The sequence below is a fragment of the Bubalus bubalis genome, chromosome 7, assembly GCF_019923935.1.
Source record: "Bubalus bubalis isolate 160015118507 breed Murrah chromosome 7, NDDB_SH_1, whole genome shotgun sequence".
NCBI classification, from domain to species: domain Eukaryota; kingdom Metazoa; phylum Chordata; class Mammalia; order Artiodactyla; family Bovidae; genus Bubalus; species Bubalus bubalis.
In genome coordinates, this window is record NC_059163.1 from 56,413,290 (window position 1) to 56,557,468 (window position 144,179).

The 144,179-nt window shown below is 38.2% G+C and overlaps 2 protein-coding genes and 1 pseudogene across 4 annotated transcripts; 1 reads left to right on the top strand and 2 right to left on the bottom strand.

Moving 5' to 3' along the window:
• Positions 1-2,357: 2,357 nt before the first annotated feature.
• SLC30A9 (solute carrier family 30 member 9) lies at positions 2,358-88,383 on the bottom strand. Of its 2 annotated transcripts, XM_006073841.4 has the most exons (18): positions 88,165-88,383; positions 77,036-77,188; positions 63,488-63,550; positions 60,956-61,055; positions 58,782-58,874; positions 57,966-58,048; positions 52,745-52,803; positions 48,841-48,908; positions 46,374-46,476; positions 36,559-36,614; positions 34,264-34,399; positions 31,135-31,174; positions 30,237-30,308; positions 29,554-29,661; positions 26,950-27,115; positions 16,062-16,191; positions 13,191-13,304; positions 2,358-5,536 (listed from the first exon to the last, which is right to left on the bottom strand). In XM_006073841.4, exons 1-18 carry the CDS (start codon positions 88,274-88,276, stop codon positions 5,492-5,494), a joined length of 1,701 nt encoding a protein of 566 aa, XP_006073903.1. In that variant the 5' UTR covers positions 88,277-88,383; the 3' UTR covers positions 2,358-5,491. The 2 variants fall into 2 exon arrangements, with proteins under 2 accessions (XP_006073903.1, XP_044801862.1); XM_044945927.2 differs by lacking the exons at positions 77,036-77,188; positions 88,165-88,383 and adding an exon at positions 70,643-70,935.
• Positions 88,384-90,997: 2,614 nt separating this feature from the next.
• Positions 90,998-91,409, top strand: LOC102411027 (annotated as a pseudogene).
• Positions 91,410-116,463: 25,054 nt separating this feature from the next.
• On the bottom strand, positions 116,464-132,467 carry TMEM33 (transmembrane protein 33). Of its 2 annotated transcripts, none has more exons than XM_006073840.3 (7): positions 132,140-132,466; positions 129,703-129,797; positions 128,980-129,167; positions 125,212-125,279; positions 124,166-124,299; positions 119,387-119,470; positions 116,464-118,145 (listed from the first exon to the last, which is right to left on the bottom strand). In XM_006073840.3, the coding sequence occupies exons 1-7, from the start codon at positions 132,182-132,184 to the stop codon at positions 118,016-118,018; spliced, it is 744 nt and encodes a 247-aa protein (XP_006073902.1). In that variant the 5' UTR covers positions 132,185-132,466; the 3' UTR covers positions 116,464-118,015. The 2 variants fall into 2 exon arrangements, with proteins under 2 accessions (XP_006073902.1, XP_025145901.1); XM_025290116.2 differs by having other exon boundaries at positions 118,084-118,430; positions 132,140-132,467.
• Between the last annotated feature and the right edge of the window lie 11,712 nt (positions 132,468-144,179).

Below are 144,179 nucleotides of genomic sequence, written 5' to 3' on the forward strand. Positions count from 1 at the left end.
CTTTCGCTTCTCTTCTCTCATCTATTTGTAAAGGCCTCCTCAGACAATCATTTTGCCTTCTTGCATTTCTTTTTCTTTGGGATGATTTTGGTTACCTCCTCCTGTACAATGTTACGAACCTCCGTCCATAGTTCTTCAGGCACTCTATCAGATCTTATCTCTTGAATCTATTTGTAACGTCCACTGTATAATCGTTAAGGGATTTGATTTAGGTCATACCTAAATGGCCTAGTAGTTTTCCCGACTTTCTTCAATTTCAGTCTGAATATTGCAATGAGCTCATGATCTGAGCCACAGTCAGATACAGGACTTGTTTTTGCTGACTGTATGGAGCTTCTCCATTATTGACAATGTACCTGGTCACCCCAGAGCTCTGATGGAGATGTACCACAAAACTACTATTTTCATGCTTGCTAACACAATATCCATTCTGCAGCCCATGGACCAAGACTTTAACATCTAATTATTTAAGAAATATATTTCATAAAGCTGTAGTGATTCCTCTGATGGATCTGGGTAAAGTCAATTGAAAACCTGGAAAGGATTCACCATTGTAGATGTTATTAAGAACAGAAGTGGTTCACAGAAAGAGGACAAATTATCAACATTAACAGCAGGTTGGAAGATATTGCTTCCAACCCTCATAACTTTGAGGCGTTCAAGAACTTCAGTGGAGGGAGTAACTGCAGATGCGGTGTAAACAGCAAGGAAACTGGAATTTGAAGTGGTGCCTAAAGATGTGACTGAATTACTTCAATCTCATGATAAAACAGTAATAGATGAGGAATTGCTTTTTATGAATGAGCAAAGAAAGTGGTTTCTTGGGGTGGACTGACTCCTGGTGAAGATGCTGTGAAGAATATTGAAATGACAACAAAGTACTGAAAATATAATGTAAATTTAATTGATAAAGCAGGGTAGGGTTTGGGAAGATTAACTTCAATTTTCTACTGTATAGAAAATTGGAGGAGAATCTACAAAGTTCTACTGTGGGTACAATGCTACCAAATGACATAGCATGCTACAGAGAAACTGTTCAAGAAAGCAAGTCCGATGATGTAAGGAAACTTCATTATCTTAAGAAATTGCCACAGCAACTCCCAATCTTCAGCAATTGCCACTGCCCTGGTCAGTCAGCAGCCATCAACACGAAGACAAGACTCTCCATCAGCATGAAGCCTCTCAAAAGGCCCAGATGATGGTTAGCATTTTTTGGCAATAAAGTACTTGTAAATTAAGGTACTTACATCGTGCTGTTAGGCATAATGCTATTGCACACTAAATAGACTACAGTATACTCTAAACATACCTTTCTAAACATTTATTTGGCTGTGCTAGGTCTTCATTTTTGGCATGTGCAATCCTTTCTTAATTAAAAAAAATTTTTTTTTTAATTTTTAATTTTTTTTAGCTGCGGCATTGGGGAACTTTAGTTGCAGCATGCAGACTCTTAAGTTGTGGCATGTGGGATCTAGCTCCCTGAACAGGAATCAAACCCAGGTCCCTGCACTGGGAGCACAGAGTCAGCCACTGAACCACCAGGCAAGTCCAACATAACTTCTATATGCAATGGGAAGCCAAAAAATTTGTATGACTTGCTTTAATGTTTGCTTTATTGCAGTGGTCTGGGACAGAACCTGCAATCTCTCTGAGGGATGCATGTACATAAAAAATGGTACTTGGCATAAACAGCTCAAATTATCCTGTTGATAGCTGTATTATACAAATTTTTTTTTTTTTTTACTTTTGTCTATTTTAAAACTTCTACAAGCTCTTAAAGACACACACATATTTTGTATTTTGCTTCACAAATTCTAAACTGTATTGCTTTTATTTTCAATATGTTTTGATTTGGAGGGAGATATGCCCTCTCAAAATACCGAATTACTTTGAATAACTAATATGGCTCAGTTTCTTGTGAAAAAGGAAACACAGTTGGGCTTCCTGCAGGATTAGTACAGAATTCAACCTGGATCCCACTGCAGGCTGGCTCTAGGCTCAATCTTTTGTTGTTTTAATTTTTGTACTTTTTTCCCCCTAAATATACTATATAGGTATATCTCAAAAGACGTAAACCAACTAACATGTTCCAATAATCTAATTTTGTTAAAATGTAGTGATACAGTATGTGTCACTAAGAAATATACATGTTTTAATTTTCACCTTACCACGCACATGATATTCTAACAGTATATTAATAATAGTTCTCTTTATACTGAAAATGGATTATAAAACAATTAAGGGTATTTATATCTTAGTTTTGTAAAACTGAGGACACCCACAAATTAACAACCATGCTCAAGAAATAATAAATTGTTTGGAAACAAAGGTATGATATTTAAGGTTAGCACATGAGGTAAAGAAGTATTTAACAAACATTTATTTATCAGGGGGGAAAAATCCCAAACTAAGAAGTAAAACATTCTTATTTACATACAACATTTATTAAGGAAGACTGCATCCTGAGGGACCAGGGAAATCTAACCTGCCACAGAGATCAGACAGATGAAATACAATGTAAGAGAAACAAAAATTTTCTCTTTTCCATAAAACCAAGTCTAGAGATGCTAGTAAACTTAAATGCAAATATAAAGGCTGCCAGACCAATCTTCTATATAAATGCTTTCCAAAGTTCCATTTCAGAGACAAAGATGAGGGATTTAGGGGGGGACAATCTTTGAATCAACATTTTACCTTCAATTCTTTGCTTCAGTGACTTCTGACAGTTTGGCAAATTGGGGGTCATCACATTTAAAAGAAATGCCAAAGCTTGACAAATGCAATCTAAGAAAAATAGTATAAATTCCAAATGCCTGTGCAATTTTCTGTAGTTTCCAGCATTCTGTAGTTTCCAGCATTCTCAAAAAGTTATCAGATTTAAAACTTAAGCCATTTCCTTTAGATGGTGTAATTTTACCAAAAAGCATTACCCAAAGTACAGGATAATTAAGGTAACACACTGAAGTCATATACCCAAAATTCAAATCTAATGCCATTTTGTTGTTCTGGTTTATTTGGTGTGTAGGAGGATGTATGCAGAGTTTATTTTTTTAAAAACTTGAAGGTTTTCCAATCTATCTTACAGTTTCCTAAGTATATGTTCAGGAATCTCCCTCTTTGGAACTGAATATTACTGGCCACTAACATAGTCCACTTGAAAACAGATCTCTACTCCTCATCCTCTGCTGTGGTCTGAGAGACATGCCACCTTCCATAGTCTGGGGCCTGTTACTTTCAGCCAGGGCTGAAAACAAGTACATTTCAGCTTTGCTACTTTCCAGATTTCAGCTTAATACAAAGAGAAGTAGTGGCCTTAACTAACCTCTTCTCTGTCCAACATTAGATATCATCTTATTTTTTAAAAAAGGGGATCAAATTCCCTGATTTCAAAATTCAAATTTGACTCTCATTTAAAAGGAAAAAAAAAAAAAAAAAAAGCACCAGTGTTGTTATACATTAAATTCCTAGACAGGCTGCACTTCTTTATGTCAGGTTTCACTTAAAGTATCAGTGCAAGACAAGACCAGGAAGAAAGGACAGAAACATAACCTTCAATTAGGTATTACTTCAATCAAAATCAGATTAGAAAAGTCAAAGAAGTATCAGGAATTGGCTTCTTTCAGGGAGTCCTTTAAACAAAATCTACCATTTGGAATAACTATTGCACATCAACTTGAGATTTTTTTTAATAAGTTAATATTCTTATCTAGCTATGTGATATTTTTCCGAGTAATTTTACTAGGAGGAAACTGGATATAATTTGGTGGTACCTTTCCATATGGCACTGACATGGAATAACAAAATGGCAGGTGGGAAAGGGGAGGGAGGAAGACATAGAAAATATACAGTGAATTATAATGGGTAAAAAATGTTTCTTAAAAAGGGTGAAGAATTTGAAACCGTTAGAACAAATTGTGGGTATATACAGGTGTATGTATAAAAGAGTTTAATATCTTAAAAAATAAAATTGGAATGTTATTTTTCTTAAAATATACAGCATGCAAAATGCTTTGTAATGGTAAAAAATGTACAGCAAACTAGATTTTCACAATTTTCCAGTAAATGACAGTTCTGGGTCAAAAAATTACCACTACAAACCCTTTAATCAAATGTTTATTTTTTGTTTCTGGCATTACAATTTGCTATAACTGGTAAACTTCAATCTAAATAAGTTTATAGACACTGACCTAGGTCCTTAAACACCCCCTTATGCAGCACAGAGACCCTTCACCCAGCTCTTACTCTTGCGTGGACAATGCTCACCGGGACCCGAACAACTTCAAGTGCATGTGAGCTGGCTTGATGAATGGAGAGACACAGCTGTAGTTTTGCACTAAGTTTTTAATTACTGAATTATGTTTTTTCACCTTGATACTTTATGATCATTAGAAAGCTACTTACATAATTTATAATCATACTTTATGCTAAATGCCCATTTGTAACTGCAAGAAACTCATGTTACACTATTGACTATGATATTAAACAAAGTCATGGTCACAAGTTTTTGTATAAGAGGTTTACGTCTCTATCTCTTAAAGCAAGAAATATCACACAGTTCAGATTTACATAAGTAGTGCCTCTTTTAAAATAAATTAAAAATAAAATGCTGTGGTGTCTGTAAAATTATAAATATTTCTAGTCCACTTTACAGAATGTTAAAATGCTTATAAATGCATATCTCCTAGTAAATACACATGGCAGCATTGGAGCCAGTTAAAAAAACAAAACCTAAAAACCAGTCATCACACTGGCCCATGGAAACATCTAGGGTTATTTTATATTTCCTACCATTAGAAAAATTAAACTAAATAAGGAAAAAAAACAAAGGAGAGAAAAGAAATTTTACAAAATGGCAACCAGCATGACCTAAAAGAGTGTACTGAAGTTATCTTCCTTCAATTCAGTAACAGAGTCCTATTGGAATGAACATTTATGGATAACCAAGTTATTAGAACAGTGTTCCTCTTAGTGCTCAGGGCAAAAATACAACCTATGTCAAAATAATTTCTACATTCTATAAGGAAAGACAGACTTTGAAAATGGAGTGACTGTTTCAAAAACCAGAATACAAGATTTAGCCAGAATGTTCAAGATTGACAGGTTTTGATGGAGTGAAATCTTCACTGGCCACAAAATAAAAAATCATAATCTTACGGATGCTGCTTATTTTTACCCACGTGAAGGAAGGAAACATGATTGCAGGTACAATACATACTGACAGGCTAAAATAAGAAATTATGAACAATTTAAGTAACTAAAACGTTTCCATTGAAACATAAAAACATGATTTCCAAATTGATTCAACTTGTAATAGGTCTCTTAGAAGAAGCTGTTTTAGTTCTATGGACTGTTGAATTGCCCTTTTCATATAAATACTTCCTCCATCTTCAAATAAACGGCTTCTGAATGGCATTGACTCCCTCAGGGTGGGAAAGTAGTCTTGGCAAACTTGGTTCCAAGGCTCCCTCCAAGGTGATTCATCCCATCAAGTTTATAATATCTCTAAATCTACATGTCGAACTTCAGGATTTCGTTTCTGGAAGGAAAAAAAAATCACCGTTACGTTATTAATAGCAAAAGACAATCTTCTATTTCCTTTATTCCTTTTTAAAAAATTTTATTCATTTATTTTTAAATTTAAATTTATTTATTTTAATTGGAGGCTAATTACTTTACAATATTGTATCAGTTCTGCCACACATCAACATGAATCTGCCACGGGCGTACACGTGTTCCCCATTCTGAACCCCCCTCCCACATCCCTCCCCATTCCTTTTTATCAATTTTACTTTATTTACGTAGATGCACCATATGGCATGCGGGATCTTAGTTCCCCAACCACGGATCAGACCCATGTGCCTCCAGCATTGGAAGCTCAGAGTCTGAACCACTGGACTGCCAGGAGAGTCGTTCTTTTTATTTCTTTTGCTCCCTAAAGCCAATGAAAACATTTGATCAAACTATTTCGCTGTAGCATAGTATCAAGAGAAATATTTACATAGGGAAAAACACAAGATCAATAGATAATGACCAATTATATACTATAAACAGTAAGTAGTCCAACCTCCCTGAGTTTTGTCCGTATGTTCATTAACACAATAATGAATTAAGAATCTAGTACATGCAAAGTATTGCAAAGCAGTGCAAATACTCATTTGTGGTTAAAATCACTGCAGAATAATAATAATCAGAATTAAGCTGATATTAACTTATTTTACATATTCCAGTAACAGTCCATACAGTCTTGATCTAAGACTGTTCTAGAAAGTAGAGCTATGGTTATTAAATAAGACTCTGCTTCTAACCCTGAGGGACTTAGTTTACTCAGAGGCAAGTATATGAATAACCTTTATGAGTTAAAGCATTATAACTAATAATAATAATCAGTTAACCTTTAATGAGCAGTTACTCTTGTGTCAAACACTGTGTAAGAGGCTTCATGGAATAGTATGCACTTTAAAACTGTCATAATAACCAATTATTTCCATTTTACATATGGGAAAACCGAAGGTTAAAGAAATTAACTAACCATCCAAAGTCACACAGCTAGTAAGTGATGGAGGCAAGATAGATTCCAGGCCTGACTCCAGACCCCAAAGCTCCTAACTATTTTTATGTACTAAATAATGATTCTGGTTATAATAACATGAGATCTATTACTTTCGTTCACGAGATCCAGAAAGAATTCACTGAGGATATAATATCTAACCAAGGTTTGAATACAGTGAGTTTTCCAGACAGATGAGGAAAAGGGTCCAGACAGAAGAGACAACATGAGCAAAGTCAGACAGCCTGCGAAGTATGCACTGGCGGCACGGTATGATCAGCACAGAAACTGCAACAAGGGAGGGTTAGTGATAAGGCTGGAAAGATAAGCAGAAGGCAGACTGCAGAAAAATCTAAAGAAATTTCAACAACAAAATTATAGGCCTAGACTGTAGCAAGCACTGAAGTATACAACAATGAACAAGAAACAAACAGCACTTGACCGGAAAGAACTTATCTTTAGTGAGGAAACACACGTTAAGTAAGCACACATTATAATGTTATGCTACTACAAAGCAAGTTAAGATCTGGGAGGATTTCCCCACTATGGATATGATACGTAATGCAAGAACTTTCCTTTGACTTGAGATTAATTGTACATTATGACCACCTTCTCCTCCTCTCCTCCTGCAGGAGGAGCAGGGGACAACAGAGGATGAGATGGTTGGATGGCACCACCAACTCAATGGACATGAGTTTGAGTAAACTCCAAGAGTTGATGATGGACAGGGAGGCCAGGCATGTTGCTGTCCATGGTGTCATAAACAGTCGGACACGACTGAGCGACTGAACTAAACTGATGACCACCTTAGCTATGCTTCCCTCATAACTCAGTCTGTAAAGAATCTGCCTGCACTGCAGGAGACCAGGGTTTGGTTTCTGGGTTGGGAAGATCCCCTGGAGAAGGAAATGGCAACCCACTCCAGTATTCTTGCCTGGAGAATCTCATGGACAAAGGAGCCTAGGAGGCTACAGTCCATGGGTTGGCAAGAGTTGGACACAATTTAAGGGACTAAACCACTACAACCACATTAGTCAGGGATATTTTCACCTAAAAGTGTAGGCAAAATGTGGCTTCTTGGTTTGAAAGACTTATATAACTCAAAAACATGAGATAATTCAGTCTACTAATGACTTCAGTTCGGTTCAGTCGCTCAAGAGTGTCCAACTCTTTAAGACCCCATGGACTGCAGCATGCCAGGCTTCCTTGTTCATCACCAACTCCCGGAGCTTGCTCAAACTCATATCCATCGAGCTGGTGATGTCATCCAACCATCTTATCCTCTGTTGTCCCCCTCTCCTCCTGCCTTCAATCTTTCCCAGCATCAGGGTCTTTTCAAATGAGTCAGTTCTTCGCATCAGGTGGCCAAAGTATTAGAGTTTCAGCTTCAGCATCAGTCCTTCCAAAGAATAATCAGGACTGATTTCCTTCAGGATTGAATGGTTTGATCTCCTTGCAGTCCAAAGGACTCTCAAAGAGTCTTCTCCAACACCATAGTTCAAAAGCATCAATTCTTCAGCACTCAGAGCTTTCTCTACAGTCCAACTTTCACATCCATACATGACTACTGAAAAAACCATAGCTTTGACTACACCGACCTTTGTTGGCAAAGTAATGTCTCTGCTTTTTAATATGCTGTCTAGGTTGGTCATAGTTTTTCCTCCAAGGAGCAACGGTCTTTTAATTTCATGGCTGCAGTCACCATCTGCAGTGATTTTGGAGGCCAAAAAAATAAAGTCTATCACTGTTTCCCCATCTATTTGCCATGAAGTGATGGGACCAGATGCCATGACCTTAGTTTTCTGATGTTGAGTTTCAAGCCAACTTTTTACCTCTCCTCTTTCACTTTTATCAAGAGGCTCTCTAGTTCTTCTTCACTTTCTGCCATAAGGGTGGTGTCATCTGCATATCCGGAGAAGGCAATGGCACCCCACTCCAGTACTCTTGCCTGGAAAGTTCCATAGACGGAGGAGCCTGGTGGGCTGCAGTCCATGGGGTCGCAAAGAGTCGGACATAACTGAGCAACTTCCCTTTCACTTTTCACTTTCATGCATTGGAGAAGGAAATGGCCACCCACTCCAGTGTTCTTGCCTGGAGAATCCCAAGGACGGTGGAGCCTGGTGGGCTGCCATCTATGGGGTTGCACAGAGTCGGACATGACTGAAGCGACTTAGCAGCAGCAGCATCTGCATACCTGAGGTTATAGATATTTCTCCTGGCAATCTTAATACCAGCTTGTGCTTCATCCAGTCCTGCATTTTGCATGATGTACTCTGCATATAAGTTAAATAAGCAGGGTAAAAATATATAGCCTTGACATACTCCTTTCCTGACTTGGAATCAGTCTGTTGTTCCAAGTCCAGTTGTAACTGCTGGTTCCTGACCTGCATACAGATTTCTAAGGAGGCGGGTCAGGTGGTCTGGTATTCCCATATCTTTCAGAATTTTCCACAATTTGTTGTGATCCACACAGTCAAAGGCTTTGGTGTAGTCAATAAAGCAGATATAGATGTTTTCTGGAACTCTCTTGCTTTTCCGATGATCCAACAGATGTTGGCAATTTGATCTCTGGTTTCTCTGCCTTTTCTAAATCCAGCTTGAACATCTGGAAGTTCATCGTTCACGTACTATTGAAGCTTGGGTTGGAGAATTTTAAGCATTACTTTGCTGGCGTGTGAGATGAGTGCAATCGTGCAGTACTTTGAGCATTCTTTGGCATTGCCTTTCTTTGGGACTGGAATGAAAATGGACCTTTTCCAGTCCTGTGGCCACTCCTGAGTTTTCCAAATTTGCTGACATATTGAGTGCAGCATTTTCACAGCATCATCTTTCAGGGTTTGAAATAGCTCAACTGGAATTCCATCACCTCCACTAGCTTTGTTCATAGTGATACTTTCTAAGGCCCACTTAACTTTGCATTCTAGGATGTCTGGCTCTAGGTGAGTGATCACACCATCGTGATTATCTGGGCCGTGAAGATCTTTTTTGTATAGTTCTTCTGTGTATTCTTGCCACCTCTTCTTAATATCTTCTGCTTCTGTTAGGTCCATACCATTTCTGTCCTTTATTGAGCCCATCTTGGCATGAAATGTTCCCTTGGTATCTCTTAATTTTCTTGAAGAGATCTCTAGTCTTTCCCATTCTATTGTTTCCCTCTATTTTTTTGCATTGATCACTGAGGAAGGTTTTCTTATTGCTCCTTGCTATTCTTTGGAACTCTGCATTCAGATGGGTGTATCTTTCCTTTTCTGCTTTGCTTTTACCTTCTTTTCTCAGCTATTTGGAAAGCCTTCTCAGACAACCATTTTGCCTTCTTGCATTTCTTTTTCTTGGTGATGGTCTTGATCACCGCCTCCTGTACAATGTCATGAACCTCCATCCATAGTTCTTCAGGCACTCTGTCTATCAGATCTAATCCCTTGAATCAATTTGTCACTTCCACTGTAAGGGATTTTATTTAGGTCATACCCAAATAGTCTAGTGGTTTCCCCTACTTTCGTCAATTTAAGTCTGAATTTGGCAATAAGGACTTCATGATCTGAGCCACAGTCAGCTCCCGGTCTTGTTTCTACTGTATAGAGCTTCTCCATCTTTGGCTGCAAAGACTATAATTAATGATTTAATGGCTTCTAATTAAATCACATGCATGGTCAGTTGCATCCAACTCTTTGTGACCCCATGAACTACACCCCATCAGGGTCCTCTGTCCATGGAATTTTCCAGGCAAGAATACTGGAGCAGGTTGTCATTTCCTACTCCAGGGGATCTTCCTGATACACAGATTAAAACTGCATCTCTTGCACTGGCAGGTGGATTCTTTACCACTGAGCCACCTGGGATGTCCCAATTAAAGCAAAATAAGCTTAAAAAATAATAAGCTTATTTGATTATGATAAGAATAAATACACTTAAGAATGGCCGACTTGTTAATTATTCTCCAATCCATACTGTGACGTTCTGTTTCCAATAAGAGTAAAGCCAAAATAAAAAATTAGTTTTAAAAATCCATTATTTTCCTTGCCAGGGAAATAAAAACAGATAGAATGGAAATGTAACATATATTCATTCACCAATTACCCAGCATAAAAAGAATCATCTCACATTTTATTAAGAACAATGGTTTTCAAAGTTTGGTCCAAGGATTACTGGGTTACGGAGATATTTTCAGGGGTGACTCCAAGGTCAAACTATTTTCCTAATTACATAAGATGCTTTTTGCCTTTTGTATTATGCTGACATTTCCTCCAATGGCATAAAAGCAATGGTGGATAAAACTGCTGGGACCTTCACACAACTCAAGGCAACTTACACCCAACTATACTGACATTCATTTTGCTTCTTTACTGCCACTCCATTGGTCTTTTTTTTAAGCCAGTTTCACTCTGCAATGTCCTTCATGAAGCAGTATAAAGTACTAATTTATTAAACTGAAATCATTGAATACAATTTTTAAAAAATGTTTTGTGATAAAATGGGAAATATGTATAAAGCCCTCTAGTTCCACACCGAAGTCTGATGTCACAAGGAAAGGAACCCCCATGACTGCTTGAATTACGAACTCAATCAGATGCTTTTTATCTGAACACCATTTTTACTTGAAAGAATAACTAACAAACCATGGTTATTAAAATCCGGTTCTTTGGTAGGCACCCTCTTGGGAAATAAACAAAATTAGTCTACTTCAAGAAAAACAACTAATGGTATTTTGTTGCTAATAATAAAATGCAAGCTTTCAGGTCAAAATTAGGATGCTGAAAAACTCATATCCACCATGATGAGTCTGACAGCTTCCCAATATTTAGAAATGTATCAACATTTGAATGATGTGCATAAATTCAATGAGCCAGTATTTTCCAAATGACCAATTCATAATGCTAAAGAATCATGCATGGGTTAAAAGATCCCATCCGACAGAGAACAAAGACAGGCTAACAGATTTTAATATAAGAGTGTATAGGACAGAACTTATTGTACCCAAATAGAGGTCTGACAGTTGCTCTTGGCTACTGGGAGATAACCTTCAGGCCCTTGGAAATCCTGCCTGATAATTATGTTTTTGTTTATCTTTGGCCACACAGTGGCTGCTGTATCTCCAGAAAGGGGTGGAGACTAAAGGTGTCAGCTCTTCCTTAGAAGGGCTGGAGATGAGAGATCGGCTACTCAAGCAGTCAACTACAGAGCCCTGAGAAAACTCCTGGATACCAAAGCTCAGCTGAGCTTCTCTGGTTGGCAGCATTCCATGCAAATTGTCACACATCATTACCATGAATGTTACACTGTCCATGACTCCACGGGGAGAGGACAGAGAAACTCCAGGTTCAGAACTCTGCTCTATACACCTCTTCCTTTGGCTAGCTTTAATCTGTATCCTTTCACTGTAACAAACCATTCAGTGAGTTCTGTGAGTCCTCCTAGTGAATTATTAAACCTGAGGACAGTCTTAGAAACTCCTTGAACTTTGCAACTGGGGTCACAAATGAAGACGGCCTTGTGGACTGGGCCCTCTAACTTCAAACACTGTATGAAAAGTTCATTGAATGGTTTCATATTTCGCATCACAACTAAGTTTTAAGAGGCTACCAATTGCCAGGTTTTGATATAATATTAAAAGAGAATACAACAATTTAGCTTTATAAGTGAATAAATATTCTTAAATTTCTCAATTGTAATTTATAATTTGCTAAGTATCAATAAATATAACCTGCCAAAAAAAGCTCAAGTCCTCCATAATATTTAAGACAGTAGAATCCTAATATCAAAATATGTGACAATTACTCATCTAGAAGTTCTGAAAATCATGCCTGATGGAGCTCATGAACTATAATATTAACATTAACAAAATCATCAAAATTAAAACAAATGCATTAACAAAATCATCTTTTTTTGAAGTGTTTCTGTTAATCTGACCACATACGTAGATTCTAAAAGATAGTAAAATAGTGATAAAATGTTTCCCTTCAATTTGTCATTCCTCATCAATTTATAACAATATTAAAGATTGATCGACATCAACTAAAGAAAATTCACTGCCTTCAACAAGCTATAGATGTTAAAAATCATTTACAACTTTTCTTCACTGCAAACGATTAGAACTCCAATGTCAACAAATGACAATTTCAGAACACAGAGGTATTTTTAAAGGCAGTCTGGTTATGTAATATTTTAGTTAAAAAAACGATAGGTTGTAATGCTATCCAACTGAACAGAAACAAACAGAAAATATAAATTAATGTCAGACAGATTAAAGAAAGATGTATATACTTAAAGTCATTTTCTTTAAACTTTTGAACAGAATCTAAGGTTTCCCCTTTACCTTTCTCAAAAAATATTAGAGACCACGTCTTAGTTAAAGACAAACCTCTGACTATTTTAGAAACTAAGCAATTGGTATAGAACAGGGGTTAAAAATACTGAATCTTGAACTAAATAATAAAGGTTCAAATCCCAAGTCCCCTGTTTCCTTGAGTATATTATCTAACTTCTCTAACCTGGTCATTTTGTTGACCATAACTACTGATACTTTATGAGGTTACTGAGAAGATAAAAGCCCACAAGGAATGCAATTAGCAAAGTGCCTGACACAGATAAATATTCAAAAAATAGGTGACACTGTTAGCATATTATTATTATGAATATATCTTACTTTCAGTTCCTTCTCAAGTCTATCTACTTCAGCTCCTAAAGTATCAATAATATTTTCTCCATGTTTAAGCATAAAGGTCTCTAGTTCTTCAGGAGTCTTCACTTCTTGAATTTCCTATAAAAGAAAATGATAGCATAAAAACAAAATAAATTCTTAAAAAAAATCATAGTCATACATTGATAATTTCTTTAAAAAATTATAGCAAATACCATTGAGTTTTATGAAATACGGAAAACTTTCAAGCCATAAGCAATGGGCCATCTATTTCTAAAAAACAAAAAAAAATCAATTTCAGAAAAACTGAATACAATGCTCCACAGAGGTAATACTGCAAAATCAGTGAGAAAAGAATGGACAAATCAGTAAGTAGTGCTGAGAAAATTATTTTTTAATAGGAAAAAAACCCTAAATCCCTTAGACTAATAAACAAATAATTCCAAGTGGACTGAAAACCAAAGGTATAAAAGTAAACCATAAAATTTTTAGAAGAAAAGAATATTTTATGATAATGGGATACAGAAGGGTTTCTCAATCATGATAATAAAAAGCATTTCAAATTTGACATAAAATTAAAAACTGCATTAAATCTTCTGTAAAACAACAAAGTGGAATGATAAGTTACAAATTAGGAAGTTATCCACATATATGTAACTGAGGAAGGATTAGTACTCAGCATCTTAAAAATAAAACATTTACAAATCTGTCAAAATAAGAGAAAGTAAATGAACAATGAAGTAAGTAGAGGAAATTTCAATGGTCAATAAATTTCTATGCTTATTATCCTTACTACTACCACGGAAATATCAACTAAATCAACACGACAGTATTTTATATCTATCATAATGACAAAATGTTTAAAACTCTGTCAATACAGTCTACTGAAAATGTGAAGCAATAGAAACTTTGCTACATTGATGATGGAAGTTAAACTGACATACTTTGGAGAACAATTTGCCAATATCTAAGGAAGCTGAAGATATGTTCAGCCCATTGCTCACCTATTTTAAATTGAGCTATATAATAATGCCCTAAATTTCTTGCACATGTGCCCTAAAGTTTTGCACATGCAAACAAGGCAACATGTATAAAAATGCCATCATAGTGTTGTTTCCAATAGTTTAACACTGGGGCCAATGTAATTTTCCATCAAATGGGGACTGGGTAAATAAATTGCAGTATGTTCATTTATACAATGAAATACTATATAGCAAGTAAATGTAAATTAATTAGGGTATATATTAACATAAAACACACTGCTAAACAAATTATAGAGATGATCATATTATACCATTTATTAACAATTTTCAAACATCTAAAATGTTATTCTATCTTGTGCTAAGAAAAATATGTTGCAAAGTATAAAAATCTGAATGGAAATGACAAGTACTAAATTCAATATAATTGTTAGTTCTTGGGATGGAAAAAAGAGAATGAGATCTAGTAGGAGAAACAAGGACTGTAACTATTTTTGTAATGATTTCTTTTCGTTTTTTACAATCTTAAGCAAATACAGTATGGTAAATGTTAATATTAGACAAAGGCAAGTGGTAACCTCTGCTCTCAGAGAAGGCAATGTACCCCACTCCAGTACTCCTGAATGGAAAATCCCATGGATGGAGGAGCCTGGTGGGCTGCAGTCCGTGGGGTTACTATCAGTCTGACACGACTGAGTGACTTCCCTTTCCCTTTCCACTTTTATGCACTGGAGAAGGAAATGGCAACCCGCTCCAGTGTTCTTGCCTGGAGAATTCCAGGGATGGCGGAGCCTGGTGGGCTGCCGTCTATGGGGTCGCACAGAGTCAGACACAACTGAAGCAACTTAGCAGCAGCAGCAGCAGCAACCTCTGCTCTATTCATTATACTATCGTCTATAAATTTTCTTTTAAAGTACTCCTAATAAAAAAGCATGGATTCTGGAGTTACAGATATCTAAATGAATATCTGACTCCATATTATGGCTCTGAAATTTAGGCAAGTTATCTAATCTTTCTGTGTCTGAATTTGCCTATATATAAAAATTAAGGGGCTTCCTTTGTGGCTCAGTGGTAAAGAATCTGCCTGCCAAAGCAAGAGATATGGGTTTGATCCTTGGTCCAGGAGGATCCCACATGACATGGAACAACTAGGCCCTTGGGCTGCAACTATTAAGCCTGTGCTTTGGGCTTCCCTGGTGGCTCAGAGGTTAAAGCGTCTGCCTGCAATGCGGAGACCCAGGTTCAATCCCTGGGTTGGGAAGATCCTCTGGAGAAGGAAATGGCAACCCTCTCCAGTATTCTTGTCTGGAGAATCCCATGGACAGAGGAGCCTGGTAGGCTACAGTCCACGGGGTTGCAAAGAGTCGGACACGACTGAGCGACTTCACTTCACTTTGGAGCCCAGGAGCTGCAATTACTGAGCCACTTGCTTCAACAGCCAAAGACCACACACCTTAGAGCCCGTGCTCTGTAAGGGAAGCACCACAATGAGAAGCCTGCGCCACAACTAGAGTAGACCCTGATGCTGCACAGGAGGAAAGCCCACACAGCAATGAAGACCCACCACACCTAAATTAAATAAATACGAATTATTAAAAATAAATAAAATAAAAATGAAAATATTAATTCACCTCACAGGTTGTTGAGAGTAAATAAAATAACATATATAAAATGTCTGGCACTAACAAGCACTTTAATAATAAATTACCTTTTCTGCTGTCTCCTTTGAATGACTCTTACACTAAGTAAAAAGGTCTTTGTCAAATTTTAGAGCCCTAAGAAGCTGAAACTTGAAGTGACTTTAAGACTTACAAAGAAAAGCTTTTACTTTACTCAGGAAGTAACTCTTCAACCCTTGGCTATATAAGAAAAAAAATAAAAAAATACATAAACTTACTTGTAGCATTTGGTCAAAATCTTGTTTTTCCAAATACGATCTGGTAACAACTCGTCCATCGAAATCTACTTCTGCCTTAAATCTCACTTTCCCTAATCCCAGGTCTGTGGCTTTAACATCATGAATTGCCCTGCAATCAATAACAATGCATACAAATTTATACACACACACATTTTAGTGGCAAAAGTCTAGAATTCTTATTTTTTTCCACCAGTGATGAAAATGGACTAAGATGGCTTCCAGAGTGTTCACCATTAAGCACCACCTACCATTTTCCAAAAAATTGCTCGTTAAGCTTTTTTTTTTTTTTTGGCATAATGCCATACAAAGGTGCAAGCAATACTATTTTATAGTAATTTTTATATGTTAATTACATAGTTTGTGGATTAAAAAATCAACTCTAAATTGTTTTTTTACAATACTGTCATTTTATCTCATAATCTTTTTTTCAATAGCTCCTTTTTCACACAATGCTCAGAAGTACTGTATTAGAATGAGGTTAATAATAACTACCTAACAGGATGGATTATAGAGTTTTGCCAAGAGAACGCACTGGTCATAGCAAACACCCTCTTCCGACAACACAAGAGAAGACTCTACACATGGACATCACCAGATGGCCAACACCAAAATCAGATATATTATATTCTTTCCAGCCAAAGATGGAGAAGCTCTATACAGTCAGCAAAAACAAGACAGGGAGCTGACTCTGGCTCAGATCATGAACTCCTTATTGCCAAGTTCACTTAAACTGAAGAAAGTGGGGGAAACCACTAGACCATTGAGGTATGACCTAAATCAAATCCCTTACGATTATACAGCGGAAGTGAGAAACAGATTCAAGGGACTAGATGTGATAGAGTGCCTGATGAACTATGGATGGAGGTTCGTGACATTATACAGGAGACAGGGATCAAGACCATCACCAAGAAAAAGAAATGCAAAAAAGCAAAATGGCTGTCTGAGGAGTCCTTACAAATAGCTGTGGAAAGAAGAGAAGCAAAAAGCAAAGGAGGAAAGGAACGATATACCTGTTTGAATGCAGAGTTTCAAAGAACAGAAAGGAGAGATAAGAAAGCCTTACTCAGCGATCAATGCAAAGAAATAAAGGAAAACAATAGAATGGGAAAGATTAGAGATCTCTTCAAGAAAATGAGAGATACCAAGGGAACATTTCATGCAAAGATGGGCTCAATAAAGGAGAGAAATGTTAGGGACTGAACAGAAGCAGAAGATATTAAGAAGAGGTGGCAAGAATACACAGAAGAACTGTACAAAAAAGATCTTCATGACCCAGATAATCATGATGGTGTGATCACTCACCTACAGCCAGACATCCCGGAATGTGAAGTCAAGTGGGCCTTAGGAAGCATCACTACGAACAAAGCTAGTGGAGGTGACGGAGTTCCAGTTGAGCTATTTCAAATCCTGAAAGATGATGCTGTGAAAGTGCTGCACTCAATATGCCAGCAAATTTGGAAAACTCAGCAGTAGTCACACTGGAAACTGGAAAAGGTCCATTTTCATTCCAATCCCAAAGAAAGGCAATGCCAAAGAATGTTCAAACTACGGCACAATTGAATTCATCTCACACGCTAGTAAAATAATGCTCAAATTCTCTAAGCCAGGCTTCAGCAATATATGAACCATGAACTTCCTGATGTTCAAGCTGGATTTAGAAAAGGCAGAGGAACCAGAGATCCAATTGCCAACATCTGCTGGATCATTGAAAAAGCAAGAGAGTTCCAGAAAAACATCTATTTCTGCTTTATTGACTATGCCAAAGCCTTTGACTATGTGGATCACAATAAACTGTGGAAAATTCTGAAAGAGATGGAAATACCAGACCATCTGACCTGTTTCTTGAGAAACCTGTATGCAGGTCAGGAAGCAACAGTTAGAACTGGACATGATGGGGAGGGAGGAGGGAGGAGGGTTCAGGATGGGGAACACATGTATACCTGTGGCGGATTCATTTTGATATTTGGCAAAACTAATACAGTTATGTAAAGTTTAAAAATAAAATAAAATTAAAAAAAAAAAAAGAAAAAAAAAAAGAACTGGACATGGAACAACAGACTGGTTCCAAATAGGAAAAGGAGTATGTCAAGGCTGTATATTGTCACCCTGCTTATTTAACTTCTATGCAGAGTACATCATGAGAAACGCTGGGCTGAAAGAAGCACAAGCTGGAATCAAGATTGCCGGGAGAAATATCAATAACCTCAGATATGCAGATGACACCACCTTATGGCAGAAAGTGAAGAAGAACTAAAGAGCCTCTTGATGAAAGTGAAAGAGGAGAGTGAAAAAGTTGGCTTAAAGCTCGACATTCAGAAAACTAAGATCATGGCATCTGATCCCATCACTTCATCACAAATAGATGGGGAAACAGTAAAAACAGTGGCTGACTTTATTTTTCTGGGCTCCAAAATCACTGCAGATGGTGATTGCAGCCATGAAATTAAAAGAGCTTACTCCTTGGAAGGAAAGTTATGACCAACCTAGATAGCATATTCAAAAGCAGAGACGTTACTTTGCCAACAAAGGTCCATCTAGTCAAAGCCATGGTTTTTCCAGGAGTCATGTCTGGATGTGACAGTTGGACTATAAAGAAAGCTGAGCGCCAAAGAATTGATGGTTTTGAACTGTGGTGTTGGAGAAGACTCTTGAGAGTCCCTTGGACTGCAAGGAGATCCAACCAGTCCATCCTAAAGGAGATCGGTCCTGGGTGTTCATTGTAAGGACTGATGTTGAAGCTGAAACTCCAATACTTTGGCCACCTGATGTGAAGAGCTGACTCATTTGAAAAGACCCTGATTCTGGGAAAGATTGGGGGCAGGAGGGGAAGGGGATGACAGAGGATGAGATGGTTGGATGGCATCACCGACTCAATGGACATGAGTTTTTGTAAACTCCGGGAGTTGGTGATGGACAAGGAGGCCTGGCGTGCTGCGGTTCATGGAGTTGCAAAGAGTCAGACCCGACTGAGCGACTGAACTGAACTGAACTGAACAGGACGGATGTGGGAAATAATGAACCAAGATATATAAAGTGTTTAATATGGCACCAATTACACAGCAGGCATTTAGTCAATGACATTCATAAAGTAGATTAAGATGGCATGTTTAATTTATAGATAAAAGAGTTCCAGAGGGATATGAGAGACCTAAGGTAATTTATCTAGTCAACAGGAGAGCCAGGCCTCACCCCAGACCTTTCGATATCCAAACCTAGTGGCCTTTCCATTATACCATTCTGCCTTCCAGAAAAGGAAGCAGATGCTCAAGCATAACTGATTTTTATCCTTCCTGCCCTAATCCTAGGCATCAATCTTCCCTAGAACACTACTGATAAATTCCCTTCTTTCTATGGTAATCACTATAATATCTTTTGTTTACAGGATACATAAGAAAACTAAAAACCCTCTGAATTCTAAGGACATTGAGATTTTCTACTGGGAAAACAAGCCTAAATGAGGCACCAAGTACTCTTAAAACATCTGCCTGAGAGATGTTATGCAAGTTACTACGAGTCTAAAATTCTTTATCCATATGAATATAGATTTATAAATGAAAATAAGAATTAGTGGCTGAATATTTATAAAGCTATATATGTCCAAATTGAAAGAGAACTTGTCCAAATTTGTAAGAGGCTATACAATTTATTCATTTTAGAAAAGCGTATCTAACTCAGTCTTAACAAAAGATTTAAAATACTCATGACTTGACTAAAATTAAACAGCAGTTAATAAAAATATTCTGATATACTTTCCCCTTATATTTTTAGTTAATTTATATATCTTAACTGCAGATAGAAAACTGTGAAGGGCAGTGTTTATCATGGTTCCAGCAATCCTCTCCTCTTGTGTTCAGGCCCTTGTATAACCCTGTCTCTTTCAATGCAGGCTACCCCTGGTGATTTGCTCCTAACCAAAGAATATGGCAAGATGATGAGGTGTCATTTCAAGATCAGATGACTGATTTGTGACTTTCATCTTGTCCACACTCAATATCTATTGTCTTCTCTATTTGCATACTTTGATTAAGCAAACTGCCATGTTGGAGAATTCCACATGGCAAGGGAACTAAATTCTATTGATAATTGGGGAGTAAGCTTAGAAGCTGATCCTTCCCCAGGAGATGACTCAGTCAACACCTTAACTGCAACATCTGAGAAACCCTTTGGTAGAGACCCAGGTAAACTGTGCTCAGATTCCTGACCCATAGAAGCTGTGAGGCAATAAATGGTGTATTAAATCACAAAGTTTTGGGGTAATTTGTCACAGAGCAATATAGATAACTAATAACACACTGCTTTAAAAACCGTATAAACTTTCTGAAATACTAACATTTATTTTTCCAACAATTTAATCTACAGATTGTTGGGGGCCGGCGTGAGGCACTCCGCCCGTGGCAAAGGTCATGAGGAAGGAGGCTCGACATACGCAAAGGTGGGATCGAGCCTCAGGAGTCCCCCTGGAAATCCTCGAGCATCTACCCCCATAACCAGAGCCTGCCTACTTTGCTACTTTGTGCTCTCACCTACACCTCTGACTTTACGGGGGGCTGTCCCCCATCACCTCTTTCGGAGAAGGAGTTAACTCAGAGCTCCAGTTATTAATAATTACTGGGCGTGACAGGAGTGTTTCAACCTACAAACTCCTCTGAAGGTTCTCTAGCCTGTCTGACAGGCTTGTCTGGCCACATGTGATTGCTCACAGCCTCCCAACCGTGAGAGGCACGAGATGCTTTAAACCTTCTAAAAACAGGTTCCTTAGAAAAGTTAGAAAACCATTAGTATAAGTATAGTGGGCTGATTAGAAATTGTATTGGTGAAGGGTTTTTCATTTGTTGAGCCAATGTTTGTTGCTAAGTCTCCACATCTCCTGCCCTTACACACATTAATGAATATATAGAAGAAATAAGTATTAACCTTTGATATAAATCACATTAGAGCTTAGGCTAAGTAAATTCTTTCCTTAATTAAAACCTACTACACCCTCACCCTATAGGAATGTAACTTTATCTGGTACCTTGGAGTCCTTTTTAAGAATAATCACCCCTGGAGAAATAAGTGTCCTGGTTGACTGACTGCTGTCACAAGGAGAGGGTCATAAATTGTCAGCAGGCCCCCTGGCCAGAAGATGATGTAACACCCCTAAGACCTCTGTATACATTTGTATGAAGCACCTGACTTTGATAAAAGTCAGGACTGCTGACCCTGCGTGACTTTTGCATAACATCTCAGTGTATAAAAGTAGACCATGGAAAATAAAGAATTGGGATCAGTTCCTCTAATGACTGGTCTCCCCATGTCTCTCTCTCTCTCAAACTCTGGCTGAGTCTCCATCTGGAGCGCGGAACCCATCATGCTTACTAATTATGCCTGGGCTTCTAAGATCCGACCGGGGAGGCCTCAGTGACTCCTCTCCTTCCGGAGAACGGAAGGATGCCTGCGGCCTACGTAAGTGGTGCAAACTTCTTGTCTTGAAGTTTTATTGGTCTCCCGTGTAAACCAAGCTACTCAGCCTCTTTTCTCCACTGAATTTTCCTGCTGAGCTATCCTCATTCTATTACTCTTTATATCTCTAATTAATATCTAATTGAAGCTATTGTATTCTGATCCTAGCCAACGCCGTCCCCGCTTCGAACTCCCTGGATCAGCAAGGGCTGGACCCCGGCAACAGATCTTCACTATTTCAGTTCAGTTCAGTTCAGTCACTCAGTCGTGTCTGACTCCTTCTGACCCCATGAACCGCAGCACACCAGGCCTCCCTGTCCATCACCAACTCCAGGAGTCCACCCAAACCCACGTCCATTGTGTAGGTGATGCCATCCAACCATCTCATCCTCTGTTGTCCCCTTCTCCTCCTGCCCTCAATCTCTCCCAGTATCAGGGTCTTTTCAAATCAATCAGCTCTCCACATCAGGTGGCCAAAGTATTGGAGTTTCAGCTTCAACATCAGGCCCTCCAATGAATACCCAGAACTGATCTCCTTTAGGATGGACTGGTTGGATCTCCCTGCAGTCCAAGGGACTCTCAAGAGTCTTCTCCAACACCACAGTTCAAAACCATCAATTCTTTGGCGCTCAGCTTTCTTTTATAGTCCAACTCTCACATTCATACATGACTCCTAGAAAAAGCAGGGCTTTGACTAGACAGACCTTTGTTGGCAAAGTAACGTCTCTGCTTTTGAATATGCTGTCTAGGTTGGTCATAACTTTCCTTCCAAGGAGTAAGTGTCTTTTAATTTCATGGCTGCAATCACCACCTGCAGTGATTTTGGAGCCCAGAAAAATAAAGTCAGCTACTGTCTCCCCATCTATTTGCCATGAAGTGATGGGACCGGATGCCATAATCTTCGTTTTCTGAATGTTGAGCTTTAAGCCAACTTTTTCACTCTCCTCTTTCACTTTGATCAAGAGGCTCTTTAGTTCTTCTTCACTTTCTGCCATAAGGTGGTGTCATCTGCATATCTGAGGTTATTGATATTTCTCGCGGCAATCTTGATTCCAGCTTGTGCTTCTTCCAGCCCAGCATTTCTCATGATGTACTCTGCATAGAAGTTAAATAAGCAGGGTGACAATATACAGCCTTGACATACTCCTTTTCCTATTTGGAACCAGTCTGCTGTTCCATGTCCAGTTCTAACTGTTGCTTCCTGACCTGCATATAGGCTTCTCAAGAGGCAGGTCAGATGGTCTGGTATTTCCATCTCTTTCAGAATTTTCCACAGTTTATTGTGATCCACACAAAGGTGTTGGCATAGTCAGTAAAGCAGAAACAGATGTTTTTCTGGAACTCTCTTGCTTTTTCCATGATCCAGCGGATGTTGGCAATTTGATCTCTGGTTCCTCTGCCTTTTCTAAATCCAGCTTGAACATCTGGAAGTTCACGGTTCATGTATTGCTGAAGCCTGGCTTGGAGAATTTTGAGCATTACTTTACTAGCGTGTGAGATGAGTGTAATTGTGCGGTAGTTTGAGCATTCTTTGGCACTGCCTTTCTTTAGGATTGGAATGAAAATGGACCATTTCCAGTCCTGTGGCCACTGCTGAGTTTTCCAAATTTGCTGACATATTGAGTGCAGCACTTTTCAGGAAATTTCAAATTTGTCACAATCTTTCCATTTACAGTTCTTTCCTAGAGTTTAATTTTAAACAACATATACAAATTATAAACACATTATTCCTAACAAATGGGTACCAAAACACATGAAGTAAAAATTGACAGAAATGAAAGGAGAAATAGGCAATTCAACAATAACAGGCGACTTCAATATTCTACTTTCACTAATGGAGAAAACAACAAGGCAAGAGGTTCAATAGGGAAACAGAAAACTTAAGCAGTGTAAACCAACCAAATCTAATAGACATTTACACAACACTCCTTACAATAGCAGAATAAACATCCTCAAGTACACATGGAACACTATCCAGGACAGATCATATGTTAGGCTACAAAATAAAGCTCAGTAAATTCAAAAGGACAGAAATAATAAAGAGTGCTTGACAACCACAATGGAATGAAATAAGAAGTAACAAAGACATTTGAGCAATTAAACCACACACTACTAACCAACCAATGGTCAAAGAAGAAATCTTAAGTGAAATTAGAAAATACTTTGAAGTAAATGAAAACGAAGACACAATATAATAAATTTTATAGGATGAAATGAAAGCAGTACTTAGAAGGAAATTTATAACTGTAAAAGCCTATATTAAAAAAAGAAGATGGATATCAGATAAAAAACTTAATGTACCATCTTAAGACATTGAAAAAAGAGCAAACGTAAATCAGTACTAAACGTAAATCAAGCAGAAGGACGGAAATAATATAGATTAGACCAGGATTCAAGAAATAGAAAAAACTACAGAAAATCAATTAAACCAAAAGCTAGTCCACTGAAAGATCAACAAAACTGATAAATCTTTAGCTGGACTGACCAAGAAAAAAAAAACCATAAAGAACACTTAAATTACCAGAATCAGAAATGAAAGAGGAGACATTACTACCAATCCTAAAGAAATAAAAAGAAATACAAAGGAAAACCACCAACAGCTGTACCAACAAATTAGGTAACTTACAAGTAATGGACAAATTTCTAGAAAGACACAAACTGCTGAAACTGACACAAGATGAAACAGACAATCCGAATACATGTGTAACAAGAGACAGAGCAAGTAATCCAAAAACTAACCAAGCAGAAAGCCCATCCCCAGATGGCATCACTGCTGAATTACACCAAACATTTAAAAAAGAAATTATAACAAATTTTTTTTACAAACTCATTAAAAAAATTAGAAGAGGAGGAGAGGAAACCCTTCCCAACTCATTTTATAAAGTCAATATTACCATGATACTAAAAGTAGACAAAAGACATCACAAGAAAAGGATATTAATATGAAGAATGGCACATGAAGTCACTAAGCCTAGTACTGATTCTAAAAATGCTCAACTTCTAATCTTGATCTAGCAGATAACTACTTAAGAATAAACATGTAGGGCTTAGAATATAAATATAGTAATCACATACTCATTTGTTTTAGTGATGTAGATATAGAGGTCATTCTTAAAAGACTGAACTTAAAGATTTTAATTATAACACAAGAAAAACACATTCTTAAAGTTAAATATATATGTGTGTGTGTGTGTGTGTGTGTGTGTGTGTGTAGGTTAGTAGAAAATTAGAATTTTAAAGGATTGTTCCTGCTATGAACATTGGGGTACACGTGTCTCTTTCCCTTCTGGTTTCCTCAGTGTGTATGCCCAGCAGTGGGATTGCTGGATCATAAGGCAGTTCTATTTCCAGTTTTTTAAGGAATCTCCACACTGTTCTCCATAGTGGCTGGACTAGTTTGCATTCCCACCAACAGTGTAAGAGGGCTCCCCTTTCTCCACACCCTCTCAAGCATTTATTGCTTGTAGACTTTTGGATCGCAGCCATTCTGACTGGTGTGAAATGGTACCTCATAGTGGTTTTGATTTGCATTTCTCTGATAATGAGTGGTGTTGAGCATCTTTTCATGTGTTTGTTAGCCATCTGTATGTCTTCTTTGGAGAAATGTCTATTTAGTTCTTTGGCCCATTTTTTGATTGGGTCATTTATTTTTCTGGAATTGAGCTGTAGGAGTTGCTTGTATATTTTTGAGATTAGTTGTTTGTCAGTTGCTTCATTTGCGATTATTTTCTCCCATTCTGAAGGCTGCCTTTTCACCTTGTTAAGAGTTTCCTTTGTTGTGCAGAAGCTTTTAAGTTTAATTAGGTCCCAAATGTTCATCGCAGCACTGTTTATAATAGCCAGGACATGGAAGCAACCTAGATGTCCATCAGCAGATGAATGGATAAGAAAGCTGTGGTACATTTACACAATGGAGTATTACTCAGCCATTAAAAAGAATACATTTGAATCAGTTCTAATGAGGTGGATGAAACTGGAGCCTATTATACAGAGTGAAGTAAGCCAGAAAGAAAAACACCAATACAGTATACTAATGCATATATATGGAATTTAGAAAGATGGTAACAATAACCCTGTGTACAAGACAGCAAAAGAGACACTGATGTATAGATCAGTCTTATGGACTCTGTGGGGGGGGGGGAGGGTGGAGATTTGGGAGAATGGCACTGAAACATGTATAATATCATGTATGAAACGAGTTGCCAGTCCAGGTTCGATGCACGATACTAGATGCTTGGGGCTGGTGCACTGGGATGACCCAGAGGGAGGGTATGGGGAGGGAGGAGGGAGGAGAGTTCAGGATGGGGAACACAGGTATACCTGTGGCGGATTCATTTCGATATTTGGCAAAACTAATACAATATTGTAAAGTTTAAAAATAAAAAAAATAAAAAAAAAGATTGTTCTTTCCCCTTCACTCTGAAACTATACTACTGCTTAAGTTCACTAAGTTCTATTAGAACACTTTATCTCCTCTGATTATCTCTTAAATCTTCAACTCTATCATTTAACGATAAAGATTATAAGGAAAAACATTTAAAATAAGCTAAAATGTTTATACTAAAAAAAAGTATAAATTATATTCAATTTGGTAGTCATATCCCAATGAATAAAAATCTTTTAAGTTCAATATATTCAATTTGTGGGGACTTCCCTAGTGGTCCAGTGGCTAAGACTCCATGCTCCCAATGCAGGGGGCCCAGGTTCAGTTCTGGTCTGGGAACTAGACCTCACATGCTGTAACTAAGGTAGTGTAGTCAAATAAATTTTTTAAAATACATATTCAATTTGTAATTATAATACAAATATAAGGCAAATATAAATATGAAGTGGAGAAGGCAATGGCACCCCACTCCAGTACTCTTGCCTGGAAAATCCCATGGATGGAGGAGCCTGGTAGGCTGCAGTCCATGGGGTCACTATGAGTCAGACACGACTGAGCGACTTCCCTTTCACTTTTCACTTTCATGCATTGGAGAAGGAAATGGCAACCCACTCCAGTGTTCTTGCCTGGAGAATCCCAGGGACTGGGGAGCCTGGTGGGCTGCCATCTCTGGGGTCACACAGAGTCAGACATGACTGAAGCGACTTAGCAGCAGCATAAATATGAAGATTTCATATAAGTGGTTCCACATTGAAGAGGCAAATACTTAGCAAACTTCTGTTCCCATTATATGATCTAACTGTTCCTTATTTTTAGAAAAATTAAAGATATACAAAATTTAAAAGGAAATTCAGGGAGTTTGCTAAATGCTTTCACTTGCTTTCTGGTTAAGGTTGCAATGCTGCAAAGTAATAGATTAAAAAGTTCTGAAGGCTAGGGATTCAAAACCTCAAACCTCTTTTGGAAGAACTTATAAAACAAGCATTTCTATTTCTTAATATATTTCTCTAAACTTTAACAGCATCACTGGAATAAGCTGACCTTACTGACGGATCGTTCTCCAGGAGCTCAGTAAGCCGTTGTACTTGTTCTGGCTGGATGGATCGCCCTAAGAGTGCTTCCGTGTTAGTGTAGATGAGGAATGCTGAGACCACGCCTAACAGGGTGCCCACACCCAAAGAACCGAGGCTGTCATACAGTGGGTTGCCTAAGTAAAAGCACACAAGAAGTCAGTAAATTAACATGTTCTATTTCAATGAGCTTTAGGGAGCAAAGAACCTGAATTAGTAAATTGAGGGACCTGAAATTCATTCCTAATTCCTTTAATGACTTTCTCCTAATAGTTTCACTATTCTACAAAATAAGAATGCTACAACTTGCTGCATATTACATAAAGAGTATTATGCAGTTTAATTAGTTATGATCCATTACTTGCACCTGGTTACATGGGTTAGGGTTCAGAGCATTTTCAAATTAGAGACATGATATATATACTAAAGTAATAAAGAGTCCATTTCTTTTTTGATATGTCCATAGCACTTTTCCTAGTTGACAAAATAATTGTAGGATCAACAGCTAAAAAAATGTTTTGTGTTTTGTCTTACAAAGGTTCTGTGAAAGATTTAAGCCATATAAAAAAATATGTATGAGGCACTTTCATCTCTTTCAACCAAGAACGATACATAGGTAGTAACATTCTTAGATACACAAAAAGAAAGCAGAAAGAAAATGGAAGTTCATTTGCATCTAATGGCTACCTTAAAGCAGTGGTTCTCAAAATGCAGTCCTATGACCAGCAGCAGCAGCATCATTAGATAACGTGGTAGTGATGCAAATTCTCAGGTCTCACTCAAGACCTTCCAAATCAGAAATCTGCAGCAGGGACCTAGCATTCTATGCCTTCCCAATCCCTCCAGATGATTCTGATTGTAAAGTTTGCCTTAGGTTATTAGGGCTTTATTCTCTTCCAGAACCAATAAGAGTTGACTTATTATCTATGAATGTATCAATAAATAACATACTTTAAATCTTTATAATAAATTTTACACACATGGTCTTTATAATTAAGCCTTTATTCCATAGATCAAATGTCAGTATTAAATTTAACTACCTTAATGCTTGATAAAATATGCATGTTTTACTAAAAAAAATCTCAATTTACATTAGTTTTATTAACATATAGTCAAAATATAACACTAAAAAAGGATGACTTATTTTGTACTACTAAAGTATACAAATATGATCCATTTGTAAAACATAATCCATTAGGAAGTTTGTAATTATAGAGTTTCAAATCAAATACTGCTCTTCTTTAGATATCTAAACTTAATTATTTTTATTTTCAAATATACATTATTAATAACTGAATGACAATAAAAATGAACAGAATTATTAGCTGGAACCCTGGCATGTCATTTAATGTAAATGACTTAAGTAATTAAATAAAAATTAAGGTGAAACTTTTTAATGAAGTATATAATAAAACATACTTGGTAGAAAGGGATCTTTCTTTATCTTGAATTTTTTTCAACCTTGTTTTTTTTTTTATTTATTTTTAACTGGAGGAAAATTGCTTTACAATGTTGTATTGGTTTCTGCCATACAATAACATGAATTAGCCATAAGTATATATATGCCCTCCCTCATGAACCTCCCTCCCACCCCTGATCCCATCCTACCCCTCTATTAAAAGTTGACCTATTCATCAAGTCATATTTTCCTTAAGCCTTACATTTTGCTAAGAAATTATTTATGTCTAAAAAGTGTCTAAAATAGTAAGGTCAACTAGAAAAACAATCAAAACATTTAGGAATATTTTGGATCACAGTGAACATCCGAAAATGATGGTTTAGTCTCAATATGCACATTCAAAATGAGAAAAATCTATTCATACTTCAAACTATGTTAATACTGCAGAACAGTGGAAGCTCATTACCTAAAATTATTTTAAATATGCTAGGACAAACAGGAAAGAATGGAAATACCGTTCCAAGAGAATTCCAACCTCAGAAATTGAGTTTCTTCATAATAATTGGTTTGTTTATTTTAGAAAATAAAAATAAAATGGTTTTTCTGTCTTCTTATTCACCTGTGCTGCACTGGCCTTCAAAACATTTAACTAGCTGCCAGAATGAGGATGGAAGCAACTGAAGAATCAAGGAAACAGGAAAGCAAGAGCAGTTATTATTGGCACTAACAGTGGAAAAAGACAAATGGATGAGCCACAATGTATATTTATTTTAAACTCTACAGTTTATTAAGGTTCTCTGTCATATATTATCTCAAACCTGTAAGGTCACTAGGACAAGTATCACCAATATCTCTACACATAAAGAACTTAAAAGCTCTGAATAGTTGTGTGATTTACTAAATCACAGCTAGAAAGGTTTAGAGCATCATAGAAATGCTCTATTAGCAGCTTTCTTTATTTCTAAGAGAAATTTCTAACTCAGAAATCTGATTACTTTTACTGTCTTATTTGTCTTATACAAACAGTTAGTATGAAATTCACATTTAACAATCTATTGGTTTAAACTTTTTCAATGATATAAAGGAAAATTCCCACATATTAAAGGATTATTTAAGTAGTACAAATAAATCACCCGTAATCCGAGAAATATTAACCGTAATCCGAGAACTATTTACCTGTTATGGAGGTAAGGCCCATACAAGTGGCTGCTATTGTCACTCCCAACACTGCTGCAGTATCCTCCAGTAATATAACATTTGTACTAGGATCACGACTTTCCATTACTTAGTCATTGGGGTAGAGACAAGAAAAGAAACTTTTGAAATCTTTATTTGATATTTTCAGGTAACATAAAATGTCCATTAATTTAACTTAATTTAATTTGAATTAAAAGGGAGTTCCCTAGTGGCCTAGTGGTTAGGATTATAGGCTTTCACTGCGATGGCCCAGGTTAAATCCCTTGCTGGGGAACTGAAATCCCACAAGTTGTGCCCAATGGCTATTAAAAAAAAATGTTTAAATGTATGAGATCCTGACTTTTAAAACTGTTCAATATAAACATAGTCGCTTGATTTAAATGTTAACAATAACTGAAATTTAAAGTCAAATTACCTTCTCAAGTTACATAAGCATACACAGAAATACTGAAGTCCACATAAGTTAAATCCAAATATAAAGCACTCCTATTCAAATTACACTACATTTTTCTTTTTAAAAGAGCTAATATATAAGTAAGAGCCATAGGGAAGACACTGAGATATATTTTGTACACATCTATGTGGAACAAAGCAACAGTACTCGGTGATTTTAGGCAAATAACGATGATGATATAATACATCTACATTTCTAAAGTACATACCATACTTGTAAAATGACATTCCTTTGGCCCGAGCACTCCTACGAAGCTCATTTACAGCAACAAGAAGTGTTGCTGAAAGAAAAGCACTCATATCAGATGGAAGAAACTTCATGCCTCCAAACTTTAAAGATGGCATCTCAAAAGATAAATAAATAGGCACAATGCTTTAATGCTAAGAGCTGTCAATAGGAAAAGTTCTATATTAAATTAGCCATTATCAAGAACCCCAGTTAATCATTATAATAAAATGAATCCCATATTTTTAGCTACCATAATTTAAATATCATTACCATCACAACAGCCTTAATTTATTAGACAACTATTAGTTGTCAGGTACCACACTTAAGCACAATCACTTTTGAGACTCCCAACCTTTTGAGGCAGGTGGTATTATCAACATTTTACAAGACTGTCAAAGATGAAGGGATAATGCATAGAAAACGACAATGTTTCAGAAGTAAACATACTATAAGCAGAGCAGCAGATAAGGCAGTTTCATGCATGGTATTAGCACTTCTCTGTCATATTACTTCTATAGCTGAAACTTTCAAAAACTTAAAAATACTTGTTCTGCAAAAAAGGACAGTATTTTTGCAGTCTCAGGTTAACATCACTAAAGCCTGATTCTTAAAAACTCACTATATAGTTATACTCCATTTCAAATGTTCTGAGCATTATGATACTTAAGAACAAGAACAAAAAAAGCTTTTCCAAATTTGGCCTCATCCATTACAGGAATCAACACAGTACATTACACAAAGAAGTTCCTCCCTCAAAGGAGACAAAACTTTATTCTTACCTACAGTTTTCTTTAACCAAAAGAACTTATTATTAATAGCAAACTATAAAAATGGACTATAGATTATTAAGAATAACAAAATTCTGGGATAGTACGTACCTCCTTCAGATACTAATGATCCCGCTAAAATACAGTATGCCTAGGAAATAAATATTAAAATAAAGCATAAGTTAATATTTCACTACAGAATTATAACAGTCCATGCATAAGCTTAATGGAAGGAAACATCAATTCAATCCTAATCAGATAAGGATTTTGATGGGAAATAGTTCAAGTGAGGACAATGAGACACATGGTGTCTTCATAAGAAGAAACAAGAGTTAAAATTTGATGACCATCTCCTTTTTTAATACCTGGAAGAGTAATATACACACACAGTAGAATGTTATACCATGACCTAAGTTAATTCATGATATAAAAGAATTATTACTTAACTGGTAAAAAAAGTTTTTGAACTTCAAAATGAACACAAACATTTGAAATCTAGGGTTGTGGATACAGTATGATCCACAACCATACCCAGTTATGTCTTAATTTTCTTTGGATGCCCAGTACCAAGAGAATTCTTTCTTGGTCCTGATTCAGATGCATCAGCAGTTATACACAGTAATCAATTTGGGGGAGGAAGACAATACCATTTTCCTTACAATCCAGACACTCTTGAATTAGATAAAGATATCAAGAAGCATCACTAAGAACAAAGCTAGTGGAGGTGATGGAATTCCCAGTTGAGCTATTTCAAATCCTAAAAGATGATGCTGTGAAAGTGCTGCACTCAATACGTCAACAAATGTGGAAAACTCAGCAGTGGCCACAGGACTGGAAAAGGTCCATTTTCATTCCAATCCAAAAGAAAGGCAATGCCAAAGAATGCTCAAACTACAGCACAATTGCACTCATCTCACATGCTAGTAAAGTAATGCTCAAAATTCTCCAAGCCAGGCCTCAGCAATATGTGAACCGTGAACTTCCAAATATTCAAGCTGATTTTAGAAAAGGCAGAGGAACCAGAGATCCAATTGCCAACATCTGCTGGATCACTGAAAAAGCAAGAGAGTTCCAGAAAAACATCTATTTCTGCTTTATTGACTATGCCAAACCCTTTGACTGTGTGGATCACAATAAACTGTGGAAAATTCTGAAACAGATGGGAATACCACTCCACCTGACCTGCTTCCTTAGAAATCTGTATGCAGGTCAGGAAGCAACAGTTAGAACTGGACATGGAACAGCAGACTGGTTCCAAATCAGGAAAGGAGTACATCAAGGCTGTATATTATTACCCTGCTTATTTAACTTATGTGCAGAGTACATCATGCAAAATGCCGGACTGGATGAAGACAAGCTGGTATCAAGATTGCCAGGAGAAATATCTATAACCTCAGATATGCAGATGATACCACCCTTATGGCAGAAAGTGAAGAACTAAAGAGCCTCTTGATCAAAGTGAAAGAGGAGAGTCAAAAAGTTGGCTTGAAATTCAACATTCAGAAAACTAAGATCATGGCATCTGGTCCCATCACTTCATGGCAAATAGATGGGAAAACAATGGAAAAATCACTGCAGATGGTGACTGCAGCGATGAAATTAAAAGACGCTTACTCCTTGGAAGGAAAGTTATGGCCAACCTAGATAGCATATTAAAAAGCAGAGACATTACATTTCTAACAAAGGTATGTCTAGTCAAAGCCATGTTTTTTCCAGGAGTCATGTATGGATGTGAGAGTTGGACTATAAAAGAAAGCTGAGCGCCAAAGAATTGATGCTTTTGAACTGTGGTGTTGGAGAAGACTCTTGAGAGTCCCTTGGACTGCAAGGAGATCCAACCTGTCCATCCTAAAGGAGATCAGTCCTGGGTGTTCATTGGAGGCCCTGATGTTGAAGCTGAAATTCCAATACTTTGGCCACCTCATATGACTGACTCATCTGAAAAGACCCTGACGCTGGGAAAGATTGAGGGCAGGAGAAGAAGTGGACAACAGATGATGAGATGGTTGGATGGCATCACCGACTCAATGGACATGAATTTGGATAAACTCTGGGAGTTGGTGGTGGACAGGGAGGCCTGGCGTGCTGCAGTTCATGGGGTCACAAATAGTCAGACACGACTGAGCGACTGAACTATCAAAAACAGTTTGTGCTTTAGTTCAAGACATACAGAAAGAAATAACACTGATTTTTAAAAAATTTTTTATGAAATCCAAATGATAAATTTTATATGGAATTTAAAAATTCAAATATAGAATTTTTGGAACCCCAGCCTTCCCTGAAATAGAGGTTTAAAAATTTTGAACTCACTTCAACATTCTCCTCATCCTCTTAAGGAAAGTTAACATTTCCCAAAGCTACATGATTTGCTTGAGTATATGGAAAGGTTATTGAAATAAGAACTAGAATACAGGTTTTTCTATCTCAATTTTAGGCTCCTTCCACTGAATCTTACTGGCAACATCAGCAGAAATAGTCTGGAACTACACCATGAGATACAAAAGCTGACAGGGGTGCCACATGACCAGTTTGCACTTGTCAAGGGAGCTGCGGTCACAGCTGCCAAGCAGGGTCATCTCCAAAAAGTTCCCATGAGAAAAAAAAAGACAGCTTTAGCTACCTACGAAGGCCAGCGGATACCAGTGCAAGGCGATGCTGGTACCCGCAGAGCAGTACTTTTCTGTCCCTATCTCTACCTTCAGTGCCGCAGAGGTAGCCTAGGGAGCAGGAGAGAAGAGTACAGGCCCTGAGGTGAAAAAACACAGAAGGGAACCACACTCCCATTCTCCCAATGTAGGCTTCCGACCAGAATGTGGGAAAGAAGATGCTTTAAGAAAAATTCTAACATATGACTGTTACAAAGGAATGGATATTTTAACTACTGGCAGATTATTCTTAGTACTAAAACTGAACAGAGGTCTTCTGGCCTTTCTGCTTTTAGTAACAGCAGAGATTAATAGAACTGTCCAAAATTTTAACCAAGGATGCAGTGCTTAACAACTGTACCTAAAGAGATACTCTTGCTCAACATCATTGAATCATATGGATTTAGAGGTCAGGTTCAGTCACATCCTAAAAAACACATACAGGTGTGTGTATGTGTAATATAATCCTATATTACAGTCAAGAAGGTATATTTAGTCCCAATCGTTAACATTAATATAACAAAGATATTCTACTGTACTTAATTGTTATTTCATATTACTTTAAAACTGAGGGGGGAGGGAAGGAGAAAATTACCCATAGAAGAGATTCTATTGGTTGAGGATTGAGCAATCCCATAATTCCATGGTACCAAGATAATCCTGCACCCATCATGAAAATACCAACACCACTAATCAGTGAAGCAATATAGCGCATATTTGAAAATCCATACCTGAAGAATTAAAAACAAATAGTTTACAAGAAATACAAATTATTTCCTTCCAAAATATGTTTAATAGTTACAATATCAAGATGTTATGATTTTATAGTTAAGTAAAAGGTAAGTGCCAAACTCAAATCTAATCAGAAAATAACATATAAAGTGGAAAAAACTGCAAGATCTTTGAAACTATATAAAAATAAAGTGAATATGATTTAATTCAGGTTTTTGCTAATCCCTCTTCCTTATAATTTGCTTTGATTTACTACAGCGACTTTACTCTTAAATACCACAAACAGATAAAATTTATTTTTTTAATGTATTCAAATGTTTAATGAAGAGGGTAACATTTCAATTTCCTTGTAATGAAGTTTCTAATTAAATACTGTCTTACATAATTTATATTACCTATAATTTCATGCTAGATACTTTTTGTGGATTCTGTAGAATTTAACACACAGTAACTCACTACTATTATCAAAAGACTAAGAGCTTCAGTTTTCTGGGTGTTTTGATGACAATTTTTTTGTTAAATCGCCAATTATTTTTTAACAGTCTTTGGTCAACATGTGCATTACTTTGTATTACTGTATGTACCAATAAAATAATGAGTAATAAATTTAAAAATATGAGATAAGAGGGAAAGAATCACTCATTGATACAAAAGTTTCTGGGAAATTTATCCCCAAATTCAAACATGGTACCCCTAGAGTAGATACAAATTTAAATAAGAGTTCTTAATTTAAAAGGGCTTCCCAGGTGGTGCAGTGGTAAAGGATCTGCCTGTCAATACAGGAGATGCAAGAGACACAAGTTCAATACCTGGGTTGGGGAGATCCTCTAGAGTAGGACATGGTAACCCACTCCAGTATTCTTGCTTGGAATCTTAATTAAAATTGTTTTTTTAATTCCTTTTACAAATATGTAATCTTACAATAGGAAATTATCAGTTTATAGATGTGACAGTGTTCTATAAGCTTGATTTAGAAAAATTAACATTCTTCTAAAGTTTTTCCCACAGACAGACTATATATATTTAAGATAATTTAGGATCTAAAGTAAATAGCATTACTTTCATTTTATGTGTTTTCAAGGAATTTGTATACTCTTATTGAAATTTTTAATTATGTAGATCTGCACTATCCAATATGTCACTAGCTACATAAGACTATTTAAATGTAAATTAAGTAAAACTAAATAAAATTTTAACATAATTCTTCAATTGCACCTGCCACATTTCCAGTGCTCAACAGCCACATGTAGCTAGTGACTAGCATATTGAATAGATATACATAAATAGTCCTATTATTATAGAAAATTCTATCAGGCAGCACTAACGTAGACTGTTGAAAATATCTTATGAAAGCTACACACCTAAAAATTTTCAATTTCACCCTGTTTTAAAATTTTTGGTATATAAAAGCTTACTGATAGTTACAGGATATTCAAAATATGCTATTATTTATAAGAAAACAGGAGTGTCTGGATTTGAAGATATATAAAGCACAGAGGCAGACCCCTATACAGAAATTAAAGTGTACTTCTTTTGCCTTAAGGCAAATTTGATTGCTCAAATTCTATTACTGAAGCTTGTTAAAAAAAAGAAAAAAATACACGTAGAATCCAAAAATTTTACCTGGTTATATTAGTAGAAGCAGTAGAAAGTCTTTGTATCAAATAACTAATATAATTCAAAACAATATGTGCTAAAGAGCACATTTCTTTTAAAAATAAGTCATTTTGAAACATTAACAGAATACTATCTCCAAATGACAAAAAGGGGATTAAAATACATTAAGCATGAATTTAATAGAAAATTATCACTAAAATGTAAGAGTGGCCTATTAGTCCAAACGTGAAATATATGTATTTCCTTTGACCAAATAAAACAACTCCATGATCAAAATATGTACTTTGTTATTAATTATCAAATACAAAGAGGACAAGATTTTTATGTTATATTACAAAGAATAAAAATAATTTGAACTCCATTTGCAAATTAGATCTTGACTTTGACAAAGCAGTTGAATCCTGCATTTTAGATACTACAGCAGAAGAAAGGACCAACTCTTTAACACAAAGCTGCAGGTATATAAAACTTCAGGACACATCTATAATTCAACGACTTCCTGCCAAAACAAATGAAAACACAATAAAGACAGAGTCCTTACGGATGAGTAGGATCTGGTGTCTGAACAGACTTACTGATGCCCAATGCTAGTAAGGCCTATGGAAGAAAAAAAGTAAATAACCATTAGCAAGATAGGGAGTATAATGAGGTAAAGCCAATCTAGAGGGCACAACCTGGCAACAAAGAAACACTTAACACATGTATGTCCAACAACCCAGCAATTCTGGTCTCTAGTACTCACCATCGAGACATAAAGACGACCAGGAAAGGGTTTAAAAAACACGGCTTATAAAGCTCAGAAATAAGAGAGCAACCTAAAACTTCTTCCATGAGGAATGGCAAAATAAATCATGGTACAACCAAATAATAAACGTCCTCTACCTCAGTGTAAAATAGAGCTGGGATACAGCTCTCTATGCTGACAGGGTAAAAGCCCCAAGACATAATATTCAGTGAAAGGGAAAAAAGCAAGTTTAAAAACGGTATGTATAATACAAAAGAACTTGTGTTTTGTAGTTTTTGTAAACAACATATAATGTAAAGCATAGGAAAAAGCCTGAAAGAACTCACATTTAACCTCTGAGGAGAAAAGTAGGATTCGGGTAGCCTGTAATACCTAATTTTTTTACAGGAAGAATAGCTTGTATAAACTGAACCATTAAAAGATTTAAAGAGTACAAATTGTGTATACACATGATACATTTGGGCTTCGATGGTGGCTTGGAAGGTAAAGAATCTGCCTGCAATGTAGGAGACCTGGGTTTCATCTCTGGGTCAAGAAGATCCCCTGGAGAAGGGAATGGCTACTCACTTATTTTCTTGCCTGGAGATTTCATGGGCAGAGTAGCCTGACAGGCTACAGATATGGGGTTGCAAAGAATCGGACATGATTGAGCGACTATTCTATTCTATTAGACATTTACATTTTTAGTCAAGCTGCAAACCTATGTGCATGAAGTACACATATCAATGTATACACAGCAGTGACTATCTGGAGTGTGGAAGGAAGAAATAAAGATGGAAGACTAATTACAACAAAAATTTTATTTCTTTAGGGGAAAAAAGTCATGACAAAAATGACAAAATTTTGCATGACAAACATGCAAAAATGTCTTTTATATTGGTTACCATCTTTCTTTCCTTCCTCCCTTGCCTTCATCTTTTCTTCCTTTATTTCTATTTATTTGATATTTTTGATCATATCTTTTGTTAAAAAAGACTGATGCACTGGAACTGCTCAGTATTATGTTTGCACTAAGTATCTTTTCTATTAATTTCATGTAAATTTAGAAATCTGAAAAAGATTACCTTATTAAAATTATTTATCTAATAAAAATACAAAGCCTCTGAGTGAATATCCTATATAATTTTATTCGACTAAGCTGGGGGTTTTCCATTTTTTCAGTATGGTATCAAATAGGTTAACTTTCAAGATAACCAAATTCTTCACAGTTGAGGTTTCTCTGTAGGTTACCATGCATTTAATAGAAAAGATTTTCTTTTGTAAAATATATGGAGATTATACCACCCTGAAAATGACTAAAACAAATAAATACCAGACTTAAGTTCTGATATTGGAAATGCTATCCTAAAAACAAAGAATATTACAACTTTTTTTCCTACTTGATTCCAAAGGAAAAGAGGGTCAAACTACCTAAAACAGATGATGGCTTTTCAATAAATTAAACTAAGAGAATGAGAGTAAATTAAGAACATGTAATTTTAAAACTGGTATACTAAAACTGAAATACTCATTATTAATTCACACTATATATGTGTGTGTTTATAATATTTACAAAATAGTCAATGAGTGTTCATTTTTAAAATACTTAATGTTCAGGTTGGCTGTGCAATGAAGTGTGAGATATCAGAAGTTCTATAAATTTAATATGGGCCATATTTATTCTTATAAAAATAAGATACCACTAATGCTGTTCTCCAAAGATTAAAGTCAAAGTTCTAGAATTTAATGTAAATGGAATCATGCAATTACTACTCTTTTATATTTGCCATCTTTTTTTTTAACATACTGTTGGAGATACATATATGCTGTTACATATAAGAATTTCATTTTTTCTTTTTATTGCTAGATAATATTCCATTGTGAGTATACCACAATTTGTTTATTCCACTGTTGATGAACATTTGTGTTGATTCCAATTTTTGTCCATTACAGCACCTTTACAGTGCTATAAACATTCCTATACAAGTCTTTGTGGACCTTCGTTCCCATTTCTCTTGGTAAATATTTAGGAGGGGCATTGCTGAGTCCAACAATAGACATATGTTTACAAGAAACTGACTAATTTAAGAGTGGTTGTAACATTTTACACTCCATCAGCAATATCTAAAAGGTTTGGGTGCTCTACATCTTAACCCAACACTTGACTGTCAGGCTTTTAAATTTTAATCATTATAGGGGATGTGTAGAGGGGTCCTGGTTGGGTGTCAGTATGCATTTCCTGATGATGAATAGTGCTGAGCACCTCCTTGTGTCCATCAACTACATTCATGTATCTTTGTGAAGTACCTTTTCCAATCTTCAGCCTTTTAAAAAAAACTTAGATTTTCTTCTTAGTACTGATTTTCTTTTTAATACTGAGTTATAGCTCAATACTTTGGCCACCTGATGCGAAGAGCTGACTCACTGGAAAAGGCCCTGACGCTGGGAAAGATTAAAGGCAAAAGAAGAGGGCAGCGGCAGATGAGATGGTTGAATAGCATCACTGACTCAATGGACATGAATGTTAGCAACTCCGGGAGTTGGTGAAGGACAGGGAAGCCTGGTATCCTACAGTCGGTGGGGTCACAAAGTCACATGTGACTTAGCAACTGAACAACAATAAAATAGAAGTTCTTTATTTATCCTGGATAACAGTCTTTTGTCAGATTATAAACTTTACGAATATTTTCTCCCTATCTGCAACTTGCCTATTTATTGTCTTCAAAGTGTCCTTAGTAAGAATTTTTAATTCTGATGAATTTTTTCTTATTTTATGGTCCTATTTCTGTGTCCTGTTTAAGAAATCTCTGCTTACCCAAAGGCCTAGAAGATATTCTCCTAGGTTTTCTTCTAGTATTTTCATAGTGTTAGCTGGTACTTCTGGGTCCACCTTAAATTTGTATGAGGCATGAAGGCATTTGTATAAGTCGCGGTCCTTTGTTTTTTTATCCATGTGAATATCCAATTTTTCCCGTACCATTTGTTGAAGAGTTTCTTTTCTTCACTGAACAGCTTTGGTGCCTTTGTCTGTTGGACCCTCTACTCTGTTCTCCTGATCTGTCAGTCCTCGTGCCAATACCTTGAAAGTGTTATTTGTTCAATCATGTCCGACTCTGCGATTCCATGGACTATAGCCCGTCAGGCTCCTGTGCCCATGGAATTCTTCAGGCAAGAATTCTGGACGGGGTAGCCATTTCCTTCTCTGCCGGGAGCCGGCATATTGCATATTGAGTGCATATTGCATATTGAGTGCAGCACTTTCCACAGCATCATCTTTCAGGATCTGGAATAGCTCAACTGGAATTCTATCACTGCCGGGAGCCAGCGTGAGGAACTCCGCCCATGACAAAGGTCATGAGGAAGGAGGCTCGGCATACGCAAAGGCGGGATCGAGCCTCAGGAGTCCCCCTGGAAATTCTCGAGCATCTACCCCCAAAACCAGAGTCTGCCTACTTTCTGCTTTGTGCTCTCACCTACACCTCTGACTTTATGGGGGCTGTCCCCCACTACCTCTCTCTGAAAAAAGAATTAGCTTACAGCTCCAGTTAATAATTCCTGGGTGTGACAGTGTTTAACCTCCAAACTCCTTTGGAAATCCTCTAGCCTGCCTGAAGAGGTTTTTCCGGCCACATGTGATTGTTCAGAGCCTCCCAACTGTGAGAGGCGGGAGATGTTCTAAACTGTCTAAACACAGATTCTTTTGAGTAGTTAAAAGATTGATTAGAAATTGTATTGGTGAAGGGTTTTTCACTTATTGAGCCAATGTTTGCTGCTAAGTCTCCATATTCCTTACCTACTGTGTCCTTGGCGGTGTATTGATTGATATTAATGGGTGTATAGAAATGTAAAATGCAGCTTTGTCCAATGCTTTTTGGGAGGCTGGTGCCTGACTTTGGAATAATCACCTTTAGAGAAAAATAAGTTTCTTAAAATGTTAACAGGCCTCCTGGCCAGAAGATGATGTAATTCACCTGAACTTTTGCATATGATAAGTTTGAACGCCTGGCTTCGATTAGAACCAGGAACTGCTGTCCTTGCATGACTCCACTCCTTCCCCCATTATCCTCTATGTATAACTTAAGGTATAAAAACTACTTTGGAAAATAAAGTGCGGGCCTTATTCACTGAAACTTGGTCTCCTCATGTCGCTCTCTCTTTAAAATTCTGGCTGAGTCTCCATCTGGAGCGCGGAACCCGCCATGCTTGCTAATTATGCCTGGGCTTCTAAGATCCGACCGGGGAGGCCTCAGTGTCTCCTCTCCTTCGGGAGAACGGAAGGACGCCTGTGGCCTACGTAAGTGGTGCAAACTTCTTGTCTTAAAGTGTTATTGGGCTCCCGCATAAACCAAGCTACTCAGCCTCTTTTCTCCACTGAATTTTCCTACTGAGCTATCCTCATTCTATTATTCTTTATATCCTTAATTAACGTTTAATTAAGCAGTTGTTTCCTGACCCTCGCCTACGCCGTCTCTCCTTCGAATACCCTGGATCAGCTGGGGCTGGACCCCGGCACTTCTCCAGGGGATCTTCTCCACCTAGGGATGGAACCTGTCTCTCCTGACTGCAGGCAGATCCTTACGGTCTGAGCCACCAGGGAATTCCCTACTGTCTTAATTATTGTGTTCTGAAATAAGTCTTAAAATCCTCCAAAAATTTTTTGGATTGCTATGAATATTCCAAGTTCTTTACATTTGCACATAAATTTTAGAATTTAATCAGTTTGCCAATTTCTAACAAAAAAAAGTCTGCTGGATTACATTAAATCTGTAAATTAATTTAGGGAAAACAGACATATTAAGCAGTAATCCAACCCATGATCATAGTATCTTTATCCATTTCCTTAGGTCTTACTTCCTCCAGTTATATTTTAAGTTTTCAGTGTTAAAGTCTTACACATCTTTTGTTAAATTTACTCCTAAGTATTTAATATTATAAATGGAATTTATTAAATATTTCATTCTCCATGTGTTTGTTGATAGTAGAAATGCAACAGATTTTTGTATATTAATCTTCTACTGACTTTGAATATTTGAAATTTGCATTCCTAGAATATTCACCGGATCATGATGTATTATAATTTTTGTATATTGCTAGATTCAGTTTGATTATATCTAAAGGATATCTTGCTGTTTCAATGATCCAGCAGATGTTGGCAATTTGATCTCTGGTTCCTCTGCCTTTTCTAAAACCAGCTTGAACATCTGGAAGTTCACGGTTCACATATTGCTGAAGCCTGGCTTGGAGAATTTTGAGCATTACTTTACTAGTGTGTGAGATGAGTGCAACTGTGTGGTAGTTTGAGCATTCTTTGGCATTACCTTTCTTTGGGATTGGAATGAAAACAGACCTTTTCCAGTCCTGTGGCCACTGCTGAGTTCTCCAAATTTGGTGACATATTGAGTGCAGCACTTTCACAGCATCATCTTTTAGGATTTGAAATAGCTCAACTGGAATTCCATCACCTCCACTAGCTTTGTTCATAGTGATACTTCCCAAGGCCCACCTGACTTCACATTCCAGGATGTCCGGCTCTAGATGAGTGTGAATGATCACACCTTCGTGATTATCTGGGTCGTGAAAATCTTTCTTGTACAGTTCTTCTGTGTATTCTTGCCACCTCTTCTTAACATCTTCTCCTTCTGTTAGGTCCATACCATTTCTGTCCTTTATTGAGCCCCTCTTTGCATGAAATGTTCCCTTGGTAATCTCTAATTTTCTTGAAGAGATCTCTAGTCTTTCCCATTCTATTGTTTTCCTCCATTTCTTTGCATTGATTGCTGAGGAAGGCTTTCTTATCTCTCCTTGCTATTCTTTGGAACTCTGCATTCAAATGGGTATATCTTTCCTCTTCTCCTTTGCTTTTTGCTTCTCTCCTTTCCACAGTTATTTGTAAGAACTCCTCAGATAGCCATTTTGCTTTTTTTGCATTTCTTTTTTATGGGGATGGTCTTGTTCCCTGTCTCCTGTACAATGTCACAAACCTCCATCCACAGTTCATCAGGCGCTCTATCAGATCTAATCCCTTAAACCTATTTCTCGCTTCCACTGTATTGTCATAAGGGATTTGATTTAGGTCATACCTGAATGGTTTAGTGGTTTTCCCTACTTTCATCACTTTCAGTCTGAATTTGGCAATAAGGAGTTCATGATCTGAACCACAGTCCGCTCCCAGTCTTGTCTTGGCTGACTGTATACAGCCTCTCCTTCTTTGGTTGCAAAGAATATAATCAATCTGATTTCGGTGTTGACCATCTAGTGATGTCCATGTGTAGAGTCTTCTCTTGTGTTGATGGAAGAGAGTGTTTGCTATGACCAGTGCGTTCTCTTGGCAGAACTCTGTTAGCCTTTGGCCTGCTTCATTCCATACTCCAAGGCCAAATTTGCCTGTTAACTCCAGGTGTTTCTTGACTTCCTACTTTTGCATTCCAGTCCCCTATAATGAAAACGACATCTTTTTTGGGTATTAGTTCTAGAAGGTCTTTTAGGTCTTCATAGAACCATTCAACTTCAGCTTCTTCAGCGTTACATCCGCTGGATCATCGGAAAAGCAAGAGAGTTCCAGAAAAACATCTATTTCTGCTTTATTGACTATGCCAAAGCCTTTGACTGTGTGGATCACAATAAACTGTGGAAAATTCTGAAAGAGATGGAAATATCAGACCACCTGACCTGCCTCTTGACAAATCGATATGCAGGTCAGGAAGCAACAGTTAGAACTGGACATGGAACAACAGACTGGGTCCAAATAGGAAAAGGGTACGTCAAGGCTGTATATTGTCACCCTGCTTATTTAACTTACGTGCAGAGTACATCATGAGAAACGCTGGGCTGGAGGAAGCACAGGCTGGAATCAAGACTGCCAGGAGAAATATCTATAACCTCAGATATGCAGATGACACCAGCCTTATGGCAGAAAGTGAAGAAGAACTAAAGAGCCTCTTGATGAAAGTGAAAGAGGAGAGTGAAAAAGTTGGCTTAAAGCTCAACATTCAGAAAACAAAGATCATGGCATCTGGTCCCATCACTTCATGGCAAATAGATGGGGAAACAGTGGAAACAGTGGCTGACTTTATTTTTCTGGCCTTCAAAATCACTGCAGATGTTGATTGCAGCCATGAAATTAAAAGAGGCTTACTCCTTGGAAGGAAAGTTATAACCAACCTAGACAGCATATTCAAAAGCAGAGATATTACTTTGCCAATAAAGGTCCATCTAGTCAAGGCTATGCTTTTTCCAGTGGTCATGTATGGATGTGAGAGTTGGACTGTGAAGAAAGCTGAGTGCCAAGGAATTGATGCTTTTGAACTGTGGTGTTGGAGAAGACTTTTCAGAGTCCCTTGGACTGCAAGGAGATCCAACCAGTCCATTCTGAAGGAGATTAGTCCTGGATGTTCACTGGAAGGACTGATGTTGAAGCTGAAACTCCAATACTTTGCCCACCTGATGCGGAGAGCTGACTCATTGGAAAAGACCCTGATGCTGGGAAAGATTGAGGGCAGGAGGAGAAGGGGACAACAGAGGATGAGATGGTTGGATGGCATCACCGACACAATGGACATGGGTTTGGGTGGACTCCGGAAGTTGGTGATGGACAGGGAAGCTTGGCGTCCTGTGGTTCATGGGGTTGCAAAGAGTCGGACACGACTGAGTGACTAAACTGAACTGAAAGGATATCTACATCTATGTTAATGAGAGATACGGTCCATATTTTTTTCTTGCAGTATCTAAGGTTTTAGATCAGGATTAAGGTGCTCTTCCCTAGTGACCGAGTGGTACAGAATTCACCTGCCAATGCAGGAGATTGGACCCTGGGTCGGGAACATCTCCTTCAGAAGGTAATGGCAACCCATTCCAGTATTCTTGCCTGGAAAATCCCAAACAGAGGATTCTGGCAGTCCTTGAGGTTGCAAAAGAGTCAGATACAACTTAGCAATTAAACAACAATCAGGGTTACACTAGCCTTATTAGAGGAAATGAAAAGTGTTTTCCTTCTCCTCTATATCTGAAAGTCTGTGTATTACTGGTTATTATTTCTTCCTTACATGTTTGATATAATTCTCTTCATAACGTCCCACATGTCTAAGGCTCCCTTCATTATTTTTTTAGTCTTTTTTCACTCTAGTGTTAGTATGAATGCTTTCTACAGTCATATGTTTACTTGAGTTTAACGATCATGCTTTCCAAAGTCTAATCTGCTGTTAATTCTATACATTGGATTTTTCATATCAGATGTATTTTTCAGCTCTAAAATTTCCATTTGGTTCTTCTATCTTCCATTTCTCTTCTCATTATAGTCATATTTTCTTTTGATACTTAATATGAATGCATCTTTAATAGCCATTTATCCTTATCTGCTAATTCTATCATATGTCAATTGAGTCTGTTTCTATTGACTAATTTTTCTCCTGGTTGAATGTCAAATTTTCTGCTTCCTGGTTGTCTAATACAAATTTTTAAAATTAGGTGCTGAACACCATGAACATTATACTGCATGTCTAGAATTTGTTGTCTTCCTTTTAATAAGTGTAGGGCTTTGTTCTGGCAGGTAATTAAGTTACTTGCAAATCAGCATGATGCTCTAGAGTTTTGTCAGAAAGGTTCTAAAACTTTACAACTAAGATAATTTAACCCTACTACCAAAGTCTAAGCCTGGGTAATCAGTCAGGACTTTCAACCTTAGAATATCAGAACTTAATCCAAGCCCTTTCTGAACTCTAGGATTACTCAGGTTAATGTTCCCTGCTGAGCGACTTCACTTTCACTTTTCATTTTCATGCACTGGAGAAGGAAATGGCAACCCACTCCAGTGTTCTTGCCTGGAGAATCCCAGGGATGGCGGAGCCTGGTGAGCTGCCGTCTATGGGGTCGCAGAGAGTCGGACATGACTGAAGCGACTTAGCAGCAGCAGCAGCAGCAAGAAGGTATTTTAATTTTATAAAAATTATTTTTCATTTGTAAATTCAAGGGAAAAAAATCAAAATACTAGTTTATTGTGAAAATCATTTTAATTCATCAACCACATGTGACTGTATGTTTATTCAAACAAATCCACTAACTCTTATAAGAACTAATATTCTTAAATCAAATTTCTATTTAATGTAAGAATCACTTTTGCAAAAGCCTCTGCCCAAATACCTAGTATCTGATAGTCTTATGCTGCTGCTAAGTCGCTTCAGTCGTGTCTGACTCTGTGCGACCCCATAGACGGCAGCCCACCAGGCTTCTCCGTCCATGGGATTCTCCAGGCAAGAACACTGGAGTGAGTTGCCATTTCCTTCTCCAATCCATGAAAGTGAAAAGTGAAAGTGAAGTTGCTCAGTTGTGTCCAACTCTTCAAGACCCCATGGACTGCAGCCTACCAGGCTCCGCCATCCATGGGATTTTCTGGGCAACAACAGTACTGCAGTGGGGTGCCATTTTATACTTCATTGTTAAAAGCTTTTAAAGCATAACAATCAGTTTTCAAATACTATGATCATAATTCTTTGTATGTCATCATTCAAAAGTAAAACACCTTCCATTTTCTTTTACAACCCAACTGTAGGAATCATTCGGTTTTTAAAATGTCAACTTTTAGACTAAAATCTCAAAAAATATTACTTTAAATTAGTAAGAAAGCTTTTACCCCTCACCTGGTTACAAGTATCAGATAAAGAGTGTATCGCTTCTGAAAACATGCTTGCTGAACCCGTATAAATCCAAGCAAGAAATTTGAAGAAGCAGTTTAATCCATTGCTAGGAGAGAAAGAAAAGATAATTTACAACAGGTTTAGATAAAAATTCCCACCAAAAAGCTTATTTATACATACACACACACAAGATTTTGTTCAAAGTAAATTAAAACAGATTTCTTGTTTACTATGCTTTAGGCAAGAGAGTACAAATTTGAAGAATATAGATTATCGTTTCACTAAATATTTAAATGAAAGAGACATGATATGTGCAAATTACTTAAGAACTGATGAAAAAAGAGGGTATTCTACATTTGGACAAAACAGAATCAGAAAGCAAACTGTGTCTTAGGTAGGTGAAAGAAGATCAGCACGTGATGTTGTTCTGCAGGTCAATGTCAAAGACACGACACTGGTGAAGATCAGGTTGTTTAATTAGGCAGATGCTCGAGGTGAAAACAAAGCTAGACCAAGTAGTCTGGGTCATACTAGAAGATCATACATGCTAAAATAAACATAATTATCTCCTGTGGAAGCTAGTTGTGCTCAGATTCTAACAGTAATAGCTAGTATAATTTATCTCAGACACTATACTTAGTCACTTATTATGTTTTACTGTAACTATTATACAAATATTAATAAGTAATAACATCCTCATTTTATAAATGAGGAAACAGGGGCAGGAGGCTTCCCCGGTGGTCCAGTGGCTGAGACTCTGCACTCTCAATGCCGGAACCTGGGTTTGACCCCTGGTCAGAGAATCCTATATGCAGCAACTAAGAGTTTGCACGCTGCGCCTAAAAGATCCCACTGCTGCAACCAAGATCCAGTGCGGCCAAATACATAATTTTTAAGTAAATAAATAAAAATAAATGAGGAGCCTTACTTCCCCTTCCAGCTACCCTTTTCTCCTCTCCTTTTCAGATAATTTCTTGAAAGAACTGTATCTGCTCTTGCTGTCTCAGTTTTCCTCATTCTGTATTCAGTCTTCAATCCCTAAACAATGGCTTCGCCACCAACACCTCATAAGATTGTTCTTAACAATATACTGTTTCTTGCTATTAAATTCCTGAAAACATTTTTAATAGTTTCTTTAATCTTATAGAGGCATTTGCCACTATCTTCTTAAAACACTGTCTTCCTTGATTTCTACCGGACTCCTGGCTTTTTTCCCACCTTTCTCTTTACTGTTTCTCAGTCTCTTCTGCCGGCTTTTTTTTTTTTTTTTCCTTCTACCAATTTCTTAAATGTGAGCATTCTTCAAGGCTTATTCAGGAGTGCTTTTCCTTCCTCATACATTATAATGTATATACATATACATTCTCCAGATGATCTTAACTATTCCTATGGCTTTAATTATTCCCTATATCCTAATAACTCTCTAGTCTTTATCTCTAATTCAGGTCTCCTTCCTGAGCTTCAAACCAATATATATTAACAATAATAACCATCAAGTGTATTATATAACAGTACATATAATATAAACACTAAGTATATTATATTATATATTATATATTAATATTATATTAATATATGATATTATATAACAACCATATTATATAACAGAAACTATGCTAAGCAGTTTACATACCCTGCATCACATTCCTCCAATATAAAAAGCTTTAGCTGCTAATCCCACTTTACTGACAAAAACAATTATTTCTGTTGACCAGCTCTACTTGGGTGCCCTATAAATACCTCAAACTCAAAAAGGAACCCATTATTTTCTTTGCTCCCACCCTGACTCTTCCTTCCAGTGTTCCTTTTTTCTCAGCAATAGTACACTATCTATCCAACTGTCCGAGTCAGAAACCTGGGCACCGTCACTAGTCAGTCCTCCTGAATACTTTTTGAGCCTAACCATGTCTCTCCACCCCTATTGCCGCTATCTGTGTTGTATTATTATAAATGACTCTTAGTCTAGTGCCCCTCCAGTCCTTGAAGATAAGAATTACGTATTTTACCTTCATGTTTCCAGACCACATCAAAATTCCTGACGTGTAGTATATGTATTTGAGAAATAAAAGCACAAACTAATGAACTACGAATTAATGCTCTTAAATAAACATCCTAAAATAGATTACTCAGTACAATAGATTAAAAAGTAGGCAAAATAATAGAGACCAAGAAGACAGAGGAGAAAAGAAAGAGGCAAAAGCATCAGTTATGTTCTACCGGGTTAAAAGGCAGAAAAATAAAGAGGGCAGATACTCTTCAGTAGTCATAATGCACGTTGGTTTACTCTAAATGTAACTTTGGCCAACTCAACTTTTTAAAAAAGATTTCGATAAACACCAATGAAAATAGAAGAAAAATTTTCAGATAGCGCTTTTATCTTTATCTAGATACCAAGTAATAAATTTATATTCATATATATACATTAAAAACAATATAATTTATTTTTAAAGGTTTATTTTTCAGTACTTACATGCAAATGGCAACCATCACCACTTTCCCTGGCCCCTTTAAAAAAACTGATGCCGTTCTAGAGCGTGGCTATAAAAACAAAACAAAAACAAAAAAATCTCAAACATTTTTCCAAAAGGCATTATGACCATTATATGTGACTCAGACACACCAGAAAATATCTCCTCTAGCAATGCCTCTTCACAACTAGATTTACTTAATTCTTTTTCTCTAGACTTTCCTATTTAAATTGTGGGAAAATGGAAATTGAAAGTGCATGTCCAAAATGTTGTTTATTTCCTTGTAATTCATTTCCTGTCTACTCCAAGAAAAATTGTGAGTTGTTTACATTAAAAAACAGAAATAAAGTGATAAAAATATAACTGAAATAACCTAAAATTTTCCATTTCTTGAGCAACTTCTTAAATTTTAAAACAAGAACAGCCAAAGCCAGTAAGTCTGTTGCCCCTCATTTAACTCCTCACTATTCTCTAAAGACTGAAGCCCTCAAATGATAACACTGTGTTTAATTCCAAAACTGAGCAAAACAAAAGGAAATCAAACAAGTAGAGAACGTATTCAAGGAGAATATTTTTCTTCAGTTAAATATCCTTTGGCTACTCTTTGAATTTATACTTTCTGTGTTTCTTTTCCTGCTCTTTCCTCTCCCGGGAATGCTATCATATGTCACTGTAATCTCTCTAAGCTTTACTCATCTTCTTCCATATCTGGCCAAGGGTTACCCTTCTATGTAAAGCCTTCCTTGATCCCCCAGAGAATACTCACAGTGCTCCACATTCACGGTTGTACTTTACTTTTCTATTAAAGCAAGTCCTATATTCTGCCTTATGTAATTTATTCAAGAAATATTTATTGTGCAAGTACTACATACCTGGTACAGTTCTAGATGCTGGAGCACAAGAGTCAACAAAAGAGAGTCCCTGCCTTCATAGATCTCACTGTCTAGCATAGGAACGGGAGAATGAATCCGTCATATCTGAGTGATAAATAAAGAAACTAAGACAGAGACTGATAGAACAGAGTTGGGGGTATGACACGGAGGGCTATTTTTGATCAGAATACTAAGGGAAAGGAGTTCAGTGATGAGAAGGAAGCAACCATGAAAAATCTGGAAGAATGTTTTAGGCAGAGTATACAGCACATTCAAAGATTCTGACAGAAATAAGTTTTGTGTGAAGAAAGGATAAAAACAAGGCCGATGTGGCATTAGGGGAACAAAATGCTTTTCTTTTTATTTTGCACTCTGATAATGCTTTGCAGTCAGGTCTGCAGGTTAGGGTTTAAAAAGCACCTACTAAGTTCCTGTGGACAACAGAACAAAAGAGGGAGCTGCAAGCTTTAAAGTGATTCATTTATAAAGTCTGACCATGGTTCCACATTTCTGAGTTATGCCATTTACTGATAAACAAAAACCATGTATGTGCATTTTACTACAATGAGAATATACCATATCGTTTGCCTTAGTACAGGGGAAAAAAATCAAATTGTTATAGGAATAGTAGAAAATGAAAACATGCTACTCAAGGAAGAAGATGAAAAAGATGTCTTTAGAAGAAAGTTTTGAAAACTTATGGAGTAAACAAGACAGATAGGGAAGGAAAATGAGATTTTAAAACCATAACAGAATGTTATAATAAGGAAAAAGAGATTCATTGAGCTCAAATTGCTCTGAAAGAAGGTTGCAGAGAGAATTCCCTGGCAGTTCAGTGGTCAGGACTGGGCTCTTCCACTGCTCGAGTCTTGGAGAAGTAAGATTATGTAAGCCTCATGGCACTGCCAAAAGAAAGAGAGAGAGAGAAAGCTGTAGAAAAGGCGAAAATATGTTGGTAATAATTAGGTCAGAAATAGCGACAAGGTTCTGGAGAAGGAAATGGCAACCCACTCCAGTACTCTTGCCTGGAAAATCCCATGGATGGAGGCTGGTAGGCTACACAGTCCATGGGATAGCGAAAAGTCAGACATGACTGAGTGACTTCACTTTCACTTTTCATTTTCATGCATTGGAGAAGGAAATGGCAGCCCACTCCAGTGTTCTTGCCTGGAGAATCCTAGGGACGGAGGACCCTGGTGGGCTGCCGTCTATGGAGTCGCACAGAGTTGGACATGACTGAAGTGACTTAGCAGTAGCAGCAGCAACAAGGTCCAAGGAAATCTAGCAGCAAGGGAAGCAAAATCTCATAAAGCAACAGATCCATAGTAGACGGATAGATTTCAGAGGACTAGGAGGAAAATCAGCATAAAATACTCAAAGAGCTACAAGTAATTTCAAAGTGACACTATCATTTCAATCCCAGGTGGCGCAAGTAGTAATGAATTCACTTGCCAATGCAGGAGATGCAAGAAACTTGGGCTCGATCCCTAGGTTGGGAAGATCCCCTGGAGTAGCAAGTGGCCACCCACTCCAGTATGCTGAAAGACTATCCCAAGAAGTTCAGAGAATTAGGATTAGAAGGAAAGGCACAAAGAAGTAGAAATATTAAAGGGAAAATGTATTAAAGGGATAAGAAATAAGATATCAATTAGAACACTGAACACTGAGAGAGTGCTTGTGCCAAACCTAAAATATAGTGAGTTCATATATTTCACTATTGGAGTTCCCATAAAATGAAGAAGAATATAATAGAGAAGGAAGTGTCTGGATCAGAGAGAAAAAGGATCCAAAGTAGGCGGGTGAGAAGGAGGTTTAAGAGGGAGGGGATATGTTTATACATATGGCTGATTCACTCTGTTGCACAGTAGGAGCTGACACATTGAGAAGCAATCATACTCCAATAAAAAATAAATAAAAAATAAAAAGACTAAAAAAAAAGAAGTAAAGAAGATATTTTTATTCCAGGAAACATGAATAATCCTGTTATGTTTTAGAGAAGGAAACCAACCATCTTTAGTGAGAGAGTGAGTGTTCCTAGGAGGAATATGGAAACAGTAGGAAATTCATTACTAAAGTCTTATTCTATTACTATTTTAAAAAAAAGTATAATAGACATTTTATTCAAAATCTGTAACATTTCAAGGCTGATGAGTATTAATCTTCAAAAGGGCTCTAAGTGACACAGATTTCAGAAGTCAAACAGCTGCTATTCAAAAATCTGGTGCTGATGATCCTCCATGCAAAAAAGATATAAAGCTAGCAGTAAGTCTTCCCAGGAGGCAGATCTCACCAGCCTAAATTACTCCATAGCAAGAGGCAGGGGCAGAGTCTGTCAAGGCATAGAAGTGATTCACACAACATATAAAGGCCCTACCACCAAAGAGAATCCAGGTCTTCAGTGCAGCACTGGGGTGCCAGAAATGCAGGGCTCAAAAGGGAAATGGAAGTTAAGAGGCTTTGAATACGATGAATGGGAAAGAAAAGCGTATCAAATAAGGTATGACTATAGTTGTCATCATTGCTAATTTCTAAATTTTCCAAGAAGGAAGCAATGACTCAAATTTAAGTCAGAAGAAAAGAGACAATTTGCAAAGCTAGCCCTTTCTCCAGGTATGGTGCTCACTTCTTGACAGGAGACACCTCCAGCTCAATTTAAAGGCAAGGCTGACTCTGAACATGACTACTCGGCATCGTGGAAGTGTCGGTTGCTTTGACAAGCGCTCTTTCAGTGGAGTGGTGGGAATGCAAGTCCAATGAAGGCTTCAGGAGAAAATAAGAAGTGGACAGTAAAAGTAAGCTTTCTATACTGGTCCCAATATTAATTTCCTTCTGATAGGAAGGAAAATAAAACTATTCTGGCACACTTGTAGATAAGGTAGTAAATGTGGTGATGGAAAGATAACGTATTTTTTTTAGCAGATTAGATCTACCTTGGAATAGGATCACAGACATGCTAGATTTTCATCATGGACAGATTCTAGGATTTTATGTGAAATACATACTCAACATAACATTAAAAGAAAAATATTCTTACCTTGGTATTTCCCAGAAAGTCTCTATATTCCCTTAGTATTTTTTGGTTTCTAAATAGCCCTATAAAAAAAGAATTACGCAATACATTTAGCTCATACATATTCTTATCCTTTCACATTTTAGATTAACACAATTATTCTAAGACTATGTTAAACGGTCTTCTCCCAGATACAAACAAAAGTATCAGGTGATGGTAAGAAATCTGAATTTGCAACTTGATTAAAAAATGGGTTAAGGACATGGATAGACTTTTCTCCAAAGATGATATACAGCTGGCCAACAAGCATATGAAAAGATGCTCAGATCACTAATCATCAGAGAAATGCAAATCAAAACCACAATGAGGTATCACTTCACAGCCATTAGAATGGCTACTACCACAAAACAAAAACAAAGAGAAAGAGAAAATAACAAGTGTAGGCAAGGAATGCAGAGAAATTGGAGATCTTGACTATATTGGTAGGATTATAAAATATTGCAACTGCTATCGAAAATAATATAGAGGCTCCTCAAAAAATTAAAAACTATCATATGATTTAGTAATACCACTTCTGGGTATATATCCAAAAAAAAATGAAAGCACTGTCTCAAAGAGGTTATTTTCACACCCTAACTTATCACAGCACCATTCACAATGGGCAAGAAGTGAAAGCAACCAAAACGTCCATGGACAAATAAATGCTGAACCGTGTGGTATATACATACAACGGAAATCCTGTCACACGGACGAACTTAGTCAAAAAGACAAACACTGCATGACTCCATTTATATGTGGTATCTATAGGAGTCAGAGTCATAGAAACAGAAAAAAAGAGTAGCTACCAGGGGCTAGAGGGACAGGAGAACTGTTGACAAGTACAGCTTCAGTGCAGCAAAATGAGTTATTTAAGCTTGATATAAGAACCAATTCTCCATCTATAGCTCAAAGTTTAAAAATAAGGAAAAAATATTTTATTAGTGTGCTTTCTCAAATTCTGTACTTTAAGTATGTCCTCTAATATATGTAAAGGCTATTCACAGCATCATTATTTTAACAGTAAAAGACTGGAAATGACCTAGGTGAAAAGGACTGAATAAACTCTGGTGCACCCCCCAAAATGGAGTGTTATAAAAGAAATGAAGAAACCTCTCTGTTTCCTGCTATGGAATGTTCTCTGGGACACATAAAAGTACATAGACTATGCCTTATTTATGAAAAGGAGGGTCTAAATTACCAGTATGTATGCTATTTTAGTAAAAATAACACTCAAACTAATTTTTTAAACAATTACCTATGCTAGAGGGAGGGAAAAGGGTGGAAAAGACAGGGATGGAAGCTAAACTTCTCTAAAGTATTTTGTCTTTAAAGTATTTGAGGTGACTCTAGAACCATATAAATGTTTTACAAAATTATGAAATAAAAATAAATCAAATTTCTTAAAATCAGAAGCAGAACGAAACAAACGAACCTATTTTTGTATCTAGTAGATGGTTTATCCATACAGTGAGAAATTACAAGTGACTTTAAAACATAGGCATTTGACTGTACATCCCCAGTGAGATATACAGTAAAGACAAAAAGAAAAATAGAAATCTTAAATCACCTTACTAGCAAGAATACTGATACTAATAGTTTGAAACAACACTGTATTCTGTCTATATGTGTGTGTACATACATAAAGAACAAATAAAAAATGTACTTAATGATGTTAATGAATTAAGTAATAAGATTTTCAGAGTAAGAGATACAAAGGAAAAAACGGAGGGAATAAGTTTATCAAAATAACCTACATATTTTCTCTTAAGAAACAAAAAGTATTTCCTAACTCTGTCCACTGAAATACCTTAAAAATATATCAACCTATTAAAAAAAACTGAGTACCCCTAATGCCCACAGAAGAAATGGAGTAGCCATCATGGTCAACAAAAGAATTCAAAATGCAGTACTTGGATGCAATCTCAAAAACGACAGAATGATCTCTGTTCGTTTCCAAGGCAAACCATTCAATATCACAGTAATCCAAGTCTATGCCCCAACCAGTAACACTGAAGAAGCTGAAGTTGAACAGTTCTATGAAGACCTACAAGACCTTTTAGAACTAACACCCAAAAAAGATGTCCTTTTCATTACAGGGGACTGGAATGCAAAAGTAGGAAGTCAAGAAACACCTGGAGTTAACAGGCAAATTTGGCCTTGGAATATGGAATGAAGCAGGGCAAAGACTAATAGAGTTTTGCCAAGAAAATGCACTGGTCATAACAAACACCCTCTTCCAACAACACAAGAGAAGACTCTACACATGGACATCATCAGATGGTCAACACGGAAATCAGATTGATTATATTCTTTGCAGCCAAAGATGGAGAAGCTCTATACAGTCAACAAAAACAAGACCAGGAGCTGACTGTGGCTCAGATCATGAACTCCTTATTGCCAAATTCAGACTTAAATTGAAAGTAGGGAAAACCACTAGACCATTCAGGTATGACCTAAATCAAATCCCTTACGATTATACAGTGGCAGTGAGAAATAGACTTAAGGGCCTAGATCTGATAGATAGAGTGCCTGATGAACTATGGACTGAGGTTGGTGACACTGTACAGGAGACAGAGATCAAGACCATCCCCATGGAAAAGAAATGCAAAAAAGCAAAATGGCTGTCTGGGGAGGCCTTACAAATAGCTGTGGAAAGAAGAGAAGCGAAAAGCAAAGGAGAAAAGGAAAGATATAAGCATCTGAACGCAGAGTTCCAAAGAATAGCAAGAAGAAATAAGAAAGCCTTCCTCAGCGATCAATGCAAAGAAACAGAGGAAAACAACAGAATGGGAAAGACTAGAGATCTCTTCAAGAAAATGAGAGATACCAAGGGAACATTTCATGCAAAGATGGGCTCGATAAAGGACAAAAATGGTATGGACCTAACAGAAGCAGAAGATATTAAGAAGAGATGGCAAGAATACACAGAAGAACTGTACAAAAAAAGAACTTCACGACCAAGATAATCACGATGGTGTGATCACTCACCTAGAGCCAGACATCCTGGAATGTGAAGTCAAGTGGGCCTTAGAAAGCATCACTACGAACAAAGCTAGTGGAAGTGATGGAATTCCAGTTCAGCTATTTCAAATCCTGAAAGATGATGGTATGAAAGTGCTGCACTCAATATGCCAGCAATTTTGGAAAACTCAGCAGTGGCCACAGGACTGGAAAAGTTCAGTTTTTATTCCAATCTCAAAGAAAGGCAATGCCAAAGAATGCTCAAACTACCACACAACTGCACTCATCTCACACACTAGTAAAGTAATGCTCAAAATTCTCCAAGCCAGCTTCAGCAATACATGAACCGTGAACTTCCAATGTTCAAGCTGGTTTTAGAAAAGGCAGAGGAACCAGAGACCAAATTGCCAACACCCGATGGATCATCGAAAAAGCAAGAGAGTTCCAGAAAAACATCTATTTCTGCTTTATTGACTATGCCAAAGCCTTTGACTGTGTGGATCACAATAAACTGTGGAAAATTCTGAAAGAGATGGAAATACCAGACCACCTGACCTGCCTCTTGACAAATCGATATGCAGGTCAGGAAGCAACAGTTAGAACTGGACATGGAACAACAGACTGGTTCCAAATAGGAAAAGGAGTACATCAAGGCTGTATATTGTCACCCTGCTTATTTAACTTATATGCAGAGTACATCATGAGAAGTGCTGGGCTGGAAGAAGCACAAGCTGGAATCAAGATTGCCGGGAGGAATATCAATAACCTCAGATATGCAGATGACACCACCCTTATGGCAGAAAGTGAAGAGGAACTAAAAAGCCTCTTGATGAAGGTGAAAGAAGAGAGTGAAAAAGTTGGCTTAAAACTCAACATTCAGAAAACGAAGATCATAGCATCTGGCCCCATCACTTCATGGGAAATAGATGGGGAACAGTGGAAACAGTGTCAGACTTTATTTTTGGGGGCTCCAAAATCACTGTAGATGGTGACTGCAGCCATGAAATTAAAAGACACTTACTCCTTGAAAGAAAAGTTATGGCCAACCTAGATAGCATATTGAAAAGCAGAGACATTACTTTGCCAACAAAGGTCTGTCTAGTCAAGGCTATGGTTTTTCCAGTGGTCATGTATGGATGTGAGAGTTGGACTGTGAAGAAAGCTGAGCCCCAAAGAATTGATGTTTTTGAACTGTGGTGTTGGAGAAGACTCTTGAGAGTCCCTTGAACTGCAAGGAGATCCAACCAGTCCATTCTGAAGGAGATCAGCCCTGGGATTTCTTTGGAAGGAATGATGCTAGAGCTGAAACTCCAGTTCTTTGGCCACCTCATGCAAAGAGTTGACTCATTGGAAAAGATTCTGATGCTGGGAGGGGTTGGGGGCAGGAGGAGAAGGGGACGACAGAGGATGAGATGGCTGGATGGCATCACTGACTCTATGGATGTGAGTCTGAGTGAACTCCGGGAGTTGGTGATGGACAGGGAGGCCTGGTGTGCTGCAGTTCATGGGGTCTCAAATAGTCAGACACGACTGAGCGATTGAACTGAACTTAACTGAATGCCCAGAGGTCTCTAAATTTTATTTCCTATTAAGAGGAAAAGAGGCTCCTACTATAAATGCTGATTACCAATCTGGGGCAGGGTAGTGGTTACTGGAGGGGAAGGGGCAGGGTTGAGGGAAAAATGGGTAAAATGGATCAACTGTGTGGTATCAGCTGGAAACTAAATTTTTGGTGGTGATCAAGTTGTAGGATAAACAGAAATAGAACATAAATGTTATTTAAACCAATGTTACCTCTGGAAAAAGTAAATTAAAAAAAAGAAAGTAAACATTTCATTCCTGTAGATTTAAATGCAGGTCTGTTTAGCTTATCTGTGAATATAAAGATACTAAACAGCTGTTTGCTTCTTCTGAGAGGCCAAAACCCCTTAGAAACTAGGATTCACTTTTAAAACAGGTACAATCTTCAAATCGGACCCTGAGTTTTAATATTCATATGTCTTATAGAAATGACAAATTAGCTTTGCTTGCTCTCATGATCTTTAAAAAGCTATAGAGAGAAAAACAAACAGATATTGTTGTTATAAAATAATTAAACCCCAAAATGAAAACTGGCATTTGCTAGAACCAACAAAGCCAAACACAAGAGGTAGGCAACCACTAGGGAGGACACAGTTATTATAGACACAGGTCTCATTTACAAGTTGCTTTTCAGTTAACTCGGCTTTAAACTGAATATACTTACTTTCTCTATATTCTATTTCTGCTTCCTTACGAAGTTTTTTCTCTCTGGCAAGAGCTTCAGGGCTTCCCCAAACTTCCAAAGATCTATGTACATACACATGGCCACCATTCAGTAATATAATTTTAATGACTTCATGAAAATCATATTTAAATCTAGACAACTAAAACTATATGAAAATTTAACAAATCATAGGTCCTTTAGGAAAAATATAAAGCACTTAAGAAACTTTTCTAAATTAAATCTACACAATAAGAATAAATTCAACAGCAAATTTTCTAAAAAAAAAATCTAATTTTTTTTGCTAATTAATATATACTAGTAACTCTCAAACAAATCTGCAAATGCAAAAATATTCTGCTTTTGGATTTTCCTGGTGGTCCAGTGGCTAAGACTCCGTGTGCTCCCAATGCAGGCGGCCTGGGTTTGATCCCTCACTGGGGAACTAGATCCCTCGTGCTGCAACAAAGAGCTCATATGCCACAACTAAAGAGTTTGCATGTTGCAACTAAAGATTCTGCATGCTACAACTAAAGATCCTGCATGCCACAAAGAAGATCAAAGATCCTTCGTGTCACAATTAAGACCTGGTGCAGCCAAATAAATAAATAAAAGTAAATACTTTTATTTAAATACTTTTTTTTAAGTATTTTTTTAAAGTATTTTATTTAAAAAAGTATTTTTAAATACTTTTTTAAAAATATGTATATATTCTGCTTTTAAAATATATCATTTTAAAAATTCTGAGTCTATCTATAATGGATTTTTATTAATCCCAAATTCAGCTTGTATTTTATCCTAAAAGAACCATGTTCTTACTTTGCCTCCACATCTGATCTCAAGTATACAGTAAAGGACTCAGTATCTTCATGAGGACTTCGTCGTCTGATTTTTCGAAGCTGTTCCAGATCACTGAAGAAAGAAATATGTTGAATTTATTCAGAGAAGGTTCATATAGTTCAGGATTATAAAGGGCAGATAAAAACCACTAACTAAGCCTCATTTTTGGAGAAGGCAATGGCACCCCACTCCAGTACTCTTGCCTGGAAAATCCCATGGACCGAGGAGCCTGGTGGGCCGCAGTCCATGGGGTCGCTAAGAGTCGGACAAGACTCAGCGACTTCACTTTCACTTTTCAATTTCATGCACTGGAGAAGGAAATGGCAACCCACTCCAGTGTTCTTGCCTGGAGAATCCCAGGGACGGGGGAGCCTCGTGGGCTGCCGTCTCTGGGGTCGCACAGAGTCGGACACGACTAAAGCAACTTAGCAGCAGCAGCAAGCCTCATTTTAAGAGCTAAAGGTGGATAGCCTGTAAAAATCAGTTTAAAGATGATATTTTGTACATAAAAGTGGTTTAGAAAGAGTTGAAAAACTAAGAATTATTCTTGACTCAATATAGATACCATAATATAATAGGTAGTGAGTCAAATCCTTAAACAGTGCTTGTCCTTTATCTGCTATGGATATACCACTGCAATATCTGAAGTATGAATAAAAAAAAAGTAGAAAGAACACAGATTAGAGTATTACTCCTCTATTTGAGAATGTAAACTTAATATTTACAGTCATTTGTTTACATCCAGATTAACTGTCATTGTTCAGTCGCTAAGTCGTATCCGACTCTTTGCAAGCCCATGAACTGCAGCATGCCAGGCTTCCCTGTCCTTCACTATCTCCCTGAGTTTGCTCAAACTCATGTCCAGACTAATACTAAGTGGTAATATCATTCATAGGTATCAATTTATAAAGAGTATATGTCAATTTCATGCTATTTAATTATTTTCCTTTCTCTTAAATTCTGAAAGGTTGATACATGCATCAAGTCACTCTGCTAAACAGTCATTCTAAATCTGATCATTGGTCTTCCTAAGGAAATTTTGTAATAGCAATAAAAGACCTATAAACAAAAATCTAAGGAATTCCCTATTCTTGCTGTGGCCTAGGATCAATCCCTAGCCAGGGAACTAAAATGTAAGCCGTGTACTGCAGCCAAAAAATAAAAAAGTAAAGGTCTAGATCAGGCAGCAAAAGATATGTATTCTGGTTCCCACTCTGTCACTGACTCACTAAATGAACCAGGTCATTGCTAACATCTTTATTATATTTCCTGGCCTATAATATGGAGATAGCTATACCTAACCTACTTTACTCACAAAGTTTTTGTATGGGAAACAAAATATAGTTTTATATCATTATTATAATTGGTTGTTTTTTCAATATTTATAGAAGTTATAAAACTGATTATAGGAATCCTTATTTACTGATATTATACCATATGCTACCCACTCCAGTATTCTGGCCTGGAGAATTCCAGTCCATGGGATCGCAAAGAGTCAGACGCGATTAAGGGACTTTCACTTTATACTCTAGAAGATGTACCATGGTGGGGGTGGTGGAGGGACAGCCTAGATCATCTGATGTCTAAATTGCCAAGAAATCTTCCACTTAAATATATAGCTTTCCTAGACAAAAGAGGGGAAAACATTTAAATTTGTAAAAAATATACCTCAATAAATCTCTTCAGTTAGAAGAAAATAATAAGATACCAGAAAGAAGTAAAATAATTTACACTCAACACAAACCACAGCTGGAATGTGAACATAAACATAATAAAATTGCTCTACCAAAAAACCCCCAAATTTTAAAGCTATATTAATATACAAACACTCTTATTGATAATTCTGCTACATGTTAACAATAGAACTCCTAAGGTTCTTATGTAACACATAGATTTTTGAAGAACCTGCTTTTTTGAGTTAAAGGAGCCAAGAAAGACTGGAATTGCTCAAGCTGGAGCAGTCTTCAGTTTAATAAGCTAACAATTTTAACATTAAAAAAAATTTTTTAACTGAATAAAAAGATTTCTTCAATTTAGGAAGGAACCACAGTAAAGTTTCCACATGGATGGTAGCTGGTAACAAATTCTAGGAAGTAACTGGTTATTTAGATTAGATAGAACAAACTACTACATTTTAAAAAAAATTACCATACCTGGATTTGAGGCAGAACTCATTCATCGCTCTGACTCCAGTGATGAAATTATTCTGAGTATACTTTGGTCCATATTCCCTCTTTTTAAGAACTGCTTTGACTAAAAGCAAAAAAAAGGAAAACATACTAAATATGCACACTGGAAGTCATATTTGAAGATAAACATATACTAATTTTTAAGTGGGGTCACTAGTGAGTTCCATAGAAAACAGGTTTTTCCTGATGCACTGGATGGCATCTGGGGAAAATAAAGTCTACTTCAAGTACAGAATGCTGCTGCTGCTGCTAAGTCGTTTCAGTCGTGTCCAACTCTGTGCGACCCCATAGACGGCAGCCCACCAGACTCCCCCGTCCCTGGGATTCTCCAGGCAAGGACACTGGAGTGGGTTGCCATTTCCTTCTCCAGTGCATGAAAGTGAAAAGTGAAAGGGAAGTCGCCCAGTCATGCCTGACTCTTCGCGACCCCATGGACTGCAGCCTACCAGGCTCCTCCGTCTATGGGATTTTCCATGCAAGAGTACTGGAGTGGGGTGCCATTGCCTTCTCCACAAGTACACAATAGGACAGAATTAAACTTGCAACCACCCAGCTTTTAACTCCATAGTTCATCAGTGCATGCTTGCATGCCAAGTCTCTTCAGTCATGTCCGACCCTTTGTGACCCACCAGATTCCTCTGTCCATGGGATTCTTCAGACAAGAATACTAGAGTGGGTCAGGGGATCTTCCCAACTGATGCCAAAAAATCAACCCTTTGTCTAAAGGACACCTTGCAAAGGTATCACTGGTCTGTTAAATCGTACTAGTACAATTTAAATTGCTTGGAAAATCTAAGTGAAAATAAACTGAAGTTTCAATTAAAAAATTACATGCTTGGTTCAGTGTTTTATAATCACCAGTGAAACCAGCATTAAAAAAAAAAAAAAAAAAACGAAAGTAATCAAGGAGTATTGCATATAATGAAGAATCAGCAGTTTTTGTGAAAACTTTTGTTTCAGTTACATATAATAATCTATATATATACTAAATCAATTAGTACTTCCTATGTGGGTTGCAGTCAAAAAACTCTGAAATTCACTGAACGATTTCACATAAAGTAACAAAGGTGAAATAAATATATGGAACATTTTTATTAGTTAAAAATTATAGGAAGTTAATTATAGATTATAGGTAAAACACTGCCTTCTATTAAAATATTCCCCTATTATCAAGTATCAAACTGTTCATAAAAAATGACAGACATCAATAACAAAAGACCAATTTGGCATCAGTTACACCCTGTGGATTAAAAATTACAGCCAACATTGGTCTGTTCATTTTTATAAAGTTAGACTTTTAGTCACATGATATAGATAAATAGCATAAGCATATCTTGGAAAAGCAGGAGAAAAACAGCAGAAACTCATGTGTTCTGTTTCAAATTGTCACCAAGTTACTTCATATTCTATTCTCATATCTAGTAACTACTAAGTCTTCTGTTGTACTTGCAAATTGAAAGAATAAATTAAGACTAAATTATCCACCACTGAAGAAGGTAAAAAGACTCTTAAAACAAAAACTATGAAAGTCAAAATTCACAAATCATAGTTAATAAGAACATTTCAAAAATAAAGTTCAATTAAAAAATCAAAACTTTATTTGAAAAAAGTATATAAGGAAGTTCAGGTTTCTTTTTGCATAAGTTTAAGTCTCTGAACTACCTTATTGTAATAATCCTAAAATATTAAATTCAAATAAGCTTCTCAGAGAGGAGAAATACATCTCTCTTCAAAAAGATTTTTTTTTTTTAATTACTTTTTAATAATTTCTTCAAAGTATCTAGAAATCCCTGTTGGCCTGTCCCGGCCCAGATTATTGATGGTAACACAACATTAAGTATTCTTAATTGTGACCGTACAGTATGTATCATCTCCAAAGTTATCCTATAAAAAAGAAGTCCCATTCTCAGCACCACCATAGAGGAGAAAACTATGACTCAGAAAAATCAAGTAAACTGCCCAAAGCCATAAAGCTGGTACATGCTAAAGCTACAAACTGAATTTACTTTTGTCTGACGCCAAAGCCATGGTGATCCTACTCACAGAATTAGTACCGCCATGAAATATGCTACTTTGGACATGGGAGCCATAGCCCAATTATAAAGAGAACTGCAAACAAGAATTCCTTCATTACTTAATCACTCCTAGAAATGGAAATCAAGAATGTCCAAACTATCTCGATTTCAACATGCCACAGGTATTGGCCTCTAGTTCCTTATTAATCACATTACTTTTCTAAAAATGATAAAACCATTTTTATTTGCCTTTACTCCTTTCTTGGGCTTTTGAAATAACAATTACCATAAAATTTATGACCAGAATGCAAATTTCAGTAGAAAATTAGTTTATAAATAGAATAAATCCTTATGGTCAATATATTTTTTTAAAAGTAAAAATGAATATACCTTTATAACCATAAAGATATCTATATAAACTAATTTTATATATTTAATTCAAAACACCTTTATAATAAAAAATAGAATAAAATATATTTACCTCTTACTTGGAGAGGTTCTTGCTTAATAATTGGAGCTTTCAGTTCTGCACCCATATTTTCTGCTGTAAAGATTAAAAGTTATTTTAAGTAGTTGTTTTCATATAAACCCTATAAACTTAATTAACATTTGCTAAAACAATCTGCTGCTGCTGTTGCTAAGTCACTTCAGTCGTGTCCGACTCTGTGCGACCCCATAGACGGCAGCCCACCAGGCTCCCTGTCCCTGGGATTCTCCAGGCAAGAACACTGAAGTGGGTTGCCATTTCCTTCTCCAATGCATGAAAGTGGAAAGTGAAAGTGAAGTCACTCAGTCATATCAGACTCTTAGCAACCCCATGGACTGCAGCCTACCAGGCTCCTCTGTCCATGGGATTTTCCAATCTGGCAATGTATAAAAAAGATAATATATCACAGACCAAGATAAATCCGAGGATTTATTTTAGGAATGAAAGAGTAGTTAAACATTGTTGTTTAGTTGCTAAGTCACGTCTGACTCTTCTGCAACTCCATGGACTATAGCCCGCCAGGCTCCTCCGTCCAGGGGATCTCCCAGGCAAGAATTCTGGAGCAGATTGCCATTTCCTTCGCCTGAGGGTCTTTCTGACCCAGGGATTGAACCTGCATCTCCTGCACTGGGAGGGAGGGTTCTTTACCACTGAGCTCCCAGGGAAGCCCAGTTAAACATTAGAAAATCTATTAATTCCTCTCATTAACAGATTGAAGGAAAAAAACTGTAGAATCATTTCAGGAGCTAACCAAAAAGCACTTAATAAAATACAGCACCCATGCAAGTTTCAAACCTTTTTAAGAAAAATTAGCACAAAAGGAATTTCCTTGGAGGGTAAAGCAAACCTGTAACAAACACCATATTCAATGGTAAAAATTTAGACGCATCCCTTTAAAACAAGGAACAAAACAAGGGCACATGCTGTTGATTTTTCCACCCCCAAACTGTTCTCTAGATGCTCTTCAATGAAGAAAGGATGCCTATTAAATGGTTATTGGAACAAGAGTACAACCCTCCCCCACTTCAAAAAACATTTAATAAAATGAAACTGTAATCTACCTCATACCATAACCAATCAATTCCAGGAAAATTAATGATTAAAGACTAAAGTATTTTTATGATTAGGTGGCACTAGTGGTAAAAAATCCACCTGCCAGTGCTGGAGACCCAAGGGGTGAAGGTTCAATTTCTAGGTTGGGAAGATCCCCTGGAGGAGGAAATGGCAACCCACTCCAGTATTCTTGCCTGGGAAATCCCATGGACAGAAGAGCCTGGCCAGCTACAGTCCATCGGGTCGCAAAGAATAGGATACGACTGAGGCAACTTAGCATGCATGCATGATTAACAGACAACAATATATAGAGAAAAGCAAGCTGCAAACCGGGCGACTGTATTTCCAACAAATACAATCAACAAAGGATAAGTATGAAGAATACTTAAGAATTCCTCCAAATGTGTTAAGAGAAAGACAGAAAGGGGCAGAATACAAAAACAAACTTGCACAGGAAATACAAATAACTATTAAACATATGAAGAGATGATAGCCTCGTTATTAACAGAATCCAAATGAAATCACAAGATGCCATTTAACAACCACTGGATTACGAAATATGAGACCTATGATAACCCTAACGTTGGCAAGGGTATGGAGCAATGGTAAGTCATACACTACTGGCTGAAAGACAAACAGGGATAACCAAACCGGCATTATCTGAAGTGGCTCAGACGGTAAAGCGTCTGCTACAATGTGGGAGACCTGGGTTCGATCCCTGGGTCGGAAGTTCCCTGGAGAAGGAAATGGCAACCCACTCCAGTACACTCCAGTACTCTTGCCTAAAAAATCCCATGGATGGAGGAGCCTGGTGTCCATGGGGTCGCAAAGAGTCGGACACAACTGAGCGACTTCACTTTCACTTTGAATGTAGCTGAACACAAGCATAACCTACAACTTAGCAATTCTATTTCTAGGTCAACATACTCGGCACACAGAAACTTGTACAAGGGTATAAAAAGACGAGCATTCAAAGCAGTACTGTGTTCTGCTGACAACCCAAACGTCCACAGGCATGAGAACAGATAAGGAAACCATGTTATATTCATTCAGCAGCATTTTGTACATCAATAAAGAAGAAAAAACATAATAATGGCTATCTTTCTTTGCACCTTTACCATTAAGGTAACTGCAAGCATTATTTAAGCACTTAATGTGCATCAACTCATTTAATTCACACAAGAGCCCCCAAAAGTATATGCTGTAATTATCTCAATGAAAATTAACGAACCAGACACATATACAGTTAAGATAAATCATGGCAAAAAATTTTAATGAAAAAATAAACCGCAGAAGCATACAACAAACTATCCCAATAAAGTAAGCTAAACAATTAAGGACATATCTTAATTGTCTAAATGTGTCTAAATCTATTCCTTTTTTCTTACTCAAGAGACAGAAACACAAAATTCAGGACAGTCACATGGATACAAAGGGTGAAAGGAACTATGAAAAGAAGTATTAAGGATAACAAGAATGTCATCAAGAATGCAAGGTCAGGTTAGGTGGTAAATTACAAGGTTAGGTGGTAAATTATAGGTGTTGATTACATATATTCTTATACATGTATCAAGTAGTTTGTAATAACCTCATCCTTAAAATATCTTCCCTTATTATATTTATACCCTCATTCAATAATAAGATAACATTTTTGAGCCTATTAATAGCTTACATTTACTAACTACTTACCATGTGCCATACACAGTACTATGTCCTTGACATGCATTATTTTGCTTAATCCTCACAAGGCTGCTCTGAGGTAAGTACTATTATTATCTTCATCTTATTCACCTTATTTGGAACTTGCCTCAAAGTCACATAGCTAGTATTTTAAATATGGAAGCACAGCCAGGATTAAAACCCAAGTCATTTTATTAGTCTATTCTTTTAACCACTTTCCTACACTGCCTCTATATTTAAAATAATATTTGGTTTATAAGTTGATACTTGTATGTTTTCAGGAAACGAGGACAGAAGTGAAAACTGGATCAGCAATGTGGAGATCACTGGTAACCTTTTGACAACAGCAGTTTCAGCAGAAAGAGTAGTGATGGAAGCAACAGGTAGAGGTGAGAAAGGGAGATGAGACAGTGAAAGCAGTATCTGGACTTTCAGTAAGAGCTAGAAAAGAGAATGGAATCAAGGAATCATTATTTATCAAAAATAAAATAATGATTTTATTTTTATAGAGGTAGAAGTAATGAAATAGGGAAAATAATCGTTTCTACATATTTAGAATATGCATCTATATAAATGATAGGCAACACCAGACTTCTGCCACCTTACTGTCTGTCTTTGGTTTACCATCCTTTTTTTTTCTTGCTTTTATTTTTGCCTTTCTGGCCATCTGTTAGATTGATAAAATTTTCTATATTCTCCTCTCACCACACCTCCATGCTGGTTTTTGAATTTACAAGATTAAAGTTCTACTGTTTTCATGATTCCATTTAGAAACTTAACACACATGCTTTCCTATCAATCTCTCTAATCATCTATAAGGTTATTCACCATCTCTACCTTCCTCTGAACAAGAAAAATATCTGTAACCACTGAAATTTCTTTTATCTTACTACTCTAAAATTTCAGCATTTAATATAAAGTTTACTTTTACTATCAATAACTTTACTAACACATTTAAACTATTTCTTGCTCTTCATTGTCCCAACCCTTCTTTGCCTGAGTTCACTCTGCAATCTGTAAGAAACACGTATTTGAATAGTTGTGGTTTTTTTTAATATGGGTAGTTTAGTAGTAAATGATAAGTCATCTTTACATGTGAAATGTTATTTTGCCTTTCCCTTGGAATGATTATTGGTGTGCTCAGTTGCGTCCAACTCTTCATGACTGCATGAACTGTAGTCTGCCAGGATTCTGTTCTGTGGAATTCTCCAGGCAAGAATACTGGAGTGGGTAGCCATTTCCTTCCCCAGCGCATCTTTCCAACCCAGGGACTGAACCTTCATCTCCTGCATTGGCAGGTGGATTCTTTACCACTAGTGCTACCTGGGAAGCCCAAGAGCCCATAAGATTGTACTTATTAGATGATATAATCCTTCTAAAGCCCCAGTGATTATTTAGACCATGTAAAATTCTAGGGAACACTTATTTTTCCTCTGACCATTTCATGGACAGTACTTCAAATCATTCCTCCTTTATTTTCTGCATATTGTTGCAGATAAAAAGTCTACTTCAAAAGAGTAATAACAATTGTACTAACAACAGCCTGACTTTTTGGAAGCTAAGTTAGGTTGTTTCTTTTTCCGCTTTGAAATCTATGGATTTCTTTTCATTTATCCTGTTTAGTACTAAAGTGTACTTTTGATCTGAAGATTGATTTTCTCAAATTCTGAAAAATTCTCATCCATTATCTCTTTATATATAATTTCTCCATCCTCTCTCTGAAATGCCTGTTGAATATAGGCTAAAGCTTCATGCCTTTCAAAAGCTTTTTCATTTTTTTGGAAAATCTTTTTACTTTCTTATGCACGTTCAGAATGAATTTCAATTTACTAATTCTCTACTTGACTATAGCTATTCAATATACTATATTCTTATTTTAATGACCACACTTTCATTTCTAGGCATTCTCATTGGCTCGTCCAGATCTACTTCTTATGCTTTTATTTCTGTCAGTTTGTATTTCAAAATATGAGTACTTCATTTATTCTTTTGAGGATATTAAACTTATTTGAAGCAATCTGCACTGTTATTTTAAAATTATCTGGAGTTAATTCATATTTGATTGTTGATTTTGTTGGCTTTCTTGTGCTAGACTTCTTTGTGCATTTTTTACTGAGATATAATTGACATAAAGTTAAGGTGTATATAATACATTGATTTGATTAATTTATATATTACAATATGATCCTTCCTGTACTTCTAAATTTTGGAATTTGCAGTCTTATTCTGAATAGGATATATTGTTTCACTCTCCTCTTCATGATCTATTGTCCAAAACTCAATCCGACCCTTCTGTCCTGAACCAGATCTCACACTGCCAGTGTGAAATAACTATGCTCCAGTTTAGTATGCCAGCCAGCAAAAAGGTTTAAGTTCCTGTTCTTTCTGCTGCCTCCACCTACCCTACAGCCTCCTATAACAGAGCCCCAGATGACAAATAGAAGAGGCTAGCTTCAGCCTCCTATAGGAGGATGGATGGGTAAATTCACAGTCTGAGTTTGGCTATGCATGTAGCACTTACAGATCCATTATCCCAAATGAGCCAAACTTCTGGCTGCCAGTGCCTGCTTACAAACCCAGAGGCCAGTATCTTCTGTTTCAATTCTTGGACATATCTTTTTTTGAGTCAGTCCACTTCCTTCTTCAGTTTTCTCTTTGTATATTCAGTCTATCACACCAGTAAGGGAGAAGTTGAATGGTTACCTCAGAGTATTCTTTCAACAATGCTATTGCTATCTGATCCAAATTTCTGCCAATCCATTGATTTACCTTCTTTTAACGCTCTTAGTATAAATTAAATATCAACAGAATAGGCACTTATTCTATTGTGCCTATTTATTTATCAAAAACAAAACTCTATTCTAAATATAAGCAAAAAAAATCTTACCTGTAATATTTAGTATATTTCTCAATTATTTTTCAGGGAAAGCCACTGGGGAAATGACTTACATGGTATATTATGTTTTCATAACTAGAACATATACAGAAAATCCAAAAAGGCTTTATTTTTACTGTTCATCAGATTCTAAGTAAGTTATGATGACACACTGGTTAAAAACAAACAAAAAAGAGGCCATAACACTTCTATTTAATTAGTAACTATGGCTTCCAATATTTGACACTCATCAGTTAAATGACTGATATTTTATTTCTGTCTGGTTATACAGCAAACAAATTCTAAAGCATCTTTATCTACAGAATCTATGTTTATCAATTACTTAAAATTTTGTTTTGGGGAATAGAGCCCTGGGCAGATAAAAGTGAAGGGATGGGGTAGTGGAATATTAAGCTTTCAACACTCATCTAGTGTATGAACAACTGAAATCTACTATTTAAAATTTCACAGACAGCCGTTCTTTCTACAATGATCAAACACATTCAAACAAATCACATAAAATGAGGTGCTCTAATACTGATATTTTTGGATATTCTTCTTACCACAAACTGTCTAGATATTACTAAATATATAGTGTTAAGATTCACAAACAAGAAATGCTAGTACAAAGCTCAAACACATGTAGGAATACTTTTTTTACATCTTAATAAATTTACACTGGATCACTGGAGTAGAATCTTGATGATTTCAATAAACAACCAGACATGCTATCCATGAATATCTCCAGACATTTGTTTTAAGCTCAAGCCCTGGCTGTTTGCCACACATCTGCTGTCATTAGCAAAATTAAAACTGATTTTACTAAAATTTAAAACATCTGAATGCTCCTTAAAAACTTAACGATTCCTTAGCAAGTCTCTGCCTCTTAATGAGCTGTTTCTGACTTTATCATGTGATTTGAATTATTCAAAAGTCAATCTCAAAACTCTTAAATATACAAATTATCTTTCAATCAAGCAATTACTTGCTGTCTATCTGATGGCTGGTAGTTTAGTTGCAAAGCTGTGTCCAACTCTTGCAACCCCATGGACTGCAGCCTGCCAGGCTTCTCTGTCCAAGGGATTCTCCAGGTACGAATACTGGATTGGGCTGCCATTTCCTTCTCCAATCTGATGCCTAACAAGGTCTAATCTGGGCTAAGAAGATTCTGAAAATTAAGCCCAAAACAAAACCATCAGTAAACAATGTAGTCCTGATATAATAGAATAAACTAATATTTAAATTTCACAAGTCAGCAGAGAAAAAAGAAACTGAGTCACAGATTTCAATTTCAAGCATTGTGTAAAGTAGAACCAACATTAAATATCTTTGCCTGAGTCAGTGTTCACCTCACAATAGCATTATGTTTTACCTTTAATTACATTATTCCACAACCCGTTTCTTCTCAATGTTCTAAATAAATATGCTTATTTCTGGAACTTAGGGACTCATGATCCTCTCCATTCCTTCATACTCTAATACCAGACTCTCAATATTTACCCCAGCAGTTCTTCATCACAAGAAAAAGAGAAGAAACTCACTAAAACTGGATAATAAGCCCAAAAAGAGGATGCGGCTTGGGGAAAAGGAGGAAAAACAGGCATGGTAAACTGTCCTGCAGTATCTCACTGTGCACACTGTTCACTGAACCCAGGGCAGGTAAGGTGCGAGCTAAGAGGCTGGAAGAAAACCAGAAGAGCTGTAGAAACTGCAGACGTGTTTATTCTCTCCGGGCTGGCACAGCAGCCATAGCAGCAGCAGACATCTGTGTTCTCTCCTCTCGTGGTTGACCCAGCGGACACAGCCGTGGGTCTGTGAGGGTCCTCACAGCCTCACCACCATAATGCAACCATAACGTAGCCCCAAGGGCTTTTTCAGCTGGAGCTTATATATACATGCATACAAAACAAAAGCATGGTAGCCTGTGGCCAAGTGGTTACCTTGTCACGTGCATGCACAGTGCTGTAAGTGATCTCAGCTGTTATATAATCATTATTTACAAAACGTGGGGCAAGAGTGAAAGGGTGTGGGGGCGAGAGAGCCTGACCACCGCCCTCTTGGCTAATTTGCTCTTTCCCTGCTGCTGCTGCTGCTGCTGCTAAGTCGCTTCAGGCATGTCAGACTCTGTGCGACCCCATAGACGGCAGCCCACCAGGCTCTGCCGTCCCTGGGATTCTCCAGGCAAGAACACTGGAGTGGGTTGCCATTTCCTTCTCCAATGCATGGAAGTGAAAAGTGAAACGGAAGTCGCTCAGTCGTGTCCAACTCTTCGCGACCCCATGGACTGCAGCCTACCAGGCTCCTCCGTACATGGGATTCTCCAGGCAAGAGTACTGGTGTGGGGTGCCATTGCCTTCTCTGGCACTTTCCCTAGATAAACATAAACACAGATTTCTCAAGCAATCTGTAAAATCTTTCCTGTGAAAGACATCCAACTAAAGGAAAGATGGTCTTGAAATGTTTATTATTCTTCAAACACTCTTCTAACACCATCCTCTCCTTGGCTTTTCTCCTACCTCTCCAGGCTGTTCCTCCTCAACTATTCTTTGCAAGCTTCTCCTCTTCCACCTGTCCCTTACTCACTGGGGATTTCAGACTAGCTCTTACCTCTCCAATCTAAACTATCCCCCTGTCCTGTCTCAAACACCCTTATGACTTCAGTTACCACCTGGATATAACTAAAAACTCCTAAATCTTTATCCCCAGGTAAGAACTCTATGCATTTACTCATTTACAAAATTTATTAAACCCCTACTAAAAGCAGACATTACTTTGCCAACAAAGGTCCATCTAGTCAAGGCTATGGTTTTTCCAGTGGTCATGTATGGATGTGAGAGTTGGGACTATAAAGAAAGCTGAGCACAGAAGAATTGATGCTTTTGAACTGTGGTGTTGGAGAAGACTCTTGAGAGTCTCTTGGACTGCAAGAAGATCTAACCAGTCCATCTTAAAGGAGATCAGTCCTGGGTGTTCATTGGAAGGACTGATGTTGAAGCTGAAACTCCAATACTTTGGCCACCTCATGTGGAGAGCTGACTCATTGGAAAAGACCCTGATGCTGGGAAAGATTGAAGGCAGGAGGAGAAGGGGACAACAGAGGATGAGATGGTTGGATGGCATCACCAACTCAATGGACATGGGTTTGGGTGGACTCTGGGAGTTGGTGATGGATAGGGAGGCCTGGCGTGCTGCAGTTCATGGAGTCGCAAAGAGTCAGACATGACTGAACAACTGCAATGAACTGAACTATAAGCAAACCACTCTAAGCACTGACAGAGAAGGCAACCGCACCCCACTCCAGCACTCTTGCCTGGAAAATCCCAAGGATGGAGGAGCCTGGTGGGCTGCAGTCAATGGGGTCGCTAAGAGTCGGACACAACTGAGCGACTTCCCTTTCACTTTTCACTTTCATGCATTGGAGAAGGAAATGGCAACCCACTCCAGTGTTCTTGCCTGGAGAATCCCAGGGATGGGGGAGCCTGGTGGGCTGCCGTCTATGGGGTCGCACAGAGTCGGACACAACTGAAGCAACTTAGCAGCAGCAGCAGCTAAGCACTGAAGTTCCTGCTATGATGAGGTTTGGAAACAAGGGGAAAAAATAAATAATACAGATACTGAAAATATCAGTTAGTAATAAGTGATGTCCACACAGAGAATTAAAATTAGTGTAATATCAAGGACTGACTGGGTGTGCAGAGTTGACATGTCATGTAAGATGTAAATTACCAAAAGGGGTCAGCCAGATGAAGAAGGGCATCATGGAAAGTTAAAGCAACTAGAACAAACACCCTGTAACAAAGAACAAGCTTGGTATTTTCTTATTTTCTAAGAATCAAAAGAAAAATGGATTGACAAAATATAGTGATAAAGTGAGAGTGGAACCAAGGAGCCCAGAGAGGCTACTGCAGCAATCCAGCCAAAGAGATGATGTCTCACAGTGGAAAAGTAGTACAACAACTGCCTACTAGTCGTCATCTGTTAGAATGCCCCAGAGGCACCTACAGTTCAGATGTCCAAGACTGAGCCCTCAACTTCTCATTAATACACATTCCAGCCTTGGTATTTCTACTTTTAGAAGTCAATGAAATCACCAATACAAAAGCCCAGTCAAATCCAATAACCATGCACTGTCCTTTACTGACTCTCTCTTTTAGTCCACCAAATTCAGTCAATTATTCAGCTCCTAAATTTCTTGCACTCGCCTACCCCCTTAAGAAACTCACTGCCATTAGCCTAGTCTAGAGCCTCATTCACATCCATTTTCAGTTCCTTCCTCTGCAATCTGTTTTCCAGTCTGCATCTAGTTATCTTTCTAAAATCTTAAATATGATTAAGTGCTTCCTCTTCTCAAAATATTCCAACAGATTCCCACTGCCTCTGAAACAGTCCACACTCCTGAACGAAATCCTGATCTGATTACTGTTTACCTCTTGAGTTTCACCCCTTTCAAAACTACCAACCCCACCATGAGGTGCTCTACTCACTAGTCTGGTCACAACGAACTACTTGCAGTGTTATCTTTTTTTCCCACCATTCATCACACCAATACCTACTCTCAGGTCACTAATCAGATATCACTTCCCTATAGAAACCGTCCCCAGCCACTCAAGACCCAGGTGTCCCTCCAGCACACAGCACTTCTTCCACCACAGTACTTACTTTTTTTGCTTAATTTTCTGTTTCAGAAATAAAAAGTATAAACTCATTCTCATGTGCTGCTATATAAAAAGTGCTCAATAAATACTTCTTCAATAAATTAATGAATAAATAAAGACTTCTTTTTAATGCTGCAAAGTGGACTAGATATCCACTTTCCAAATGCATTCCTAAGCTAGCAAAATGATCTGAAGGGGGCAAAAATGAAGGGAAAGCAGGATCTCTATGGAATAAGAGAGCACACCAAAGTTTCTTCCCTGATGATTTCTGTTGACGCTTATACTCTTTGAGGTTCTATTTCTACAGTTATGCCAAGTGTCTAGCTTTGTTTCTGGGTATCTCCTGTTAGAGTCTCCATCTCTAGCAGAATTCTCTAGGATTCTGGTAACAGGAGATATCCAGAAAAGGTAGACAAGGCATAACTGTGACCTAGAAAACACATATGGGGCTTCCCTGATGGCTCAGTGGTAAAGAATCTGCCTGCCAATGTAGGAGATGCCTAGTGTTTGATACCTGGGTTGGGAAGATCCCCTAGAGAAGGAAATGGCAACCCACTCCAGTACTCTTGCCTGGAGAATTCCATGAACAGAGGAGGCTGGAAGGCTACATTCCATGGGGTTGCAAAGAGTTGGACACAACTGAAAGATTACACAACAACAAGAAAAAACACAGAAAAGGAGTCAGCAAGGAAGTAAGCCTGCCCCAACTTGTGTGTTAAGTAGTGGAGAAGAAAAAACTCCACTGGAAATCTTAGGGATAAGGCAGCTCACACAAATTTACAGTCTGAATTCATGCTGCTAACATGGTCCAAAAATCTTAAGCTGACGATTTAATTTAATGTGGTCCCAAGTTGTATCCCCAGCAGCTAAGAGAGGCAAATGCAAACTCTCTATGCAGGAACACATTCTCAATCAGAGACATCAAATAGTTCAAAGATATTAAACTACATGGAAAATGAACAATTCTCAGTTTAAAAACAGATTATCATGAATGAAAGCTGGAAATGAAGGAAAAAGGTAATACAATAAAACCAAAATATTTCAGATAGCAGAATTTTCAGTCATAGAATATAAAATAGCTATGTTTAATGTCTAATAAAAGAGAAGTTTGAAAACACACAAGAGACCAACCAAGCAAGCTGAAAAATAAAAATACACTATTTCTAGAAATGAAAAATATAATCATTAAAATTAAAAACCCAACATGGTACCAGCCAGCAGATTAGAGGCAACTACTAAGAGAAAATTAGTATACTACGTAGACCTAAGAAAATAATCCAGGAGTCAGGCCAGAAAGATAAGGAAATACAAAGTATGTCAGAGAGGTTTAGAGACATGAAAAATTATGCAGTAAATATTTTAGATTTCTTAATAGAGTTCCAAAGGACAACAGAGAATTGAGAAGTGGTAATAATACACACTTCAAGGGATGCATGCTAAGTCAGTTCATTTGTGTCAGACTGTTTGCAACCCTATGGACCAAGGCCCACCAGGATCCTCTGTCCATAGTATTCTCCAGGCAAGAATACTGGAGTGGGCTGCCATGCCCTCCTCCAGGGGATCTTCCTGACATAGGAATGGAACCCAGATCTCCTATGGCTCTCACACTGTAGGCAGATTCTTTACCGCTGAGCCACTGGGGAAGCCCAGCAACAGTGACAGAGAACTGCAGAATTCCAGAATTGTAGAAAAACAATTCTCAGATCCAGGAAGCCCAACAAATCTCAGGCAAGGTAATACCTTACTCATTTCATAGTAAAACTAAACTTTACACCAAAGAAAAAGACTTTCAAAATAAAGTTAAATTTTAAAAGCAAACAGAAAAGACATGAAAACAAAGGCATGATATCTGACTTCTCAGCACTAACAGTGTCAGCCAAAAGACAATGGAATAAGCTATGTATTAAATGTGCCTTTACCATGAAAGAGTCTCACCTAAAGAAATTTCTATAGGATGTATCAACACATCAGATAGAAAAGCAGAGACATAAGAAAAGATGGTTAACAAAGATTTTAGATTAAAAATTTAAACAAAAAATGGTATAAATTTTAGAGAAGGAAAAGAGAGGAGAACAGATACAAGCTACCAGCCAGCAAATAATATGTAAGTTCAGAATGGGCGACCACAGTGAACATTCCAAACCCTCTGTATGTTTCAGAAGGAAAGTAAACTTTTCAATTACCCTTAGACTTAACATATACATAAAGCATATACCTCCCAAGCAAGTATGTGTACGTTTGCATATATGAGGGTAAGGGGATAATGAAATAAAAAAACTAAGATTTTATTAGGAGGCAAAAAAAATTAAACACACACACACAGGGAAGTACATGATATAATGGCAGAAATATGTCCAAATATATCAACGACTGTAGTAAATGTAATCAGACTAAACCTTCCATTAAAAGACAAAGATTATCAAACTAGGACAAAAAAGCTTGATGTCAAAGGACAGGAAAACTGGGAGACTGGAATTGACATATATATATTACTATATAGTATTACACAGAATACTATATTAGGTAACTAATGAGGATCTAAAACAATTAAAGATTAATGAGCAAAACAGCTAACTGGTCATTAAAAATGATTAACAGGGGACTTCCCTGGTGGTCAGTGGCTAAGATTCCAAGCTCCAATGCAGGGGCCCAGGTCTGATCCCAGGTCAAAGAACTAGATCACATGCTACAACTAAGAGTCTGCATGCAACACCTAAAAGACACATGCTGCAACCAGCAATCTCGCATGCCACAACTAAGACCCAGCCCAGCCAAATAAATATTTTTTCTTAAAAATGAATAACAGAATAAATACAAAGGAAACAGAAAGGAGAATATAATTAGGTAAGAGTAGAAATTAATGAAATAGGAAACAAAAATACAATATAAAGATTTAAAGTAAAAAAATCATCACTTAGTAAAAATAATAAAATTGACAAAGCTCAGGCAAAATTAATCAAGTAAACAAACACCACTAGGAATGAAATTAAAAATACATATGCTATTTTAAAATGTATATAGAGAATATAATGAACTTTATATCAATAAATTAAAAATTTAGTTGAAGTGGATAAATCACTGGAAAAAAAATGGAACTTACCAAAACTGAATCAAAAAGAAATAGAAAAATTAAAAGAAATTAAGTTAGCTCCTCATGAAAAACACACTAGTTCAGATGGTTTTACTTATAAGTTCTATCAAACATTCAAGGAACAATCTCATGCAAACTATTCCCGTATACAGGGGGAAAAAAAACTTTTTTAGAAGATTTATACATACCTGCTTCATCAAATGAAGGTACTTTTTCCATTTTCTGAGATTGTGATCCCTGTCCTTCTTTCTGAACATCTGTGGAATACAACTTTACTTGATTCAGTGTACAGCATGGAACACTGTTTGAAAAGCTTCCAAATGTCACTAAACTCTGCCATTCTAAAAGAAAAAAAATTAAATTTCAAACAAACTAGTAATAAGGATTTTTATACCCAATAAAGCCTATGGGTATTTATTTATTTATACCCAATAAAACCTATGATTAGAAAGAGAACAAAATAACAGTAAAATTTGTACTCTGTTAAATACCCAAATGCACAACGTTAAGCCACCCTTTCCATACAGGTGTTTCATCGGCCCTTAGGTATACAGCGTCCATATTCTGTAAAGGAAACATAAAGATAATATTGCTTCTTTTCTCATTTGCAAATTTATATAGAAATTTTTTTAATTACATAAAGTCAAATAAACATTTATATTATTCAGCTATTCTGAAAGGTCTCTGGCATATAAAAGGTACTCTTTATTTTGTATGTTGGTTGCATGCTAAAAGAAAGTGGCATAATATACCTTTCAAAATAAGAACTCTGAAAGGAGAAAGGTCATGAGGGCTTTCTACTCAAAATTACATCGCATCTTCCCTCTGCTAGCTGAAACCCGGTCCTCTTCCATTTCACAATCACTATGTGAATTACATGAATCAGTCAGTCATACTGTCACTGATTTTTTAAAATCAGATAAATAAATCAACATTTGGTGAGATTCCTCAGTATATGGGAATTCTAATTGAGGGAAGACTAGAAGTCTAATTACAAAGCACTTTAGCTGCTACATCTGGGTTGATTGTGGGCTTTGGAGGGCTGAAATAGAAAAATGTAGTCCACATTTGCATCAAAGTGGTAGAAAAGTAAATCTGTCTCTACTCTTGGGTGACCCTGTCTCCCTGTTACTTTTTATGCTGAGGACTGAAACTTGAAAACCTTGTTTAGGTGCAATTTATACATTTTCTAAAATTTAGGTAAAATAGTGAAATTATATCATTAGAAACAGTCAAGTTAAACATTTAAGAGTTCAAACTTTTCTAAATGCTTAATAATGATCTTCCCAAAACGTTAATTCATGTACTTGCATGTGCAGATTGCCTTCTGAAATCAAAGAAAATAAATATTTTTTTAATGGCTCAGAGAATTCATCAGGAACATCAATTACTGTGAATATCAAAGGTAATCTGAAAAGCATGAGGGACATAAGGCAGCCTTAAGTATTCACTCAAATTTCAGGCTTAGAACTTGTTTTCTTGAAAAACTTCCTGATGCCAACTTAAATGTTTCATTTCGCAAATATTTGTTGAAGGCCCAGTATGGTGTTTTGGGTTTTTTTTTTTTTGGTCATTTGATGCTACTTATTAAAGGCTGAGTAAAGCAAATATAACAATGTATCTTCTTTCATATTAAAATAAATATGTCACTAAAGGCTAAAGCAAACTCTCCCTGGAAAACCACCCTCCAGGAAAGCATCTTCTTCACCACCACCACTGGTTTTCTGACTTGTCAGCCCTGTTCAAAGTATCTTTTGTGATTATTACCAAACAAAAACAATATACCACTAACATTTTTTTAACCCACTGATGAAATACTTCTATAGACATTGTGCTAAGGTGTTTAAAGAGGGATTACTAATCTAAAAGTCTTCCCTCAGAAGATGACAATATATTCGTAACTTGATCCTCGATCTTGTTCAAAGTTCTTCTGAATTTTAAAAATATTTTATTATAAAAAATTTTAAATATATACAAAGGTAGAAAAAAACAGTACAATAAACATACATGTACTTCTTACCTAGCTTCAACAATTATCAACTCACGGACAACTTTGTTGTATCTCTACCTCACCAATACCTCATCTACATATTAATTTGATGCAAATCTCAGACATAAAATAATTTCACTCATAAAACTTTCAGTATGCATTCTAAAAGATAAAACATAGCTATACCACCACACCATGGCAAGTAAAAAAAAAAAAGCTTAATATCATGAAAATAACCTCAACTTCCAATAATCTCAATTTTCTCAATTTCCAGTATTGTAATTTTTATATATCTGTGAACAGATCTTAATTCAGTCCACATACCATAACTGAGTGCAATTGTGCGGTAGTTTGAGCATTCTTTGGCATTGCCTTTCTTTGGGATTAGAATGAAAACTGACCTTTTCCAGTCCTGTGGCCACTGCTGAGTCTTCCAAATTTGCTGGCATATTGAGTGCAGCACTTGCACAGCATCATCTTTCAGGATTTGAAATAGCTCAACTGGAACTCCATCACCTCCACTAGCTTTGTTCATAGTGATGCTTCCTAAGGCCCACTTGACTTCACATTCCAGGATGTCTGGCTCTAGGTCAGTGATCACACCATCATGATTATCTGGGTCGTGAAGACCTTTTTTGTACAATTCTTCTGTGTATTCTTGCCACCTCTTCTTAATATCTTCTGCTTCTGTTAGGTCCATACCATTTCTGTCCTTTATTGAGCCCATCTTTCCATGAAATGTTCCCTTGGTATCTCTAATTTTCTTGAGATCTCTAATCTTTCCCATTCTTTTGTTTTCCTCTATTTCTTTGCATTGATCATTGAGGAAGGCTTTCTTATCTCTCCTTGCTATTCTTTGGAACTCTGCATTCAAATGGGTGTATCTTTCCTTTTCTCCTTCGCTTTTTTGCTTCTCTTCTTTTCACAGCTGTTTATAAGACCTCCTCAGACAACCATTTTGCCTTTTTGCATTTCTTTTTTTGGGGATGGTCTTGATCCCTGTCTCCTGTATAATGTCACGAACCTCTGTCCATAGTTCATGAGGCACTCTGTTTATCAGATATAATCCCTTAAGTCTATTTCTCACTTCCATTGTTTAATCATAAGAGATTTTATTTAGGTCATACCTGAATGGTCTAGTGATTTTCCCTACTTTCTTCAATTTAGGTCTGAATTTGGCAATAAGAATGCTCAAACTACCACACAATTGCACTCATCTCACACACTAGTAAAGGAATGCTCAAAATTCTCCAAGCCAGGCTTCAGCAATATGTGAACCATGAACTTCCAGATGTTCAAGCTGGTTTTAGAAAAGGCAGAGGACCCAGAGATCAAATTGCCAACATCTGCTGGATCATCAAAAAAGCAAAAGAGTTTCAGAAAAACATCTATTTCTGCTTTATTGACTATGCCAAAGCCTTTGACTAAGTGGATCACAATAAACTGTGGAAAATTCTGAAAGAGATGGGAATACCAGACCACTTGACCTCCCTCTTGAAAAATTCGTATGCAGGTCAAGAAGCAACAGTTAGAACAGGACATGGAACAGACTGGTTCCAAATAGGAAAAGGAGTATGTCAAGGCTGTATATTGTCACCCTGCTTATTTAACTTTTATGCAGAGAACATCATGAGACATGCTGGGCTGGAGGAAGCACAAGCTAGAATCAAGACTGTGGGGAGAAATATCAATAACCTCAGATATGCAGATGACATCACCCTTATGGCAGAAAATGAAGAAGAACTAAAGAGCCTTTTGATGAAAGTGAAAAAGGAGAGTGAAAAAGTTGGTTTAATGCTCAACAATCAGAAAACTAAGATCATGGTATCTGGTCCCATCACTTACAGATGGGAAACAGTGTCAGACTTTATTTTGGGGGGGCTCCAAAATCACTGCAGATGGTGACTGCAGCCATGAAATTAAAAGACACTCACTTCTTGGAAGGAAAGTTATGACCAACCTAGACAGCATATTAAAAAGCAGAGACATTACTTTGCCAACAAAGGTCCATCTAGTCAAGGCTATGGTTTTTCCAGTAGTCATGTATGGGTATGAGAGTTGGACTATAAAGAAAGCTGAGTGCCAAAGAACTGATATTTTTGAACTGTGGTATTGGAGAAGACTCTTGAGAGTCCCTTAGACTGCAAGGAGATCCAACCAGTCCATCCTATAGGAGATCAGTCCTGAATATTCATTGTAAGGACTGATGCTAAAGCTGAAACTGCAAAACTTTGGCCACCTGATGTGAAGAACTAACTCATATGAAAAGACCCTGATGCTGGGAAGATTGAAGGCAGGAGGAGAAGAGGATGACAGAGGATGAGATGGTTGGATGGCATCACCGACTAAATGGACATGAGTTTGGGTAAACTCTGGGAGCTGGTGATGGACAGGGAGGCCTGGCATTGTGTGATCCATGGGGTCACAGAGTCGGACATGACCGAGTGACTGAACTGAACCATAACTGAGGGGTTTTTTAATATTTATTTATTTGGCTGTGTCGGGCTTTAGTTGCATCACACAGGATCTTTCACTGCCACACAGGCTCTCTAGTTGGGCACACGGCTCCAGAGCTCACCAGCTTACTTGCTCTTAGTTTCATCAGAGATCAGACCCTCACTCTCGATAGTGAAAGTGAATAATCCTAGCCTCTGGACCACCAAGGAATTCCCAACTCCTGTGTCCTTGTGATACTACCCTAGTAATCTTGTTAGCTTCCTTGTTCACTGTTTCAAAAAATTATTAAATTTTAACTTTAGAAGAATTTCAGATATCACCAGCTTTCAATGTACATATTTGGCATAATACAAGACAAACTGCAAGGAAACTGCAGAATATATAGGACAACATTTGACTCAATAAAATACACAGAATACCTAAAACTCAGCAGTAGAAACTCAACTGTTTGTTGAATAAATTACTGAATTTGTTAATTAATTCTGGGAGGCAAAAAGATAGTAAAAAAAATATTACCCATCATTTACACCCTCTCTTCAAGATGACTTCTAAAATAAGCTATGTTAAGCTACAGATTAGTCTTTAGTTCAGTGCTCACTACTCTATGGGCGTGGAAAAGGAACTTCTCATTGCTGTATATACAAGGGTTGTTTTTTCATCAAGACTGAAGAGCTAGGTATCTTATCTGTCTAACCCCAACAATCACTTTTCTCTGCTTTTATTTTACTGTTACTGTCTCTGCAGCTGCTAATGACATTGGTACTGATCACCCCTTGTCCTCTCCAATCTGCTTTGCCACCTACCACTTACTCTGGCTTTTGGAGGAAATTTGGCCTTCTTTTCAGACTACAATACAAAAAGCTCCCTTTTTGCCAGGCAAACCGACAATTCCATCTACCATGTGTGTTGCTTCTGCAATAACAATAACTAAAAAACAAACAAAAAGATTTCTTAACGGTTTGAAGTATTTTACTTTAGGCTAGTTTCAGGACAAGAGATAAACATGTACCTAAGTCTTTCAGAGATCAGTCTCTAAACTTGAGACCACTGCAGATGGATGGACCTGGACATTATCATAGTGCGTGAAGTAAGTCAAAGAGAGAAAGACAAATATCATATTGCTTACGTGTGGAATCTAAAAAGATGATGAAAATAAACTTTATTTACAAAGCAGAAACAGACTAACAGATATAGAAAACAAACCTGTAGTTACCAAAGTGAAAGTGAAAGTCACTCAGTCGTGTCCGACTCTTTGTGACCCCATGGACTATACAGTGGATGGGATTCTCCAGGCCAGTATACTGGAGTGGGTAGCCTTTCCCTTCTCCAGGGTATCTTCCCAAACCAGGGGTCGAACCCAGGTCTCCTGCACTGCAGGTGGATTCTTTACCAGCTGAGCCACAAGGGAAGCTCTAGTTACCAAAGGAGGTAAATTAGGACCTTGGGATTAACATACACACCTGGTGTGTCAGACAGTAAAGAATCTGCCTGCAAAGCAGGAGACCCACCCAGGTTCGATCCCTAGGTCAGGAAGATCCCCTGGAAATGACAACCCACTCCAGTATTCCTGCATGGAGATTCCCACGACAGAGGAGCCTGGTGGGCTACAGTCCATGGGGTCATAAACAGTCAGACCTGAGCGACTAACTTTTTATACATAAAATAAACAAGGACCTACCGTATAAGACAGGGAACTATATTCAATAACTTGTAATAACATACAATGGGAAAGAATCTGATAATATATGTGTGTGTGTATAACTGAACCATGATGCTGCATTTTTAAAAACAAGCAAAATACAGGTTGATTTCAACTATTAAATGGATTATGCATCTGGATTATGCATAATTTTTACTCTATATCTTAATACTTTTCTGTATTTTCCCCAATGCCTAAAATTTTAAATCAAAAATATATGCACTGTTAAATCACTTCTAACATTACTTCTGCTAATAGGAGCACACTGATTGTCTCTAGTTTACTTTTATACTTTCAGCGAGTAAAATAAAATGCAGGAAAATCCCTTTCAGGTCTAATCATCAGGCAAGCAAAAGGATCGCCTGGTGACTTACACCAGTTAGCTCAACCTTCAGGACTACTGCTGATGTGATTTTTCACCACAACAGACTAAGCAACCAGGAATCCTTTTGTGTGTGTGTGTGTATGTAAAGAATATGCAACTTTCTGCACTGCATCTTGGCATACAACTCTACTTCCTTGCTTAATTCTTAATATTTTCTTAGAAAAGGGGGGGAAAATATTTAATATATTAAGGATTCACCAAGTGCCACTGTCCTAAATGCTCTACCTGTATTATCACACTATAATTTATATCCCAAAGTATGCCTCAAAATCATCTGCATCTCTCCATCTCCATTGCCTGTTCATACTGTTCATGGGGTTCTCAGAATATTCATCAGAAAGACCGATGCTAAAGCCAAAACTCCAATACTTTGGCCACCTGATGTGAAGAACTGACTCACTGGAAAAGACCCTGATGCTGGGAAAGACTGAAGGCAGAAGGAGAAGGGGACGACAGAGGATGAGATGGTTGGATGGCATCACTGACTCAATGAACATGAGTTTAAGCAAGCTCCAGGAGCTGGTGATGTACAGGAAAGCCTGGCATGCTGCAGTCCATGGGGTTACAAAGAGTCAGACATACTGAGCGACTGAACTGATCTCCATTACTAAGTACCATGGCCCAACTACAATCTTCTTTGTGTGGCTAACTCTAATAACCCTCTACTGATCTCCTTATTCCTTTCCCCTTTCCAATCCAACAGTAGTCAGAATGATATTTTTAAAACATTTCCTTTTCTGGCCCCTTAAACCTATGGCCCAAAAGGCTATGAAAGTGAAAGTTGCTCCGTCATATCCGACTCTTGCGACCCCATGGATTATAGTCCATGAACTTCTCCAAGCCAGAATACTGGAGTGGGTAGCCTTTCCCTTCTCCAGGGGATCTTCCCAACCCAGGCATCCAGCATTGCAGGCGGATTCTTTACCAACTGAGCCACCAGGGATGCCCAAGTATATTGGAGTAGGTAGCCGATCCCTTCTCCAGCGGACCTTCCTGACCCAGGAATCGAACCAGGGTCTCCTTGATACCTCTCAAATCTCACTTCGCACATCCCTCCCTTTCCAACCACACTCCAGCCAAAGCATGTTTCTTTCTGCTCCTGAATACTACAAGTCTGGTCTTCTCTGCCTGGATTGCTCTTTGCCCCAGATCTTCACCTGGCTTGCTCATTTTCATTTGTCATGACTTGGCTCAGTCACCACCTCCTTAGAAAAGCTGGAGTCCCAGGCCAGCAAAACTGATAAAATGGCCCCTGCAGGCTTCTAGACTACCACTCGGCTTATTTCTTTTACAATGTTTAGGTATGTTTTCTCATTCCTCATTTCTAAAAAAGGTGGAAAGTCTGTCTTGTTCAGCACAACACAATCAGCAGCTACAATCCTGATACCTCTTCCTGAATGATCCTCACTCACAAAAATCCTACACATGAAACACATGCTGTGGCTAACCTCACTCCACAGGCAATCTTATCACTAACCTGAACTACACAGAATCCTGCTGCCACTCTGCCAAAACGGTCTTTTACAACTGTTAATGTTCCCGTTGCTTATTTAAGGGATTCAATCCCCACTCTACTTTTCATGTGGTAGTACCAGCACGTTACAGACCAAAATCTAAAAATACAAAGGTTAATTTCTATCTTTTTATGTAAAAACTATACTTTTATTAATCTTGGATTATCCCCCCACCTCAAATCCTTGTCAATGAGGCAAGGTACAAATACATGAAAAACAGGTGAGACATATACATCAAGAACATTTTCCCAAGTCACTAAATATTCTTCTAAATTATATTTTTTTAACAGCTGCATCTATCACCAGCCCTTAATAAATATACCATAATATGGTGTATTTATTATACCATATACTTTTCATAACTGTAATATACTCTTCATAACTGTGTTACCTATTTAGTACTATTAATAATAAACTTGTGTGCACACTTTAGTATGTATCTGGTTATTTCTTGAAAGCAAATCCCTTTAAGTAGAACTGCTGGGTGAGAAGGCACAGACCTTTAAGGGTCTTTTTAGTACAAGGAATAACTGACCTCCAAAACACTGACCAACTAACTACATGTCCCAGTCAGTAGTAAGAGTTTCTGCTTTCCTGCACCCTCAATATGGAGTATCACTATGAAAAACTTAGCTAATGTGAAAGCAATTAGTAGTAAACCCTTTAGATTTATATTTCTATACTTATTAGTAAATATGGAACATTTTTGCATTTTTATTGGTCACTCGAATGCCCTTATGAATGCATTCATCTCCTTTGCCCATTTTTCTACTGGAATGGCTTTTGGCTTGTAAAAATTCTTTATAAATTAGGAATACTAATTCTATAACTGCACTGCCCAGTAGTCCCTGTTCACTGAGTACCTTAAATGTGGATAGTCTGAACACATGCTGCAAGTGTAAAATACACACTGGACTCCAGAAACAGTTCAAAAAGATAAAGTAAAATACCTCAACAATTTTTATACTGATCATAATATTGAAATACTTTGAATATACTGGATAAACTATATTAACAATTAATTTCATCTGTTTTTACTTTTTAAAATACGGCTATCAAAATTACATACATGATACACATTATATTTCTTTCGGACAGAACTGCCCTCGAATATCGTTTTCCTTGTTGCCTTTAAATGTTTACAGTGTTAATTTGACCCACCAGCATTTCTCATCTTTGAGCATGCATAAGAAGCAGTTTGGAGAAGGAAATGGCAACCCACTCCTATATTCTTGCCTAGAGAATCCAGTGGACAGAAAAGCCTGATGGGCTGCTGTCCATAGGGTTGCAAAGAGTCGGACACGACTGAAGCGCCTGAGCATGCATGGACGCATTGGAGAAGGAAATGGCAACCCACTCCAGTATTCTTGTCTGGAGAATCCCAGGGACAGAGGAGCCTGGTGGGCTGCCGTCTATGGGGTCGCACAGAGTTGGACACGACTGAAGCAACTTAGCAGCAGCAGCAGCAGCAAGAAGCAGTTGTTTCCCTTAAGATTCTTCCTCTACTACTCTTTTTAAATTTACACAGGGCTTTCAGAAGCACAAACTAAACTTTATTTCTTGACAAAGTAAAAACATTTATTTTTAGAAATTTCTCTCCAACAGTTCTTCCAGTATTTCTTTCTTAGGTCCAACCAACTTGATTAGTACTTTTTCTAAATAATCCTTTTGAAGTTTTATAACAATTATGGTCGCCCTTTTAAAAACTGTTTAGGTATTATTGAAACTAAATTTTCACCAACAAGGTTATTTTTCAATCTACTATTTTTAAGTATGAGAACACATTTTCATTTTTGGTAATAAATACTGTAAACAACTTTGCAGTCATTGTGACTGGTGAAGACAGGCGATTCTTATCACAGAGGGATGAGAGAAGAGCACATAAATTTCAACAGAGAATAATGAATTACAAATTACACTATTTCACCTCCTTTTGCCAACACTTAAAGGCAGTTTAGACTAAATTGCGCTACAGTCCTCTGGGCTGCAGAGTGGGACATGACTTAGCGACCAAGCAACAACGAACAGCCACTCCACCTAATTTGAGTGTGAAACGCCGAAACTACTTGGTCAACAGAAGCAATCCTGCTAGAAAGCTTAGCTGAGGATTTTGGAGTATGGTAGAACTAGATGATTCATCTTGTTTACAAGAGAATCAGGTGTATTTCCCATTACAGGAAAACTCCAGTTACACGTTTTTATCACTACCGAAAAGTCTCCAAAACAGCTCTGTTAAAATTAACCCTTCTGAAATTTTAAGAGCCAGTTTCTACATTTATTACAAATCAAAAATAGGACCATATTCCAAAATAACTGCACAGTAAAGAGTTTCTAAAGCTTATGTTACTTAGAAACTTGAATGACTACAACTTCCAACTTTTATTGCAAAGTCACAAACATGCTACAAGATTTTTCAAACATAAACTTTGGGGAAATGTTTCTTTAAATTCTCTTTTCACCCGCAAGAATCTGGGGGATTAGGTTAGAGGTGGATTTGATTCTGTCTCTCCCTCATTGTTCCTCTCCGCCTGCAAGGGACTATTGGTACGGCAAAAACGGAGGTAAGCCTGACTCAGACTTGCAAGTTCAATGATATTTTGCAAACTGCCAATTGAAATTTGAGTCAGAAAAGATTGTTGGATAAGAATTATAAAAACAGTAAAACAGTAAACATTTCTTCACCAAAAAGAGTCTTCAACCGAACTGAGTTCATTCAATTACTTGCGGGACTGTCAGAGTCTCATATTAAATAATTATTCGTAAATGTTAAGTAGTAACTCCCAATTTCCTCTCAGAAAATTTAATAAAACAAGCTGGGCATATGAGAAAAGCAGTACGGTAGGAAAATCCACTGAGTCACAAGTGCTCAATAAAGGAAAGGCGGTGAGCTTAAAACACCCTGGAAGTTGGAGTCAGCAATTTCCTACTGACTGGGGGAGGAGACGGGCCGTCACCGCCATGCACTAAGATGCTCACGTAACCTTTCATCTGAAACGAAGTAGTCGGTTTCATGGATGCCACCGGGACCGCGAACTGCCCCAAGTTCCCGCGGGAGCCGTGCTAGAACTGGACGCGAGACCAGATCAAGGAGGCCTGTAGGGGCCACGGCAGGTGGGTAGCCTGAACTGCGAAGACGGAGGGCCAAAAGGAAGGTTCTTTGGCTGGGGAAGGGCAAGGCGGCGTACTGCCCGAGGCGAGGCACCCGGCTCCGAGCCCGGCCTTGTCTTCAAGTCCGGCTTCCGCGGAGTCAGTGGTCGGCGCGGGACACTCACCCTGGCGGTCGCTGGAGCCCCGGGCCGCCGCCCTGCAGCGCAGACGGAGCCGGCACAGGGAAGACCAGCTACATCTGTGGGCCGCAGCGGCGGCGGCCAAGCCCGGTAACATCCTGGCGGGGCAAAGGCCCCCACTTGGACACCGCCTGCTGCCTCCGCGCCGCCGCCGCCACCAACTGACTCCATAGACCGGACACTACCGAACACCGATCCTTGCGCCGCCTCAGGCGGCTTCAGCGAACCCGGAAATGGTAACATCATTTAGAGACCTAGCTGCGGAGACAGCGGAAGTGGCGTGCGCGAGCAGGACCAATCGCGAGACCTTGCCAGACCCTGACCACTGGGGGAGGGCGTGGCTGCGCTGGAAGTTTGGCGTCTTCCCTGTCTTCCGCGCTTCTACTGTGGCGCTTTGTTTGAATGTCTGGAATCAAGCTGGAATCAAGATTGCCGGGAGAAATATCAGTAACCTCAGATATGCAGATGACACCACACTTATGGCAGAAAGCGAAGAATAGCTAAAGAGCCTCTTGATGAAAGTGAAAGAGGAGAGTAAAAAAGTTGGATTGAAACTCAACATTCAGAAAACTAAAATCATGGCATCTGGTCCCATCACTTAATGGTAAATAGATGGGGAAACAACGGAAACAGTGATAGACTTTATTTTGGGGAGCTCCAAAGTCACTGCAGATGGTGACTGCAGCCATGAACTTAAAAGACGCTTACTCCTTGGAGGAAAAACTATGACCAACCTAGACAGCATATTAAAAAGCAGAGACATTACTTTGCCAACAAAGGTGCATCTAGTCAAAGCTATAGTTTTTCCAATAGTTATGTATGGATGTGAGAGTTGGACTATAAAGAAAGCTGAGCGCTGAAGAATTGATGCTTTTGCACTGTGGTGTTGGAGAAGACTCTTGAGAGTCCCTTGGAATGCAAGGAGATCAAACCATTCAATCCTAAAGGAAATCAGTCCTGAATATTCTTAGGAAGGACTGATGCTGAAGCTGAAACTCTAATACTTTGGCCACCTGATGCAAAGAACTGACTCCTTTGAAAAGACCCTGATGCTGGGAAAGATTTAAGACAGGAGGAAAGGGGTCAACAGAGGATGAGATGGTTGGATGGCATCACCAGCTTGATGGACATGTTTCAGCAAGCTCCGGGAGTTGGTGATGAACAGGGGAGTCTGGCATGCTGCAGTCCATGGGGTCTCAAAAGAGTTGGACACTTCTGAGCGACTGAACTGAACTGAAATCATTAATAGACTGAATTATCTCGTGTTTTTTAGTTATATAAGTCTTTTAAACCAAGAAGCCACATTTTGCCTACACTTTTAGGTGAAAACATCCCTGACTAACATGGTTGTGGTGGTTCAGTCACTTAAATTGTGTCCTGACTCGATGGACATGAGTTTGAGTAAGGTCTGAGAGTTGGTGATGGACAGGGAGACCTGGCATGCTGCAGTCCACGGGGTCACAAAGAGTCGGACACGACTGAGCAACTGAACTGAACTGTCTTCCTTGCTTCTACTGTGGCACTTTGCTTGGATGTCTACACGTGAATTATTTGCTTCTTAACAGCCCATGAAAACTTGGGCAGAAGTGACAGCTTTGGGAGGCTCTACCTACTCTCCTTTTTTCTGGGCTCAGATCCTGGGCCACGCTGTTGGAACAGGATGGAAGATGGGAAGGAAGGACGATGGCCTTCTGAGCCTCTCCTTCTGAGCCTTATTGGATAAGCCCAAGACTAGGCTAATTTGTCCTCAGTGCTCTCAGAACCTGTTCCACAGTATGTCATAACACCGCTGTGTAGCCATTACCATGAGGGCAAGTACCCACAGAATCAGAACTTGTCTTACTAACCTCTGAACCTGGGACTCCTGTCTGTAATATAAGACTTACATGCTCAGGATTTATGTGGGTAGAGCAGGTGTACAGACAAGTAAATAGGAATCAGTGTGGTCCCAGGGAGAAAGCAATCAACAATATTCACCAAGCATTAACTGTGATGTTTATCTGACATGCTCTCAGGTCTTAGCTCAAAAGAGCGACACCTGCCTTGACCGCCCTAGCTATAATATGGGAGCAAGATTTTCCACCCCAAAGTGAGTTTCTTTTAGTTTAGGCTGATTTTTTTTAAGGTCAAAGACTCATTACCTTTGACCTTTCCCCGACCTGCTTAAAAGAATGTGGAAGACGTGTCTGCCAAGGGTGATACCACCATAGATAACCATAGTACAAACTAGATGTGTAGACTCAGAGGAACCTAGCAAAGTCTGCTAAAATTCCCCTCTGTGTCCCATTGTTTGCTGACCCATCAAACATTTGTTTACCAAATGTCTGCTGTTTTTGTCTCCTTTTCAGTTGCCTTCCTCCCCTTGGAAGTCCCAAACTATCACCCCTAACATCCTCTTTTTTCTTTAACTGAAGGTGGTATTCAAGTTGACCATTTTGGAGAGTTACTCAGTTTTCCTGGGTCTCTCCTATGTATACATGTTGTTGAACTTTTGTTTGATTTTATCCTGTAATCCATCTGATGTAAGTTTAACTCTTAGGCCAACTAGAACTTAGAAGGTGTAGACTTAAAAAATATTGAGAGTTATGTTTTATTCCGCAGGAATTTTTAGGACTTCAAGCCAGGGAAGCAGCATCTCAAGTAACTTGGAGAGAACTGCTCCGAGGAGGTGAGGGGAGAATCAGGTTATATAGTTTTGCTACAAAGGGCAGGTAGTTTGAACATCAAAAGATTATTGTTGCTCTCTTTCCCTGCTGCTGCGGAGCCGTGCGGAGGCGGAGGCTCGGGTGCATTCAAGATTGGGCTCCCCCGGTAACCCACTGCCGTGGCCGAGGAAGGCATTGCTGCTGGAGGTGTAATAGACATTAATACTGCTCTGCAAGAGGTGCTGAAGACTGCACTCATCCACGATGGCTTAGCACGTGGAATTGGCGAAGCTGTGAAAGCTTTAGACAAGCACCAAGCCCATCTACGTGTGCTTGCATCCAACCGTGATGAGCCCATGTATGTCAAGTTGGTGGAGGCCCTTTGTGCTGAGCATCAAATCAACCTGATTAAGGTTGATGACAACAAGAAACTAGGGGAACAGGTAGGCCTATGTAAAATTGACAGAGAGGGAAAACCCCGTAAAGTGGTTTGGTTGCAGTTGTTTGGTGGTTAAGGACTATGGCAAAGAATCTCAGGCCAAGGATGTCATCGAGGAGTACTTCAAATGCAAGAAGTGATGAAATTAAAAACTGAGTTCTTGGTTTAAAAAAAAAAAAGATTATTGTTAATTAAAGGGATACAAGATGCCTCATTTAGCACCTGTCTATGTATGGGAAGATGCAAGAGTCTGTGCTCACTGAAATCATGCCCTTGATACATGCCTCAGCTATCTGGGACCAGTGTCCTATAGGTTCATACAATGTCCTGTATGTCCTGAGGAATCCTGCGATTCCTCAGGGCTCACCAGCTCACCACTGATGGTGACTGCAATCAGTAGTGATTGCAATCGCTGATGACTGTGATATCCTTTATTTACTGGTATGGCGGAAATAGTCTATTCTCAAAAGGCAGAGGAAAATTTCTTCCTCCCGATGCTATAATAGGCTTGTTTATTCTCTACCCCTTTGCCCTGTATGCTTTTCTTCAAAATGCCTGTATATACTTGAAATTACCTATGCATTTATTATAATTTTCTGTCTCTCAGAATGAAAAATAAGCATCATGATGCTGGAGTCTTGTGTTTTGCCCATTGCTGGTTCCCAGGGGTAAAACAGTGCCTGACACAAATAAATTAATCGAATGGAATACATGATTTTAAAATTAATGAGTCATTTGACTATAGTGCTACTGAGGCAGGAATAGGTGAGCTCCAGTTTAGACTTTTACAACCAGCCTCCTGTTTGCTCTCCGAAATGGAAATAACAACTGAAACAGGGTAAATAGTCAGACTTTGTCTCCTATGCACACCTTCAGATAACAGTCATGACAGGAGCACAGAGGGGCTAAGCATTGTTTGAGTAAAGGATCAAGAGGTCATGTATTTCCTCTCCATGGGGCAAGGGAGACATTTCACATGCTCAGAAAGACTCCTGGGGGATAAAAAGGAGGGGCAAACCCCAGCATATGTGATTCCATAGGCCTCTGGGCTGAAATCCATCTTGGAAAGTTGCACACGCATGTTGGGGAGGGTCCTAGGGCAGGTCAGCTGTGGAAAAAGAAACCAGACAATTAGCCAAAGTGGCATCCCACTCCAGTACTCTTGCCTGGGAAATCCCATGGATGGAGGAGCCTGGTAGGCTGCAGTCCATGGGGTCACTAGGAGTCGGACACGACTGAGCGACTTCACTTTCACTTTTCACTTTCATGCATTGGAGAAGGAAATGGCAACCCACTCCAGTGTTCTTGCCTGGAGAATCCCAGAGATGGGGGAGCCTGGTGGACTGTCGTCTGTGGGGTTGCACAGAGTCGGACACGACTGAAGTGACTTAGCAGCAAGCAAAGAACTATCCTGTATAAATGACTTAACTGCCTCTTTACTGCCCTTCTCCTCACTCGGGGACGCCCGCGCCCTTCCTCTCCAAGTGTGTGCATCTCTGCCTTGCTCCTCTCTTAACTGAACAAACTCTTTCTTTGTGTGCTTTCCCTCTTGTTGTAACGCTGTGTCTAATAATAAGCTTTGTACCTGCATTTACAGTTTTTGCCTCTGTGAGAAATGAATTTTTCACTGGGAATAAAAGCCAGTGAAAATTAGCTTCTAGTCTCTAGCCCTTGCTAGTCTGGTGGCTAGGATTCCTGTGTTTCCATCCAGGCTACCCAGGTTCAATTCCTGGGCAGGGAATTAAGATCTTGCTTCATGTCACTGGTCACTGCTGCCTCTCAGAGGTCACTACTGTTGTTGAACCCAAGTTCATGTGCCTGATGCATTGTGAATCCTAACAAATCAAAACATCAGCATTTAGAGCAGATTTATTTGCAGGGCCAAACAAGGGCAACAGGTGGTCCATGATCAGTAAGCTCAAACTCTCGGAAGGGTTTCAAGGAAGAGTTTTTATGGGCAAAATTTGGAGAAAAGTCTACAGGGTTGTGACCTTTCTCTGACTGGTTGATGGTAAGGAAACGGAGTGATGTGCCATGAATCTCAATCATCAGCCTTTTGGTTCCAACCAGCCCAGGATGCAGTTACCTTCTTTCACCTGGTGGGGGCCTTAGTTCCTGTAAAAGAACAAAGCGCTATATTGTTATGTATGTCCTATTGTATATATCTGAAGAGATACATTGTTATGTATATCCTGGAGCTTCCAGGGTGGTGCCAGTGGTAAATAACCCACCTGTTAATGCAGGACAAGTAAGAGACACGGGTTCAATTCCTGGGTCAGGAAGATCCCCTGGAGGAGGGCATGACAACCACTCTATGACAATCCACTCTAGTCATCTTGCCTGGAGAATCCCATGGACAGAGGCTGTAGCCTTTTTCCTGGGCTTCTCTGGTGGCTCAGAATGTAAAGAATGTAAAGAATCTGCCTGCATTGTGGGAGATTGGGTTCTATCTCTGAGTTGGGAAGATCCCCTGGAAAGGGAATAGCAACCCAATCCATTATTCTTACCTGGAGAATCCCCATGGACAGAGGAGCTTGGCGGGCTGCAGTCCATGGGGTGGCAGAGAGTCAGACACCACTGAGCAACTAAGCCTTTTCCTAGAAATGAGAAACAGGAATACTGAAAGGCACCACAGGGTTCTTCTCAGTTTCACTATAACATAACTAATTCAAGGGGAAATAAATTAGTATGTTACCAATTTTAAGAGAATCAAGTCTTTTATGATAATTGAGAAAGTACAGCCAGATTAGTGAGGTCATAGTGATTAAATTATCACAAGAATGGTAAGCAAATTTAACTTTCTATGACAAACATAGATTAAAACATTAAGTAGTTAAACATTAAAAAATGCTACTCCATAAATATTTATAACCTCAAGATTACTCAGAAATCTGAATATTACTGTAAAGTTTTTATCCTTTCCTTGTAAGTAGATTTTAGCAGTAATCCAGTTTTTATGATCTAAAACACCTAAAGATTTAACTCTAATTTTTCTGGTTCAGTTCAGTTCAGTTGCTCAGTCGTGTCTGACTCTTTGCGACCCCATGAATCACAGCACGCCTGGCCTCCCTGTCCATCACCAACTCCCAGAGTTCACCCAAACTCACTTGCATTGAGTTGGTGATGCCATCCAGCCATCTCATCCTCTGTCGTCCCCTTCTCCTCCTGCCCCCAGTCCCTCCCAGCATCAGGGTCTTTTCCAATGAGTCAAGTCTTCGCATGAGGTGGCCAAAGTATTGGAGTTTCAGCCTCAGCATCAGTCTTTCCAATGAACACCCAGGACTGGTCTCCTTTAGGATGGACTGGTTGAATCTCCTTGTAGTCCAAGGGACTCTCAAGAGGCTTCTCCAACACCACAGTTCAAAAGCATCAATTCTTTGGTGCTCAGCTTTCTTCACAGTCCAACTCTCACATCCATACATGACCAGTGGAAAAACCATAGCCTTGACTAGACGGACCTTTGTTGGCAAAGTAATATCTCTGCTTTTTAATATGCTATTTAGGTTGGTTATAACTTTCCTTCCAAGGAGTCAACGTCTTTTAATTTCATGGCTGCAGTCACCATCTGCAGTGATTTTGGAGCCCCCCCAAAAAAGTCTGACACTGTTTCCACTGTTTCCCCATCTATTTCCTATGAAGTGGTGGGACCAGATTTTTCTGGTAACTATATGTCAATATTCATGAACCTTTATTATATTGCTAACTTAAATGCTTTGGATTCTTAAAGTTGACCCCTAGTTTCAACTATCATTTTAATCAAGACTGGTCAAAGTCCAATGGTTAAGAACCTGCCTTCAAATGCAAGGGACATGGGTTAGATCCCTGGTCAGGTAACTAAGATTGGATTTGCTCTGGAGCCCAAACACTGTAACAAAGATCCCATATGACACAGCTTACATCCAATGCAGCCAAAAATAAATAAAAATATTCTTAAAAAAAATAAAAAGTTTCCATCATTAAATTAAAAAAAAACAGTCAAAACTTCATAGCACTGTATAACTTGACTTAGACACTGTATTAATTTTAATAAGCCTACAAAAGCCTTGACTTGCCTAAAAGTTTGAATAAGATAAATCATGCTGTTCGTCTTTTTTAACCCTCACAATGCTGCGTCACATAATATGTTGTCCATGGACTTGGATTAAAATACTTCTGCAGTTGTCTTGGTGTTTATACCTATATTGTCATCATATATTTGTCCTGGTAGATGCGCTCCAAAATGTCCCCAAGTGCTGAAAATTGAAGCAATGCTGTAAGCATATAGGGTAGACCCCCCCACCTCAGAGAAAGAGAGCCAGGCGTGGCTTTCTTGATATAAGATAAGCTATTTTGGGCCCGAAGCCATCTTGTGCTCTAAGTCTGGCCACAATGCGTGCCCTTGAATAGGTCTCTGTAATTAGTGATCTTGAGGAAATGCAGAAACAAAACAAAAGTAGTCAAAAAACAGTAGTTCAGTGATAAAACAGAATCCTAGTTCCTCCTCAAGGGAGATACATAGCAACCTGACACCTATCTGAGTTCTGCACGCACAAAGGCCCCCACCCAGATGGAGGATGGAATGGTGATGTTGAACTTTGCTGACCCTCATAACTTCAATCAATTAAAGTCTAGACTCTGTGGACCTCTGCCCCAATTCAATGCTGAATTCTCCTCTGCTCAAGTGCCTTCACCAATACGCATGTACCCTTAGCTAAAAAATTCCCCAATTTTGCTGTTCAGGGAGACACTGCTTTGGAAATGATCCCTGGTGTTCTTATTTGCTGCAAGTAAAAAATCCTTCTCTCTCTTCCTCTTTGGCTTGGTTGTATCTCTTGGGTGGACACTCATCAAGAAGCAAACAGTTTTGGGGTAACAGCGTCAGCTTTAGAGTTTATTAGGGGAAAATTCCATTGACCTTAAATTCTTTGAGAAATCTCATCCTTCCTTTACTTATTGCTGAAATTGAGACACATTCAGCAGATGCCTGTGTGTAGTACACAGGTAAGATTCCAGCATCATGGAGCTTATTTTTTATTGGGAGAGACAGAAAATTCAAAAATAAATAAAAAATAAACACATATAATTTCAAATGATAGTCGTCATAGTAATACTGATTATTTACACTAATTGTCATGCCCTCTATGTGCATTATCTCATTCATAATACCTTACCAAGTTACAGCCCTGGAGGCTCAGAGGTTAAAGCGTCTGCCTGGAATGCAGGAGACCAGGGTTTGATCCCTGAGTCGGGAAGATCCCCTGGGGAAGGAAATGGCAACCCACTCCAGTACTCTTGCCTGGAGAATCCCACGGACAGAGGAGCCTGGTAGGCTATAGTCCATGGGGTCGCAAAGAGTCGGACACGACTGAGCAACTTCACTTCACCTAGTTATAGATGAAGAAACTGAGGCACAAAGATCTCTCAACCGTTAGAGTACTTTCTAAGCCAGTGGGTTTTGTCCTTTGGAAGAAAATATAAGGTCTTTCACTGTTTTCTTTCTTTTTTAAAAAATCATTATCTCATTTTTTTCTTTTCTTCCCACTGTTGTCTAAAATGTAGGTCAAGGGATCATTTCCCCAGATTTTGTATCTCATTATTTTGTGTGAGCAACATTATATTAATTTGTCTGTTTCATGAGATAATTTTTTTTTTTTTTTTTTTGGCTGCACTGCTCAGTATGTGGGATTTTAGTTCCCGGCCCGGGGATTGAACCCACTCCCCTTGCATTGAAAGCATGGAGTCTTAACCACTGGACCACCAGGAAATTCTCAAGAATTTTTTATATAAACAAATACCCCAATAAAGGAAATATCAGGGCTTCTCTGATGGCTCAGATGGTAAAGAATCTGCCTGCAATGTGGGAGACCTGGGTTTGATCCCTGGGTTGCAAAGATCCCCTGGAGGAGGGCATGGCAACCCACTCCAGTATTTTTGCCTGGAGAATTCCCATGGACAGATGATCCTGGCAGGCTACAGTCCATGGGGTCCCAAAGAGTCTGACACGACTGCGTGACTAAGCACACACAGGGAATATTAAGTCAGACAGATAGAAATAGAAGTAGGTAATGGGTGAAGTGTCATGAATATTACCATTAACCTTAACTCTGAAGAAGTTCCACATCTTGCAGAAATTTGCCTCTGTAGTTGAGCACACTGTTCCTCAGTTTCATCCTGTCTTTAGCTTTGGGAATATAGTAATTCTGATCATGAGACAAACTTGGCTGCTTATTTGGAAAACTAACTTAGATAATCTTTTATGAGACAGTCAGTGGCTTTATCCTGAGTCTTACCAAGAACACAAATTTAATTTTGATCACAGATATATTTGTTGGCATCATGTTGTTTTTCCTCTGTGGGATTAGAAAAGGAGAGAGCTTGCCCATCTGAACGCTTCAAAAAGAAAAGGACCACACCAAGGGTGTCGCTACCTGGTGTACAACCAAGGGCAGAAGCAGTGTGGGTGTGCACAGACTCATTGTGCGTACAGGCAAAGCCATCCTGCCGAAGCAAAGGAAATGAAATGTGGAATTGGCATGTATACATTCCACCCCACCACCTCCTTTCCTGAGAGGTTAGTGAACAAGATTCGGATTACAGTTATTACAGTAGGAAAAGTCAAGTTACTAAATACTCCAGAGGGCAAAAGAGAATGAAACGTGTGGTTAACTTTTATCCTTGAGAGAAACAAGCTGTGGACCGAAAGCATGTGGACTGCAGATTTGATGTTCTGGGGGAAAGCAGCATTTGTGAAGAGTTCATTTCTTCCCCAAAGCCACAGGTGGTGACACCAAAGTAAATTCTCCTTAAGTTTTTCAAAACTTAGCTTTTTATGGAAGTATAATACACAGAAAACAGCACAAGTCTTGAGGGCACAGCTCTAAGAATTCTAAGCAGTGAGCAAAGCTGTAACCAGCATCCAGCATGACCAGCTTCCCAGAAGACCTCTCTTCTCATCAGGATCCTCCCAACCATCAAGTGTGCCACTAATCCTGCCTTGTAACAACATAGGTTAGTTTTGACTGTTTGGGGACTCTGTATGCGTGGATTATATATGATGGACTCTCATGATATGTATGCAAGAGTCTGGCTTCTTTATCTCAACATTATATTTGTAGGATTCATCCATGTCGCTGTAGGATTCATTCCTGTCACTATATAGCATCCCACTGTTGTGAGTATCCATAGTTTATCCATTCCATTGCTGAATAATATTTGGGTTCCAGTTAGGGACCATTGGAGAAGGCAATGGCACCCCACTCCAGTACTCTTGCCTGGAAAATCCCATGGACGGAGGAGCCTGGTAGGCTGCAGTCCATGGGGTTGCTAAGAGTCGGACATGACTGATCGACTTCACTTTCACTTTTCACTTTCAAGCATTGGAGAAGGAAATGGCAACCCACTCCAGTATTCTTGCCTGGAGAATCCCAGGGATGGGGGAGCCTAGTGGGCTGCCATCTATGGGGTCGCACAGAGTCGGACACGACTGAAGTGACTTAACAGTATCAGCAGCACACACAATAGGTGAGAAGCTCCGAGGTGGCCTACTATTTCACACCCATGCTGTTTTTTCAATAATGGGCTCACACTTATTCCTTATTCTTATACCTTTTCCATAAGTGAAGCATCCTTGTTCACTCACTCCACCTCCCAGCCAAGGGAATACAAGCCCCTGACACAATCATACTCCAGCCAGTAGATTTTGGCTATTATTTACCAGGATGTAAAAATATGATGCAACATAATGGGCTCACACTTATTCCTTATTCTTATACCTTTTCCATAAGTGAAGCATCATTGTTCACTCACTCCACCTCCCAGCCAAGGGAATACAAGCCCCTGACACAATCATACTCCAGCCAGTAGATTTTGGCTATTATTTACCAGGATGTAAAAATATGATGCAACTGAAAAGGTTAGAAGCAAGGTCAGGTATTCAGGTATAAAGAAAAGTAAATTTGAAAGCAGACAATTTAACAGTTGCTTTTGAAACAAATTCTAACAAACAAAGTTGTTTTTGAGTTAAATTTATGTCTCCTGAACTGGATTTTTTTTTCAAGCAACAATAGAACTCAGTGCCAGTGAAGGACATTTATATTTTCTGGCTGCCCAGCATATTTTGAATACTTTCAGTGTCTGGAGAATCTCCCACCTTGTGGATTTATCTCCCCAAGGTAGAAGACTGACCCTTGATTTCTCAGGCTCTTTCCCAGTGAGGGCCCACAGATGCGACAGAAGCTCCAATCAACCATCAGAAATCTGTGAAAGGCCTCAATTTGCAAGAAAATGGGAAAAGCAAGGCATCTCATGGAACATATTTTGATGAGGGAAGAGATGTGAGGCCTAGATACACAAATTCAGAGGCAATAGGGACAAGAGTCCAGGAGAGTGTCCCAGCAAGAGTGACAATAGGAAGCTCCTTCATTCTCTGTTTCAGAGCTCCCAAGCCTGAACCTTCCCACCTTTTAAAAAAATGTTGTTGGCCAGGCTAATGGTTGTTAGCCAAGTCTTTGTCTGCTTAATTAACGAGGCTGGATTGTGTCCACATTTTTATATTAAAGTCCTACCCGTACTGTGACTGTGGAGATAGGGAGATAATTAAGGTTACATGAAGTCATAAGGGTAGAGCCCTAAGCCAATAGGTGGCTTTATAAGAGGAGGAAGAGAGAAATCTCCTCTCGCTCTCTCTCTCCAAGTACACATATCAAAGAAAGGCCACCTGACCATAAAGCGAGATGGCAACTACTTATAAGCCAAGAGTCCTCAGAATGAAATCTACTTTCCTGGCATCTTGACCTTGGAATTCTCAACCTCCAGAACTGTGAGAAAATAAAATTCCTGTTAAGTTACCCAGTTTACAAGATTTTGTTATGGCAACCTGAGCAGACGAATACACCATATAATGGAAGAGAAGGTGGTCTATAATATAGTGAGCATGTGCAATAAGTCATTTCAGTCAGGTCCAACTCTTTGTGACCCCATGAACTGTAGCCCACCAGGCTCCTCTGTCCATGGGATTCCCCAGGCAAGAATACTGAAGTGGGTTGCCATTTCCTTCTCCAAGGTATGTTCCCGACCCAGGGATTGAACCTGTGTCTCTTAAGTCTCCTGTATTGCAGGCAGCTTCTTTACCACTAGTGCCACCTGAGAAGCCCTTACTCTATAATAAAGCAGTCTTCAGTTCAGTTCAGTCACTCAGTAGTGTCCGACTCCTTGCAACCCCATGAATCGTAGCACACCAGGCCTCCCTGTCCATCACCAACTCCCGGAGTCCACCCAAATTCATGTCCATCAAGTTGGTGATGCCATCCAGCCATCTCATCCTCTGTCGTCCTCTGTCATCCCCTTCTCCTCTTGCCCCCAATCCCTCTCAGCATCAGAGTCGTTTCCAATGAGTCAAATCTTCGCATGAGGTGGCCAAAGTACTGGAGTTTCAGCTTTAGCATCAGTCCTTCCAAAGAACACCCAGGACTGATCTCCTTTAGGATGGACTGGCTGGATCTCCTTGCAGTCCAAGGGACTCTCAGGAGTCTTCTCCAACACCACAGTTCAAAAGCATCAATTCTTCGGTGCTCAGCTTTCTTTATAGTCCAACTCTCACATTCATACATGACCAGTGGAAAAACCATAGCCTTGACTAGACAAACCTTTGTTGGCAAAGTAATGTCTCTGCTTTTTAATATGCTGTCTAGGTTGGTCATAACTTTCCTTCCAAGGAGTAAGCGTCTTTTAATTTCATGGCTGCAGTCACCATCTGCAGTGATTTTGGAGCCCCCAAAAATAAAGTCAGCACTGTTTCCACTGTTTCCCCATCTATTTCCCATGAAGTGATGGGACCAGATGCCATGATCTTCGTTTTCTGAATGTTGAGCTTTAAGCCAAATTTTTCACTCTCTTTCACTATCATCAAGAGACCTTTTAGTTCCTCTTCACTTTCTGCTGTAAAGGTGGTGTCATCTGCATATCTGAGGTTATTGATATTCCTCCCAGCAATCTTGATTTCAGCTTGTGCTTCTTCCAGCCCAGTGTTTCTCATGATGTACTCTGCATATAAGTTAAATAAGCAGGCTGACAGTATACAGCCTTGACGTACTCCTTTTCCTATCTGGAACCAGTCTGTTGTTCCATGTCCAGTTCTAACTGTTGCTTCCTGACCTGTATACAGGTTTCTCAAGAGGCAGGTCGGGTGGTCTGCTATTCCCATCTCTTTCAGAATTTTCCACAGTTTATTGTGATCCACACAGTCAAAGGCTTTGGCATAGTCAATAAAGCAGAAATAGATGTTTTTCTGGAACTCTCTTGCTTTTTCCATGATCCAGCAGATGTTGGCAATTTGATCTCCGGGTTCCTCTGCCTTTTCTAAAACCAGCTTGAACATCTGGAAGTTCATGGTTCATGTATTGCTGAAGCCTGGCTTGGAGAATTTTGAGCATTACTTTACTAGCGTATGAGATGAGTGCAACTGTGAGGTACTTTAAGCATTCTTTGGCATTGCCTTTCTTTGGGATTGGAATGAAACTAACCTTTTCCAGTCCTGTGGCCACTGCTGAGTTTTCCAAATTTGCTGGCATACTGAGTGCAGCACTTTCACAGTCTTAATGTTACACAATTTAATATACATACAAAATTGCAAAGAATGTTCAATTGCAGCTTCATTTTCAGGCCATGTCATCCAAACCACACAAAGTCCACAAGTCCACCAGCCAGCGGAGAGTATTTTACTCTATTCAAGTTGCTTCTAAGCTCCATTCACAGCCATGGAGTCTTAGTTCTAGACTCTGGGGGAACAGCATGTGATAATGCCAATGTCACCAGAGAATCTCAGACAGTCTCCTTCATACCTTCCATATGTGTTGTTCAACACATTAGCCACTAACCATATGTGAAGAGTGAGCATTTGATATATGGCAAGTCTGAATTGAGATGTATTGGAAGAATAAAATATATATTGAAGGCTTGATATAAAAATATTAAATTATTAATAGTTAATAACTATTGATAATGGGTTATATAAAACATATTACAAAAATTAATTTCACCTGTTGCTTTTTACTTTTTAAAAAATATTTATTTATTCACTTGGCTGCACTGGATCTTATTGCGGCATGTGGGATCGTCCGTCTTTCCTGGGGGATGCAGGATTTTCTAGTTGCGGCACGTGGAATCTTTTTTTAGTTGTAGGTTTCAAGTTCTTGGGGATTCCCTGGTAGCTCAGCAGTAGAGAACCCGCCTGCCAATGCAGGAGATGTGGGTTCGAGCCCTGGGTCAGGAAAATCCCCTGGAGGAGGAAATAGCAGCCCATTCCAGGATTCTTGCCTGGAGAACCCCGTGGACAGAGGAGCCTGGCGGGCTGCAGTCCATGGGGTCGCAAAGAGTCAGACACAACTTAGCGACTAAAACAACAGCAATGCAAGCTCTTGGTTGAGGCATGTGGGATATGACCAGGGATTGAACCTGGGCCCCCTGCATTGGGAGCTTGGCGTATTAGGCACTGGACCACAGGGAAGTCCCTCTTTTTGCTGTTTTAGTATGCTACCAGAACATTTTAAATTACGTATGTGGATCGTATGTGTGCCTTACATTATGTTACTGTTGGACAGTGCTGCTCTATAGACATACGCAGTCCCTTCGTCCTTTTGATACACTCACTTCTTCCTTCCAGGAAAGTCTCAGCTCCAGTTCTTCCTGGGTCTTGCTTCCAAAGGAAGTTGTCAGTCTTTCTTTGCTCCAACTGGTTCTACTTTTGATAATGAGCAGTTTTCAAAACTTGAGTATGCTTGAGGCAGTGGGGGAAACTCCTCATGGGGGTCTGACCCCCAGATAGAATATCTAATTCAATTAGATCTTTCCTCATTGCACTGATACTTTTTCTCCTTCACTGCATTAAGTAATACTGTTTTAAACACACCCTTTTATAGAAGAAATGGTGAATTTTATTTGGGAAAATAAACTAACAAAAAACTCCTGACCCTTCTATTAATGTAGCTTTTAGAATGCAACATTCTAGAAAATGGAAAGAAGTGGTAGGGAAGAAAACCCTATTCCATCATACATACATTAGCAATCTGGATCCTATATTACTCTTTTTCTTAAAAAAGTCTGGCTGCGCAGGGTCTTCCTTGCAGCGCTTGGACTTTCTTTAGTTGTGGTGCACAGGCTCTCTAGTTGCTCCACAGGCTTACTTGCCCAACCAGGGGCTGAACCCATATCCCCTGCTTTTGAAGGCATATTCTTAATCATTGGACTACCAGGGAAGTCCCATGGATCCTATATTACTCTTTATTCTTCAAAACAGGAACACATGTGAGGAATGGTTAAATGGATTACCCAAGGTCACAGATCTGTATGAAGTAGTTACTACTGAAACCTGGTTCTGATCCTTATTCTGTTCCCTTACTATTATATCACAATATCATGTAATCTCCAAAATTTAAACTTTCTTTGACAATTCTAAATTTTACAGTACCTGGGTAGGAGAGAAAATGGGAGGTGGTCATTGTTACAAACATCAATTATTACTAAAGAGTACCTGAAAAATAAATACAGTTATTGTCTGGCTATTTGGGATAAAAATAACTGGCAAATTATGTTAACAACTACTCAATTTATTCAATATAGCACTCCATAGAATTGTTCTAAATTATAGATGATGAAGATGATGACAGCCAAAATGTTTTGAGCCCTTTATGTGAAGCACTATGCTAAACACTCTATATGCTTGAGCTCATTTTATCATTTCACAATTGATAGCATATTATTATCCCCATTTTACAGGCAGAAGCAGAGATCACACAGCTCAGAAGTGACTGGAACCAGGTCTGTTAGACTTCAGAGTCCTAGAACCCGGCTGTGCTCTACTGCCTTCCAATGATCTTTTAAAAATTTTTTAATATACATTTTTTGTTGATGCTGTTATAGGAAATAAATCGGAGCTTAGCTTTATTTAGGGTTGTTTAGTCGCTAAGTCACGTCCGACTCTTTGCGGCCCCATGGACCGTAGCTTGCCAGGCTCCTCTGTTCATGGGATTTCCCAGGCAAGAATACTAGAGTGGGTTGCCATTTCCTCTCCAGGGGTCTTCCCAACCCAGGGATTGAACTCATGTCTCCTGCATTAGCAGGCGGGTTCCTTACCACTGAACCATCAGGGAAGCCCCCAGTGATCTTGTCTCTGCTACTTCCTACATGTCTCAGGTCATACCCAATTTCTGCCAGACTCCCTCAAGACAGAATTGTTAATTCTGAGTGTCATTCTCTGTACATTGCAGATAAATTTAGTTTTGAGCATTTCTTAGACTATTTTTGCATCCTTATTAATTCATCTGGGATAGTTAGAGCATGTTCTGGAGAGGACTTTCAATCATTTACTGATTTTGAAGAAGTACTTCTGGAGAGAGCTCTTGCAATTAGAGAGGCTGATCTGATTTTGCCAAGTAATAGCACCTTTATGTCCCTGGAATTATGAGAATTATAAAATCCACCTGTCAACATACATAAGGCTTTGTACTTTAATAAGAGGAAAAGAAAAACATTCTTTTAAAGTGTCCAAAGTTTCTTTTTTGCCCTGAAAGGTGTTGACTTAAAACATGGTAACAAAAGTTTTAACCATCACTGACCCATCAAGTAGAATTCTGAAGGAAGTTCTTTATTTCCAGGAGCCCCAGAAGCTCCTAAGGTACAATAAAATGAGAAGCATAATATAAAATGTTGCTATCTGTACAAAATTTCACAGTGTACAAATATGTTCAACTCAAACAATCCTCAAAATAATTCTCAACTGGCCACATTCTACAAATGAGGAAACTGAGGGCCAAGGAAATTAGAAGAATGTCTATAAAGACTGGAGCTACTGTCTATGGACTTTTAAACACATGCTGCAATTCATGGGGTCGCAAAGAGTGGGACACAACTGAGCGACTGAACTGAACATTATTTCTGATGTTATATGTATAAAACTCCTTGATCATGTTTTAATGTGAGCTAGTATATCAGCTGAATCCATCACCAAAAAGAAAACCAGAAAAACCCTGAATAAAAAAGAGCCCAGAGTATAGAGCAAAACATTTATTTACTTCTCCCATGGAGTCTTGTATCCTATCGTATTACAGATTCCACCTCCCCACCATCTCTTTCCCTCTATTCATCCCTTCTCCCAAGTCTTTCCCTGTCTCCTGCCTCCTCTTATTTTGAACTGGCAATAAAGGATCTTTAGTTCCCATCTATCTGGGATGGAGGCTCTGGGTCCTTCAGATTTTTCAGCATGACACACCACTAAGTGAACCTTTCTCTTGTTAATGCTGACTGGTTCTCAAGTCAACCTAAAAAAAATCAGGTTAAACGGGAAAATGCTACTCCTTCACACACAGCTTAAAAGTAACCCCCAAATGGCAAAATGTAAAGAATTTTCATAATGAGTAAATACACATGTTCAGAATGAGTGAATCTATTCTAGCTCCTGGTAAACTTAGGGTAAGGGGTGGGAGCCAGAACAGGACACTGAAGGCAGGAGATAAAGAAGAGGCCCCACCCAAGGAGGGGATTCTAAGAGGAAAGTGCAAGTGAAGTCGCTTGGTCATATCCGACTCTTTGTGACCCCGTGGACTGTAGCCTACTAGCCACCTCCTTCCATGGGATTTCCCAGGCAAAAGTACTGGAGTGGGTTGCCATTTGCTTCACCAGAAGAGCTTCCCGACCCAGGGATTGAACCCAGGTCTCCCGCGTTGTAAGCAGACGCTTTACCATCTGAGCCCCCAGGGAAGGTGGCTTCTAACAGAAGTTTGCAAAATGATGACTGCATCTGAAATCCAAAGAGACAGCTAGCAAAGTTGCCTTTTTCTACCTTGGTGTCAGGTGGAGGGAAGAAAAATCTCCCCGAAGAATTCAATAACTACAAGCCAGAACTTCTGCCCTGAATTTACACTTCCTATGTGGGAAAAAAACCTAGAGCTAAGAATTCAGTTTAAAGTGGTCCTAGTTTGGTAGTGCCTCAAGGCATTTGGCAAAAGCAAATTTAAATCCTTTTAACTCAAAACTTTGTTAAGTATGCATGTTTAAATTTTTAAAGCTTAGTGGGGGAAAAAAGGCAGCAAGTGTGTATGAATTCCAAAATGGTAGAGTGGGGGAAATGAATTTTAAAAAAAAGTCCAGGGGAAATAAACACACACACACAAAAGGCATAAACAAGGAAAAAAGAAACAGAAAAGGCAGAGAACAAAAATAAGACACTAGAAATAAACCCAGATATATCAGTGCTCAGTCGCTTCAGTCGTGTCCAACTCTGTGAACTCGTGACTGTAGTCTTTCAATCTCCTTTGTCCATGGGATTCTCCAACCAAGAACAATGCAGTGGGTTGCCAAGCCCTTTTCCAACATATATCAGTATTAACAGTAATTATAAGTGGACTAAATAATGCACTTAAAAAAAAAAACGAAGTTATCAGTTTGCTATAAGAAACATACCAGATTAACCACCATTAGCATCTGTATCTACTCTGTGTTTAAAAATCAGCTGGTAATTCTGAAACACTGTAGAATGGATAAAAATTATTTGGTGATCATAACTCTGTTGAATTAAGAGTATTTTTGCAGCATTCCTTGTCATCAGAAACACGGTTAAAGTTTAAAACTAGAAGCAGCAGAAAACTAGCTTGTAAAATTTATGCAAGTAGAGTACAGGCCAGGCTGTCTTGGGGAAATAAACATTAAATCTCAAAGCAATGTTTTACACTGAGAAAAAACAGTTATCACACCATTTTTTAAAATGTAGTTATACATTACTGCTAGTCAAGTTTCAGGCAGAGAAACGGAAGTTTGTGTTATGAGACAAAGAATTTATATTGAAAGTAGATTTTATAAAATTGTGTGAGGAGGTAGAGACCTGAACATCCAGAAAGGAGAGTTAAGAGAATCAAAGATACTGACTAGTGCTCCTAAGCACTCACATGAGTGTTGAGGACTGTAGGGAAAAAATGAGAAGTTTAGCCCATTCATCTGCAAAGTGCAAACAATAGGAATTTGGGAAGGTATTGCCCCAGTGGGGCTACCTTCTCTGTGGGTACACAGACAAGCAGTAGAAGCCGATCTGGAGCAGCCCTCGGGAGGAAGAAGCACAAAAAGAACACACTGGACCCTACTGGGCATTTACTGCAGTTATCCATCTCCCTGTCTGCTGCTGCTAAGTCGCATCAGTCATGTCCGACTCTGTGCGACCCCATAGACGGCAGCCCACCAGGCTCCTCTGTCCCCGGGATTCTCCAAGCAAGAACACTGGAGTGGGTTGCCATTTCCTTCTCCAATGCATGAAAGTGAAAAGTGAAAGTGAAGTCGCTCAGTCGTGTCCGACTCTTCAGACCCCATGGACTGTAGCCTAGTAGGCTCCTCCGTCCATGGGATTTTCCAGGCAAGAGAACAGAGTGGGGTGCCATCGCCTTCTCCGATGTCTACATATCCTCAATTCTACCACGAATGTGAAGGTACAAACCTTCACATCTACCACTCAACTCTCACACAAATTTGGTTTTGGAGCCAACTCTAACCCAGAAAGAGAAATCCTGGGAAAATACAGTTCCCAGCTTAACTGAGCTGACAATCCAGAATAACAGTTTATAGGAGACACATCTAAAACAGAAAGGACAAGAGTGGGAAAAGACACATCAGGCAAAAACTAAGCAAAAGAAACCTGGTGTACTTGATTAAAATCAGACAAAACAGATTTTAAAGCAAAAATTGTTTTCTAGAGTTAGAGGGCTATTACATAATGATAAAGTATTCAACCAGAAGACAAAAGTCTAAAGTTGCTTACACCTAGTAATACAGCCTTAAAATACATAAGGCAAAAATTGAGAGGATTTCCAGGAGAAATTGACAAATCTCTTATCACAGTGAGACTCTGGCATACCTTTCTGAGTATTCAGTAATAAAAGAAATAAGAAAGGACATACAAGATTTGACTCTAACAAAAGTGTAAAGGAAAAATAGCATGCTGTGAAAGAAAAGCTCAGGAGGTATTAGGTATGACTTTAGAGGTTGAGTGAAAAAACTGGCTTGAAACTCAACATTCAGAAAACTAAGATCATGGCATCTGGTCCCATCATTGCATGGCAAATAGATGGGGAAATAGTGGAAACAGTGGCTGACTTTATTTTTTGGGGCTCCAAAATCACTTTAGATGGTGATTGCAGCCATGAAATTAAGATGCTTACTCCTTGGAAGTAAAGTTATGACCAACCTAGACAGCATATTAAAAAGAAGAGACAAAAAAAAAAAAAAACAGACACATTACTTTGCTAACAAAGGTCCATCTAGTCAAGGCTATGGTTTTTCCAGTGGTCATGTATGGATGTGAGTGGGACTATAAAGAAAGCTGAGCACAGAATTGATGCTTTTGAACTGTGTCGTTGGAGAAGACTCCTGAGAATCCCTTGGACTGCAAGGAGATCCAACCAGTCTATCCTAAGGGAAATCAGTCCTGGGTGTTCATTGGAAGGACTGATATTGAGGTTGAAACTCCAGTATTTTGGCCACCTGATGCTAACAGCTGACTCATTTGAAAAGACCCTAATGGTGGGAAAGATTGAGGGCAGGAGGAGAAGGGGACGACAGGATGAGATGGTTAGATGGCATCACCAACTCAATGAACATGAGTTTGGGTAAACTCCGAGAGTTGGTGATGGACAGGGAGGCCTGGCGTGCTGCAGTCCATGGGGTCGCAAAGAGTCAGACACGACTGAGCGACTGAACTGAACTTAGAGGTTGAGGTTTATTTTTGGCTGTGCTGGGTCTTTGTTGCTGTGTGAGGGCTTCTCTCTAGTGGTGAGCGAGCCTCTCACTGTGGTGGCTCCTCTTGCTGCAGAACACAGGCTGGGCACACTGGCTTCAGTAGTCGCAGCAGGGGGGCTCAGCAGTTGTGGAGTGAGGGCTTAGTTGCCCCACAGCATGTGGGATCTTCCTCAGACCAGGGATCCAACCTGTGTCCCCTGCATTGGCAGACGGATTCTTAACCACCGGATCACCAGGCAAGTCTTCAGAGGCTGAGGTTTCGCCAGGTGGCTGCAATAGGACCATGGGTAAATGCTGAGGTCACTGCCAAAAGAAAGATTCAAAGGACATCTTGAGGCCCTTGGAGAAAAAGGAAATGAAGACAAGGATAAGGTGAGAAAGCAGGAGTGTCTGTGGAATGATGGTTCGCCCATTGGCCTTCCAAGGCTGCTGGTGGGATTTCACCTCAGCAGAGCTTTAGGGTTAGAGTTCTTTTTCCTGGATTTGCCTTTCAATACCTCAGAGCAGAGGGCAAGACTGTCAGGGAGCCATGCAGCTAAGCCTTAGGCCACAGGGACCTGAGGATTCCCTTTCCTTGAGATGTGCCTGCTTTCCTTTCCCTTCCTCTGCTCTCTCTGGTAAAAACTGAAAATTGCTGGCAAGAGTATGAATAAAATTGAAGCATTGTCGGGTCAAAACTTGGGTATTTTCTTGCACAAAAGGCATCTGAGCCAGAAGAAGGTCTGTGACAAAGAAGGAGCACAGAGATCTTTAAGATGTTGGTATTTTTTCTGTTAAGAAAGAAAGACAGTCAGTCCTCTGGTGGGTTCTAATTATAAGGGTAAATGTTAACTCACTTTGAAAGAATATTTTATTCTCAGCAATATATCTATATAACTAAATTATAGTTTATATAATTTATAACTAAAGTTATAAACCGTATCCAAGTGCCCAAATTAAAATTTTTTCTAAAAATTATTCCAATATTTTTGTAAGAAATATTCTGCTTTCATTTTTAAATTGAGGATTGTCAAGAAAGGAAAACAAAGTTCATATTATAAACATCAGTTCAGAATAGGCCCAATAATACAGTTATGTCCTAAAAGGAAGCTTAGTTTTTCAGATAAAGTGGTAAAAAGGGAAATTTCTAAACACTTCAAAAGATAAACTATATATTTTGGATATTACTAAATTGAATTGTAAAACATGAACTTGATAATTCTCAAGTTATCAGAGTCAGTTGTTTCAGATCAGAGAAACCTCCATATACAACTGTAATACAACTGTATTTTTTTTAATGAGTTAATGACAAAAAAAGATATCCATTTTATTCTGGATCACTACAGGTTTGGGGGCTTTCCAGGTGGCTCAGTGGTAAAGAATTCACCTGCAAAAGCAGGAGAAGCAGGAGACGAGGTTTCGATCTTTGAGTTGGGAAGATCCCCTGGAGAAGGAAATGGCAACACACTCCAGTATCCTTGCCTGGGAAATCTCACGGACAGAGGAGCCTGGCGGGTTACGGTCCATGGGGTCATAAAGAGTCGGACGCGACTGAGCACACACACAATCATAATTATATATATAATCAATTACATATAAGTATATATACATATGTTTATGATTCCTAGAATGAGATCTAGAATGAGCACGCATGCACCCCAAGTTTCATTTGTCTTGAGGGTTTACTACTTCAATGAAATGGCCTATTACTCTTTCAAGTCTAGGAATGATTAGAGTTCTAAATTGAAAGAATTTAATGCCAAGTTATTTACCTCCATGTTTGGTTAACAGTAAGTACTCTCTTCATTTGAAGCACTGACCTAGCCCCTGTTTCCAGTAAGCCCACCAAAGCCCCACACTCTGTGTTCAAGGAAAAAATCTTTGGATACACTGTCTCCTTTAGGAGGGAGAAAGCGAAGTGGGAAGGCAAAATCTTTCTTACCCCTTTCCCTTAAAGGTGGTGGTCTTTTATCTTTCTCTGAGGACAACAATTCAGGGGGAAAAAGTCTTTCTTTTACAGAAAGACACTAGAATTTTCCCTTCCCTTCATGTTATGTTTATTGTTAAAAAACTGTTAAGCCTTTTTCATGTCCAGGCCTTACTGTTAGTCAACCATTTCTAGTCACTCAATCGAAAAGACCCATGTTAACTATTGTTAATTTAATACCAATCTTTAAAAGGATCCTCATCCCAGGGACGGGGGAGCCTGGTGGGCTGCCGTCTATGGGGTCACACAGAGTTGGACAGGACTGAAGTGACTTAGCAGTAGCAATCTTTTAGAAACACAATTTTTACTAAGTGGAAAAGAATAGTGTGAGTTGTTTAAACTAGAAGAAAAAGTAAACAGAGGTAAAAATAGGGATGACCATGGTAGAGGATTCTGAGGGCTGGATGATGATAATATGGAAGTCATCATACTGTTCTAATTTTATGTATGTTCAAAACTCACCAGGGACTTACTTCCCTGGTGGTCCAGTGGTTAAGTCTCCAAGCTTCCTTGCCAGGGGACACAGGTTGATACCTGGTTGGGAAAGTAAGATCCTCACACATCTTGAAGCAAGGCCAAATCCCCCAAAAATGAACAAAAGAACACCTCACCATAAAAGGTTAAAAAAAAAAAACAGACAAAAACTTGCTGACCAATCATCTGTTTAGACTGGTGACTCTCAAGGTTCTTGGATGACCATTTCTTTGAGGAGTCTCTTCATTCAACCAAGCTTGAAGAATGAGATGACCTTTCCCTTCCCAAAGCTCAGAATTACTTCTTAAACAGTTTCAAATATTCCCATATGCTAAAGGAAAGAGCATTATGAACTAACAATGTTTTAGTTTCTAAGACCTTACCACTAAACCTTGAGGAAATCAATTCTCCTAAAACTATTTGTTTACCTATCAAAATCGCCTTTATACAGCTGATTTCCATTATGTGCCTTAGATAATAATCTCTAAGTGGACAAAGATTTAACTCACCTTAACAGTGTTTTGCTTGCTGCTGCTGCTGCTGCTAAGTTGCTTCAGTTGTGTCTGACTCTGTGCGACCCCATAGACGGCAGCCCACCAGGCTCCCCTGTCCCTGGGATTCTCCAGGCAAGAACACTGGAGTGGGTTGCCATTTCCTTCTCCAATGCATGAAAATGAAAAGTGAAAGTGAAGTCGCTCAGTCATGTCTGACTCTTAGCGACCCCATGGACAGAAGCCCACCAGGTTCCTCAGTCCATGGGATTTTCCAGGCAAGAGTACTGGAGTGGGGTGCCATTGCTTGGTAACAGTTATTAAAATTGCCACAGAAAATATCTGCCAACTCTAAACACTTCCCTCGAAGGGAGATACTGAGTATCTTCTATGTTATCCTGTGTTGACTTACGACTCTGAATATATTGTATATTGTGAATCATTTTAGGGTTACAAATAACTCATCCATTTAGGCTGTAAATTTCACTAGATAAAAAAGTACAGGGGAGCAAGCAAGCCAATAGCTAAGAGATACAACTATAATTTTTCTTTTTTTTCCAGTCTCACCTTAGGCCACATTTTTTATCCAGCTTCATACTAGATCACAAAATTATACCAGTCTTCTTATTTGTGATGAGCTAAAGAAAACAGAAGAGTTCAAATTCACCTTATTCTAACAATAAGGCAATGAAGCACAATAGAAAACTAAATTCTAATTGTAAATGTTTTTTTGCAACATAACATTTTCAAATCAGCTTAAATCCAGAGAGATTTTTTTATTACACAATTTGATTTTTACATCAATAAAATCTTAGATATAACAATACAGATGAAGGAACAACAATTTAATTTGTATTGAAATAAATATGAGATACACAAAGCACATACAGTGGAAAAGGGTCACAATAAATTACAAGTGGAGACATTATTTTGCTCAATCACCAGAGAAAGCCCTTGACACTTCCAATTTCACACCATCAAATTTATCATTCTTGCTGATTTAAGCAGAACACAAAACAAATATGGATCCCAGGGCTTACTTTCACAGGTACCAGCATAGATAATTCTCTACAGTGATCCAATTTGGAAATCAGTAGGGACCAGTAAATCACTGCATAAAAGAAAGAGTGAATGAGGTCCTTTTTCCTTAGTGTCAGCAGGCTATGATTATTATGTTTATTAGATTCTCTTGAAAGGACTTCACATTTTCTCAAATATTCAGGAGCAGTATATTTCCCCTCTGAGCCCTATATTAGCATTTATGTGCTTTGGTCTTGAATACACAGTAATGATGAATTTTTCAATTTATTTTATAAATTTATATAGTCTGGATAGTATTGGCCTGAAGAGTATATAACTCCCCAACCTGTATAATATTCGATATTAAAAATGGATTCAAGAGAAGTTACTAAGAAATGCTGACATACTGTATATACAAATTTAGTTCAATATATCCCATTATATAGAGCACCAGAGCAATGCATTTATTATAATCAAGCAATTTTCTATGACTCTCTAATCTTTGTGGCCCTTTTACATTTGTTCCAATATATACATATCACAAATGTTGCCTGCCTAAGACGTTGCCCATTTGGTCTCAACTTACAAACATAAACGTAAGCAAAAATTCATGTCAAAAGCATTTATCTTAAAATTACAAAAAAAAAAAAGTCAAAAGTTTGGAATTTAAACTGTTATGAACCAAGGGAAAAAAGAAGTTAGTTCAAAAGTACTGAGCACATATATGTATTTTTTAAAAGTAGCTTCAGAAAACTATGATGGAAAAAGTAAAATGATTCTTGGGCCTTTCCTTCTCCTGGAATATAAGGTAATTTTTAGATTCCAGCAAAGATATCTAGCAACAATTTTTTCCTATCATTTCCTAAGAAAAAGGAACTGGTTTAGACTAAAAAAATACTGTACTTTATCTCTGGTCACATCAACTCATATTCAGTGCAGGTCAGTTTTCCTATTTGCACTGCCTAAGAGGACAAAGACTACTCTAGAGTTAAGCCCTCACACGGAGATGTGTTCCTCCTAAGAACCCTCCTGAATACCAGCTTAGAAGATACCCATGTCACAGAGTAACTACCACCAGGAAACTTCCCAAACATTGAGCAGCTTCTTTCTTATCCTTAATACCAGATCCAAATACAACTTTCCACCCAGAGTATTAGAAGAGGACTGCTCATTAAAATAATTTCTGGAAACAACTCCTGGATTTACAAAACATATATGCCTTTGGTATACACTAAATCCATTGAACTATGCCATCATATAGCCTCTCAGAATTCTCTTAATTCTAGAGAAATTTCAGTGAGGTGTTAAATGAAATTAGCTGTCTCTGTAACTCAAACTGAATTTACAAATCTAGGCACCATTCCTAATATCCAAAATTATCGACATGCTTTTGTATTACTGTGAAGTCTTAATTTTAAGAGATGGAACTGGCTGTAACTTGTTTACCTACAAAATGACCATGAAAAAAATTAAGTACCATTTTCTCTATACCTGAAAATGAAGGTGAAAGAACAATTTTATAACTGACATGTTTAGGTAACTTAGGCACTTAGGGAAACAAAAACAAAAACAGCAGAGAGACTGATCTGAGTAATACCACTAACTGGCCTATTCTATTTACCTAGGAAGCAGATATTAACAGGGTACTTACTCCAGCTTTTGAACGTTTTTGTATTTAAAAAATGTACTCAAGAGTAAATGCTTACTAAATATTTACTGAATGTTGAATAATTACATATTAAAGAGAATCATGGAATTCAGGCCCTTAGTTTTATGGCTGACTCAGGATTTAGTGGCATTTAACCTTTCAACATGGCATGATAAACAGCTGGGGACTACTTGAGGAAAGAGTGCCACCTACTGCTCATCAGCATAACTGGTTACTTTCTCCCTTGAGGTTTTCACCACAGAATAAAAATCAGCTTCAATCTGGGTGAAAGCATTAAGCTAGCAGATCAAAAAGGGCTTTGGGTAGGGGGTGGAGAGGAGCTTCAGACCTATGTTAATTAAAACACATTTGTTAGCATTACATAAGGATCTTTACCACAATCCCTCAAAATTAGTTTCATTCATTCTGATCTCAAACTTTATTAAACAAATTTCTCTTTGGACTGACATTAAATAGTTAAAATTCATGAGGAATCAAGTATACAAAAGGAATACAGAATCTTTGTTAGAATAAAGTAGATTCTGTAGGAGGCCTACACCTGTCCAAGAAAGTTTAATATTTAAAAGTGCTAGAAGAGCAGCACTATACAACTTCCTAAACAATCAGATAGTCTAGATGTTAAATCAACTGTTTTTAAACACATAAAAATAAATTCAGCTATGCTGTATTTAAAATAAATTCAGCAGCTGTAACTTTTCCTAGTATACTCATTCTATATACTCTATTATAATAATTTCCTTTTTTGTTATACATTTTGCATTGTGTAAATGACATCCAAGACATACAATTTTACTTTTTTGGCCTCGCGGCATGTGAGATCTTAGTTCCTTGACCAGGGCTTGAACTCACACACTCTGCATTGGACTGGTGGAGTCTTAACCACTGGATCACCAAGGAAGTTCCTGTATTTCTTTAATTTTAACTTGACAGACATAAAGTTACACTGTACTTTCAGATGTCAAATGAGCTGTCTGTACATATTCATACTGCAAAATTCCTAACTACAAGTTCATGCAAACTAAACATCTAGCAATGCTCAAATTGTAGGATTTATTTTTTTATGAGTTTAGTGAAAGGAAAGTGAAAGTGTTAGTTGCTCAGTTGTGTCCCACTCTTTGCAACCTCATGGACTGTAACCCACCAGGCCCTTCTGTCCAGGCAAGAACACTGGAGTGGGTTGCCATTTCCTTCTCCAGGGAATCTTCCCGACCCAGGGACTGAACTTGGGTCTCCTGCACTGCAGGCAGATTCGTTACCATCTGAGCCACCAGGGAAGCTTATTTATAAGCCAAACTTTTCTTTAAAAAATATATCAGAAGTATAATCCCATTATATGATAAAAGCCTCAACTTCTGAAGCACAGAGAATTTTAAATTTTAATAGTATTAATGTTAAATTCTTTTCATTAAAACCCACCTAAGTTATTTCCTTTAGGAAAATCTTTTTGGTCAATAATAATTTTCAAAATAAAAAACAGGCATACTTAACAATCGTGGTTAAAAGAGAGCACAGAAAGGAAATCAATAAATGGAAAAACTGGTGAAATTTAAGTTCCACATCTTAGTAGTTAATATATTGTCCCAGGGTTAATTTCTTAGTTCTGATAAATGTTCTATAGTTATGGAATCTGTTAATACAAGGGGAAGCTGAGTAAAGGATATATAGAAACTCTACTATTTTTTACAACTTTTCTACAAATCTAAAATTATCTCAAGATAAAAAAATTGTAGAAAACAAAGAAACTTAGTAACTTAAAAAATAAATATGCCTTCAGCTGCCATAATTTCTTGATATAATTCGAATTTGTAAAAACATCATTAGAAATAATATATTGTTTACTTAACATTAAAGTTACTTTATTGCTCTAGAAAATTTAGTTTTTAAAACCATCAGATTATACACATAGTGACAATGAGTGCCCCCCAACAATCGACTGTGTATTATGAAGCTTCTCTACCTTTGTAGATAATATTACAAAATTACAAAAATAGCTGGTTACAGTTGAGCTATCAAGTAAGTATCACATTTCTATAGACCAAAAAGTAGAATAAAAAGAAAACTGATGTTACTGCTAAGTCACTGAGTATATTTGAGAAATCCAAATTACATGCACATAGAAGAAAACTGGTTACAAAAACCATTACATTACTCTGCATTAACATTTTGCAATGTTTTAAACATTTCCAATCATGCAATAATAAATAAAGGTCAGAATGAATTTTAAAAGGGAGTTGATGGAAGCTCAACAAATGTGTTTCATATGTTAAACAACTCAAATCACAGTTGCATAATACATTCAATTCCTCTAAATTTATCCATGCATTACAAGACTGAAATGCACACTATTTCCCCCACAACTCCTCTGGCCCCATTCCCAATCAATAACCAACACCTATAAACCTTTCTATTTAATCTTTTAAATGAAATTTGATAGGTAGGTATGTATGATCTTCATTATTATTTCAGAACAGATACAAAGTTCAGTCACAGCTCAATCTTCACTTACATTCCTTTCAAAGGGCACCTGAACTGGTGCAACTATCTATGAAAATTCAAGCCTAAGAAACTGAGAAAACTGGCAGTCAAGAATCTGATCTAAGTAATTGTATCCACAATCCTAAAAGGATTTACTATTTGAGAACTGTTACTCAACCTGTCTCTGAGAGGAAAACTGTATGACTACTGCTCGCTGATGTAAAATGCTTAGGTGACCACAAATGTTTACCCAGTTGGTTAACAACCTTTGAGTTGGGCCTGTAAGAAAAAAACCCCAAAGCCACAGAAGTAAATATGAAAATAAAATTTTGGAAGGTCATAGTATAAGATACATAAAGAAATCCAAAATAAATCTGTCCTGATGAAGCAGTACAAAATTTACATAAAAGCACTTTGAAATTAAATACAGAAGGAGGGAAGTGTTTTTGTTACAACCATCAACCAAAATTACTGAATGGCAAAAGAATACTGTCTCAAAGTATACTGAATTTACATGTTAATATTATCATAATGAACTCATGCCAGATGTAAATTCAGGTTACCAATTAGATGAAAACAAACTTTAGAGCTATTTTTACCAGACAAATAAATGTACTTCATGATAAAGGCACAGCAGCATCTAAAGAATTCCTGATACATTTATCACAAGATTCAAACTTCCTTAACTATTAACAACAATCACAATAGAGTTTCTCAGAAAGTGTTTGATAGGCTTGACTAAACATGCCAGGAAAATGATTACTTTTCTTTTGAGATGCATTTATGTAAATTATGTAAATTGCATTGAGGTCAGTTTTACACCTGGAATTATCCATCCCTAGCAGAAGAAGTACCAGCAGCTAACAATGCTTATTTACATTGTGTATAACTTAGCTGGATGTTACACTATGCAACTGTTGGTGCCAGTCTGCTTATAAAGGCAATACTCTGGAGACAAAGTCTTCTCACAAACAGTGGGCAAGCAGGTTTCATTATAAGATGTTCAACAACAATTCTCAGTTCATTAAACAAGGTCCTGCAACATAAAATATGTTTTCTTTCAGAAACTCAATGAAAAAGCAATGTGATTCAAGAGTAAATGCTGATAAAGGGCTTTGCACTAAAGAATCTGAATTAGTAATAACCAGGATGTACTGCAGGCAACATACAGAATTAAAATTCCCCAAATCAATACCTGTGTCCTTTTTTGGGGAAAATATTCATTTAACAAATGGCTCTCTAAGGGCTGAGATTAGGGATGATTTGTATTTCCTTTACAGTTGAGTCACATAATCTTCACATCTGACTTACGCAAATTCAACTAGGTTTAAAAAAAGAGAGCAAGAATGTGAAAGTTATCTAGTATGAGCAACCCCTCCTACCATTTCCTTAAAAGAACATACTGCCTCTTAGAGCCTTCCTCATCTGAAAAATGGGAATATGTACTTATTGGAGTCACAGTGAAGTTTCAATGAGGAAACTCAGAAGATGCTCAATAAATATTGCTGTCATTTAGCTGCTGAGTCGTGTAAGACTCCGTGACCCCATGGACTGTAGCCCACCATCATTCCTCTACATCTAAAAAGTACTGAGTTCCAAACTTCTTACCCTGAGGCTCAAGAAGTTTTACGATATGGTTCCAATATACCTTTAAAATCTCTGCCCTAACCACTCACCACTCAGAATTTCCCTTCTGGTCAAACAGGCCTACATATGTGCCCCTTAAACTGTGTTTATCTTACTGCCTCTGAACTTGTGCTCCTATTGTTTTCCTACCTAAAATGCTTTCCTTCTTCTCACTGTCTATTGAAAGTCTTTAATCCTTCCAGAACAAATTAAAGTATTTTGTGAAACTTTCCTGGGCTCTTCTCTCTTCTGGCTCAATGCTCTCTCCTCTCTTGTGGACTACAGTACTGATACAATAAACACGAAATTCATCACAGGTTGACATGTGAATACTACATCCTGCACTACTGTTTCCTTTCTTATTTGTGATGTGTTTCCTCAACTAGGACAGTACCAGGAGAGGGAGACTTTTGTCCTACACAGTTTTAAATTCCTTACACTTTAGCACTGTTTTAGATGTGGTCAAGAAAACTCCAGTCTTAATGTCTGAAAAGCAAGCACCTCCTCATCAATCCTAGAACTTAGATTCGCAAAAACATTGCTTGCTTCTAAATTCTAATATAAAAGTTAAATAACTCTTAAAAGTTATAAATGGTATATTTCACAATACTATTAATAAATAAAACAGATTTAAACTAATCACAAGCTTACCGACAATATGGATTTCTTCGAGAAGAGTATCGAAGAGTAAGGAATCTATAGTATATAAAAGGCTGAAACAAACTTCCTTGACCACTGAAATAAACAAATACAAGGGAAATAAATACACATTATCGATTCATATGTATGCTCAACATTTAAAGGCAACTTAACTGGACAATGTGTTTACATTCATCAAATCATCATAATAATATCTATCATATCTAAGTCCAAGTTATTCACGTAGGTATTGTTAAATTTTTTAAAGCTACTAAATAAATCAGAAAATGTTATATAAATGCTTCAACAACTTCCATTAATAATTGGTAATCAAGTTTTAAAACTTTTTATAAAATATTTAAAATGAGAAGTAGTTTATTTGGTATAAACAAATAAAAAAATTAATAAAACCATATAGGCTCACTAGTAAATGTGAGTATAGGCTAAACATAGCCTATATTATTTATTTTTCTTGGTTAAAATGACAATCATAATACCCCAAGAGTCATATACATGTTTCTGAAATTCTAAGTCTGGAATCCTTCCCTAGGAAAAACTATTTTAAGATGTTCACTAAAACAACCATAAATAAAACACAGCAAGAACCTAACGGTCTCCAGGCAAGAATACTGGAGTGGGTAGCCTTCTCCAGGGGATCTTCTCCACCCAGGGATTGAACCTGGGTCTCCTGCATTGCAGGTGGATTCTTTACCATCTGAACCACCAGGGAAGCCCAGTTGGGTAGCAGGGCTAAGTAAATTATATGTATATTTGATGGATTCAGTATGCAATTACTTAAAATCTTGACTACTGAAAACTACACAGGAACTCTGAACAAAGCAGGATATAAAGCTATACATATTATTACAACTATATTTTAAAAATCTTGGGTAGAATAAATGCATCAAGATCCTAAATGTGGTTTGATTTTTAGGTTAAATTTTTTAGCCTCCCCACTCACCCTTGGCAGACCCACAGAGCTTGTGGGATCTTAGTTCCCTGAGTAGGGATCCAGTCCCAGCACCCTGCAGTAGAAGCACAGAGTCTTAACCACTGGACTGCCAGGCGATTCTCCTTTTCAGCCTCCCTGCACCCCCAACTGTATTACTTTCATAATAAAAATTTACATGATTACAATTTATAACTAGATATATCTACTTTCTTCAATAAATCATGTGATAAAATTTTAACTCTGTATATTGAAAAATAGAGGCATTACAGAACACATTAAGTAGAAAAGACTATCCAATGAAACACAAATTTTCCATCATCCAAGTTAGTTCCTTAATCAGTTATAGCAGTCTCTAATATAGCCTTCCAGAAATTTACATCAAAAAGTATATATAATGGCTAACATGCAGCGCTCACTCTGTAATGCACTGAACTGTTAACTCTAGAAAGGAAGTGGTATTATCATTCCTATTTTAAAGAAGAAGAACCCTGTGGATGTACCTAGAGTCTGTCATACAGAGGGAATACGTCAGAAAGAGAAAAGTAAGTATCATACATGAGCGCATATATATGGAATCTAGAAAAGGTACTGATGAACATACTTGCAGGGCAGGAGCAGAGATGCAGATGTAGAGAAGGCAGAGAAGGGACATGTAAACACAGGGTGGGAAGAAGAGGGTAGAACAGATTGAGAGCAGCACTGACATATATGCATCACCATGTGCAAAATAGACAGCTAGTGGGAAGCTTCCATATAGCACAGGGAGCTCAGCTCAGTGCTCTGTGATGACCTAGAGGGGTGGGATAGGGGAGCGGGAGGAAGGGTCAAGAGGGAGAGGCTATATGGACACATATAGCTGATTCACAATGTTGTACAACAGAGACTAACACAACGTTATAAAACAACTATACTCCAAAAAAAAGGATGAAACAGAATGAAACATATATGCCTTGAAACACACACCTCAAATATAAATACCCTACACAGTTCTCAACTAATTTTAAATTTACTGTATCTTAGCAATCATCCCCTATCACAACCCACAAATTATCTTATTCTTTTTACAACCTGAAATATTCCATTTTATGCATGTACTAACAAGCTCTCTACTAATGAACAAACCCAAAATGATCATCCTTTTATCTGTCTTTGCACATGTGTGTATATTATATAAGATAAACTAACTCACAGACTACATGTCTAAGATAAACTCATAAACTGTTCACTTCTAAATACAGAGTTTTATGCATTATTGCTACAAATTTAACTTAATAATAAGGCCTTCTAATATTAGACTGTGCTTCTACCATGAAAGGTAGCATTTAAGGAATAATGACTTGAAATGTTTAATTTTATAATCTGTGTTATACTCAAGTGACATACTTGAACCATTAATAGCTTCTCTTATTAGGGAATTGAATAATACTTTATTACTTAGTTTTCCTTTTTAAAAATAACAACATGATTCTTCTATTTAAATATTTTGGTAAATTCTCATTTCCTTTACAATAATCTTAAAAATTAAGATCAATTTGTACATTTTAAGTGTTTAAATAAAAGACTAAATACCACAACTGACTTAATATACTAACATAGTAAAACTTGGTATGCCAACAAAAAATTCACTACAGTTCCAATAATGAGGTTTTTTGTTTAAGTGTGCTTGGCATCTCAGCATTTCACTGTAATTCTCTTCAGCTTACTTAAAAGGAGAACAAACTATTCTGCTTATTAACCTGAATAGACACCAATTATCTCCACATACAGAGTTAGTTTTGGTAGCTACATTTTAACTTTCACTCAGATACATAAAGCAAATCACAGAATCTGGGGATACCCAAGACCAGGCGACCCAAGAAACAGAAAAATGAGCAAGAAAGTAAGAGGGTAAAAGGTTCCTTTCACCAATATGATGAGGATCACAAAAAAAGATGAACTAGCTTCTAGGGTGAAAATTCCAGAGCTGAATTCCAGAAGACAAAATTCCAGAGACAAATACAGCTGCATCAAATTCTACACTTAATATTCACGGAACGTTACAATTGGAAGGATTTTTGGAAGTTACTAATTTCAACTACTATTAGTTTTTTAAATGTAGAAAAATAAGGCCCAGAAGGCCTAGTTAACTGTCAAATCAACCAGAATCCAGCTCCCTGACACCCAGTAAGAAGTTTTTCCATTGTACCATTCTGCTGCTAAGTCGCTTCAGTCGTGTCCGACTCCGTGCAACCCAGAGACGACAGCCCACCAGGCTCCCCCGTCCCTGGGATTCTCCAGGCAGGAACACTGGAGTGGGTTGCCATTTCCTTCTCCATGTACCATTCTAGGACCCTATTTAAATTATATTATCTAGTTTGGAACCCCACAGCTTAACAACATGTGGTGATCCTGGAATTTTCAGAGGAAAGTATTATTTACAACAATGGTACAGATGTATTTATGAGGAAATCTAAAAAACTCTCTTACCAGCTTAAAGAAACACTGCTAAGGAAAGGAGTAACTGTTGGTATATAAAAACATCACTAGTTAATCAAGGCAATGAACATTAAAATGAAATATTTCATAGACAAAAATGTTACAAACTAATGAGATTATGGAAAATAGGTAACACAGATCTATTAGAGGGCAATTTGGTACATGGTCTATTAAATATAAAATATACCCAGCTTAGACTCAGTAAAAGTATATATGGATTCACACAAAAGTAGAAGCAGACAGGTAAAAAAAAATGGTTACTGCAGCAACATTTGGAAAAGTAAAAGTCTGAAAACAAATGGCCATTAACAGGGCAATGGGTAATAAAATGCAGCATAATAATATGATGGAACACTATACAGCCATTAAACAAGACAAACCAGAACTGTGAATGTCAATATAAACAGGTCACAAAAACATACTGTATGAGTAAAAAAAGCAAGATGCACACCACTGATGCTTGTGATGTATAATAAAAACTAAACAAAGCCCCACACCCATAAAATAAGATACATTTCCTACCTATCTGTGTAAGCACTTTAAAATAACTACATATATGTACTCATATCAAATTCCTTAGCTCTGGGAAGGAGAGGACAGAATTGCAACTAGCCTTCACAGTTAAATGATATTTTAGTTTTTTATCTGTAATGTCCTATTACCTGAGAAACTGAAAATTGAGAAAGCAATAATCTGGGAAGAAATGTAGTTTTATTTAGCTATTTTCCTTTACATATTTTTACATTTTTTAAAATTTATTTTTTAATTGGAGTATAACTGCTTAACAATGCTGTGTTAAGTTTCTGCTGTACAACAACATGAATCAGCCTTGCCCTCTCGAGAGAAACGTAGTTTTATAACTTAAATGCAAGAATACAGATACTGAGGTCAATACTATCTTAATGTTCTATTTTCAAAAGGAAGGTTTTCTTTACTTACGCATTCTTCTCATAACTAACATTCAAAATAAGGAGGTGGCAGTAGGCAGCTATCAATGCCGACCTTAACTTTTCAGATTTTTCTCCAGTATGGGAAAAATAATCTCAGTAATGTTACAATGGACTACATTAGCCTTTCTAAGACTCTTTCAAAAGTAGTTATTTGGAAGATAATTTTAAAATGTTAAATAACTCATAAGGAACAATAAAGAAGACCGATTCCTAGGTTTACTCCAGTCGACCACAGCAGCAGCACTATCGTAGCAGCGCTCCACCGTCACATGAGAAGGCGACTGCCAAGATCCATCGAGCTCTACATGTCAGGGTTTACTTCAACAGATTTAAGCCGCATGAAGTTTGAGTTGATACATTTATTATATTCACTTAGACATCAGCCTCCTAAAATAAATGTATTTTTATTCTTACCTGAAAAGCATAAAAACTGTAGCAGGCATCAAGAATATTTCATTACAAGCAATGAACTTCAGAATATTCTGTTGATTAGCGCTTAATTTATCCAAGAGAGATCTCAGCAGAGGTAAACTATTTGAACCCTTTGCCTTAAAACATAAGAAAACAAATATTAGAAGTCATGAAAGCATTTTTGATCACTCAATTATTTTCTTTCCTTAGATAAATGGTATATCTAACATGCAATACAATCAAAAGACAATTATTTGAAAATGATGGTATAAAAATTTACAAACCATTCAGTTAGGGACAAAAGTTAACATATTTTCCCGCTTCACTGTATTTTCTATATTTGAAGAATTAAATAGAGAACTTTAATAAAAGCCCTTTTCATTCACTGATGCTTTGTTTTCCTTAAGAAAGATTCGATTATTCCACTAAAAGTGGTGCTGATTTCTCTCAACCATAACAAAATCTGGCTATGCAGAAACATAAAGTATCTGAGATTCCTTAGTTAATTAAAGATAGAAATCACAAAGTTCAGTTACTGCTGTAACCCAAGAACTATGGAGATAAAGAAAAAGGCCAACACAAGGCAAATTTTTGGATATTTTAATTTAAACTTCAGTGCATATGCAGTCAATCTTCCTGGCACATGGAGGTTATTAGGCTAATGTTCCAACTCAGGAATAAGAAAATGTTTTAGAAAAGCATTAGTTTTGAACATTAGTGTAAAGAAATTCAGTACACTCTACTCATCTAGTATGTTAAAATCACTGACAGAACAAGAGACTTCTGACAACTTATCAAATATATTTCAAACTTCAGACACTCCTCCAGGAATTGGACAGTGATTTTAATTACAATCCATTTTGAAAAAATGTACTATTTTATTGAAACAATAAAAAATTCCAAAATTTTCAAATCACTAATTTAGAGCAAGTCTGTAAGGAACATAGGAACTTTCTGAGACACATGCCCAAATGTCTTAGAACTCAAATTTGTGTCAACTACCTGTAAATCCGGGAGTCAAAAGACAAGGCCAACATTGTTTTACTTACATCAAGAATCTTTTTTGTGTATGTGGCAGCATGAAGCAAAGAAAATAACAAGACTGGGAAAATGCTCACTGAAGAAAATAATTAAGGAAAACATTACAAATTCATCAAGTACTTTGCACAACAGGGTATGTATTATGTTCAAGTATACATATCTGAAATAGCATCTGCTAAAATGAGTTCACTGATGGCTTCTGTTTTACTGATACTTTATAAAATGAAGTTTTTTTAAAATATGTAAACAAAGTCCTTTTTTTTAACCCACAGTTCTTTTTATAAATAGTGAAAAAGTTTTTTCACCTATTTCTAGTATATAACATATTGTGAACATTTGCTAAATTAAAATCTAGGCCACCTCAAAGTGATAAGTAATACGGCTTTTAATCACACAATGGTCATTCTGGATGGAATCCCTTAGCCATCAAATACCAACACAGTCTTTGTACTGCTTTCATCAACTTAGGAAAGAGTATAGGGTAATGGTTTAAGAAGTAGTTCCCAAATTTTCCTCAACTATAGATATTTAATTCCTTTTTCCTACAAGGACTTCATTATTTTCAGATACTGTTCCAATCAAGCTTTTATAGTCAAGCTTTCATGGTTAAGGTATTCTCAATCTGTACAAATAAAAAAGACATTGTATACCTGGTTTGTATATATACTCAAATGAGAGTTTCATCAGTTTTAATTATAGACATGAACAAAGAATCCTTATTTTAAGTTTCATCATTTGGCTTTTTGTGATAGATAATATATACAATTTTCTTTTAGCTTTTTTAAAAAAAATGGAAATTGCTCAAAATACTCTATTTATCCCAACTTCTGCTAGGTTGATAACAAAAAACCCCCGCTTGTCCAAGTTATTTCCATGAAATGATAATAGACTGTTAATCATAAATGGCAAAAACACTTGTCCTCAAAACAGTAGCAATTTATAAAAAATAATCCATGATATTTTTCTACACCAAATGGAAGCTTGGTGTGAGGGAAATGATGCCCACTATGACACAATCTGAGTATCAAATTCATTATAACCACAACTCATCATTTAGGACCCAAAGGTTCCAAAGTTCCCACTGGCAAGTAAAACACTGACCCACAGCCAAGTGTTGTAAGAATTCTAACTCTCTAACATAAAAGTTCTCCGATTAATATCCTGACCAAACCTTCCCTGTCACTTCTAAGAATTAAATAAAATGCCAATTTATGAGAAGAGATCACACATACATAAAAATAGCTTTACACTTTTAACAGAACCCTGAATTCAGAGTCAAGGTATCTGGGTCTCATTCTTGGCTCTGACACTAACTTCAGTTCCCTAGGCCAAGTTCCATTTTCTGCTGTACAAATTTGCAGTGATCCAAGCTGCTGCTGCTGCTGCTGCTAAGTCGCTTCAGTCGTGTCCGACTCTGTGCGACCCCAGAGATGGCAGCCCACCAGGCTCCCCCGTGCCTGGGATTCTCCAGGCAAGAACACTGGAGTGGGTTGTCATTTCCTTCTCCGTGATCAAAGCTAGGGGTTTCTAATAAGTCCTATCTCTAACATTCTATAGTTCAGAAATCCTTGATAAGATACTCATAATTTTAGCATTCATTGTTAAACTATTTAGAAAATTCAAGGGACAAAGAGTGCATAACAGAAATAGGACAATATATCATCACCTTTGTAAGAGCAAAGATCAGAACATGACTTTGGGCTCACTTTTACTAATGTAATACCTAACTACTTTAGGAATCAGATTAGTATTTCTTGCCAATTAATAGCTTATGTTATTCCCACTACATACTCCCCTCCCAGTAAGAATTAAAGAACATTAAATCCTTAATCTTCAACATTCCCTAGAGAGGGCACAGCAAATAACTGGACAGAAAAGGCAAAGAGGATGTCTTCACTGTTGTGAGTCATTTTTTCTAGAAAACACAGTTTCTACCATTTCTATTTTTCTCTTCAAGGAAATTTTAAGCTACTAAGGGCAGAAACAAGAATCTCTATATAATTTCCCATTATATCTCAGAAAAGCAAGAATTTTAATATTGCTGATTGTAAAGAACCTCAATGAATGTGGCTGATAAAAAGAGGTCAATCCAATATGTCAACAAACGTGCTTATCGCTTACAGCTGCAGGACAAGGATTATCTAGCAAGTTTTACCTACACTACTATTTACTTGCCAATGTGCTATCAGGCCGGTTATTTTAAACTCCTTGAGCCTCAATAATACAATGCTCAAAATAATTTTCTTTAGAATGTTGCAAGGATTAAATACGTCAAGTTTATATACACTGGCAAAATAGGTGCTCAAAAAATTTTTCCTTCCATTCTCTTTTCCTTAAGACTTGTGTTAGAGACATATTTTATTGTGCTTTCCATTATGTACAGTTGTATCATAAATATTCAAGAACACTTAAGAGCAGCACTTCTTAAAGTACAGAATATTTTCCTGAGGGATGATTCAAGGGGAGCTGGGTAGATGGGTGGACAACTGATTCAAATGATTGAGTTTAGGAAAGACTGGTAACTCGTAGTCTCACAATGCACATTACCGTATCAAAGGTCTCACAGTAAAGAATCTGTTTAGCAATGTTAAACCTATTGCTTCCCAAACATCAAACTGCAGAATGTCTTCCCCTCCATTTAAAAAATACCTATTATCCCACAACATATTTCTGAAATGTGTAAACATACAAATTCCAAAAATCCATGAGTCTGTCCTTATTTTCTACTTTGTGCTGTGCTGTGCTTAGTGGCTCAGTTGTGTCTGACTCTTTTCGACCCCATGGACTACAGCCTGTTAGGCTCCTCTGTCCATGGGGATTCTCCAGGCAAGAATACTGGAGTGGGTTGCTATGTCATCCTCCAGGGGATCTCCCCAACCCAGGGATCAAACTCAGGTCCCCTGCATTGCAGGCTAATTCTTTACCATCTGAGCCACCAGGGAAGCCCAAGAATACTGGAGTGGGTAGCCTGTCCCTTCTCCAGAGGATCTTTCCAACCCAGGAATTGCACCAGCGTCTCCTGCATCGCTGGCTTCCCTGGTAGCTCAGACGGTAAAGCGTCTGCCTACAATGCGGGAGGCTCAGATTCGATCCCTGGGTTGGGAAGATCTCCTGGAGAAGGAAATGGCAACCCACTCCAGTACTCTTGCCTGGAAAGTCCCGTGGACTGAGGAGCCATCAGTCCACGGGGTCACAAAGAGTCGGACACAACTGAGCGACTTCACTTCTTCACTTCACTCCTGCATTGCAGGCTATTCAAAGCAAATACTAATTTCTTTTTACTTTATTAATTACCTCATTCTCAGCTTAAATATAAGTTATTTCTTGATTAATTTCCTTTTGTTTCTAGCTTACTTACAGTTAAAAGATAGAGCTAAGAATTTCTCTTTTCTTAAAGCAAGACATCTGGGTATCTTCCCAAAGAAGGTGTGAATTAAATGAAATAAACTTACATATTAAAATATAAGTCCTCCATGGGCTTGTGCTTTGAATCTGAAATTTGCAATATCCATTGCTAACAGAGAAGTTTATAAGATCAAATATTAAAGTTCAAAATTCCCAATCACCTCTTCAAAATTTGGACTTCACATTTTAAGAGTCAGACACACTCTTACACTTAACGTATCTTCTTTCAAAAGAAGTACCAACAAACCAACCAACCCAGGCTTCACGGAACACCCTCATTGCTGAATCCTTCCAGTAGCAAAAAAATAATCAAAAGTGATGTCCCTACATTCAGCAGGCAATTTCACTGTCAAAACGGTAAAAAAGGATACTTGTAACAGGGTAGGAATTGACAAAGATGAGTGAATACAACAGGTAGTGGCAGCTGTCCTCTAACAAAGCCTGGGCCAGGAACGCTCTGCTTAACTGGAAGTGTGGTAGTCTTTGGTGCAGCCTCAGAGCACTAGTGAGAGCATTTGCCAGCAGAGCACGTTGGTAAAAGCTTGCCGCTTCATGCAACCTGCAAATTACAGTGGAGAGATCATCAGGAGACATAAACAGCTACCATACCTCTTCCTCCTTTGTGAATTGCATCATAATTGCACAACACCTAATACCTAAATCTATTACTTCAGAATAGAAAAAAAAAATTATGTGACTTTACTGAAGCTTTTTAGAAGCATCATTTTATATATATACCCAACTGAACATTTATTTCTATTGAAGTATAACTGATGTACAATATCCAACTGAATTTTCTAAAGCAGCCATTCTTCCTCTTAAACACTCAAAAAGGCGAAAAAACATGAACTCATCCCCACATTCATTTTCTCTCAGATTTTCAATGTGATGTTACTTTTCACAAAGCACATAATATACAATATACCTCCAGTTGGTACTATTACTAGAATATTAGTACCTTTAAGGATGAGACATGTGTTTTATTGTTTATCAAACCCCTGGCTGTTTAACAAAGTGTGACATCTAAAAAGGTACTCCAGAAAAAAATGACTGAACAAGTGAATACCAACAGCAGAAACTTGTATAATACATACCCAAGAAGAGGCAGAACAAACAAAGCAGAGCAGTAAACTGTGAATAAGCGAGAAAGCCACATTGCTGTGTCCAGTTTATTGGCCATCATGAATTGCTGAATTTAAAAAGAAAAATACTGTAGTTAAATTAAGCTTGCAGATTATGTTTTAAAGGATGACTATTTTGCAATTTTATTCCTATTCAAAATGTCTCACGGCTCCTGTAGCAACTGGTTTTTTAGGTGTAACTCTTAGGGCAATTGTTTCTTCATCAGTGAGTTTCTTCTTCTCCTGAAAGCTCCCTGACAAGTCTTTCACAGATTTCTGTGGCCCTAAACATCCACATATCACTTTCTTCTCCACTTTTTCCTCATTCTATCTTTTCTTTTGCTGCATTTTGCTAAAAGATATGTCCATCACACTAATTCAACAACTTAAAATTGATTTTCTCAAAATGTATTTCATATTCAAATTCTAAAGTGGCTTTTACATTTTTTTGAAAGACTCTACATAAACAATTTTTACATCAAGACCCAAGATAAACATGTGAGTATTTAAAATAAATTTCACAAAAACAATACTTTTACTATGTGTGATGGATTCTGCTATTCTGTATTTTATTTAATGTTTTAGAAACAATGATTACATAAAAAGGATTTCAAACCTAACAGGTTTTAACCTGGAGTCTCAAACACTGCTGGAAGCAATCTAACTTTAATTCTCTTTCGAAAGTAGAGAAAAGTTTAAAAAACTCTGGGGAAAAAAACGCAAGCCTATTTTAAAATTCAAGGATGTTTTTAATTTTACTGCAGGCTTTCTAACAGTATGCAGGTAATTTCAGATACATGCTTCTGGGTTTATTCTATCCAAACCTACTACATGTTACTCTTGTAAATTTAAATGTTCACCAGTAAGTCAAGAGGAAGGATGAATCCAGCTTACAGTGCTCAGTTTCTCTACAAATATTCAGACTGTACACGACTGTCTGAAATTTAATTTTAGAACATTTCTTTAAAATCTATTTGTTTAGGGTATTCATTTTGTGATAAATCATTGATTTTGCATTTTACCTCGTACACTTTTACGCATGTGCATTTTTTAATTACACAGTTTAAAAAAGATCTAAGAAAATGTATTGGTTTACATTTTAAGACTGAACTGACTGACCATGACAAATAATTCAGGCAAAAAATATCAAAGGATCTTTGGGTGAAAAAAAATATTGAGGTGAAAAATTATTCACATAATCTTAAAGTATCATGACACAGAATACTTTTTATTCACAAAGAGAGTAAGTTATCTTTACCATAGAGAATCTGGTGGACACCACCAAAGCCAAATGACCAAACTCCAGTGATGGGATATATCAACATAAGATGCTTCCTGATATATATAAAATGCCCTGAGAAGAACGAAATCTCTCTTATTTAATATTCCTACCAAGCATTTAACCTGAATCTAGTCGGGGGAGGGTGGGGGGGGGCGGGACAAAAAATTAGACAATTTCAATTTAAGGAGCATTCTGCAAAACAACAGGTGTGGACTCTGGTAAGACAAAAATGGGAAGAGAAGACCAAAGGAATTATTTCAGACTGAAAGGGACCAAAGGCCAGTAAACACACTGCAAGTTTTTTTTTATTGAGTTTGGACAAGAAGGAAGCAATTTAAAGGACAATTAAGGAAATTTAAATATGAATTGTATATTAGGTAGTAACAAGTAGCAACGTTACATTTGCAAAATGAACTACAAAAATTTTTAGGTAACTGCATTGTGGTCTGTACAAAAATGTACTACATTATGGGTTAATTATAATGACGCATGTAACTCTGAAATGGTTCAGCAAAATAAAAAAGGTGTGCACTGAGAGAGATGCTGCACATTTTTTTAAAAAGTGATTGGCTCAATTCACATGCTTAGTGTTTAAGTACAATTATGCTTCTGGTACAAAAAAAAAGACAATAAGCAGCAGATACGCATCCTAAAAATAAAAGTTTACATAAGCTTAATATTTCTCTTCGTAAAATGACGAAGGAGGAAAAGAGAAAAAAACCGCTCTCCTTCTTTTGCTTAAAAAGCGGCAGACCTGTTCTCTGCCAGCCCGCGTGTGCGGAATGAGGCGTGCGTCACAGCACAATCTCAGGTCGCATCTTCAACCGTGGGACCTAGGACAGAGACCGAAGGGTGGGAAAAGACGAGAAGGCCCTCTGTCCTCGGCATTCAGGTGGGCATACAAGTGAGGGCCACTGCTGGAGGCCCGCCTGTTGTCGCTGCCGAATCAGAAACTTTAGCTCCGTCTAAGTCTAAGCTTACGATCGGCTCTCTCCCCACCCCCACCCCCATCACTAATCCCAGTCCCGAAAGCAAAGAGCCGGTGGAACGCCTGGGACCCGACTTTCAACACTCCCAGCTCCTTCCTAACTTGCAAATCAAGCCAAACGATCCTGTCCGCTTACTTACCACTGCGCCCGCCCCTTGGGGGCCGTTGGGGGCCGTATCCGCCATGGGGGCGCTCACACTAGCGTCTGAGACGCTGCAATCGGGAAGGGAAAAAAGAAGGAAGGTCAGCGCCGGGGCCGCAACTCCGGGAACCGGCTTCCCTGTTCTCTGCGAGAGCTTCCGAACCTTCACAGAACAAAAGGTCTCGCCGCTTCAGTGTAGCGGACTGTCCCAAGGGCACCCGCAACGGACGGAAAATACCCGCCTGGCACGGCCAAGAGCAAAGATGGGTTTCCAGAAAGACCGAGACGAAGGCGGAGCTTCGGAACAAGACCGACCTAACGCCACCGGCTCCAGGTTATTGCCGAACCCGGAAGTGCTCGCTTCGCTTCCGTGGGGAAGAGGCGGTGACGCAGAGGGGAAAGCGGAGCGGTGCCCTGAGGCATGACGGGAAGTGTCGTTTTTCTTGCTTTGGATTCCCGTTTCGTACACGCCCATTGCTCTGTAAGCTAAGAAGCCCGGCAGCCGAAGCAGCTTTTGCCTCATCGTCCTCTCAGAGCTGGTCCACTCTACCTGTGGCCAAACCACAAAGGCTCTCTACTCCCTGATACAGAAGCCTCGGAAATGTTTTCTTTGCCATTTTCTTTCAGAAGCCCACGAAGCTCTTTGATGCTACCTCTAAAATTAGTTATTTCAACAAGCACTAAATGAGAGCTGCTATGCGACAAGCTCCGTACTTGGCAAGGAATATTTCAAGATGGTTATGACACAGACTGCGGGAGAGAGAGGAGAAACCGCAGTCACAGCCCAGTGCTTCTGTAATGCGTGCAGAGGCGGAGTTAATCACAGGCGGCACACAGCAGGAGGCCTGAATCAGAGGGGTCCCGGAAGCGTTCCTAGAAAACCTAATTCTGGCGCAAAGTTTTGAAGTACAAGGAGAAGTTGGCTAAATGGGGAAGGGGAATGCAGACAGCAACAGAAAGTGCATGAAGCAACTGGACAGTTGAGTATAACCACAAAGATCACCCTGGAAACAGGATAAGGGGATGATCAGAGGGGCAAATCCATAAGCCCACCAGGGGCAGGCTTCCCTGGTGGTCCAGTGGTTAAGAGTCCTTCTTGCAATGCAGGGGACACAGGTTTGATCCCTGACCTGAGAAGATCCCAGGAGCAAGTGGGCAACTAAGCTTGTGCACTACAACCACTGAGCCGGAATGCAGAACTACTGAAGGCCTCCTGCCCTAAAACCTGTGCTCCTCAACAAGAGAAGCACGTGAATTGTGGCTACAGAGTAGGCCCCCTCACCACAACTAGAGAAAGCCAATACCACCAGGAGCAATGAAGACTCAGCACAGCCAAAAATAAATAAATAAAAAGTTTAAAACACCAGGGACTTGCGGACTTCCCTGGTGGTCCAGTGGCCAAGACTCTGAGCTCCAAGTGCAGGAGGCCCAAGTTCAATCCCTGGTAGGAGAGCTAGATCCCACAGGTTCACAGTTAATAGTTCTCATGCCACAAATAAAGATCCTGCATGCCTCAAATAAAACCCAGCACAGCCAAATACATAAACACCAAAAAAAAAAAATAAATAAATAAATCCAGGGGCTTTATAGGGAGGCCATTGCATATACAAGGGGAAAAGTGATGGGATTCTGAACCAAAGCAGTGTTGTGGGGGAAGAGAAGAGGAAAGATGACTTGGAGAGGCCATTCAAGATTGGTGGCTGACTAGGTTTGAGTAGGCTGGAGAGGGAAGGTCATCTTCCAAGACCTAGAGAAGAGCTGTAGAGAAGGAAGACTTAGAAGATCTGGAGACTGAGAATAAAAACCTGAGGCTTTTGGAAGTAGGAAGCTGACTAGAGATATATAGGCAGCTGGTACCACACTTGAAAAGCATGACTCTTTTTTTCCTGGCTTGTGGAATCTTAGTTCCCTCCCTTGCCAGGCCTGCTGCTCAGCCGTGTCCAACTCTTTGCCACCCCTTGGAGTGTGGCCTGCCAGGCTCCTCTGTCCATGGGATTCTCCAGGCAAGAATACTGGAGTAGTTTGCCATTTCCTACTGTAGGGGATCTTCCCAACCCAAAGATCAAACCTAAGTCTCTCGTGTCTCCTGCATTGGCAGGTAGATTCTTTACCACTATAGCCAACTGGGAAGCCCTTAGTTCCCTGACCAGGGATCAAATCCATGTCGGTGGTAGTGAAAGTCAGAGTTCTAACCACTGGACAGCCAGGGAAGTCCCAATATATTCCTATTCTATTGGAGAATTTATTTGATTCTCTTTTGTATTATAACCTGATAAATTTATATTCTTATCAAAGGTCTTACATTTCAGAAAGGAAACATGAGAAAGTGGACAGTAGAAGAAGGTAGAGGACTTGCAGTGAATAGCCTTATACACTGTATTTATAATTTATTTATTTATTTTTAAACGTTATTGGTTTTTTTGGCCCCACCCGGTGGCATGTGGGATCTTAGTTTTCTGACCAGGGCTCAATCTGGGCGCCCCCTGCAGTGAAAACACAGATTCTTAACCATTGGACTGCCAGGGAAATCCCTGTATTTATGATTATAAAAAAATATTCAATTAAAAATAAATACATTAAAAAATGGCCATAAAATAATATTAATGTAGAATTAGTCCACTAATGGACTAATGTCCACTAATAATAGAAAGGCCCATCAGTGAATGCTAAAACCATTGAGAGAAATGTTGATGGCACAATATTGACACAATTCTAAAGTGTCACTCCAGAGATTTGTAGTTAAAAAAATGAATCTTTTCCGTGGAGAAACATGTCAATTAAACCTTAATCAAGAGATCAAATTTAGCACCATAAATACACTGGGTTATCCTGATGCTGTCTCCTGATATGACATAATATTTACAATATTCTCTAAAGAAATTCTTGGCAGAATATTTACTCCAAATTCAATCCTGCCCATCTAGACCTAACCTCCAGGCTACAGAAAATGTAAAGAGACAGATTAACAACTTAAACAACAGCATGAGACAAAAATCAAAATGCAATTTTGATTTCTACAAAATAACTGTCCAGGATCCTTCAAAAAATAAGTATCACTACAAAAGGTGAAAGAGTTATTCCAAATTAAAAGCATGTACAAAGCCCTAGCAGGGGTTCCCAGGTGGCTCTAGTGGTAAAGAATCTGCCTGCCAATGCAAGAGATGCAAGAGACACAGGTTTGATCCCTGGGTGGGGAAGATGCCCTGGAGTAGGAAATGGCAACCCACTCCAGTATTCTTGCCTGGAAAATTCCATGGACAGAGCATCCCGGGGGGCTACAGTACACAGGGTCTCAAAGAGTCAGATATGACTGAGCACACTTGATGCATACACACATGCAAAATCATAAGAGCCAAGTGCATGGTTTGATTGTCTAGACTCTAGGTTGGGAGAGAGCAATAAAAGACATTTGGGGACAGTTATAAATTATAGACACTCAATTACAGAGTGAATATTAGAAGACATTATGTGACTATTGTTAATTTTTTTTGAGGGATATGTGATTTAGAGGTAGTTTCAGGATGTCTGCAACTTATATTCAAAAGTGTCAGCAAAAAAAAAAAAAACTAAGTAGATGGATGGACAGATAGAACAAAAGCAAATGCAACAAAGTGTTAATAATTCTTCAATCAAGATGGAAGAGTATTATATTATTCTCTGATTTCATCTGCGTTAAAATTTTCCACATTAAAAAGCTTAGAAGAAAATAAAAGGAATTTTGTTATAGCAATGTAATGCCTTCTGAGTTTTAGTATGCCCAAAATTATATGGTAATTTATTATCAGGTATCATATATAATATTAAATCAACTGACAACTCAGTTTGTTTTTTCAGTGGTATTGAACGTGAACAGCAGCAGGATATGTCACTTTGGCATAAGGGTTATTTTAAGCTGAAGGCAGTTGAGAAGCAGCAATTGAGAATCTGTTCTCCCCTCCATTTACCTAAAAACAGAACATAAATTTGTGAAAAATTTCCTCCTCCTCTCTCTACCAAGAAGGACGAAAGTTACCCGAATCAGCGCAGACATGGCACCAAAGCAATCTATGTAACAAACTTTACTAACTAGCCCTCATTTTCCATTAATTCCTCTATATAGTTGCCTTCCCACAATTTGCCACTCTAGAAACTCAAAAGTCCTTTTCCTTTGTCTTGTCACTTTTTGTTAAGATGCTGCATATGCCAGAGTTTTAACCACCCCCTTTGAGTTACTCCCACGTGTATGAATCATGCATGTTATAAACTTCCCGTGTTAATAAACTTTGATTTTCTCTTGTTACTCTTTTTTGTCAGTCTAATTTATAGGACTGCAGCCAATGAAACTAAGGAGGGTTAAGGGAAAACTTTTTTCCTCCCATACAAAAGTCACTGAGATTGCAAAAGGATTTGTTTACATGGTTATTGAGTGAAATTTTTTCCTAACATCTAGCCTGGTATTTTAAATTGTCTCTTTGTTTAGTGCCCTAGAAAATTTGGCAGCTACTAAGACTCAGAAGATTGAGTAAGATGCCTTTCTTACAGAAAGAAAAAGAGGTTGGAAAAGAACTAGTGTGACATGTTCTCAGAAAGATAACTTTTATATCCTTATCAAAGGTCTTATATTTGAGAAAGGAAACTTGAGAAAATAGAAAGTAGAAGAAGGTGGAGGACTTTTGGTGAATAGCCTTGTACACTTATTTATGATTTACTATTTATTTATTTTTAAACTTTTTTTTTTTGGTCACACCTGGTGGCATGCCAGATGTTAATTTTCTGACCAGGGATCAAACTGGCATCACCTGCAGTGGAATTTATGGTTTAGTCAATTCCATTAAAATTATCAGTGCCAGCAGATCTTTCAGAAAACCTCTTTTTTTAACTCCCAGGAATCAATGTGTCACAGAAGTTAATCTCTTGCCATATTTACTTTATATATTTTCTTTTTCTTAAAGCAATACATATACAGTTGAAAATCATCTCCATCCCATCAACCCAGTCACCCAGAGCTACCTCTTCACGGAAGTTACTATATTCTTTCTGTTCATGTTTTTATTGTTTTATTACATACATGCTTATTACCTAGGTACATGGAGAATAAACAATATACAGTACAGCTTTGAATCCTTTAAGGTTTTTAATAGATGGTACCATACTTCATGTATCCTCTTGGAGCCTCCTTTTTTCAGTGTTTAAGCTATGTCCACGTTAGTATACCTAGGCTTAGTTTGTTTATTTATGAATTACCAAAATTAATCTTAATGATGAACATTTAGCTTTTCACTTTTAAAATCAATTCTACAGTGAAGAGTTTTAAGCATGTATCTAGAGTAAATATTTGGAGTGGAATGGGTAAGCCATAGGGTATCTTCAACCTTGTATATTAAAATAATTGCAATTTTACTCCCCCAAGTGGCTGTACTTCAGTTCAGTTCAGTTCACTTGGCCTGCAAGGAGATCCAACCAGTCCATTCTAAAGGAGATCAGCCCTTAGTGTTCTTTGGAAGGAATGGTGCTAAAGCTGAAACTCCAGTACTTTGGCCACCTCATGCGAAGAGTTGACTCATTGGAAAAGACTCTGATGCTGGGAGGGATTGGAGGCAGGAGGAAAAGGGGGTGACAGAGGATGAGATGGCTGGATGGCATCACTGACTCAATGGACGTGATTTTGAGTGAACTCCGGGAGTTGGTGATGGACAGTGAGGCCTGGCATGCTGTGATTCATGGAGTCGCAAAGAGTTGGACACGACTGAGCGACTGAACTGAACTGAAGTAACATGAGGTTGAGCATCTTTTCACAACTTTATTGGCCATTTAGGAGTCTTCTCTTTTTTTGCCTCTCTTTCTATTGTGTTGTCTTTTATTATTCTTCAGTTCAGTTCAGTGGCTCAGTAGTGTCCGACTCTTTGTGACCCCATGGATTGCAGCATGCCAGGCTTCCCTGTCCATCACCAACTTCCAGAGCCTACTCAAACTCATGTCCATTGTGTCAATGATGCCATCCAACCATCTCATCCTTTGTTGCCCCCTTCTCCTCCCGCCTTCAATCTTTCCCAACATCAGGGTATCTTCCAATGAGTTGGTTCTTCAGATCAGGTGGCCAAAGTTTTGCAGTTTCAGCATCAGTCCTTCCAGTGAATATTCAGGACTGATTTCCTTTAAGATGGACTGGTTGAATCTCCTTGCAATCCAAGGGACTCTCAAGAGTCTTCTCCAACACCACAGTTCAAAAACATCAATTCTTTGGTGCTCAGCTTTCTTTACAGTCCAACTCTCACATCCATATATGACTACTGGAAAAACCATAGCTTTGCCTAGACAGACCTTGTTGGTAAAATAATGTCTCTGTTTTTTAATATGCTGTCTAGGTTGGTCATAGCTTTTCTTCCAAGGAGCAAGCATCTTTTAATTTCACGACTGCAGTCACCATCTGCAGTGATTTTTGAGCCCTCCAAAATAGTCTCTCACTGTTTCCATTGTTTCCCCATCTATTTGCCATGAAGTGATGGGACCAAATGCCATGATCTTAGTTTTCTGAATGTTGAGCTTTAAGTCAACTTTTTCACTATCCTCTTTCACTTTCATAAAGAGGCTCTTTAGTTCTTCTTCACTTTCTGCCATAGGAGTGGTGTCATCTGCACATCTGAGGTTATTGATATTTCTCCTGGCAATCTTGATTCTGGCTTGTGCTTCATCCAGCTTGGCATTTTGCATGATGTCCTCTGCATGTAAGTTAAATAAGCAGGGTGACAATATACAGCCTTGACATATTCATTTCCTGATTTGAAACCAGTCTGTTGTTCCATGTCCAATACTAACCGCTGCTTCCTGACCTGCATACAGATTTCTAAGGAGGCAGGTAAGGTGATCTGGTATTCCCATCTCTTTAAGAATTTTCCACAGCTTGTTGTGATCCACACAGTCAAAGGCTTTGGTGTAGTCAATAAAGCAAAAGTAGATGTTTTTCTGGAACTCTCTTGCTTTTTCGATGATCCAACGGATGTCGGCAATTTGATCTCTGGTTCCTCTGCCTTTTCTAAAACCAGCTTGAACATCAGGAAGTTCATGGTTCGCATATTGCTGAAGCCTTGGTTGGAGAATTTCGAGCATTACTTTGCTAGTGTGCGAGATGGATGCAATTGTGCAGTAGTTAGAGCATTCTTTGGCACTGCCTTTCTTTGGGATTGGAATGAAAACTGACCTTTTCCAGTCCAGTGGCCACTGCTGAGTTTTCCACATTTGCTGGCATATTGAGTGCAACACTTGCACAGCATCATCTTTGAGGATTTGAAATAGCTCAACTGGAATTTCATCACCTCCACTAGCTTTGTTCATAGTGATGCTTTCTAAGGCCCACTTGACTTCACATTCCAGGATGTCTGGCTCTAGCTCAGTGATCACATCATCGTAATTATCTGGGTCGTGAAGATCTTTTTTGTACAGTTCTTCTGTGTATTCTTGCCACCTCTTCTTAATATCATCTGCTTCTGTTAGGTCCATACCATTTCTGTCCTTTATTGTGCCCATCTTTGCATGAAATGGTCCCTTGGTGTCTCTAATTTTCTTGAAGAGATCTCTAGTCTTTCCAATTCTATTGTTTTCCTCCATTTCTTTGCATTGATTGCTGAGGAAGGCTTTCTTATTTCTCCTTGCTATTCTTTGGAACTCTGCATTCAAATGGGTAAACCTTTCCTTTTCTCCTTTGCCTGTAGCTTCTCTTCTTTTCTCAGCCATTTGTAAAGCCTTGTCAGACAACCATTTTGCCTTTTTGCATTTATTTTCCATGGGGATGATCTTGATCACTGTCTCCTGTACAATGTCACAAACCTCCATCCATAGTTCTTCATGCACTCTGTCTCTCAGATCTAACCCCTTGAACCTTTTTGTCACTTTCACTGTATAATCATAAGGAATTTGATTTAGGTCATACCTGAATGGTCTAGTAGTTTTCCCTACTTTCTTCAATTTCAGTCTGAATTTGGCAATAAGGAGTTCATGATCTGAACCACAGTCAGCTCCCCATCTTGTTTTTGCTGACTATATAGAGCTTTTCCTTCTTTGGCTGCAAAGAATATAATCAATCTGATTTCAGTATTGACCATCTGGTGATATCCATGTGTAGAGTCTTCTTTTGTGTTGTTGGAAAAGGGTGTTTGCTGTGAGCAGTGCATTCTCTTGGCAAAACTCTGTTAGTCTTTGACCTCCTTTGCTTTGTACTCCAGGGCCAAATTTGCCTGTTACTCCAGGTGTTTCTTGACTTCCTACTTTTGCATTCCAGTCCCCTATAATGAAGAGGACATCTTTTTTGGTGTTAGTTCTAGAAGGTCTTGTAGGTCTTCATAGAACCATTCAACTTCAGCTTCTTCAGCATTACCGGTCGGGGCATAGGCTTGGATTACTGTGATATTGAATGGTTTGCCTTGGAAATGAACAGAAATCTTTCTGTCATTTTTGAGATTGTATTCAAGTACTGCATTTGATGCTGTGAAAGTGCTGCACTCAATATGGCAGCAAATTTGGAAAACGCAGCTGTGGCCACAGGACTGGAAAAGGTCAGTTTTCATTCCAATCCCAAAGAAAGGCAATGCCAAAGAATGCTCAAACTATCGCACAATTGCACTCATCTCACACGCTAGTAAAGTAATGCTCAAAATTCTCCAACCAAGGCTTCAGCAATATGTGAACCGTGAACTTCCTGATGTTCAAGCTGGTTTTAGAAAAGGCAGAGGAACCCGGAGATCAAATTGCCAACATCCACTGGATCATGGAAAAAGCAAGAGAATTCCAGAAAAACATCTATTTCTGCTTTATTGACTATGCCAAAGCCTTTGACTGTGTGGATCACAATAAACTGTGGAAAATTCTGAAAGAGATGGGAATAGCAGACCACCTGATCTGCCTCTTGAGAAACCTATATGCAGGTCAGGAAGCAACAGTTAGAACTGGACATGGAACAACAGACTGGGTCCAAATAGGAAAAGGAGTACGTCAAGGCTGTATATTGTCACTCTGTTTATTTAACTTATATGCAGAGTACATCATGAGAAACGCTGGGCTGGAGGAAGCACAAGCTGGAATCAAGATTGCTGGGAGGAATATCAATAACCTCAGATATGCAGATGACACCACCCTTATGGCAGAAAGTGAAGAGGAACTAAAAAGCCTCTTGATGAAAGTGAAAGTGGAGAGTGAAAAAGTTGGCTTAAAGTTCAACATTCAGAAAAAGAAGATCATGGCATTTGGTCCCATCACTTCATGGGTAATAGATGGGGAGACAGTAGAAACAGTGTCAGACTTTATTTTTCTGTGCTCCAAAATCACTGCAGATGGTGACTGCAGCCATGAAATTAAAAGACGCTTACTCCTTGGAAGGAAAGTTATGACCAACCTAGATAGCATATTGAAAAGCAGAGACATTACTTTGCCAACAAAGGTTCGCCTAGTCAAGGCTATGGTTTTTCCTGTGGTCATGTATGGATGTGAGAGTTGGACTGTGAAGAAGGCTGAGCGCTGAAGAATTGATGCTTTTGAACTATGGTGTTGGAGAAGACTCTTGAGAGTCCCTTGGACTGCAAGGAGATCCAACCAGTCCATTCTGAAGGAGATCAGCCCTGGGATTTCTTTGGAAGGAATGATGCTAAAGCTGAAACTCCGGTACTTTGGCCACCTCATGTGAAGAATTGACTCATTGGAAAAGACTCTGATGTTGGGAGGGATTAGGGGCAAGAGGAGAAGGGGACGACAGAGGATGAGATGGCTGGATGGCATCACTGACTCGATGGACGTGAGTCTGAGTGAACTCCGGGAGTTGGTGATGGACAGGGAGGCCTGGAGTGCTGCGATTCATGGGGTCGCAAAGAGTCGGACACGACTGAGCGACTGATCTGATCTGACTGCATTTTGGACTCTATTGTTATTATTAACATCTATTATTCATTGTTTGAATTTTGAAAATATATGCATAAATGTTAAAATTATGTTTTGATAAGTAGTCCTTTGTTATGAGTTGGAAGTTTTCTGCTCCCTTTTAAAGCTGAATCAAAATATTAAGTGAATACATGGGGCACAGACAGAGAAACAGGCTGTCCCACAAACCTAGACACCAAGCTGAGCTAGAGACTGCCAGGCTTGGATCTGAGAAGCTGTTAACTTAAGATAAATGAAAAGGGGGCACAAACCAGGTTGCTTTCCAAATCTTGTTGATTTATGAAAGATGATATTCCCCATCAAAACTCTTTTAATAGGTTGACTTTGTTTTCCTGACTGAATCAACTTAATCATATTATTCTAAGAACTGAGCTATTTTGATTTCAATCCCTTTGCTTCTTCTGCACTCAGATGTACTCAAAAGGACCACAGACGTAGTCCTACAATGGAGGTTCTAGAAAGATTTCAAAGAAGAACTAATGTGTTTTGAATACATAAAAATAAGGGGGTAACTATGTTTATTACAAATGGTGCTCACTTTTAGTGACATTGGATTTTCTTTTTCTATTGCCCTTCCCTAGAGCATAAGCCTCTGAAAGGCAGAGTATATTTTCTCCATTTCTGTGTCATTCTCCCAGACTTCAGACAAAGTATAGATGCTGATGTGGATCCCAGGACAGTGTTTCAGGAACTTCAGGGACAGCATAAAATGTCCTGAGGTTGTAATGGGAGAAGTTGAAGCCACTTTGTCGAAACATTTGGTTGTGTAAGAGCTTTTGTGGTTAATGTTAACTATTGAATGCCATGACATCTATCATTTTTCCTCTGTAGGAAGAAAATTGTGAAAATAAAACTATTGTGAATAGTTTTATGATTTGTGTTATGTTTAATGTATGAATGATATTTAACTCCCTTTGTTTTTTTTAAATTATTATTATTTTGGCTGCTCTGGTTCTTTGTTGCTGCACAGGCTTTCTCTACCTGAGGTACATGGTTGCTAGAGTGCACAGGCTCAGTACTCATGACGTAAGGGCTGCATTGCCCCAGAGCATGTAGAATCTTCCCACACTAAGAATCAAACCCATGTCCCCTGCCATTGGCAGGTGGCTTCTTAATTGAAGGATCACCAGGGAAGTCCTGTTTTTGTTTTCTAACAATTGGAAATTGTCTTTTCCCCTATAGTGCTATGCTGTGTTTAGTCTCTGAGTTGTGTCTGACTCTGGGACCCAATGGACTGTAGCCCACCAGACTCCTCTGTCCATGGGGATTCTCCAGGCAAGAATACTGGAGTGTGTTGCCCTGCCCTCCTCCAGGGGATCTTCCCAACCCAGGGATCTAATCCAGGTCTCCTGCATTGCAGGTGGATTCTTTACTGTCTGAGCCACCAGGGAAACCCAAGAAAACTGGAGTGGGCAGCCTATCCCTTCTCCAGGGGAACTTCCCGATGCAGGAATCAAACTGGGATCTCCTGCATTGCACGTGGATTCTTAACCAGCTGAGCTATCAGGGAAGCCCTTTTCCCCCTAGTGTATTTATTTACTTTCTTCTTTGATTAGTCTGTTTCATAATGTTAAGTTAATTAAATAAGAAGGCCATGAGACCAAGGTGGTTCTAATACCTTATTAACCTACTAAGCAAACCAAAATCTAAGCCTATTAATACCTCAAGGTTAAGAAATCAAAACCTAAGGACAACCAATTGCAAACAGCCAACTAAGCTTTTCCAGATAAGGCAAATATTTAAGCTACAGCCAATAAATTAGCTTTATTACTTTGCTTCTGCCTTTTTTTTTTTTTTTTTCTATAAAAGCCTTTCCCCTAGTTCCTGTCAGTGGAAACTCCTACTAATTCTGGTTTGGTAGTGATTATAATTGACTTTTGCTCAAATACACTGTTAACATTTTTAATGTACCTCAGTAGTGAGCTAACTTCCCAAATCTACATGATCTTCTTAGTCAGGACTGTCTTGATTGCAAGTAACAGAAATTAAACCCAAACAGGTTTCAAGGGGAAAAGAGACAAAATGGCTACTTTGAAGAGACCAGAGGTAAATGATCTTTTAACAGGCATGACAGGACTTAAGAGTACAAATGATATCAAAGGAGTGGATATGTATTCTGGTTTCTGCTTCCCTCT

Coding starts and splice junctions, on each gene's coding strand:
- SLC30A9 (XM_006073841.4), bottom strand. CDS start 88,276: ATGTTACCGGGCTTGGCCGCCGCCGCTGCGGCCCACAGATGTAGCTGG. Junction 63,551..77,035: donor ACCTTCATTTGATGAAGCAG/GTATGTATAAAT, acceptor TAATCTTTACAG/CAGAAAATATGGGTGCAGAA. Junction 52,804..57,965: donor AGAAATAGAATATAGAGAAA/GTAAGTATATTC, acceptor CTTTTTTTATAG/GGCTATTTAGAAACCAAAAA.
- TMEM33 (XM_006073840.3), bottom strand. CDS start 132,184: ATGGCGGATACGGCCCCCAACGGCCCCCAAGGGGCGGGCGCAGTG. Junction 125,280..128,979: donor CAATTCCTACCCTGTTACAA/GTATCCTTTTTT, acceptor TATTTTCTTCAG/TGAGCATTTTCCCAGTCTTG. Junction 119,471..124,165: donor ACAGTTTTTATGCTTTTCAG/GTAAGAATAAAA, acceptor TGTTTATTTCAG/TGGTCAAGGAAGTTTGTTTC.